Here is a 125,905-nt window from a genome sequence, read left to right on the forward strand (position 1 = left end):
TGGGAAATCGCAAAAGCGTATACCACAACATTGTGCTCAGTTTGATAGCAACGACCTTAATTATGAGCGTATACCATAGCATGGTGCTCGGTTTGATAGCAACGACCTTAATTATGAGTACCTTGTCAACAGTAGGATTATTCAAAATTAAAAATAAATGTAGTCGAATTCATAATAAATCATATAAAGTAATCAATAAAGAGAGTGGCCAATTTCAGGTTACGTGTATTCGATAATCTAGAAAAAGTGTCCATAAAATGTTACTTCTAATACAATTTTTCAAAAAAAGTGACTGATTATAGGATATATTAAATACAATTTTCTATAGAAAAAAATAGTATAATTTATTGTAAAATTATCAAACAGTGCTAAATTGAAGGTTACCTTTAATACAATTTTCAAGACAAAGTGTCCAATTTATGGTCACTCTTTATACAATTATCTAGAAAATATTGCTTAAAGAAAGTTATCGAATTTATTGTAAAATCATCAATAAAAAAGTAGCCGATTTCAGGTAGCTTATAAAACATTTATGTAGAAAGCCTAATGTCTTACAAATTACATCTAACACAATAACTTTGAAGAAGAAGTTGATTTTATTTAAAAATATAGTAAAATAAACAGTAAAGAAAGGCGACAATTTATGGTGACATCTAATAAAATAAATGTCCTCGATTATGTACAATCATTGACCTCATTTTGATTTTCTTGTATTGTACTTAAATTGTGAAATCATGAAAATTATGCAAATGTAAGTTCGTGTATTTCAAATCTTGGTAATTATTTTGAGAACCGAACTCTATGGTAAGCTTAAAGTAAAGTCCCATTCATGCAATGAACTAATGTGTTGTTCGATCACTCGTTGAATATATTCAATCGGAATAAAAAAAAATAGTCCGCAATGGTCAAGGACTGCAACTTAAAACGTTGTTTTAGAAAGAACAAAAAATATGGGTATACATATTCATACTTTTTTTTATAATTACACGAAATAATCAATAATTCTCGGGAAAGCGATTAATAATTGATCATAAACTTAAATAGAAATGTTCAATTGTCTTTTAAAATTTTAGGTAAAGAAATTTTGAATAATTAATCGTTAAATTGACGTTAATGTTAAGATTGTTTTTAGTACATTTTGTCGAAGTTCAGATTATTAATGTTAATTTATTTTTGTATTTTATTACATTTTTGTTATATGCTGATAAAAGAGGGACGAAAGATACCAAAGGGACAGTCAAACTCATAAATCTAAAACAAACTGACAATGCCATGGCTCAAAATGAAAAAGACAAACAAACAATAGCACACACGACACAACATAGATACTAAAGAATAAACAACACGAACCAAAAAACTAGGGGTGATCTCAGGTGCTCCGGAAGGGTCAACAGATCCTGCTCCACATGATAGCGTTGTTACTATAGCGAACAACGAAAAGGGCTTAAACTTTTGTTAAATGCTTCATCTACATAGTGTGAAGACATTTGTATGACAGTTAATACAAACTAGAGTAACGTTATACATTTTAGACCAACATATGTACCTAGTTTAGACTATATATATAATATAACTGCAAGAGCCGTTGCATCTTCAGCAAATGAAGCTTTATGATTGGTAATAGCCAAGTGTAAACTTTTAAGTGGTAATAGTTTCGATGTACTGTAAAATGATATGAGAGTTTGAAGCAGATATATGGGTTGTAAAAACATTTTTCGTGTAAATTCCAAACCATAGCGCCTGATTTTTTATGTCTCATTTATTGGCATTATGTTTCTGGTCTGTGCGTCCGTTCGTTCGTCCATCCGTCCCGTCCATCTTTCCCGCCTCGGGTTAAAGTTATTCTCTAAATATTATTGTACATATAACTTATTCCAAATAAAATACTATTGAATATTTATTATTTTGATACTCCTACGTCATCTATCTGAAATATGTACTTTGGTGAAATTAAAAAAAATCTATAATTTAAAATTAATGAAATAAGTCAGACAAATAATCTTAAAATATTGATAGAGTATGAAGCATCTTTTCGAGATATTTAATGTTTAAAAAGTGGCGGGAAAAGGAAGACCCGTACTTTACATTGGTATTAATTAGGTCCCAAATCGAAAGAAAAGAAATCTAGCATCTGCTTACATTTTGGTTAATGGCCTTTAAAGAGCAAGTGAAGTCTTTTTTGATAGGGCAAAATTGGTTACACTGTATCGTAGGAAAAAAAACAAGGTGTCAGAGTATTGGTTTAAATATTTAAATGCTAACCAAACGCCTTCGGGATCCGAATCGACCGTGCGAGGGCTTCACAACCACCCAAGGTACTTCAAAACCACCTAGATAGATACATAAAGTGGTATTATGCATAGACTGGAGACTGTAATGACTAACCCCATGAAAATACGCAGTTCGAACTCTTCATATGAAACTCGTTTTTGTGAGGATAAACGATCGTAAGTTTAAATTTGAAATTTAAAAGTTATGAAATAAGTTATCTTAAGTCAACAAAGCGGTGAGCTGATTATTTAAAAGAGTGCACTACATTTCTTATGTTATTTCGTATAGATCCTCTACCTCGGACAAAATCTTCAACGAATGTATAAAGAAATAACGCTTCACGATACATACAGTAAGATTTTAAATTGACTGGAATTTTAAAACGCATTTTACTGAGACTACTTTTTAGTTAAGTTAGTCTGTCGAATCATGTGCGTCTTGCAGACACAATTTCAGCCCGGTATCTATGATGTATTTATATATCTACACAGTATACGCCTGGTGATTAAGATGATTTACAAACAATAAAAACAAACCTTTCTGATTTCGGTTGATTATTTTTATTTTAACAATTATATTTTAAGGAAGGTGTTAAAATTACGTACTTTGTAATATTTTCTTTAATATCAACGATAAAGGAGTTTTTTCAATTGAAATATTTAAATTCAATTAACAACCTATCTTTTTTTCAATGACAGTCATACAAACACATGTAAACAATTCATTTGTTGAGTAGGTAGTGACTTTTCTTGAAGGAAAATTTCGGTAGATACAAATGAGATGAAGATTTAACAAAAATATCAAATTTCAAGAGAAATTCAAAACGGAAAGTCGTTCATAAACTGGCAAATCAAAAGCGAAACACACCAAACGGTAAAGGTGGGAAATACAGAATAGGTAACAGGTATGTCTCTTTAGTGGTACTCGGGGTAACAAATATACGCGATAATTTAAAATCCTATAAATTAAGAACTTATAAATCATAAATAACAAAAGTATAGGCAAAGCCGGACAAGGAATTAGAGCTTTGCATTTGAGGACATATATTCCTTGATTTATAAAATTATCAGTAATAGGTGCGACTAAACGAAGCAGTATTCTTCATATTAAGGAAATGACAACAAAAGTCCAATTATTTTTACTTACAGTTCAGTCAAATGTAAAATCAAGATTAACGGTAAATAACTGGTAGTTTTGTTCGATTTGAAAAGAATAAAAACTAAATCTTTTAAATGTCGTTCATATATCATCTATCATAATTTATTTTTTGTTAAAACCTTGTAAGCGTATATTTTCGGTTCAAGGGTTTTACTATATATCTTTTTTACCACAAAGAATAAGGAATATTTCAATTTAAATATTTGACCCGGAGGTCACTTTTAAAAGATGATTTTTAAACATCAGAATCACAAGTTTTTATCTTCAATCAATTTATAGTTCGTTCAAACATAAGAAATATTCATCGCCAAAGAAACTATTTACTAATAGAAAATAAATAGTTGTAACAGAAATGCAGATCAAGTTTTTTTCTCACACCACTCATTTGATAAATGCATTTGCGTCGGTCTTTGCTTTCATATTTTTGTTTTAAACATCCACAATTTAGTTTTTTTTTATCATACACATGCGACTTCTTCACGTTAATAAGTATACCATCTATATAAACATATAGCAGGAAACATTAATAAGCTGCTCTCGTGTTTATCTGTCCATTTGGTTGTCTTTTTTCTCTGGTTTTAGATTTGAGTAAAAACTGATGAACGGATATATCTCGGTTCAATCCAGGCAAATGAAGTATAAATGATCCTTTTCAGTTACAGAGCAGCATATTTTATGATTATTTGATAATTCAGGACTGTACTTTTGATTATTTAATTACCTTTTAAAACTGCGGTCTGCTGCTCTGTAACTGAAAAGGGATGTTTTTAAACCACGTCTATTAGACTACATTGGATAGTGTATCATTGACAATCATATCAGATCTTTTTATATTATATTTAAACAACATTGTAGATAAAACGCATGATTATCATTTTTATGTGCGCTGCATGTGTAACTTCCTCTGCACATTATACAATTCATTCGATGAATAGATATAATTTAATTTGATCCGGGTAATATATGTTTTCAATTTTAATCCAAATCTTAAACAAAAAAAAAACAAAAAACAAGTAAACATACAGCTGTACAATAAGACCGGAAATTTAATTCACCCTACTTTTATCGAAGAATAACTTATCAGATCATTTATACTTCATTTGCCTGGATTGAACCGAGATATATCTGTTCATCAGTTTTTACTCAAATCTAAAACCAGAGAAAAAGACAACCAAATGGACAGATAAACACGAGAGCAGATTATTAATGTTTCCTTCTATATGTTTATATAGATGGTATACTTATTAACGTGATGAAGTCGTATGTGTATGATAAAAAAAAGAAGTACAAGAAGTAATTGTAACAGGATGCTGTTACGAAGTCTCCCAAACAAAGCTCCCATAACTCACTATTCATATGTTCATTTGATTTGATTTTTTGTCCCATACAAGAATATATATGGCTTACGAGTAGGGATCTCCACCATTTACAAGTATTAAAACAGGACGGGGTGGTGGTGACCCCCCAGGGAAGTTACCTACATTTCATTTGATTTGTTTTATTGTCCCCTACAAGAATATATATGGTTTAAGGGTGGAATCTGAACCGTTTACAAGATAATAGCACATTCTCAAATTGAACGTTGTGGGGCGACCCCCAGAAACGTCCCTTTAATTTCATTTCATTTGTTTTATTGTCCCCTACAAGAATATATATGGTTTAGGGGTGGGGATGTTGACCGTTCACAAGTTTTCAAACAAGAGGGGGTGGGGTGACCCCCTCCAGACTTCCCTTTTATTTCATTTGATTTGTTTTATTGTCCCCTACAAGAATATATATGGTTTAGGGGTGGGGATCTGGACCGCTTAAAAGATAATAGTACATTCTCAAATTGAACGGGGTGGGGATGACCCCCGGGGACCTCCCTTTAATTGCATTTGATTTGTTTTATTGTCCCAATCAGGAATATATATGATTTAGGGGTGGGGATCTGGATCGGTTTCAAGATATAAGCATATTCTCAAATTGAAGGGGGTGGGGATGAACTCCCAGGGACTCCCCCTATATTTCATATGATTTGTTTTATTGTCCTATAATCATTTCTGAAGACTGCATGTATCTATCACTTACAGTTTCCAAGTTATATTCATTTGAAAATTTTTGAAATAAAATCCCATAGGGTTCTATAGTAAACCCCTCCCTTCTTTCTACCCCCAAAATACCCCTTAATAGACCCCAATGTACAAACGAAAGATTGATGGCTCACCTAGATATATTAGTCTACCATTTTATGAAATACTAAGTTAATCTGACAAGCGGTTTTGGAGAAACGTTGCATATTATTATACAAATTACATGGGGGATTTAAATTAATATCCCCTTCAAGTAATGTTGATCTTAGGAATCTAAGCCAATTTTGAATATTTTGTGCAAATACACTTAAGGTTTCCCGCACTATAATGTTTAATGAGAGATACATTCTTAAATACTGTCTGTTTACCTGGTGAAAGTTAGTCAAACTCTTTGATTACAGTTTTAAATTCTTTACCTTCATTATTAAAATAACACCTTTCCATATAAATATATTTAAGAACTTTCTTACCAGCTTTAAATCATAACTGGTTGAGTATTTTGGTCGACTATTTTTTATCGTCATAGTAAAATGTTACCATGATGTCACTGAATCTGTGTAGTCATAAAAAATGAAAGAAGTCACGACCCGGATTTCTAATGATATGTACTTTAAAATTGTTAGATAAGCTGGCGATGCATTCATTGATCTTCAACCTTGTTTTTGATGTGGTCATTCAACTGTTTTAATTCATGCATCATCATCACTGATGAATCTTTGGGAACGTCTGGTGTAAATGTTGACATACTATAGTGACATGTATAATAGCAACTACCTTAATTATGGATGAATGGTCAACAGCAGGATTATACAAAATTCTTTAAGCAAATTGCCCTTGATTTCGTTCAGTCATGATTTTTATGGTCGTTTGAAATTGTGAATTGAGTTCTTTATAAAATCACAAAATCATATACAAATATAACAACTTGTACTTTAATTTTTAATCATTAGAGTAGAAAAAGTAGTTTTAGTTTACTATATGATAAACCTTAACATGCTAACGATAAATAGCTTATAAAACCATACAAGTACAAAATTTACAGAGAAATTTAAAACATAACGTTAGGTATTATAACATAAAAAAATGATATAATTAAAATTTAAATAAATAAGATTTTATAAAATGAACAAAAGTATGATGTTACAACTAAAGTAAATACATATGTATAAAGAAATTTATTTAGTGTTTGAATATTTTGACATGATGGTGGTAAGAAGGGGTAATTTTATTATTGATATATCTTATGAAAGCTATCTTAAGGTAAGTCCCATTCGCGCATTCATGAACTAATTTGTTGCGGTCATTCAGGAAATATTTTTCTATAATTAAATTATTATATTAGCTATTCGGTAAATATCAGAGTAATGATATCAGATTTCAATTTTATTATTTATTACATAATCACTCTAGTTTACATGTACATGATGTAACCAAGGATCATGTTGTTTTCTTATCCACATGTTGTCTCAACAACCAGTATCGTGTCGTTTTGAATTACAATGTCATATTCCCATAGGAACATACGTCTGATTTTTAATAAAATTGTACACCTCAGTTTGTATAATAAAATACTTTTTCAACGACAGTCATACAAACACATGTAAAGCCTCGGTCACATCTTACCGGATAGCTCGAACGGACGCCTAACGGATAACTTTTTTCAATCCGTTTATTTCCGTTAGACGTCCGCCCATATCCGTTGCACGTCCGTTAAGCGTACGTTTTATCCGTTGACGTCCGTTCTGTCCAGTGGAAAATTTAGAGCATGTTCAAAACTGTGAACGGACGTCCAACGGATAAAATGTCCATTGAACGTCCGTTAAGCGTCCGTTTCGTTTTTGTTTTGTATCCGTTACGTGTCCGTTATACATCCGTTCGAGGTCTGGAAGATAAATTCACCAACGGACTTCTACCGGACGTTTAACGGACAAAACTGGTATTGAACGCATGAGAAACGGACTTCTACCGGACGTATAACGGATAAAACGGATGATGAACATATCTGAAACGGATAAATGCCAATTGAAAATTTCGCGTCAGAAATGCCAATTATTGGTATGTCAGATTTCTTAAGGTTCATGATTCTTATATTCATAATTGATCTTAGAGTAAAGTCACGTCATTACAATCAAGCAACTCTTATGAGGCCAGACACTGCCCTTTGGTGGCATTTCGAAGAACAACAGCAACATTTTGAATATTTATGCGATTAACATGTATTATTATTGTATTATTATTGTCGCCTTTAATTTTTCCGTATATCTTGTTCATACGTTTTATCCGGTACGCTTCCGTTAGGTGTCCGTTTTATGCGGTACTCGTCCGTTGGATGTACGTTCGACATCCGTTCTGTCCGGTACGTTTCCGTTTCTCGTTGCATATCCGGTGTGTGTCCGTTATGCATTCGTTACACGTCCGTTTTATTCGGTCAGTACATCAACTGACTCCCAACGAATAACAATTTTGTTAACGGACAACTTTTATTTTCATCCGTTAGGCGTCCGGTCGTGTATGATGTGACTGAGGCTTAAGCAAGTTATTTGATGCTAAGGTAGTGACTTTTTGATGCCACTGCTGGTGGAGATTTTTTTCTCCGATGGGATAACCAGCCGAGTAGTCAGCACTGCTGTGGTGACTTGAGTTATCATTGATATGTTCATAATTATAAATTAACTGTTAACAAAACTTTGATTTTTTTTAAAACTAAGGCTTTTCTACCTCAGGAATAGATTACCTTAGCTGTATTTGGCAAAACTTTTAGGAATTGTTGGTCCTCAATGCTCTTTAATTTCTTACTTTTTTTGGTCTTTTAAACATTTTTTGATTCGAGCGTCACTGATGAGTCTTTTGTCGACGAAACGCGCGTCTGGCGTTAATATAAAGTTTTAATCCTGGTATCTATGATAAGTTTATTATAAATAGAAAATTTCGATGAGATGAAGATTTCACAAAAAAAGGCAAATTAACAAATATACTAAACTTCAAGTGAAATTCAAAACAAAATTCCGTAGACCCTAGAATTCGGGAATATACTCTTATTCTAAATAGCACAAAATATTATTTTTTAAAGTCAATACTAAAACAAACGGATTCTAATTTCACTCAATTAAACATTTCAGTATAGGTAGCATGTGTAATATTATCTGTCAGTTAACATTTTACGGATTCTTTGGCTTATTTTATGGTAATTTTCATAATTATATAATTTCATTTCGAGTCAAACAACGGCTTGATGTTATTACATCTTATTTGTTTAAATATATTAATTAGTCTGAACTAAGTTTTCCAATCGACATTTTTAAATAGGAAGGTTAAATGGAACTGTCTTTTAATGGAGATGACGTTTCGTGATAACATAAGCAACACGACGGGTGCCACACGTGGAGCAAGATCTGCTTACCTTTCCGGAGTACCTGAGATCACCCCAAGTTTTTGATAGGGTTCGTATAGCTTACTCTTTAGTCATAAGTGTGGATTACATTTTTAAGGTTATTTCGAATACACTGAAAAAATATTACATTATTCATATATATATATATATATATATATATATATCAATTCATTATTCCATTTTAAGGAGTAATCATGTAAAAAGATGATGAAATCACGGGTACATGACAAACGCATGTCCAATAGAAATACGACATTTTGGATTCATTATATTGTATAAGCATCATATTGACTGACCAAATTTAATCATGAAAATGATAACAGAAATGAAGCAGCAGTCTTTTTTATAAGAAGGTCATACATAGCCTGTATTCTATAATATTGTGTCTTTATCATATTGAATCACTTGTAATCATTACTGTTGATTGTTCTGCTACTTTGGGCGCTGTGATTAGCAAACAAATATTTGTTGTTTTTTTAATGTTTGTTTGTTTATGTATAAATATTGTGACGATTTAATTGTTGTCGCGATAACATTTGCTAATCTATAAGAACTCTTTTGGATAGAACACACAACTATATTTATTGACATTTTATTCATAATAAATAGAGTCCTAAAGTCATATTTAAAACAAACAACTTTAAGGCCTGTTAAATTAAGTTAACATTATACCATGTTTTTCTAAACCATATTTGGAATTGACAATACATGTTTCTGTATAACGCTCGAAACAGCAAAAATATTTTATAATCTAACATCTATTTTACAAGTTTATAGCTTAAGAGATAGAAAAGAACAAAACGTAAAGGCAAAGTCGGATAAGGAATTAGGACTTTGCTCAGAGACATATATCCCTTAATTTATATTAGCATGTACTTTTAATATATTTTTTTCTCACACTAATTTCTAAATTAATTTTTAACTGTCCGATCTAAATTACTGATTGTACCTGTCGTATCTATAATCGGTACTAGGATTCGACGAATAGAATCATTAATCTTCATATCAAGGAAATTACTACAAAAGTCCAATTATTTTTACTTACAGTTCAGTCAAATGTTAAATCAAGATTAACAGTGAATTACTTGTAGTTTGATTCGATTTGATAAGAATATAAGCGAAATCTTTTAAATGTCGCTCATATATCAACTATCACTAATATTTCTTTTTGTTAAAACGTTCTAGGCCTATATACAGATCAATTATTACGTTTTCAATCATTACGTTTTGATCAATAAGAATATAGGAGTTTTTTTTTAATTTGAGATATTAGACCCGAAGCATTTTTAAAAGTTGATTTTAACAATTAAAATCATTTTTCTTCAATAACTTTATAGTTCGTGCAAACAGAAGAATTATTCACTGCCAAAGAAACTATTTGTTAATAAAAAACAAAATTGTAATAACACAACAAAATAACAGATCGTTTTTGCTCACACCATCCATGTGATAAATGCATTCACGTCGGTCTTTGCATTCATATTTTTGTTTTAAACATCTACAATTTAGTTTTTTTTTAATCATACACATGCGACTTCATCACGTTAATTATCATACCACCTATATAAACCTATAGAAAGGAACATTAATAATTTGAGTAGAAAGTGATGAACTGACATATCTCGGTTCAATTCAGTCATTGAAATAAACATGATTTAATAAGTTGCTCATCGATAAAAACAGGAGAGTATTATATTTCCAGTCTTAGTGTCCGTTTGTCTGTTTACTTCTTTTTTCTGTTTTAAGATTTGGTTTAAAATTGAAAAAAACGTAATACCCGGATCAAATGAAATCATATATATTCATCGAATGGATTCTAAAATGCAGAGGAAGTTACACATGCCATGCACACAACTAATAATCATGCGTTTTATCTACAATAAATAGTTAAATATAATATATGGAGACGAGGTATGAGTGTCATTGATAAATTATCCAATGTATTCTTGGAGACGTGGATTTAAAATTAATCCATTTCCACTTACAGAGCAGGAGGCAGTATATTTACCACTTGAAATGTTTCTACTCCACTAAATTTAAAGAAGGGGAACTTTATTTCTGGTGGTAATGCTTACACAACTAAAGGATGTCCGCTCCTCTGTTTCAAAATAACAAGCTTTTTCAAAGACAGTTTTTTGTTTATGGTAGTTTATAAATATTGGAACTTTAAAAGCAGAAAAAGAGAGGTCGTCGTTTTTTGTTGTTGTTTTTAAAGATATAATCAACAAACAAAAATCGACGGGAAATGATTCCCTTTAGGCTTTTTCTTTAAAAACTTGGTAGAAATAACTATAATTTAATTAAACTAGGTTCAACCCACCATGTTTTCTGAAATTGTCTTTTGAAACAAATCAGGAATATGGCAGTTTTGTATCAAATAGTTCGTTTCTAGGTTCGTTGGCGTTTGTTTTTGTTGAACTTCGGTGTTCCTTTTATCCCTTTGTTTTAATCTTGTGGTTGATGAGTTTCCTTCGGATTTGGTTTACAACCTGGATTTTTTTTCAATCGATTTACGACTTTTGAACACCGGTATACTACTGTTGCCGTTATTTATAAGAGTTTGGCTATATTTAATAAAATTATTTGAGAAAAACATGTGCTTGTGAGTGAGCACAAATTTATTGCCACTTCAAGGAAAGACTAGAGAATGCAGAATATCTGACAAGAATTCAAAAATCAAGAGTAGCAAATTTGAAGAAAACCATGTTATCTTACATTAGATAATATATTTGCAATGGAATTTAATAACGAATGTCAGATACGTGTGTGGCTAATTTCTTTAAATATATGTTCATATAAGATGAATATGATTTGATTTCTGACCGTTTAAGTACAGGTATCTAAAATAAGTAGACGAAATCCATATTATTTGTATTTAAGAAATAATGAGCCTCAAAAATGAAAAAGATCTCATTTCCTATAGACAGTTATAAGAAACCCTAACATGACAACATGTAAAAATAAAAAACAAATTAAACGGCTAAATATATGGCCTGATTTATGACAAAACAATAAACAATACACATGTATTAAACTGAAACCAAAGTCTTGCCTCATCAGATTGAAACGAAAAACAAACCTCAAAATTTGCATCAAGGCAAACTGCACAAAGTTCTGACAAAGACAAAATAGAATCCATATTTCAATCAAAAGGCATTATACTCAGACTAATAACACTTTTTTAAAAAGAAATTGATCAGAAAATATCTTACCTTTTTCTAATAAAAGAGGGACGAAAGATACCAAAGGGACAGTCAAACTCATAAATCTAAAACAAACTGACAACGCCATGGCTAAAAATAAAAAAGACAAACAGAAAAACAATAGTACACATGACACAACATAGAAAACTAAAGAATAAACAACACGAACCCCACCAAAAACTAGGGGTGATCTCAGGTGCTCCGGAAGGGTAAGCAGATCCTGCTCCACATTGATCTCCAATTGTCACAAAATAACTAGTAGCAATTGGTTAGATATAGATATTAGAGATAGTGGTATAGGGAGAGGGTTGAAATCTAAAAAAAAAAAAAAAATATACAACCCCGTCGCATTTTTGCGCCTGTCCAAAGTAAGGAGCCTCTGGCTTTAGTTAGTCTTGTATAATTTTTAATTTTAGTTTCTTGCATATATTTTAGAGTTAAGAAGGACGTCCATTATCACTGAACTAGTATACATATTTGTTTAGGATCAAACTGAAGGACTCCTATGGTCGGGTTGTTGTCCCTTTGACACATTCCCCATTTCCATTCTCTCTTTATTGACAAAAATAAAAAGTAATACTCTTTATGTAAATTTTTTAGTAAATAAGATGGACAATTTTACGAAAATTAAATTATAATTCATTTTTCAGATAATATTAACTTTTATCCCTTTTAGGCCTTTGTCTAAAGTAACACTCTTTTGCGTTATTTATGAATTAGAAATTTGCTTGACAAATCTGCGTACCGTTGTGAAAGTTATTCAAGCCCTTGAAAACATGGAATTGTCATGAAAATATCATAGAACGATCTAATCATTGAATTAATATCATAACTATATAAAAGAAATTAAATCGTAAAATCAACGATAATCACTAAATGAACCTTTATCAAATCATGAAATAGTGAATTGCTTATGAGTTAGCTGGTCGACTCATTTGCACTCTATTCAAATAGCTTGTACGGTCTTATCAAAGTCAATGATTTCTTTGATCATGCATTTTGTAAGTTGTCCTTCAAAAATTATAGCTTAAACCCGAAAAGCCGATGTATTGCGTATCAAAATTCACAGACAACTATTACGTTTATAAATAAAGATATATTCCAAGGTTGCATTAAAACCATAAGTCAATGATCACAAACAATACAACATTCTATTTATGAACAATAACAAGAAACACGAAAGCTATTTAAAAACATCGCACAAGACGATCGTGAGTGTCCTAGAACCGTCAGCAGTTCTTTTGTCACTATTGGTTCATCCGTTGTGTGCTTATAACAGTTCAAACCCAAAAAGAAGTGTCCATCAAATGCGATTAAAGCAGCGGAAAGAGAAAAAGGTTTTGTAGTATTGAACAACTTGAACAAGTCAGAAAACGGTATTTAATGAGAGATATATACACCATATGCAGATATCTAGCTCCTCGGATTTCATAATAGGAAAATTGCAAGCGTATCAATGAATAATAGATATCCCACTTTGCACTTATTTTATATATATCTGTATGATTTATTTCAAACTTGACAAGTAATCATTGTAGAAACTCAATCTGTTGATAAAACATTTCAAACACATATACATCTTTCCATTGTGATGTGCAACGACTTAAGAAATGAATCCCTTATCAATAGTAAGATTATTATAGATATTCCAACGTCGATTTTGATACGTCATGCACGATTATGATTTTCTTTGAATATGCTGAAATTGTTAATTATCGATAGAACCATTCAATCCACTTCAAACGAATGACCATTCAATGTTCATTATAAAATTTTATAAAATATTAAGCTCAATTTAATCATAAACTAAAAGGAAATACACTATGAATTAAAATTCATACGGATTGTTAATATACTCAAGTGTTTAAAAGTTGTTTCTCCCATCATATCAATGTTTGCTAAAGTTTACTTACAACGCCTTATGTTTTATTAGTCCAACAAACATCTTGCAGAATAATTTGCACCGTGGGAAAGGGGAGGGTAATTATGCGACCGGGGCTTCTAAGATATCTATATATCCGCCAATGAGTGAAAAAATTTATTTGTAATCGTTAAAAACAAAATAGTCGGGCCTTTAATGTATATTCAAATAGTAGCTGTATTATATATACACTTTTCTAATCACTCTCCAACATTGCTTTCAACTGACGTGTTCAAGAATATACACACAACTATATATTTTGATAAAGGTGTTTCAACATCATCATCATCTTATTCTCTTCACAGTCAACTATTTCAATTCCTAATTTTACAAAAAATCACCACCATTTTTTGGTGATAAGTCAGGAGTCCAGGGTTCACGTATTGCATTTTTTTTTTTTTTATTAATTCCCTAAAATACACAAAAAAAACACGTAATATATCGTTTCATCTAGGCCTTTAGTAAGTATTCTCCAATAATCTTTTTTTGGAGTGTAAAAAGTTCTTTGGATGCTTTAGAAAAATTACGAGCATTTGATTCGGTTGACTATTCTGATTTTTTTTCACCCTTTATACTACACTACACACAATCTTATCAAACAAAGTTTTTCTAACTTATTAAATGGTCGTTTAGCATGTCTGTTGGCAAAATTTATTTGCTGCAACTCATATAAAGCCTTTTTTCTCTAATATGCTAGATATACTTACTGAAGGTGTGATTGGATGATAATAGCACTACATTTTCTCGTTGACAAGATTTGTGTACGTTTTGGCAATAAAATTTATCGACAGGTTGTAGGTATTCCTGTGGGCACAAAACTTGCCGTTTTAATAGCAGATTTGTTCCCTTTCTGTTATGAATCACAGTTATGACCAAACTTAGCAAAGAATCTAATAAATTCTATTTAATTTATAAATGCAACACCACCATGACCACAGTGGAGTGACTTAAACCAAATAATTAAATTTTAATGCACCCACCTAACACACGGCTCAATTATATTTCATTCGAAAGAGCAAAATCTGCTCTATCTGTTTTACACGGCCGTTAAATATTCGTACTGTGTAATTTCCGTCAAATCAAGGTCAAGGACGAATAAATGCATATTTTCCAAGATGTCAACTTTATTGTTTATTCTGAGTTCTATATAATAAAATCACGTATGTTAACAATTTGAACTTTTAGCAAAGAGATTAACAGACACTTATCAAACGCATTTTTAAATATTTAAAGCGGGTTTTTGATAGACAGCACATGCTTCCTGAAATTCAAGTAAAAGTTAACAAAATGAGCGAAAAGCAAACTATATGTGTCTCATACAGCTTTTAATCACGTAAAACTAAGTCAAACTTTGTAGTTAGTGTACAAAGAAGTTTTTGACATCATCAATTTCTATAATTATGCTTAATAGTACTTCTAACAAAACAGCAAATCCCGCCATCTGCAGAAACACGGCTTCCTTTTTAAAACATTAAATGTGGTCAATATAAGATTGAAGGAACGCTATTCTTAGAATGTGAAAACATTTGAAGCTAAACAGTACATGCAAATATCATGCTTTTGCTGGAAATTCAGTGGGGGAAGGGACTTTTACCTTTCAACGTGAATTGTAACTGCCAGACTGAAACAAGCATCTTTCCATTTTCGTGATATTTATTTCATTTTAAACATAGATGTAGCGAAGACGTTTTGTCTATATCATGTCAACCATAAACAAATATAACAAAAATCTGGGACTATTATACATGTACTAACTAGTATAATAGTCCCAGCAAAAATGAACTAGAAAAAAATAAGCGAAAATTTAAATTTCAAAGAATTCACTAACAAATATGCACTGTATTTTATGTTCAAATGCATAAACTCATCAAAATTCTGTTAAAAAACATTAAATCGCAATAATTTTAGTTATTATTAGACATTTTGAATAGTTTATCTGACCTGTTTCCTTGTTCGCATAAGGCTGGCTTCAAAAAATATCTTCTTAGGACAAATAAAAAAAAAGCTAATATTCTGTTTCTAAATCAAAACCAGCCATATTGACTTAAGGTTATCCGACTTCGCTATCGTATTATATCCGAAAGAAAAGAAAAAAAAATAGAAGTCTGTATTTCTTAATATAATATCCACTTTAATAGCAATTTTGATCAGTTGAATTGAATCCGCGCATTATGTTCCTCGATCGTATGTCACGTGATTACACGGAGAGAGAGGGAGAAAAGAAATGCAGTTCATCTTAAAAATTTAACTTTAATGGCAAAAAGCAAAACAACAAAAACATTGAAAATTATAATGTGATACTCAAATCTCACCCCCACCCCCCACCCCCCCTTTTTCCAAAGAAAAATTAATCAATATATGCATATATGCATAATATGTATCAAGGGACGGTGTATTCTTACATGAAAGAATATAAAAGATATTTTTTACTTACGAACTTAGTTGTCTGTCGAAACAGTTGTTTTCTACGAAAACAAATAAAAAGGGAAAGTCTAAGCTTACTTTCTTACCGGCGTAAAGAACTTCCTTCTTCGCACAATTATACTTATCCGCGGAAAATGAAATATGTCAGAGAATTTTAACACAAGTGTAAGTGTTTTATCAATATACACTTCAACAAAAAAAGATAGTCGGTAAGATAAATTCGTTACATTGTGTGTTAGTGACCACCTAAGACTATTTTGAGGGGTCGGTTAATTTCATATGGGGTTCGCACTTAGCTCTCAACCCTTATGAAATTTACTGACCCGCTTATATATCGTATATGTAACTAATAATATATCCCAACTCGTTCACTATGCTCGTGTCTGCAGTGACCTTTTGGATTTTGTTGAGCGTAATCTCTGTTTGGCTAGTTAATTATTGAGCCAGGGATTTCGTTACCACACATTACTCATAACGTTCACTAAGATTTGGTCTGAAAGTTTGGATGTACCTGTCGAAAACTTATTTCAAACGAAATAGCACATCATAAATTTTACGGTGATGTCTAAACTGAGCCCAGAAATTTAGATACGGTCCAGGTAAACTTAAATCAATCCTTTATATATTTTTTAGCTATTCTAAAAGGTAACGTATTCAACATTGTATTTCAATATTTGAATATTGTTTTTGCTGGTGTAAATATTGATTGTGTTATCAATAGATTAACACCATTATGAATATGACAAATATGCACCTTCACCAGTCGGTTTCTACAATCTGTCGATACTTATACAGTACTCCGCCATAAGCATTCGTAAAACAGCAATGGCGGTCACGTCGCGGAAGGGTAAGGGAGCTACCATTTGATTTTTATGGGGGGGGGGGGGGGGGGCTAGGATGAAAAATTTTGTCCTGCATTTTTTTTTAGCTGTAATCTCTGTCCTGCCTTTTTATTTTTCACTCTGTTCGGTCCTGCCTTTTTTTTTTTTTAGTTTATCCTGACTTTTTTTTACCTTAATTGTCGTCCTGACTTTTTCTTTTTGAAAGTGTCTCATCCTGCCTACTTTTTTACTCAAAACTCCTGTCCTGCCTATTTTTTTCAAATTTCATCCTAGCCCCCCCCCCATAAAAATCAAATGGTAGCTCCCTAAACAAGATTTGACCGTCTAGTCGTCTCCATGTCACAATCGGGATTGCAATGAATCTATATAAAGATGGTCATGTGGGAAAACATGTGGTTGTCATGTGACACGTGCGTGATGACGTAGTTTGGTATTGCACAATGTCATGGTTTTTCTTCGACTGCAAACGACGACTTAACACTAAATCAATTTGATGTTTGAAGCGTCATGACTCATATTTTAGTCTTATAAGATACATTATTTTTTTTCATTAGTTGTAATTGGCTTGGAAATAGCTGTCAGTGACTGCAAGTTTGTTCTTCCAGATCTGTACCTAGTGACTTTTTTGTTTTTTGGATGTCCGTATATATATATGAATTTGGTGGATATTTTTCTCATTGGCAATCATATACCACATCTCCTTATCTTATAGCATACATATATATAGTATCACTAGTAGCCTGTCATCATTATGGTTTAGAGTTTGGGTCGCGCATCTTGGAGGTGCAGTCTATTCCAATCTTAATTGATCGACTATTATTGCAAATTTTACTGTCGAAGGTCGGTAATTTTCTTAGGGCAGCATTCTCTATGAGGGGGGGACAGGGGTAAGGGAGACCGGGAGAAAGGGGGTAGGAGAAAGGAGAAATGGGTGGGAGAAAGGAAAAAGGGGGTAAAAGAAAGGAGAGGAAGGCTGGGAGAAAGGAGAAAAAGTTGGAGAAAGGAGAAAAAATAAAAAATCTCTCCTGTTAAAAAAATTCTAATATTTTAAGAAAAAATTTCTCAAAAGGAGATGTTTTATTCTAATGGGAGAAAGGAGAACGGGGATAGGAGAAAGGAGAAGAGGGTGGGAGAAGGGAGAAGGGTACCCCCCCCCTGTCCTCCCCCTCCTCTATTGTCAATACATGTTGGCATCGAGTATAACCGAAGAAAAATTATTTGTCGCAATGCGCATCTGACGCATCAAAATGTTTACCGTTTATGTTAAACATTTTTTAGCCTTGCGACAAAGAGTTATTTAAAAGAGGGGCGAAAGATGCCAGAGGGACAGTCAAACTCATAGATTGAAAATATACTGACAACGCTATGGCTAAAAAAATAAAAAGACAAACGGACAAATAATAGTACACAAGACACAACATAGAAAACTGAAGACTAAGCAACACGTACCCAACTAAACATTTGGGGTGATCTCAGGTGCTCTGGAAGGGTTAATAACATGTGACCTCGCAAAATTGATTGTATATGTCAACATAAAAGCCATGTTATTACTAAATAATTTAATAAATTTAATTTGATTTTAGCCAATAAGCCATCCAGCAAACGAAGAACGTCCTTGGTCGTTGCTCTGTATACCACCAAACGGCTGATTTGTTGAATGAGTTCTAACCAGCACTGTGTCACCTCTTAGAGTAGGCGTAACAATAGTTCCTGTACTATGGGCACTACTGCAGACTGCATCTTGGCTTATCGTATCTACAACCACCGCACCTTGCACAATACCATTTTGCACGATCTCGAATGAGAAATGAGAATTGCATATCACACGGACGGTAAACGTAAAGATGTAAACTCCACTAGTCGGCACTGTAAAGATGCCTGTAGCTCCATTATAGCCACTGTATATGTTAGTCCTCAACACGTCAAAGGCAAGAGTGTGGCGAGCTCCGGGGTTCCCTTGTGGTTTACTCATGTATGCATAGAAAGCAACAACTTGACCAAAAGCTCTTGGTAGGATATTTTTCTCGATTGCGTTTTCTGAAAACATAAAAAAAGTGTGTGTTAGTGGGATTAATGCTGTTAGTATTTTTTTCAAATGTATATTTTCTCAGCAAGAACTAATTGATATACATGTAGATAGATATAGGAAGATGTGATATGCGTGCCAATGAGACAACTCTCCATCCAAGTAACAATTTATAAAAGTAAAAAATTGTAGGTCAAGGTACATGTTTTAAATAGATTGTCGCATTTGTTCAGTTTGACGTATTTTTGATGTCTTGATGTGTGATGTACATAGGAGGGTCTAGATGGTGTTTACAGAATAGGGTAATAAAGGACACAAAGTGTAGAATAAAGGCCAAACATATAAAGGCCAAACATATAAAGGCCAAACATACAAAGGAGGGTTGAGATCTCATAAACATGTTTAACCCCGCCGCATTTTTGCGCCTGTCCCAGGTCTCTTGTGTACAATTTGGAAATTAGTATGGCGTTCATTATCACTGAACTAGTATATATTTGTTTAGGGGCCAGCTGAGGGACGCCTCCGGGTGCGGGAATTTCTCGCTACATTGAAGACCTGTTGGTGACCTTCTGCTGTTGTTTTTTTTCTATGGTCGGGTTGTTGTCTCTTTGACACATTCCCCATTTCCATTCTCAATTTCATAAAGGATAGGCAAAAATAGTCCAAAAATGTAGTGGCGAATAAAATAAAGCAAAATATAGATAATAAATGAAAAATGGCTTAAGATATAAAGAACAGAGCAAAATGGCCTACACAAATTTTAAAATACAAAAATTGGTGGCTTTTATCAATGTGTAACAGGAGTTCTGGTTAGTTTATCAACGGACAAAGAACAAACACAAAACATGATTTTACTATTCAAATTATCACTTCTGTTTTTCTTAGAAGAACATGTAGTGCTACTTTTATAGAAGAACATTTTGTGCTACTCTTATAGAAGAACATTTTGTACGTGCCAACTCTTACAGAAAAATATTTTGTGCAACTCTTAGAGTAGAAGAAGTTTGTCAAGGTTGGGTCCTATTTTACCTTTCTGAATGGAATAGACGGCTTATAGCTCAATATGTCTAAATAGTGAAGCCTCTGCAGTGATCCATCATAGTTCCTTTGAACTCTATATTGCAAAGAAATTATCCGATAACCATGCGTATAAATTGTCACGTGTTACAAATATAGGGCAAAATTCCCTTCCCAGAAACAAAATTTAAAGTTTTTAATTTCTGGAATATGAATACTAAATAGTAAATAAACACTATTCAATAATTTTACATTTTCCCTTGAAATCAAACTGTTATCCAACTCTCCCCGTTTCTGTTGAAAGCCTTTTGATATTGTAAATATTCCCTGGTTTTGTAACATTTTGTATTCAAGGACGTCTCTTTAACCAAAATGCATTGATTTATAACCCAAAGACTATATATATGTATTCTATAGGTGCCTATCACAAGCAAAAAATACTGTCCGTGGCTAGGAGGTATTTAGCGATCATAAAATTGTTTTCCAACGAAAAGTCGTTAAGTCGAGAGCGCCGTGTAATTTCATAGGTGTCATTTATTGCTATCTGCCATATCTAATATTTGCGCTTTTTTTTAAACGTATAACTCAACTGTTAGTTTCTATTTTGAGGTGTTTTACATTTTGATCATGCCTTTTATAGTTAACTATACGCTATGTGCATACTGTTGCTTATTTTTTGATACAATACAGTGAAGCAGAGTTGATTTATACCTTTTAATCATGTGGTCTCTTGTGGTTAGTTATTTCATTAGCATTAATGCCACATCGCAAGTTTGGCAAACTGCGTCAAGTTGAAGTTTTGATATATCTCCAAGCGTTTTATATTTCAGTTTGTCAAACTAATGATACTGTTGGAACATGAAAAAACATGCATGGGGCTTGTATAAAACTATTGGAATTTTTGTTTTAAAAAGCTTAGACTTTATGTTACACAAATTAACAAAGTCAGGGGAGATCGCCCCTTTAACTCTTTCATCAACAATTCTACATCGTTAAAATTAACAATATCGTTCTTGTCCATTCATTTTTGATGCGTTTTGTTATTTGATTTTGCCATGTGATTATGGACTTTCCGAATTGATTTTCCTCTGAGTTCAGTATTTTTGTGATTTTACTTTTTGCATTTTATGTACCGGTAACTAGTTAAAGATAACTATCGGATAAAGACTAGAATATTAAGCTGACTATGCGGTATGAGATTTGCTCATTGTTGAAGGCCGTATGGTGACTTATAGTTGTTTATTTCCGTGTCATTTGGTCTCTTGTGGTGAGTTGTCTCATTGGCAATCATACCACATCTTCTTTTTTATAAATATAGTATATGACTTGTATATATAATCTACCTTTTATACTGTGTTCTCCGTTTTCTAAGTTATCACCACTTAGACTGTCCTCATCTCTCAAACAATTTACTATCCTTTGCTTTAGAAATGTTATTTCCTTAGTTTGGTTATAATCCCTGTGTTTCAACAGCTCAATTTCAGATTTCTGAGCATTCTTTATTACTTCTAGATTTCCAATTCTAAGCTCCTGTTCTGTTAGTTTAAACATCTGTTGCTTCAAAAGTTTCTCGAGTTCATCAAGTCTGCTTTCTTGGTTGTTTGCGAAAACGCAAACTACTTGAATGAAAACAAGCGCAATGAGCATGGTCCAATTTTGTCTACTTTTCATAAAGTAATGTGTGGAACCAAGGGTTCAAAGATAGTAGAGTTTAACTTATTGATGTAATACATAGTTCGCCTTGATCTGGTTTCGGTACTGGTTCAATGATATCAATTTGATGAAACGTGACATTTTGACCTGGCTTTCCAAATTATTTGTCATACTTGATTTCCTTCTCAATGTTAGTATATATTCATCATGTTGCCGGTACCTGCCTTGTGGTTGTTTTTATTTCGCGTGTTTTACGACGTGTGAAATGGTCTAGAAAAAAGGTGAGGTTTGCAGTGAGATATGCCAGCAGTGATATTGTTTGCCTTTAATTAATGGAGAATAAAGGCTTTTTCCCCTGGAGAAGAATCCCAATTTGAAAAAAAATGGCTTAAAATTATTCCCAAAAAGACAACTTTTTTCCCAAACAGTGCAGTTTCACCAGTAATTGTGCATGAATTCAAACTGAATAACACTCATTTATACTTTTTTCATGGCTAAAATTACTATATGTGCAGATTTTAGGATCTATTTATGTATCATCACTGACAGAAAGGTGTCTTATTTTAAAGCAGGGTTTGACTCTTGAAATGGGGTCTGTAAATTGAAGTTTCAATCAAATTCATGGTTTATTCTTAAATTCCCAATTTGATGAAAATTACGCATACTTTCCCGATCTTTCCCAATAAAAAAGGGTATAGTTAGTTTTGAAAAAAGCCAACAATATCACTGGCCAGTATGTTCCATGTTAAAGGCCTCACTGTGACTTTGAGTTGAAGAACAGGAGTCGAGTCACTTTTAAGAGTCTTTTAGTTCATGTTCTTATTTTGTGCCATATATTTTCTCAATTTTATTCACCTTGTTCTTTCTTTTCCGTTATACTAACATCATGAACATCGAACCATACATAAGTCGTTAAAGGTCTCCAATTCCTTGTTGTTTATATGCTTTTATATAGTTATCAAATGTACCAGGGTTATAATTTAGTACGCCAGACATACGTTTCGTCTAAATAAGACTCATCAGTCTTATTTTAAAAGTCAAAGTATATACATGTATCCTTGAGATTATTTTTACTTCATTTTGTCTCTTTTGAAATTTGGCGAATTGCAATTGATAATTAACATTTTATGGTTCAAGGGAGAGCACCAAATCTGTTACTTCTTTACATGCCATGTCATTACTGCTCACCTTCTCAGTTTTAACTCACCTTCTCAATTTTAGCTTACCTTCTCAATTTTAGCTTACCTTCTCAATTTTAGCTTACCTGATCCAAATGGATACTTGAGCTTTTCTCATCACTTGGCGTTTGTAGTTGTCTTCGTAAGACTTCTCCTCTAAAGTTGTTGGCCAATGTTACCAAACTTAGATGCAACCATTATTGAAAAGGTACTATCTAGTTTTAAAAAGTTTCCAATAATAAAACCCGCTAAAAACATACTTTGAACATAAGTATATTAAAGCATGTTTTGTCTATTTTCTTGAAAACCGCTGTAGTTAGAGAAAATCCAATCTAATCAATATTAAACTAGTCTCCGCACTGAGCGAGTGCGGTGATTTAAATTCAACTAGAACACACCCGTGTTTTGGTATTGACATCTGATAAAGTCATGCCGATTATAAGATGCACAGTTTTCTCTGCTTTCAAAGTCTTTATGTTTGAACCCGTCGACCTGGAACCTATTAATTATTGGTAATATTAATCATTTGGAAAACAAAAGGGCCTGGAATGGAGTATTTTTTTAGTCAACAGCATTGTTCTATATTAGTTATAAATAAAGTTGAATTCTTTGATTTGCTGTTTTACGTCATGCCGGTTAAAAAATTGAAAACTGTACCTTCACGCCTTATTTTAAGTCCAGATTTTTAGTATTCGTATTGTCATCTTAGAAAATCATATTGATTAAAATACAACAATAGGGAATAATGTGACAATAATTGGATTTAGTAGTGTCAACCCTGTGAATATATGACCCTATATTAGCTATATATATATAAAGTTGAATTCTTTGATTTGTCGTTTTTACCCCATGACGGCTGACAAATTGGACCTCGATATTTTAGTATTATAGATTAGATTGAGAAAAATTATGACAAAACAGAATTGTTCACCTGTTAAAATCTACCTATCGTCCATTTACATCAAAACTGTCTTAATTACGACATCATATAGAAGTATGTGTCCTTACATGATGATTTTTTTTTCATTTTTGTCTCGGGCTTTAACCTTGAAAACTGTTATAGATAGAGAAAAACCTTGTCAATTAAAATGCATGATCAGGACAATATCTTTATTAATACACGAAAATCGTGAGTCGACAAATTATTAGAACTATTGCCCCTTAATGACGAGTTCACTTCTCTGTTTATAAATTGCGCTATTTATACAGTGACTATGCATTTAGTAGGTTAAACTTAGCATTGGCTAAAACAAGTTGTGGCGCAAAAGGGCTGATTTAGTTGTGTAAACAGATTTCTTCCAATTTCCTCAAAACAAAACAAAACAAAACAAAACAAAATTGACAAACATATTTTGTGTACCGGTTTAAAAACTTAGCACTTGCTTATTTCAGTTTTTTCACTCATTAATCTCTGTGTTTATATGATGATGTGATTGAAACTTCAACCCCATACGTACTTAAATGATTCATTACCTCAGCTTTTTTGTGAGTGCATAATATAAAAAAACACCTTTCTTTCCATGTTTGATTGTAAGTGTGAATGTTTTAATATTTATTTTTTGTTTGATGTGCTTTTGATATTGTTCGTTTAAAAGCTCTCCAAATTGAATGTTTGCAGTGTCTTGTATGTTATATCCAATATATGGTAATAAAAATAAATGTTATATGTTTCAGCCTGTGTTTTGATGTCCGTCGTGCTATGTTGGCTTATAAAAGTACTTGTTGGTATTAGTGATATCCAATGCCAAGTGGTGTTTTTCTATTTGTCGTCATTAAAATCACAAGACATAGAGCCCACATATTTTTTTCCTCGATATATTTTATAAAATAATACTTTCAAATCATTCTTACACATTGAAAATTGGTTTAAAGTAGATTTGTAGGTAGAACTGGTAAAAAATGCCCGGATAATGCAAAGTTCAACTAACATTGGAGGTTCACTAAAGGGTTTTCTTAACACAATCATAATTATGTTTGATTATTTGCTTTTAATAAAAGCCATCCATATACTTTAAATTGTTATGCTAAGCTTGAGAATAAATGATAATCAAATGTTCAATCTTAAAATGTACATATACATTAACGTTACAAAAAGCCAGAACAAATTTTATTTATTAAAATGTAAATCTAACTTCCGGTTTACTCCCCAGATTTTGTAACAAGCCTCTTACCAATGCTGATTTCCACACGAAGAAACGAAACTAGAAAGCGTTATCCAAGTTTAAATCGCTTGTATTAGCGTAACACTTATCATAAAAAGAAAAGTTGCAAGCATTTGTATTTGCTTGTCTATAAAACTACATTTTTACCCCATTTTAAAACAACGAACGGCTTCTTGGAAGTGTAGACAAGTTAGACCATGCGGCCATACTAAAATTCACAACACACAATGGAAGAATATGACCCGGCCGACCCAACTGAGTAAGTTATTGACATTTATAAATGGTCCTATAATCTACATAAAAGCTGAATTAGTCTTAATCATAGCACAGTACCTACTGATTGCCTAAAATACTTTATCTTTACATGAACAGAAGGGAGGCATGGATAAACATCCTCATTTTTCTGCAAATACTCTTCAAAATTTGACATTGTAGAGGTCCTCAATAATTTTGTGCATTTGTCATTATGCAAAGGATAGGAGCATGTTTGTTATTGGCTGTTACATGTGTTATGCTGTTAATGGTTCTGCAATAGTAGACCCCAAAAAAAGGCCAAACCATTTTGATTTTTATTGATAATGTAACATTCATCTACAGCTTCTACACTTGGGGTTACACTTCACTTAGTCCGAGATTACTCTGACGTCCAACGGCTGTTTTGCCAGACAAGCTGGGGCCGTGGGACGTCAGAGCTCGTCCCATATCATAAAAGTGGATATTTGCCCACCCAAAATAGATGCGCTGCTTCGTTGCTTCTGGTGCCGACTGACGGCCTTGGAATTATATAAATCGGGCATCAATCTGTTCATTTTTCATTTATCTCTTTATTTATGTAAGTTTCACTTACCTGCCAACCTTTATTTTCTCAGTATTAGACAGTTTTCACTGTGACCCATCGATTTCGGCATTTTGACTTTTACTTTCAAATGGACGTCAAGTTACGAGAGAGTTTGTGGTCTCGAGACTTAAAATATGCAAATATTTATATTTTTTCCCCTCCTTTATAGAAGATCGATGATTAATATTTAGTGGCAAACCATGATTTTTCACCTCCTTTACAGGAGATTGGTATGAAGCATTTAGTTCCGACCACGTTACAATCCGAAGCTTTCGGACATTTAGATAACTTGCATTGTAAATGAATGAGGTGTTACATTATGGTCATTTGCATAAATCATCTCGTGGTCATGTGATAATCTTTGAAAATGAAAGGCAAAATGCCGAAATCGATGGGTCACTGTGAAAACTGTCTAATGATGAGAAAATAAAGGTTGGCAGGTAGGTGAAACTTACATAAATGAAGAGATAAATGAACAGATTGATGCCCGATTTATATAATTCCAAGGCCATCAGTCGGCACCAGAAGCGACGAAGCAGCGCATCTATTTTGGGTGGGCAAATATCCACTTTTTGATATGGGACGAGCTCTGACGTCCCACGGCCCCAGCTTGTCTGGCAAAACAGCCGTTGGACGTCAGTGTAATCTCGAACTACACTTCACTACATAATTGTAAATGGAGTAGCCTAGGAACATTTAACCCTCTTGCTGCCGACTTTTCAAGGTTGCATTTTGTATGCCAGAAAATATGGCTACTTGACGTCTGTGACGCAGATGTCCAACAATTACGTCTTTAAAAATATGATGCCATGATGACCATTGCATTTGGGACCCATTGAAGAAAAAAATTACACATTTAAGATTTTCTTTCACATATATGTGTCCCTCTAGCACAGTCAGTGTGGATACATGTGTCCCTCCAGCAACAAGAGGGTTAACTCCTGGTACACTTACTGCAATAAAACTGAGAATGGAAATTGGGAATGTCAGTGGCAGATCCAGAGATTTCATAAGTGGCTGACTGACTAAGAGGGGCCCATTCCAGTATAAATGCTTCAGTGATTCCCCAAACCAACCAAACCCTCCCCCCTTTATAATCTACTTCCATGACCTCTGAATGTGCCAAAAAGACAACAACTTTCATATTCAGAAGAAGAATAAGTGGATCAGAGACCTTAAAACAGCCCAAGGCCACCAATGGGGCTTCATGATCAGCTGTCCCTGAAACAAAAATGTGTACAAGTTCAGTGAAAATGGACATCACACCAAACTCCAAAACATATACATTTTTTTTATGTAAATGAACTAAAATTATAAAAATTAAAAACTATCAGAGGCACCTGACTTGGGACAGTCAAAGGCGTGATAATATGCTGTGGGGTTAAACTTGTATTGTGAGATCTCAACCCTTCCTGTATACCTCTAACAGATGGCAAATAAACTTCACATGAAACTTTATCCCTACCTAAAATGTACAGACAAAAAGTATGGGAAGTCAACATGAAATAAGTAATTAGTAATGGATGCAGGGTTCTCACTTAGGCAGTCCATAAGTCCTTGACTCACCATTTTCAAAACTGGTGAGTCCACAGATGCATCAAGATTGAAATATATTGTATAAACGGAACACAGTTTAACACAAATATCATCATTTTATAGCAAAAGTTTAAAAGTGATCTAAATTTAATGTCATTTCATTGCTCTGTTAGGAAATGGAGACTAAAATATGACATTATATTGCAATAAAATGTTTTCTTCTTGCTGTTGGACTCGATATATATGGCTAAAAATGACAAGTTCCTCGACTCGTCTTCAAAAATCCTTTAGCGAGAATCCTGATGGGTGGCCTACTTGTTGGCCCTAGTGTTGTCATGTATCCAACTTGAAGAAATAGAAGTTTGATCACATATACATTGTATGTACAAAGCAATAAATGAAACCAAAGATAATACAACATATATATATATAATATCCTGCAACACACTACAACCACTGTATTTCCTGACTAGGAATAGGTACATTGCACATACACATGATACATTTACAGACAACAGAATGTGGTGGGGTTAATATAATGACATTATATTATTATGTATATACATGTTTTGAATACATTAAGGTCTAGTTTCCAGTAATTTGTAAATTATGCTATGTCCATCCAGTCATCCCCGATCAGCAAATGGATTTTTTTTCTGTAGATCAATGTTTTTCTTAAGGCCAAATAAAAATATATGTGTGGTTCCAGTAACCCTACCGTCCCTACTTTTTCGGCTTAAAAATAGCCTACCCTAAAGATTTTATTGTCATTTTTCATTAAGCACTGTTAAAGTCAGAATGTTGCTTCCATAGACTATAATGTAAAAAAAAAAAAATCCCTACCTACCTATCCTAACTATTTTTCAGATGTAACTGGAACCACACATACTTTTTTATTTGGCCTAAAGAAAAGAAAATTTATACAGTGTAACTTGCCTAGTCCGACACCTGATCATGAATATTCAAACATCCTGCTTTAACCGATACATTTTCATGGTTCAAAATATCCCTATCCTGACAGAAAAAAAACCTGAGTATTCCGACACCCTGCTTAATCAGACATTTTTTTTCTGGTCCCCTAGTGTTTCGGACAACAAAGGTTACATATGTACACTGTACATGTATGCAGGGGATGCCAGTTTGCTTTTGACTCTTATAGATAACGTTTCAAATGAATGTTTCATGGCTTCATGGGTTGTCTCCTTTGATATTTAAAATGTAAAGCAAAAATGTTTGACTAGAATGAAAATACTGCTATTATCATGATAATTATTATCCTTTAAATTGATAAGTCACCCAAAATTGATTAACTTTAAGACCCATGTTGTAAAAATATGAAAATGTCAAGCATCTACATGAAACTGAGACTAGATTGATAGAGATAATGTGAAAAAAAGGAGGAAATGTTATTTCAAAATCTTATGCAAGTGAAGCATGACTGGAGTGGGCCCCCTCTTACAGCAGCGAGATCCCCCCCCTTTTTACGGAAATATCTAGATCTGCCTCTGATGATAGGTTCAATTCCTCCATATTCTATTAAAAAAATGTTCCCTTGTTCAAATTCAAGTAACATCTGTAAATTTCATTTGATTTTAATAGTTTTTAACTAACAGAAGCGCAATGTAACATGTTTACACTTTCATGCTCCAGTGCTTAACTAAGAAAGATAACTTGTGTTTGCCATGGTTTTTGTGGGAAATATAAAAGAGGTATTCAGATCCTGGACTCATCGTCAACTGTCTGAAGTGTGAATCCTGATCTTCCGGGATTTGTTGGCAAAATGTTTAGATAAATTTAGAGACAAATAAACATGATTTATTGATGTCAAACAAGATAATTTTAAGTCAAGTGTATAATCTGACACACATTTCTTAGTTTCATTTCTTAATAATGTTAATCTTCATCATGTTCATCTGTATCTTTGGAATGTGGAATAATCTAAGGCCTTTATTTTACAATTTAAATTATAATATATACAAATGTATCATGTACATGTATAAAAAGGATGTACATGTACATATGTACAAGCTTAAGTTAAACAAGTAAATAATTTGTTTTGTATTTCCATGATTGTTGGTCTTTAAATCATGTAAATAATTCAAATTCGGTAGATAATTGTTTCAAAATTGAATGAACTATAGGTGATAGGGTAATTAATGTGTGTCCCCAGGCATTGCCAGGGTACTAGTGTCATAAATACATGTAATATTTTCTGGAACAGCCCTTAAATTAAAAATTCAAAGATAAAGCATTCAACTAACCTGTTATAGAGAATAAAATTTAAATAGGTCAGATACAGGAACCAGGCATATTGAAATAGTTGACCTCGTATACATGTAGTACCAGCACATGTATATATCAGTTTGAATATTGATTTCAGTTTTAAGTGATTATTTCCTGGAAATGATTTGAAAATCTACATTTATTTAAAATTACACTCTGATGATGGTATATTATGTGAAATTAATTCCTGATAGTAATTTGTGTGACCTATTGATGTTTGGTTATGTAGACTAAATTAGATAAACGTACTTACTAACATTGTGTACCATGTGTGGATTATTGAACAGATGGTAAAATTCTCGTTTGATTGGAAGTATTAATGGCTACTTTGTAAGTGATTGGAATCTATAAGGACAAAAAGATTGTAAATGTACCTTTTACATATATTTATTTATTGATTTATCATGTTTATCATTGTTTATTGATCAAGTTATTGGGTAGCAGTGATTTTGATGATTGTCCATTTGTTTTCGAATGAACTGAAAGTTGTTGAAATTTTAATTGAATGACATGCATGTTTTTCCTAATGGATATAATTCCATGATATTTGTGTGTATATATGTACTATGTACATGTAGCTGCAATCTTCATGGATTTGTATAGCTTGTGAAATTTTTCAATCCATTTAGGAATTGACTATACATTTATGTAGAAGTAGTACATTTACTATCATTGACTACACATCAGATTGTCTTATTATAGAGATAAGCAGTGATATTGTTGTCTTTTTTAGCTCACCTGACCTGAAAGGTCAAGTGAGCTTTTCTCATCACTTGGCGTCCGTCGTCCGTAAACTTTTACAAAAATCTTCTCCTCTGAAACTACTGGGCCAAATTCTACCAAACTTGGCCACAATCATCCTTGGGATATCTAGTTTAAAAAATGTGTGGCATGACCCGTCAAACCAACCAAGATGGCCGCCATGGCTAAAAATAGAACATAGGGATAAAATGCAGTTTTTGGCTTATAACTCAAAAACCAAAGCATTTAGAGCAAATCTGACAGGGGTGAAATTGTTTATCAGGTTAAGATCTATCTGCCCTGAAATTTTCAGACGAATCGGATAACCTGTTGTTGGGTTGCTGCCCCTGAAATGGTTATTTGAAGGAAATTTTGCAGTTTTTGGTTATTATCTTGAATACTATTATAGATAGAGATAAACTGTAAACAGCAATAATGTTCAGCAGAGTAAGATCTACAAATAAGTCAATATGACCAAAATTGCCAGTCGACCCCTTAAGGAGTTATTGCCCTTTATAGTCAAATTTTAACAACTTTTCATCATTTTTTGTAACTTTTCTAAAAATCTTCTTCTCTAAAACTACTTTGCCAAATTTAATCAAACTTGGCGACAATTATCATTGTGGTTTATAGTTTAAAAAATGTGTCCGATGACCCAGCCTACCAAACAAAATGGCCGACATGGCTAAAATTAGAACATATTGGTAAAATGCAGTTTTTGCTTTATATCTTTGAAACCAAGACATTTAGGGCAAATCTTTCAAGATTTTAATGTCCATCAGAATAAGATATATCCCCTCACAAATTTTCAGTTGAATCGGACAACCTGTTGTTGGGTTGCTGCCCTTAAATTGGTTATTTTAAGAAAATTTTGCAGTTTTTGGTTATTATCTTGAATACTATTATAGATAGAGATAAACTGTAAACAGCAATAATGTTCAGCAAAGTAAGATCTACAAATAAGTCAGCATGATCAAAATTGTTAGAGGACCCCCTAAGGAGTTATTGCCCTTTAGAGTCAATATTAAACAACTTTTCCTCATTTTTGTAACTTGTATAAAAATCTTTTCTATAACTACTTGGCCAAATTTAACCAAACTTGGCCACAATCATAATACTAGGGTATCTATTTTTAAAAAGAGTGTCTAATGACCCCGCCTACCAACAAAGATGGCCGACATCAGTAAACACATTAACAGGTGAGCGACACAGGCTCTTGAGAGCCTCTAGTTCAAAACTACCTCTACCGTTTTTTATTGGGAAAAATGCATATTTTAATGGAAATTGGGAAATATTATTCTAAACACATCTCCAATTTTTGCTGACCTTTGCTGTCTTTTTTGCCCTGTTTTTGCATGTATTTTTTGGTTGTTAGACATTTTCAACCCGGAAGGTACTTTTCGGAGAGGGGAAAGAAACAGAAGCAATGATGGTACTTAATCATGTTAATGCATTGAAAACCACATGTGTTACAAACACCATGATGATTCTGATCAGAAAAACCGAATCTCAAAAGTGCTTTATAATATCAAAATAATAACATGAATACGATATTTACAAACATTACTACCAGTGCCATATCACTGTTTGGGGAAAATGTAGACCTTTTTTGGGAGGAATTTTAAGCCATTTTTTTTAGTAATTGGGAATTTTCTCTAGGGGAAAAGGCCGAATTTCGGCTGTTATTTGAGGCAAACAATATCACTGGATAAGGAAATACATCTTTTATCAATGAAAATACAAATTAGTTTTAGTATTATACATAGATATAGGAAGATGGGTTATTATTGCTAATGAGACAACTCTCCATCCAATTCACAATTGATAACAGTAAACCATTATAGGTCAAGGTACGGTCATCAACACAGATGCTTGGCTCAAACGGAACAGCAAGCTTTAAAGGGCCCCAAAAAACTAGTGTAAAACCATTCAAACCGAAAACCACTGTCCAATTATATTATAGTATAGAAGTTATTCTCCCAAATCATGTCTTTAGAATAATTTTGCTGCACCCAATTAAGACATGTAAGAAAGAGCAATGATAAACAAAAACTCTCTCAAGTTAAAACTTGAAGGTTAACATTTTCCTACATGTTAGATGAACATGTGTTTGATTGATTTCATGTCATGATATGCAGATGAACTTGAATTTGCCAAGCAGAACTAACCCATTCAGACAATTTTATTGATTTTAAATAAAAATTTATTATGTAGAACTTTATATAATTACATGTATTTTCATGTTTTCTCCTCTTTTCAGGGAGGCTAGTCATGGAGCCGCAGCAGCAGCAGCTGCAGCCTCTAAAGGTGAAGAGGACAGACCAACTGAGGACCGACCTGAAGGTCCTCCCAAAAGTGAAACATCTGACAAACCTGAAATAAATCTGGCAGACTTCCCCACACAGTTTGGGAAACCTGCCAAGAAAAGAACAGACAAGTCCTATTTCCATGAAGGTATACAAATGAAAAATTGTACTAATACATGTTATATATAAAAAAATAAACTAGCTTTAGAAGTATGTGTAGGCATATTACTTTCGAAGCAAAATTTGAGTTTTAACGTTTCGATATAATTTAAGTAAAAATAAAACTTGCTTCGAAAACATGTCAAATAAAATTGAGAATGAAAATGGGGAATGTGCCAAAGAGACAACAACCCGACCATAGAAAAAAACAACAGTAGAAGGTCACCAACAGGTCTTCAATGTAGCGAAAAATTCCCGGAGGCGTCCTTCAGCTGGCCCCTAAACAAATATATACTAGTTCAGTGATAATGAACGCCATACTAATTTCCAAATTGTACACAAGAAACTAAAATTAAAATAATACAAGACTAACAAAGGCCAGAGGCTCCTGACTTGGGACAGGCGCAAAAATGCGGCGGGGTTAAAACATGTTTGTGAGATCTCAAACTTGCATTTAAAAAAACATGATAATCATGATAATAAACTGGTTGTAGATCATAACAAATACAATGCATATATGTTTGATAACAGCAGTGTAAACATTCTAAATTGTCTCTTACAGGTATGGCAGATTTACCATCACGTTACGATGACGAGGAGGAGGAAGGAGGTCGTAGAAGATGGAGGAGAGGAGATGACAGTGATGAGGAGAAAAGATTTGAGGAGGAGTATGATAATGACAATGATCGGAGGTTTGGTAGGGGACGAGGTAGAGGAGGAAGATTTAGTCGACCTCCCAGACGATTTGAGGACGATGATGAATTTGGAAGAGATGGTCCACCACGTATAGAGGATAATCCTTTCAGAAGATTAGAACAGGATGGTCCTGGACGACCTCCCCCAGGTACAAATTCAAATTTTATGTTATATATTAATACGCCAAAGGAATTATCCTCATGCATACTTTTCTACATAGCCATTTTATTTGCTTCACATTAAATGCCCTCTATATATCCTATTTTATTCATGGAATAATTTTAATATAAACAAATATGGTGTGTCATGTAGTACATGTGCTTTTGGCCCAACTTACTCTTCAATATTTTATTGAAATAACTAACAAAAATCATTCTTTTTTTCCAGTACTAAAGGCCAAAAAAAATACTTGTAAAAAAATATGGTAGGAAGGAAGGCAAAATCATTTTATTTTACAAACATTTTTTAGCTGGTTACTACTAGGGAATTAGTCTGACTTTAACAGTGCTTGTTTCAAAATGGCATAAAAATTGTTAGGGTCGGCACTTAAAATTAGGGTAGGTAGGGTTGGCAAAAACACATGTATTATTTATTTTGGCCTAAAAAACAGATTGATTTCATGTGAGGAATATTACGTTAAAATAAATGCATGTAGTATGGTAGGACTTCTGAAGTCCCAACAGAAACAACATTTATAAGTTTTATATAAAAAAAAAATGGACAACCATTAATGACCCTCAATAGTCCATTTGCCAATTCCCGTAGTTGACCCTGAAATTAGAGATCCCTTTTTTAGTTGTCTCCCTTATGAGTGACGTTAATTTTTATTTACAATGGAGAGCTAGCAGAAAGAGCAAATTTACCTGTTCGTAATGTGAGTAATCTATAGGGTTTTCAAATCTTTTAATTACATTAATTTGTTGTTGTTCTAAATACTTTGACATCAGAATTTTTTTTTTTATGAAATATTAGTTAAACCGCCGATTCATCACTTTCAATTCATCATGATTTGCATTGGCAAAAGCCAATTTTGTCTGGTATAGAACCAGTCTAAGATTGACAAAGGGAAGTAATTTGTTTAAAAAGTGTGTAATAACAGAATCAAATTGGTAATTGGCAAATGGACAATTGATGTACAAGAATAAATTAAACTTTGGCTGTGTATATGTACCATCCATTCTTCACTAATTTTGATAGAATAGCTCTGATGTTATCTAGTAACCTTGTTATCTAGTAACCTTGTTATCTATTAGCCTTGTTATCTATTAACCTTGTTATCAAATGTTGTTTGTCAGATAAGAGTGATGTATTAAACTGATGCAATCATTTCATAACTTTTGTAAATACCATGAATACCGTGGATACATTTATTTTCGTGGAACACTTATCTCCATGGATTGAGGATAATCGTCTTTGTGTGGATATTTGATATCAGGGTTTTTCCAAAGTCTGTATAAAAAAATCTATAAAAAAAATATTGTACTTTCAATTAATGGAGTATTCCACTAATAATAATGAACCTTGAAAACAAGTGGTGTCTGAATTACTGTGGATTCATTATTATTTGTGGGATACCAATTTTCGGTGGATTTGGTGTTACAGATGAACTACGAAATTAAAAGTTCAACAAATAACAAATTTTATATAGTTGCATATATGCATATGTTGGCTTTTGCAAAACCACGAAATCAAATATCCACAAAAAATATAAGTTTTCTTCGATCCACAAAAATTGGTACCAACGAAAATAAATGAATCCACAGTACATAGATTAATATTAAAAACAGTGAGAAACTTTCTTTATTTAATATCACTGCAATATAGCCTTGTTGTGCTAATGCGGCGTAAAACAACCAACAATCAATCAATCTTTATTTAATATTTTAAAAATTATATTTCAGGTAGAGACAGACCTCCACCAAGGGATAGATACAGTCGAGATGATGATAGGCCACCATATGATGATGACCCACGTTATGACCATAGAAGATTCAGAAGGTCACCGCCTCCTTTTGATGACAGAGATGACAGACATCCTAGATTCAGGAGAGATGGCCCAGGCCCACCATACGATGGTCCTCCTTATGATGGTCCACCATATGACAGACCTCCATATGATGATGACAGATATGATAGACCTCCAAGATTTGGTCCCCCAAGATATGATAGAGATGGTCCACCAATGTATGACAGAGATGGTCCCCCTCCACCAGGGTATGATGATGACAGACATCACTATGATAGATTTCACTTCCATAGAGATAGACCACCACGCTATGGACCGCCTCCTCGTCCAGATTCTCCAGACTTTGGGCCACCAATGCATCCTGGACCTCCAGGTCCTCCAAGACCACGTGGAGGGTTGCTGCCAACACCCCCACCACCATCTCAGCAGCCATCTGAACCTCAGTATCCTCCACCACCGCCTGAACATGGCATGCCTTTTCCTGGACCTGAGGGACCCCCAAGATTTGGACCTCCACCACCAGGGCCACCACCACCACCAATGGGACCACCTCCTTTTCAAGGACCACCAATGCCATTCCAGGGACCGCCAGGCTTTCCAGCTCCACCACAACACATGCCAGGACCAATGCCTGGTATGCCACCTCCAGGACCTGAGATGCCACCAATGTCTGCTGAACAGCAATATTATGGTCCGCCACCTCCTATGATGCCCCCACAGGGTGATCCACAGTGGGGTCAACAGATGATGGCACCACCAATGCAGGGGATGCCACCACCGCCTCCCCCACAATTTCCACCACCTCCACCACCTATGGATCCATCTATGGGATTTCCTCCAATGGATCCTCAGATGATGCAGCCACCAATGATGCCACCCCAGCCTCCAATGGCACAGCCACAACAATACTATGAACAAGCACCACCACCTCAGATGATGGTGTTCCCTCCTCCGCCACCTCCTCCTGAACCAGTGGAGATTCCGGAACCGAAACCAGAACTTATTCCTATCCCTCCTCCCCCAGCGGAGGAGGAGCAAAAATCAGATGACATGGAGATTGACAACACAGAGATGCCAGATGTTCCAACAGTTCCAGAGAAACCTCAGGATGAGGATCAGCAATATAAGATGATGTACTCTGCTGAACCTACAGTCCCGGTATCAATCGAGCCTCCAGTCTCTTCTGCAACAATAGTATCAGCACCTGTGAGTTATTCAGCTCCCCCAACATATTCAGCTGCGCCAGCTTTAGCACCAGTACAGAAGATGTTTGAGGCACCAAAGTTTGCAGCAGCTCCAACAATGGCTGATTCAAGGCCACCTCCGCCACCCCCACCAATGGTAGTGTTCCCAACTCATATTTATAGTGCACCACAAACAACACAGGTCTCGGAGGAGGATAAGTCTGTAGCTCAGAAAGCTGCTGAAGATCTTATGATGATGACACAGGCAACTCCACAACAAGTTACCATGCCTATTGTTCATCCAGTTGTTCAACCAGAACCTGAACCAGTGGTTCAAGACCAACCAAGAGGTTTTGTACCAGTACCTACAGTTGAAACAGAACCTGTAAAGGAACCAGTTTCATATCAAAAGGAGGAGCCAGAACCAGAGCCAATGGAAAGGGAAACAACTCCAGAAAAGCAGTCTGGTGACCCTATCAAAACAACAGCTCAACAGTTATTGGAAAGAATTAAACAGAAACAACTGAAAGCACAGGCTTCATCATTACAAGGTGGTGGATCAAATCCTTTAGTAAAGTCAGCTCGTAGATTCTTTAATCCTGTTGCAATGGTGGCTGGAAGTAAAATTCAATTTGCCATGGCTACAGCTAAAAAGAGTGTCACCGCAGACAATCCTTTAAAGAGCCAGGAGGAAGATGCAGATAAGAAGAAAAAAGGGAAGGAAGGAAAGAAAGAAATGTTCAGACCTGGTTTAGATGGAGAAGAAACATTGTCTAGCATCATGCAGAAATATCAGCAGCACCAGAAATTTATTGATCAAATAAATAAAAACAAGGAAGGTGAAGGGGACGGTAGTGAGGCTCCATCAACAGAAGCAGCAAATGTGAATGGAAATTCTACTGAGGTCAAAGTGCAAGAGGAAATAGAATCAGCTGATAAAGAAAACGAAGAACAAATGGATGAAGATCCAGCTGACAGTAAAGCAAAGAGATCAAGGTTTGCTGATATGACAGCGGAGGAAAGATTGTTTGTGAAAGAAAAAGAAAATGAAGGATCTGAAGAGACAGAGGAAAAGAAAAGAGATGCTTCTCCTGAGAAAAGAAAGGAGGATGATAAAAGTTACAAGTCTAGAAGATCTCCAAGTCCTGAAGAAGATGACTCTAAGTCAAGACGTCGTCGAAGCTCCCCCTCACCAAGAGATAAACAAAGGTCGCGTTCCCCTGATCACTCTCGCGATAGAAGGGATAGAAGGTCCAGATCTAGGTCACATGAGGATAGATACTCCTCAAGGAAGTCCAGAAGATCACCAAGTCCTAGAAGAAGAGATTATGATGACAGGCAGCGATTTAGATATGGGGATTTCAGGAGGGAAAATGATTTCAGGAGAGGTAATAATAGAGGTGGCAGTCCTTATGGGAGAGATTCTAGAAATCGTAGGCAGGACCTAAGTCCTAGGTCAGATTACAGAAACAGACAAAGTCAAAGGGACAGGTCACCTAGTCCTAGGTCCAGAGGTTACAAAGGTCAGCAGAGAGATAGGTCGTCAAGTCCTAGATCTAATTATAGAAGAACAAAAGAACGATCACCAAGTCCAATGCAGACAAAATCTCAGCAAAGAGAATACTCACCTAGTCCTAGACGTTCCAGCGCGAGAGAGAAATCCCCTGATGAATCTGATTACAGAGAAAAGCACCGTGATGCATCACCAAAGATGGCAGATAACAGGTCTAGCAAACAGAGGGAGGCATCTCCTCCACAGAGGCAACCTGAAAATCCAATCTCTAGGCAGAGAGATAGGTCTCCACCAGAATACAGATCAACTAAACAGAGAGACAGGACACCTAGCCCTGAATACAGGCCTTCAAAACAACATGAGCCATCACCAGGTCCTAGACAGATGGAATACAGAAGTTCTAAACAGCATGATCTATCACCAGACCCAAGATCTGCAGAATACAGATCATCAAAACAAAAAGAAAGATCCATCAGTCCAGAAGTGGTCAAACCAAAGCCAAGAGAAAGGTCTGTTAGTCCAAGGTCATCAAGATATCCACAAAAGAGAAGGTCACCTAGTCCTAAGATTGTAGAAAAGCCTAAAACAATGCCTAGTCCAAGGGCCAGAGCAAGTCCTGATGCAAGAAGAACAAGTCGACCAGTCCATGATGAAAAACGAACAAGAAAAGAATCCTCTTCTTCTTCATCATCTAGTTCTGATTCTAGCTCATCAGATGAATCTGAAAGTGACAAGTCTTTAGAAACACCAGAAGATGAAAGAATAAAAAAGGAAAAGCGTGAGAAGCTTTTGATGGAACTGAAAAGTATTGAAGAAAGTCTTGAAAAACAAAGGACAATGAAAAAGAAAGGAAAAGGTGGAAAGGAAAGTGTCAGAACAGAAGACAGAGAAAGATCAGAAGACAGACAAAGTTATCGGTCGTCCAGGTCAGAAGAGGAGAGAAAGAATGAAAGTAGATATGACCCAAGACAGAGAAGAGAAGAAGGATCACATTCAAGGATGGCACCAGAAATGGTTGAAAGAGCATATGAGGAAAGACCTAAACAGGAAATACCAGATGTGTATCTGAAATCCATTGAAAAATATCAAAAAGAATTCAAAAGTCGACAAATTGATGAACCAAGTAAAATTAATCAAAGGGGAGAATATGAACAATCTTATAAACCAGAGGAAAAGGGAACAAGGGATAGAAGAGAAGCCCGGTCAGAGTATAGTGAACCAGAATATGAAGGGGAGAGACGAAGCACTTCTGTAAAACGAGGGAGTGGAGATGAAAGAGGCAGACATGAAGATAGGCGCTATCCTGGTGAACCTAAAACAATGTATGAAGATGATAGAAAACGTGAACAGCCAGACCCTAGAATGAGGACAGAAAAACGAAGACCTGATCCAAGAATGGAAAAGGAGGAAAGTTCTGATGAAGAAGTAGTCCAACCAAAACAAGAACCTGTACGAGATAGAAGGAGAGATTCAGGGTCCAAATATTCTGACAGAAGTCCCCCTGATGACCCAAGATATGATGACAGGAGAGAAGTTCCGAAAGAAAAATATAAACCAGAACGATCTGAATCTAGAAGATTTTCTGAAAAACCGAGAGAATTTGAAGGAAACTATGCTGATAAAAAGAGGGATCCAGCTTATCAAGGGTATGAGGATTTTCCAGATAAAACAAGATCAGAATACGAAAGGAGACCACAAGCTGAATATGGTGAGAGGAGAACTTCAGAATATGGTGACAGAGGACCAGCTGAGTATGAGGAAAGGAGACCTGCAGATTATGAAAACAGGAGACCTGATTCAGGAACCCGTTATGAAGAAAAACCAAAGTCAAGAAATGAATTTAATGAAGGAGATAGAAAAAGAGATTGGGTTGAACCACCCACAGAGTATGAGGAAAGCCCAAGGAAAAAAGAAAGATTGGACCGTCCGTCTAGGAATAGTGAATATGAAAGTTATGAGGGTTATCATCCAGAGAGTCGTAGCACTTCAGAAAAATCTTATAAAATAGACCCTGTTGATGAACTTGATTACTATTTAAATCGAAAACCGAAAGCAGCTCAAGGTCAGGTTGAGAAAAATGGAAAATGGCAGACAGAGCCGGATCAAAGTCCACCTGACATAAGACAATCATATTATTCACCGAATCCAGTTGAAAAGGAGGAAGAGGACCGTTTTGACAAAAAGGCCAAGAAGAAAAAGAAGCACAGGTCAAGGTCACCAACGAGTCGTGACTCAAAGAAAAAATCCAAAAGGTCCAAGCGGTCTCCATCTGAGGAGGAGAGTGATGATGCAGGCAGATATAGAAGATCTAACAGATCACCTGTAGTTGAGGAGTTTGAACGACGACGATCACCTTCCCCAAGGTATAGACGAACATCATCACCCGAGGACCAACCGTACAATAACAGAGCTGAAAGATACTGGAGACCTCCTGATCATAAGCTTGATGAGATCCATCATTACACCGATAAGAAACATAAAAGTGCCTCTATGACCAAAGATTTCCCAGAATTACATGAAATCGAAAAGGCAACCAGGAAGTCGGACAATGCTAATGATAAGGAGGAAATGGAAAGAAAGACCAGCTATGGTAGTAACATTGATAAGGAAAAGTCCTCAGAACCAGATCCTCTAATGAAATGGGAACCAGTTGATCCTCCAGTTAGACCAAGTGATACAACCCTAATGGTGAAAACAACAGAGTCCAACACAAAAGATACATCTGAAATCAGCACAGATAAGGCCGTAAGGAAGCGTCCTAAGATCAAACGCTTGCCAGTTCCTGATACTCCACCCAGTGATAAATCCAATCAGAGTGACTCACAGTCTGAATCTTCATACATAAGTGATGGGGAAAAGAGTGCATGCAATGAACAAAAGGTAGACCAAAAATTATCAAATAAAAAAATAGAAGAGGAAAAGATACCAGAAGAAATTGCTGAAAAATCCTCAAGTGTTAAGACAAAATCAGGGGAAATAAAATCTGATAGTGAGAAAATACATGGACTTAGTAGTTTTATGAACATTTATGAGGATTCAGATGATTCAAGATCTTCTGTTAAAAATAACATGGAAATCCCCAAAACTAAGGAGAAAAATTCCAATCTCTCAGCTTCTTCATTAGACAATTCTACTGTTGATGTAAAAATGAAGTTAAAAGAAAAGGAAAGTACACAATTTGAACCTACTGTCAGTGGTGTTGCAGACGCTGAAGACTTGAGAAGAAGAAGCATCATTGCCGATTATAGTGACTCAGATGAAAACACAAATACTAGTCTTAAAGATAATGTTACAGACACAACCCAGACTCGTGCTGAACATGATTTTCTTCATATATCAAGTAAGATCAATGATGAAAAGATGAAGACCACAATTGAGTCAAAAACAAGGAAGACTGTTATATCTGCATCAGTAAAAGACAATTTAGAAGTCTCTGTTTCAAATGAAGAACAATCCTCTAAAAAGATTGATGATCAACAGGCTAATGCATCAAAATTAGATGCAAGTAATGATGCCATCAAGCTACAATATAAAAGGACCCGGTACGGAATACGGCTAAGGTCAAAAGAATCAGAAAATAAAAACAAAACTGGTGTTGATGTAAAATTTGACAGCAAAGTGAAGAAATCTATGGCAGTTGAGGATGATTCTCAAAAAGTTGGCACTAGTTCTTTGGATAAAGTTACTTCAGAGATAGATCAGATACATAAACAAGATGATCAACAGGTTGAAAGGTCACCTAGAAAAAATGAGCAGAAAAGATATTTACCAGAAAGTGCAAGCCAGTCATTTAAAACGGACAAAACTAGACATGAAACTGATGAGAAGAACAGAAAAGAAAGCAGTTATTCATCAGAATCTGACAAACGCAAAGAAAAGTCTGATCGACCTAGATCTCCTGAAAGGTCAAGAAGGAGGAGTAACTCCCCTGAGGTAGATACATACAGAGAAAGAAGAAGGGATGAAAGTTCAGAAATTTCACCAGAAAGACGAAGGAGGAGATCAATTAGAAGGGATGAAAGTCCTGAAGTTTCACCAGATAGTCGAGGTAGACGCTCAATAAGAAGGGACGAAACTTCAGAAATGTCACCAGAAAGACGTAGAAGATCAATAAAAAGAGATGAAAGTCCTGAAATTTCACCGGAAAGACATAGTAAAAGATCACTAAGAAGGGATGAAAGTCCTGAAATTTCACCGGAAAGACATAGTAGAAGATCACTTAGAAGGGATGAAAGTCCTGAAGTTTCACCGGAAAAGCATAGTAGAAGATCACTAAGAAGGGATGAAAGTCCTGAAATTTCACCAGGAAGACACAGTAGAAGATCAAAGAAGAAGAAAAAATCTAGTAGACACGAATATTCTCCAGACAGGCATGTATCCCAGAAAGGAGATAGAAGATCTCGGGAAAGAGAGCAATCTTATCGTTCATCATCAGAGAGACACTCATTAGAAAGAGAACAACCTTATCTATCGTCATCAGAGAAACGCTCATTAGAAAGAGAACAATCTTATCCATCGTCATCAGAGAGACACTCATTAGAAAGAGAGCATTCAAAAACCCATACTGATAAGAAGGAGAAAGCTGAAACTTTATCTGCAAGGCATACACAGTTTGAAACTTCAATAGAATTACAAAGTTCAGATACAAAGGAATCCAGTTCTGATGTTAGCTTTAAGATGGGAAGAAGTCAGGTAGAGGAAGGAAAGTATGATCCAGGAGGTACCCAGAAAATTCAGGCTTCAGAAGCTACCATTGATAAGCCAAAACAACAGTACAGTGAAGATACTGAGCTTAAAATGTTGGAAACAAAGGAAACAGTAAGAATGCAATCTACAAAATCATTGGAAGAACCTCAACAGAGTGGATCATCAAGATGGTCTCTTAGATCAAAAGCTTCAGATTCACAAGATGATAGTCCTAGACGCACAGCTAAGGAAGATAGTCCCAAACCTTCCACTATGACTAAAAGGTCAAGGAAGTCTGAAGATGAGGATGCTCAGCGAGAAGTGGCAGAAGAAAAACAGGCTGCTAAAAGAAGAACAAGATCATCACGATCCACTGAAGATTTTGTTGATCAGAAAACACCCGATGTTTCTATTGAAAGACAGCTATCTAAGCGTCATAAAAAGTCTCGAAAAGGAGAGGAAATATCTATAGAAAATGACCCAAAATTGAATAGTACCTTATCTGTGGATTTGTCCAGCATTGCATTACCAGGAGAAGGTATCAGAATCAAGATTTTCAGTGAAGCTTTAAGTCCTACTGGAAACAGAAAGAGTCCAAAAGTTAGTCCATTTAAGAAGGTCCATGCTGATTCACTGACAGATTTGAGATTGGAGGAAATCATTCTCCCTGATGCAACACTTAGACAGGAAAAATTAGGCTTAGGAGACAACTCAAGAGTTTCATCGGAAGTTAAAAAAGCTGAAGAGGTGAAAGCCAGTGTAGAAATACAGCCAGAAATTCAAATTACACCAATGCCTGTACAACCACCAAGAAAAGAATATCCAATCAGATCACAGAAAACTGCTTTCTCTTTTAATACATCAAAGAAATTGCCAGATGACAAACGGCCACTGGTTAAATTTGGTTTACCAAAATCCAGTAACCCAAATAAACTGTGGGAGGATGAAGAGGATGTTGATTTTACAGACAAACTTCTTGGTAAGAGAATAGTGGATGAACCTTGTGACACACAAGCTCCTCAGCAGGCAACAACTCTGGAAACTACTTCACCTCCCCAGATGTCAGAGGCCAGAACCTCTCCAGAGAAATCAGTTGATCAACCGACAACAGAAATAGTTAAAATGAAAGAAAGGTCTGTTACCCCTGAAAAATTAGTTGTTAAAGAAGATGACAGCTCCATTAAGAAAGCAGACAACAGCTTCACTAAGAAAGCTGATGACAGTTTCACCAGAAAAGCTGATGATGTTTTCACCAAGAAAGAAGACAATAGTTACACCAAGAAAGCAGATGACAGTTTCACTAGGAAAGTAGATGACAGTTTGACCACTAGTAAAGCAGACGACAGTTTCACTAGAAAAGCAGATGACAGTTTCACTAGGAAAGCAGATGATAGTTTCATTAGGAAAGCTGATGACAGTTTCACCAGTAAAGCAGACGATAGTTTCAAGAAGAAGGCAGATGACAGTTTCACTAGGAAAACAGATGACAGTTTCATTAGCACCTCCAGTGATGATCCAGACATAAGCTTTAAAACACCAAGTCTTGTCATAAAGTCAAAACCTGTGGAAAGAAGGGTTGATTCTCCTGAAAAAGCACCTTTAATAGTTGCAGCTCCTGAAACACCGGTTTTAAGTCCATGGAATAAAACAGAGGAAGGAAACAAGGTTGTTGAAAAACCTGTGGAATCTATTGATGCAACCACAACAACAGTACAGAGTAGTAGTGATACAAAGAAGCAAGAGAAATCTAGTAGAAGGTCAAAAAGTAGATGGGATCCACCTGTGGCTGTGCCAGTGTCTTTGCCTATTGTGGAGCCACTGACTGTTCCAGTGGCCATTGACCTGTATGACCCTCTACAACCAACAGCTGAAGATTTGTATGACCCTTTCATGCCCACAGATGATGACACTTCACAGAAATCTAAGTCGCAGGATGATGACCAGGTGTCGCAAGTTGAGGCATCAAATAGCATCGAAGATCTGTATGATCCTACACAGCCGACAGATTTGGAGGCTGATAGTAAAAAATCACTTGAAATAAAAGAAGTTGAGATCACAATGGCAAATTCTGAAATAAAACTACAGCAGGAAGAAGTTGCTGAGAAAAATCAGGTCAGTGTTGAAAAGAAATTGGATGATGAACATTCAACACATGAAGTTATTAAAGAAGAACAATCTCAAATGGACAAAGTTTCTGATGAACAGGAATTGCTTCCAGAGAGTAGTAGCAATCCTAGTTCAGAGAATTTACTTAAGAGACTTGAAGTTGAACTGGCATCACCAAAGCCAAACAAAACAAGTATACTGGAAATTGAAAAGAGTTCTGATTCACAAGAGGAAGAGAGTTCAGAGCTTAGTTCTGATTCAATGCCAGTCCAATCATCATCTGATGTTGATGTAAAATCTCTAGATGAAGATTCAGCAGACGATTCATTGGAATTGTCAGAGGCAGAATATATTGCAAGACAAATAATAAAGATGTCCAAAACAGCCCAAATGCCAAGGATTGAGTCTACTTCCATGGTAACCAAAGTATCAGACGAAAACATGAATGAAAATAATGAGAAGCTTGAAGAGAAACTAGAAGAAAGTTGTGGAATGATTGAAATAGCACCTGAAGATTTAAGTCCATCTGCTGAAACAAAATCTGTGCTGTTGACAAGTAAGGTGTTACAGTTGCCGTCTGCTGAGAAAATTGCTGAAAAGAAATCACAGAAGAAAGATTCCTCTGAAGAGGGAGAAATTCTTTCTGAAGCAGACGAGAAAAGAGATCATGATGTAGGCATGGCCATCGAAACTGTCGTATATGGAAAAGGTCAAAAGCAAGTTAAAAAATTTGGTGAGGTCAGCAATGTGAAAGTGAAAGTAGAACCAGACACTTCTGCAGGTCAAGGACAGGTCATTGAAAGTATCATAACCACTAGAGGGAAGCCAAAAGTAGAGCATGTTATTGCTGTAGCAAAATCAAAAGAAGATAAAGGAGAAAAGGCGGCAAAATCAGAAGATGCAGAAGACAAAGTTAGGAAAGCACAAACTGAAGAAGCACTTAAACTTCTTGAGCAGTATAAAGGATTTGACACCAAAAATGAAGAGGCCCTCAAAATGATTGAAAAATTCCGCAGTGTCGATAAAGAACTCAAAACCTACAACTTAGATAAGCCTCGGAGCAAGAAAGAAGGTTGGGAGCGAGAATCTTACAAAGAACGATATGAGGAAAGTAAATACAGAGAATCTAACAGATATAAAGATAAAGATTATAAAGAAAAAGACTATGATCGCCATTCAAAAGACAAAGATTATGAAGATCGTTATTCAAAAGGAAGACATGATGACCGCTACAAATCTTTTGACAAGAGACGAGATAAATTCTGGGATAAAAGAAGGAGAGACAGTTCAGAGAGATTTGAAAAATATGAAAGAAAACGACACAAAAAAGAAAGATACCACGATAGAAGAGATAGAAGCTATAGTAGAAGTCACAGCAGGAGTCCAGATCGAAGCAAGAGTCGTAATAGTAGAAGCAGAAGTAGAGATCGTAGCAAAGAAAAGTCCAGAAGACGCAGCAGGGAAAGAAGCAGAAGTCGAGATAGAAGTAGAAGTCAAGATAGAGGACGCAAAAGTAAACGAAGTCGACGTGATAAGCGAAGATACAGCAGTGATGAAAGTGATGACTCGTCTTCTTCAAGGTCAACTAGAAAAGAGAAGGAGGCGTATATTGATTCTTCTAAAGGGGAGGTAGATAAATTGACTGAAGAATGGATTAGAATGGCAACAGAAAAACCTAAGAAGACAAAAGGTCAGACATCAGCAACTGTTTCCAGTACTGCCTCTGCAACTATGTCAAGTACTTCAGTCACTTCACAATCAGGAACTGCTCCACCATACTACCAAGCCACCACTTCTCAATCAGGAGCACCTCCACAATATTACCAAGATGCTTATGGAAACTATTACCCTGTCACATCTACATCTCAAGGGTATTCAGGTTATCAAGGAATGCCACCGCCACAGCAAGGCCATGAACAAAATATTCCAGGAATTATGCCACCTCATCATACGGCACCACCACCTGGTATGCCACAACAACCTATTCCAGCTACAGGTATGCCACCACCAGGAATGCCCCCACAGCATAGCATGCCACCCCCTGGTCATATGATGCCACAGTATCAGCAACCTAATCCACAGATGTATGGACAACAGCAGGGTTATGGACAATCTGAAAAGTTATATGACCAGTCTATGTATGGTCATCAACCTCAGCCAGGCCCATTAGGAAATCAACCACCAACATTCCAGGCTGCTGGAGCTCACCCAACAGCACTTCCACCACCTGGACTGTTACCTACACCAGCTGCACAGTTTGGACTTCCACAGGAATATTCCACACCAGGCCTAATTCAACCACAACGTCCACCTTTGATTGGTAAAGGACCAGCAATTGTTCAGCCAGTAGCTTCTCCAAAATTGCCATTTGCTGGCGGTCTACAAGGCACTAGGCTTCCGTTCCCTATGCCGACTCAACAAACTATTCCTACATTTAAACCAATGGAACAAAAACAGTCCCCTGTGCCGGCCTCTCCACTATATGAAGCTGGTCAATCACCTAGTCAGCTGACCAGGCCAAAACCAATGGCGGTGTTACAACAGAAGTTACTAGTAACAGCATCACCACAAGATGTAAGTCAATCACCAAGTCAGCTGCCCAGGACAGATTCTCCTGTGGTCACATCCTCCTCTAAAGACTACCAGTTACCTGAGTTACCTTATCAAGAGGCCATTCAACAGGAGATTAAAGTAGAAGAAGTTAAACCTACTGAGATCAAACCATTAATGTCAAAACCTCAGATGGCCATGAAAGGATTCAAAATCAAACAGAAAGGCTTGTCACTTGTTATGCCAACAGAAGATGTAGTTAGTAGTTCATTCCAGTCAGACACAGAAGAAAAGATGAAGAAATTATCAGAATTATCTGAAACAGAGAATGCTACACCTTCACCTGTCTCTGATTTACCGAAGCATCCACCGCCATCATCAAAAACGGGGCTACCAATTAAGTTGGGGATGAAGCAAGACAAACGGGATGTTGATTTGTCATCCCCACCTCCTTCGGCATCACCACGACCTGAAAAGGTGAAGTCTCGTTGGAGAAGGCTAAGTGATTTTGAAACTCCAATAACACAGAGCCCTGATAGTAATATGACTGATGTGCCTGCCTCATCTGGTTCCGAAGCTTCACCAATGAAGGAACTAGGAACAAGTGAAGTTGCCCAGGTAAAGCAAGCTGTCTATGATGCTTGGGATCCTGCATCTGATCTGATCATAACACCTGAAGCCATGAAACCCCAGCCAGCTTTCAAAGCAAAGAAAGAGCCCGCACAGAAACGGGAAAAGAAGGAAAAGACCAAAGACACAGACTCGCCTCTGAAAACTGACAAAGTTAAAGAGACTGATTCCCCATTGAAAGTGAAGGAGACCAAGGAACCAGAAGAAGAAGTAGATCCTAACAAAATACCTACATTTGAATTGCTTGATGAGAACATGTACCTCCATGAAAAGTAAGTAGCTTAGATTCATTGTACCAGTCTATAAATATTGAGTTTTTGGTCAGACGTTAGGGAGACCAAGAAAGATGGAACGAGCAAAATCTTTGAGTGAAAAAAATCTTATTACAATTCAGTTTAAAAATTGCAAATTTGATTTAATAATAATGTAAACAAAAAGGCATTGATACATGTACGTGTACATGTTCCCCTAAGAAATAGTAAAAGAAAAAGAAAAAAAAAAAAAAAAAAAAAAAGAAATAGTAGTTTTATTTTTGAAGGTGAATTTGTACATAAATTGATTTGATCTTCATTGCAAAATTTTCAGTAAAAAAAGGAAGGCGTTAATAATATTTCCGACTGATTTTCTGACACTAAAATGCATTTATTATCCTTTAAAGATCTACAAAGGATATAGATATTGACTTCGCTTTGCAGTATAACGAAAATTTAACACACAAAAAACAATAGCATAATTTTTGTCAGTAACAATTCACTACCACATGGAATATTTTCACGCTATGTAAGAAGCTGTTGTGGGTATACTTGTGTTAAATCTTGTTTCTTATTTTCACTTTGATAGAAAGAAGAGTAAAAAGATGAAGAGAATGTTATGTGATTGCACAATCACTGACGAAGAGAAGAAATGTAATGTGGATGCCTGCGGAGAAGATTGCCTCAATCGTATGTTGTATATAGAATGGTATGTAGTGTATAATATTTTAAACTTAAGAAATAATTCATGGAAGCCATATATTGTTGGAAATTTACACATGGCCTGGGCCGTGATTATTCGAATTTTATCCTGAGCGTTAGCGAGGGATAAAATAAACGAATATCACGGCCCAGGCCATGTGTAAATTTCCAACAATATATGGCTTCCATGAATTATTTTGATTCTAATAGGACAAATACGGTCATTAAAAAACTGAAGCGAGGGTGGGTATGCTGTGTGTGTGGCTGTTCTTTTTTACTCCCTGCTAGATAAAGCTCAAATATCTTTATAAATATGTAGCTTGCGTAGGTTAGTTCGTGAATAACTGCTAGAAAAAAAACTTTTTAATTCTTTTAATTCTCAAATCCAACATATGCCATTTTTAATTTACATGTTTTTCTCGTAAGCTTCCGTTAAATCCAAAGTTGACATTTTGTAACTAAGGAGCCGCCATGTTGACTTGCTGAAACGAGTAAATATGCGAATAATGCAATAGAAAAGAAAACAAAACAAAACCTACCTCAAAAATCAGTTTTAATACAATATCATACGAATTCCGATGGTTCACGCAACAGACAACTTTCAACTTTAGCGGTTTCATTTGTATGACGTCATGTTTTGAAATGACTTAAATGCGCCAAAAAGATTAATAGACTTTCGCGGAATTTTATTTAATCTTTATTTTGTTGATTTCTCCGAGATCTTGTGCATTAATTCTTTTTATTATGCATAAGAATAAGAAAAAAAGTTATTTTGTCTTTTTTAAATTGCCCTTTTTAAAACAATAAAATCGGCAGAGGGTCTGCAAATAGGTTCCAATACATGTAGATTTACGTGGGAAGTATATTGTAACGGCCATTATTATGTATATCTCTGAGTCTGCGCTAAGTATATTTTATCGAGAATTTTATCACAGTGTTGTTTACAAAGCTAAAGAAGCACGTCATATTAGAATATTAGATAAGTCTAGGAATTTCGGTGGAAAAAGGAAAAAACTTAACAAACACAGTAGCAAATACAAAATGTAACTAAAAAAGTACTGCTTGTTTGGAAAACTTTTGAAAGATGGATTTGTTGGGTACCCAGTCTACCATACTGTTAGGACATTATTTTTTTCAATGGATATAAATTTTTGCACCCTTTTACAATGTTTCAAAATATTATAAGGAGATGTGGTATGATGGCCAATGAGACAACTATCCACTAAAGTCCAATTGATGTGAATATAAGCAACTTAACACATCAAACTTAAGATTTAAAGTAATAACTCACTGAGATAACAGTCCATTGCTAAACATATATCCATCTACGACACATTTTCATTCAGATGGATAACTTTAATGGTACTGCAAAAATTTACCTGAATTAAAAAGAAATTATGCTCAGTGGCAAATATTTCATGCATATTTACTATGATATATATGAAAGCTTTATCTTGCACTGAAGCAAGAACTTTATTAAAGCTTCTACAATCTTGAGAGATCAGATCGCATTGCATATTTTACAATGTTAGTCCACCATTTCTGAATATCACATTTCCTTGAAATTTTGACGCCACAAAAGAACATGTGTGCAGACTGCAGTTGATGTATTGCGTTAGAAGGTCAGTTGTTATTTCTCAAATCCAAGTAATGATTACATTCATAAAAAAGAAAGAAGAGAGGTGAAGACAAATCAATTGAAAGATGGTAAAATCATTTAAAAGTATATACATGTAACTCAAATATTAGTTTTATCCTGTATATACCTTGAAAAAAATTTTAAAAGTCAGAATTATTCCATTCTGAAGACAATTGCAGATATAACAAAGGATATTGCTAACCATCATATACGTGTCTGAAACCAAACAGCTAAAACTTTAAACTTGGTCTAATTTATCACAACATACAGTTGTGATGGAAACAAATGATATGGTTTGCATTTTATAACACAAAATCACTCATTTAAAAAAAAACATTGTTGAAGAAATTTCCAGACTAAAAAATCTTCCACTTAACATTTAAAATCGTCAAAAATGTACACAAAAATATAACATTTGTCATTTGACTGGTCACAATTTTCCTTATGATTAAAAAAACAAACTAAAAAAACCGAGACACACATTTGATTGGTTGATCTGTAAGGACAAAATTTGATGCTAATTCAAAATTTTATGTTAAGAGTTTGTCTTAATACATCACAAAAATCATGAATAATTGAGATGGAGAGTATATATATGATCAAATAAATTGAAATGAAACAAGGGAGTATGTCAAAAGAGACAACAACCCGAAAACAGAGCAGAAAAGAGCTAAAGGTCACCAATGGATTTTCAACACTGGGAGAAAATCCAACTGACTATTTAATTTATGAGAAAAATATTTAACTTCAGCCTTTGATTATGAAGGAAAAGATATAATATTGCAAGCATAATCAGTCAATGAGATTTTACTTCCTTCCTTCATTTGTCCTTCTTCAAAACAGAAAACCTGCTTTAAATCACTGTTCATCTATGTGTTACATTTGAAATATTCACCTTCTGAATTTTTGTTATAAATCAACTTCTCAGTACGTAGTACTTCTGAAGGTAGGTGTTACAAGAGGCAATTTATTGTGCAATCAAAAATAATTACTTCATACATCTTTATTTGCTGTGAAACAGTTGTGGTTAAATTGATTACTATTTATAAATATCCTGCAATTGTGAGTTATACACAAACAGTCATGGAGTTGTTTTGTCCGTTGTAAAATCAAATCGCTTTGATTTACCAATGTATAATAGAAACAAAGACCTCACAACTTTTCCTTTTAAAGAGTTGTTGAACATTTCCGTAGTAGAATGAAAATAATAAGAAATTGGATGTTTGTTTTCAATTTTATTGTACAGCAGCCGTTGATTTATTTCTTAAATTAAAAATAAACAAATTTAAATCTGATTCTGAATATCTTCTATAAAACAGAAATCAGCGAAGTGACATATTAAATTGATTTTTGATTTTTTGATAAGAAGAGATGCTTACAATGACATCCTGGTATCTATGATGAGTTTATATGCTACATAATACACAACATTACCAATTCAGTTTTTGACTTTGTGACACAATAGAGAACTAGAGAGTTCCGCAGAGTAAAAACGATGCAGACTAAGATATCATGTGGGTCTCATTGGGGTCTAAGCGTGACGCGGGATTGCCGATTTTTGGTAAGCGTGTCACGGGAAAGTCAAATTATTGTGTCGGGAAAACGGGAAATGAGGTCTAGCGGGACCCGGGGAATGACAAAAAAATCAGAATTACTGACGTACATAGTGTAAGGGGGATACGGGAATCTGACAAAACAGTAAGCGGGATCCGGGATCGGAACGCCCTAATTCCAATGAGACCCCCTATCATGAATTTAAAATCTTAAATTATTACAGTTTTATACGAAGAAGTTGCATGCAATTTAATAACTGAAAGTGTTAACATTATTTTATAAAATGTAAACTTAAACCATGAATTAATCTTTGGAAGAATACAGAGTACAAGTCTTATGTGTGTGAGACAAAATGATACAAAAAATAGTGATAAATGAAGAGTTGAAGAACCTAAGAAAACTCACCAGTAGGTAGTAATTGGCACTCAAGTTTTGATTCACTGTAGAGAATAAAAAAAAATGACCAGGGTCAAGAAGTCAACATGATATAGAGTAAAAAAAAACAAATGAAGAAAAGAGAACTTTTGAACTCCAATATAAAACAATACCAGCCTATAGTATTCATATTTTATTTAACATCATCATGATCATACATGTATGTAAATTTGAAATTCACCTTATAAATGTAACATTTTTTAGCAATTATATTCTTGAAATAATTCAGTCAGATTTCAAACTAGTTTCATTTTATTGAAAACTGTTGAAGTAATTATTTTATCTTGGAGACAAATTATCTATAGACAGACATAGTTGTTGAAATGCATCTCTGTCCCAAATGAGCCTTGATCACTGGCCTTGATAGTGTAGAAAAGCAGATGAGCTCTTTCTGGCTGGAAAAAGATGTCATATAGTTGATGTGTGATCAAAGAGAATCCTTCTGTCAGAGAAAGATAACAGAAAAGCATGTATTGGTACATGAAGAAGATCATTTATGTTACCAAATAAGATTGAATATTGTTGGTTGCTAAACTTAAATCGGTGGGAAAATTGCAGGGCAAAACAACACTTATTTGTAAAATAAGTTGAAAGACGTTTACAATATATAAAAGAAGACGCATGAAAAGTAGCAAAAAACGAACCTAGTGCAAAACGAAAAAGGCACTCGAAGATAGACAACAAAAAACCAATTCAAATTAAGAGCGAGACGAAACATAAGAAAAAATTATTGACAAAGAACACAAAAATCAATAACAAAATGGCAACAGCGTGCATATGTGTACAAAACAAAACAAATAAATTTTAAAACTGCAATTATTAAGGTGGTACCCAACACTTTCACTAAAATAAATTAGGCTCGTTTAATTTTCATAAAATTTTGACAAAGTATTTACTTTGACCCTTTAACAAAAATATAAAAATTTCAAAAATTTTGAACCAACAGTTTTGTCAGAAGAATTACACTGGTTATATAGTAGTTTGACTAACACCCATTTTGATCTTTGAGAAGCTTATTATTCCCTTTACATCACAACGTAATTAAAACGTTAAGCTGATTTTACAGAGTTATCTCCCTGTAGTGTTAGGTACCACCTTAAAGAACCATTGGAATATGTTAGATTCTGCATGATGAAATTAGTCTGCTTATTTATAATAAAACATCCAAATGTTAAAAAGTAAAAACAATTTTTATTACATTCAGTGTTGTTTTATGATAGTATTTTTCAATAAAACAATATCTGTATTTTCATGCCACTATCAATACAACTGATCTGCTTGGTTGGCATGGAGATATACTCAGACGCGTAACCTGAGAAAATGTCATTACAAAAATCTTAACAAATAGTCACCAAAGGTAGTATAATTATTTATTCATTCATATTTTATTGCTACACATAAAATATTAGAATGAAAAAAGATTTCATGTATATTTTAAATACCTTAAGTATAGTTTAATCTAAATATTAATGTTTATATTTTTATTTTATAGTGGCAGCAGATGTCAGTGTGGCGAATTTTGTACCAACAAGAGGTTCCAGAAGGTGAGCTTTTATATTCATGCTGATTTTTTTTTCAAATATTAAGCATGTTAGGGACTATACCAGTAATAATTTTTATGTAGGGTAGGAAGGGATGTTATATTTTTTATGGGTTATAGCTCATATATGCATATGGGGGATATCTGCACTTGGTTTCATAGAGTAAAACTAATCCCTACCCTCCCTCATTCATATTAATGGAACAGTCCTAATTGTAATTCAGATAAATATATGGGAAGTGATTACAAACGAATTCATCCCAGTAGTAGTTGTTACAGCAGGAATCATTTGTGTGTTGACCTGATTTCTTGTGTGATAATTCCATTTTGATTGCAATTATTAGCTTTTAAAAAAGCTGAAAGCTATGAAATTTTAAAATAAAATCAATCAAGCTGTTTCCATTCAACAATTTACAAAACTTGCAATTTTTGTACAGCTTTTTAAAATACAAATTAAAATAGAATTAAGCATTTGAAGAAGAAAAAAGGGAACATATATGTGGTTTCTAGTATAAATTTTCTCTTCAATTTTAGATTATTATTGGTTTACTACAAACATGACAAATATTGATATTTTAGACATAATTTCATTATTATACATATGTCAGAAAAGAGGATTAGAGAATATCAAGTTCATATATTAAACATTACTTTTAACCATAAAAACAAAGTATTAAGCACAATGTAGAAAAATATGGGCCAAGAATGTGACAGTCAGTGCCTATATTTTCTGAAATTGCAAAATTTAAGTCGAAATACAATGACTTGATTTTTACGAGTATTTTTTTATTTTTCTTCAGAGACAATTTGCTGATGTAGATGCTTTCAGAACGGATTGGAAAGGCTTTGGATTGAAGACAAATGCAGAATTACCACAGTAAGTACTGTTACAATTAAGCGCTAAGATAGAGATGCCCTTAAGAGAGAGCAATTTGAAAATGTAAATTTAAGATTTGTAAATGGTTAGAAGCAAAGGAAGAACAGACTGGGACTATTGATTTGCACACAAATAAAGCTTGATATAGAAATACTAACTACTTCTCCAAATGCAGTAGAAATTTGAGATTGGGGTGTAAATTTTTTATGCAATTTTACATTATTAGGGCCCCGCCGACGGCGGGTCGCCCTATAGTGATCAGTCTGTCCGTCCGTCCGTCTGTCCGTCCGTCCGTCTGTCCGTCCGTCCGTAACACTTTCGTGTCCGCTCCATATCTAGAGAACCGTTATGATTTCATACTTAATACTTAACATGATTATTAACCAACACCAGAGGGTGTGTCATGTTGTATGTACAACTTCCTAGGTCAAAGGTCAAGGTCAAAAACTTTGGTTTCAGTTGACAACCCCGTGTCCTGTGGTGAAGATCGTGTCCGCTCCATATCTAGATAACCATTATGATTTCAAAGTTTATACTTGACATCCATTTTAACAACCACCAGAGGGTGTGTCATGATGTATGTACAACTTCCTAGGTCAAAGGTCAAGGTCAAAAACTTTGGTTTCGAGTTGACAATCCTGTGTCCTGTGGTGAAGATCGTGTCCGCTCCATATCTAGATAATCGTTATGATTTCAAAGTATATACTTGTCATACATTTTAACCACCACCAGAGGGCGTGTCTTGATGTATGTACAACTTCCTAGGTCAAAGGTCAACGTCAAAAAAACTTTGGTTTCAGTTGACAACCCTGTGTCCTGTGGTGAAGATTGTGTCCGCTCTATATCTTGAAAACCGTTATGATTTCAAATATTATACTTGACATCTATTTTAACCAACACCAGAGGGTGTGTCATGATATATGTACCACTTCCTAGGTCAAAGGTCTGTCTGTCTGTTGGTCTGTCCATCGCTAACAAATTTGATCCACATTATATTTTGAGAGGACAGCTGTTATTATTTCATACTTTATACCTGACAAACATTTTCAACTTAACATATATATTAACCAACACAAGAGAATGTGTCATAATGTATGCATCCTAGGTCTAAGATCAGTCTGTCGGTCTGTCCATCTGTTCGTTGTTCTTAACAAATTGTGTCCGCTCTACCTCTCGAGAACCATTAATATTTCATACTTTATACTTGGTGGGTCATAATATATTGAAGGCATAATTCTAAAAATATGTGACAAATATCAATTGGGCAGCACCTTTAAACATATCGTTCAAACATCAATCCATATATCCAGAAGTCACCTTAGAGTAGTAATCAATGAGTTCACATCATGCAGTCATATCACTATTATACTATGAAAGTAAGATGAGAATATTTATCAGTTTATTCTAAAAATATGTGACAAATATCAATTGGGCTGCACCTTTAAACATATTGTTCAAACATCAATCCATATATCCAGAAGTCACCTTAGAGTAGTAATCAATGAGTTCACATCATGCAGTCATATCACTATTATACTATGAAAGTAAGATGAGAATATTTATCAGTTTTAACTTAAAATCTTAGATCAAAATCACACATGAGACTATGTAATAACTTCAAATAATGCTTCATATCAGATTATCCATACAACTTATTTACCCCACGTTATTGACAGCGGGGCCCACAGAGATGGCTCCCATCTCAATGATATCTAGTTATCAGTAACCTTCTAACGTGCTGTGCACTATTTTACTGTTGATTAAAAGGAAAAGAAAGAAGGCAGCAGTATTTGCTTGTGTATATGCTTTTAAGATATGTTAAGATTCCTTTGAACAATTGTAATAATGATCAGTCACAAAAGAATACGATAACATCTGTCTAAATATTTTATAGTGGAGATTTTGTTATGGAATATGTTGGTGAGGTTCTGGACTACAAAACATTCAAATCGAGAACCAAGCAGTATGCTAAGTCTGGGGAAAGTCATTTCTACTTCATGGCACTGAACGCAGATGAGGTCATTGATGCATCATACAAGGGAAATGTGTCACGCTTCATTAACCACAGTTGTGACCCTAACTGTGAAACACAAAAGGTTAGTGTTTTTTTTGACAGTTTTATGGGGTTTTTTCGGGGTCATGTGTATAACTAGAGGTATTCCATAAAAGCACATATTGTTAAAAAGTAATAATAGAGAATTCAAAATTTGATGATTTTCATTGAAATTATTGGTTAATAGTGAGGGCTGTTCCATTAAAACATACATGGTACCCAGGGAAGGCACTTTCAAAACACATTGACCACCCATAGAGGCAATTTTAGAGTCCTGCATATGTTTAAACTCCATTAAACATAGTATTTCACACCCACCCATAGTGGCATATTTAAGTTGCTTCCCTGGGTTCCATGTATATTTTTATTGAACAGCCCTGATACTAAGAATCATTTTAAGATGTTGTAATTGATGAAAATTTTAAATGAAGGCATTTTTCTTTTAAGATTTTGATTTTGGCATAATGATGTTTATGGAATATCTCTCAACATTGCTTAATGGGTAATTTAAATAACTACAAAATGTACTAGAAATCTCTACACAGTGAGATTTGATTGAAATCGAAATTGGGGGGGAAAAAAATGAAATGTACTTTTGTTGCAGTTGAAACTGTTTTATTATTGATTGATGTTGATCATCATATTCGACTTTGTAAACTCCTTGCAATATTAAAAGTATCAATTAATGGTGAATATGGTATCTCAGAGGAAGTTTTAACCTCAAAAAGCAAATATTTGATAGCTTCACTAGTGACAATTTACCGCTAAGTTTATAATTTCAAATATGAAAGATCTCCCAGAACTCTATCTTTATCTGTTAGAAATTATATTATGTCAGTTAAAATTTCTTTTTGAAAATAGTTAACCCTTCAAGGTCATATTGAATCTATAAACTGATAATCATTATGATTGGGCTAACAGTATATGTCTGCTGTGGATTCATTATTATTCTTTAGATACCATTTTTCGTAAAATTAAATTATTAAAGAAGAACAAATTTTCTATAGCTGACTTGGGAAAAACCATCAAAATAAAATATCTTCTTACATGTCAGTTTTCCTTAATCCACGAAAATTGGTACCCACATGAATAAATGAAATAAAAAGATAAAAAGCATCAATCAAGAACATGATAGAAAAAAAGTCCAAGAAACAATGACACAAAGAAAAGAGGCAAAAGCTGTCAACAGAATACTCCACAGAAAACTAAAGATTGAGCTACATGTACAATGAACTTAATAATGGGTTTTTGAAAAGTAAGCAGTTCTGCTCACAAAGTAACAATCATTGCATTACAATTCCTAAAATATATATCACAAGAAAAAATGCAGAAATTAAACAACAAAACAACCCAACCCCTCCTATGAACTTGGGTGCTCTCGTATGATATACTGTAACCAGTCCATTGTAAAACAAGTCTTGTAGATCTTTGCAATTAGAAATTGTGTGAAATTGTTAAAAAAACAGGGAGATAATCTGAAGATGTTACCCAATTTTCTCACAAGAATTGCATTTAATACATACATGCATTGATATCTGAATTTGCAGTCATGACAGTAATTTGTTTTATCTATGCTATATTGATTTGAATACTTGACTGTGAAACTTTATACAAAATTCAATACTAACTAGATTTAAGAAAACAGGAAAACATTTGAATTTGTTTTAGTTGTAACTGTTATATTGACTCAAATTAACCTGTAAGGGCTGTTCCAGAAAATACAATTTCCCCCCTCCAGGGACGGCACTTTTTTTTAACCCCCACCACCCACAGAAATAAAATTTAATTAGAACAGCACTCCCTTTGCATTTTGGTATTTCAAATACAACCACCCACATAATATTTAAAAAAATTGCCTTCCCTGGGGGGGACATAGTATTTTCTGGAACAGCCCTAAAACATTTCTTACTCAAGGAAAATACTGTTTTTATACTGTTAACAAGAAATCGAACATAACTTTTTTTATGATAAATACACTAAATTAAAAAATACTGTTGATAATTTCATTATTTGACTGCGAATCAGTGCTCTTTGACCACCAGCTACCATGGCAGTTATGTTTTCAAGTAATTGACATGTCTTTTTAATGTTATTTAATAGAACATCTGTCATCCAAAATATAACATACAGTAGATTTTCATTCAAGCTTATGCCATAGAGTACTATATCTAAACTTTCAATGGTACATTTAAGTACAGTGTAAATATAATGTGGAATCATGAGTATTCATGGTGTAATAAATTATGCTGATTTTATAGGTGCTTCTATATGTGGGATTTCATAATTAAACATTAAAATGTAAGATTATGGTTTTAACCAGCTCAAAATAACAGAACTGAATGCGCGTCATGTATTGAGTGTTACTTTTCTGTAAACAGAAAGTCAATGTGTTTACAATGAAATGATATTTTTTATGTCATAGAGATACAAATGATGCAGTTGCATTTTGAACCAGACACTTAGTATGATTAACCGATTGGGCAACTTTGTACATAAACTCGTGTCGTATCGAAGTACACCGTCATAAACTGTATCGAGATGCACGCGAAATATATATTATAGCAACGTAAAACAAAACCATGAATTTTTCTACACAATTTAGAATACTGAAATCATAATACTTACTTGTATAAAACAAGAAATACTAATTTATGCTATTTTTCACTGCTTTAGCTTCTTATCCAAATAATCAAAATTGAATGTAAAAATTTGAATGTTTTATTTTAAGATATTTGATTATTATTTTGAGGGGGCACTTTGATCACAAATGTGTTATATTGATGGATAGGATGCTAAGATATATATGAGCTTTGTTATTTCTAGCTTGCTTTTTTATGCTTTCAGAAATTATATATGCTTAGAGTGATTCAGTATGAGGACTATCATTTTAACAATTTTCACTTTCAATGCAACTGGTCATTTCAATTAGAATTATATTAAGAGATGAACAAAAGAAAATCATTCACCATTATAACTTATTTTCAATGCAACTGGTCATTTCAATTAAAATTATATTAAGAGATGAACAAAAGAAAATCATTTAAAATTATTCAGTCGACCTTTTCTGTAGTTTATTGGAGTATTTTTGGTTTCAAAGTCAATGATTTGAAAAACGTGTGCTTATTGATAAAATTAAATAGAATTGATCATTTGCAAATAAATGAGTTATCATTGTGAATATTTTTTAATGTAATTTGATCTGATTTCTTTTCCCTTTTCTATCAAATTGACGAGAGAGAGAGAGACACTACAAATTCAAATATACGTGAAAATGATAGAATGAGTATATGAACATCATCGTATATAATGTGAGGTTTATGTCAATGAAACAGTAACAAAACAACCGAAAGACATTAAGTTGTCAATATACTGATATATGTTCTTCAACAATAGACAACAAAATATATCAAACTCTATGTCGCCCTTGGTCAAGAATAGTTTTAAAAAATCTTAACCGAGAAATCAAAAATTTCCTCAAAGAAAAAAAAAAATGAATCAATACAAGATCCTGACTTGAGATTAGACCAGGTCTATGATATAATCTGTAAACCTCATTCACGATGCAAAAAGTTGTGGGAAAAGCAAATCGTACATGCAGTCAAACAAATGTAAAACAACACGGCTTTGATGTCCTATTAATAATGTTTTGATGGTTTTACTTTCCACAGCGACCTAGATATGGGTGACAACCTTTGTAGCTAAGGTGATGACCTTCTGATGGATTTCTCTTTTCTTGTCTATCAAGACCCTGAATGGTACATATCTATTGGTTTAGCTTTGATCATATTCGTCATGCTTTGAAGAAAAACAGTTGCTTTAATTTCAATTTTTCAACGATGCATGAATTAAAAATGACCTCTGCATTGTTCAAAACACCAACTACTGCTATTACTGTAACTGAAAACTACCTAGACTTAACACTAAAAAGAAAAAAACAGAAAGGAACAAACCATTTTAATGCTAGTAATATTGCTTGAAAAAAGTTATTTTAGCTGAGGCAAATGTAGATTAAGTACAAACTGATGGAATTATTATGATACATTTTCTTGTATACCTACTAAAATCTGAAATTTGTTAAATGTTAACTTAACAAAAAAAACGTTTTCAAGGCATTAGGTATCCTTCAACAATGAGCAAATTATCCGTAAAATATATGCAGCCACCAAAAGTATTAGTCTGCAGGTGGAAATCACACAGTTTTGAGAACGGCTCACTTCATTGAAGAATCTTTATAGATCAGAGAAAAATTTCCGACATAACATATGTAGATATTTTTTGGCAACTGGTCAGATGTGGTTCCAAATTTAATAATCACCTTGGCTTTTTTTTAATCAGACACTAAGGTTACATTATCATTGTCTATATGGTATATTTTATCTGAATTATAAAGTCAGTTTTTGATCCAGCAGTGGGCAGAATTTGATAGCTCCCTTCTAAATTGATATACACCTGACCCATAGCAAGAAAATATATATATTTATGGTTGGAAATTTTTCCTCTTTTCCATATTGGTTTGAACATTACATAATTTTAGTGAATTAATCAAATGATCAAAGATCAGAAATTTAATTCTATGATGGTTTTTACAATCAATGAAAAATATCGTGCACCACCGGTAATCATTTGAACAAGTTATAAAAAAATGAAAGCCTAAGGAGTAACTCAGATTTTCTATTATTAAATTTAAAAAAAGAAAGAAAGATAACTTGATGTTCTTTATAGGACATTAACCTGCTTAATTTCTACTGCAAGATTGTATGCAGGACACATTATAAAGTAATCAGTAAAATATAAGTTTCTATTGAAAGACACCGCTGTCTTTTCCGTCTCCAAATGAAATATATTTGTGGGGATAGAAGGAATATATTTCACAAGATTATATCGGTCTTGAATTAGGATGACTCTTTAGTATTAATCAGCAACCGAATAATTCAACAAATAGCGATATCATCACTTGTTCACACACACACCAAAACATGAAGAAAACTTTTGGAACACATTTTTAATGAAGACTTCCTGTTTTATTTACCCATGAAAGGAATTTCACAGTGCACTTTGGAGTGGCAGAAAATAGTATCTATATAGACGAAAGGCCAAGAAATGGTAAACTACAATACAAAAATATTACATAACAAACACAAAACAAATTAACAAACAAAAAAAGGATAAAAAGAGAGAAACAGAAAGTTGATGTTCATTGGAGATGCAGACCTGTTAAAATATATTGGACAAAAACACTTTCAGAGGTTTTCCACTTATAATTTAATCGAATGTTAAAAAACAAAAAGTGATCTGAAGTTATTTACAGTTTGTATCAAGGAACTTGTGCAAGTAAAAACATAAAACAATTCAGATAATGCGACAGATTGGATATGATTTCTTTCATACTATGTTTATCTTCCAACAGTTGAAAAATTTGCAAATTGGAAAAAGATGAGCTTTCAAAATCATGAATATATAGACATGGAATTATATTTCATTTAGACAGCAACCCAATGAATCAGAAAAAAACAATATGTAGATTTTGTTTTCATCTTCCTAGAAGAAAGTAGATAAATTTCTATCAAATTCCTGACTTGGCACATGAGTTTCCCTTTAAAAAAATGAACGATCATACACACACACACACATATTGAATGAATGCTTGACATGAAGGATATTTGAAGACCACATTATGGAACGAAGGATATATAAAGACCCTGCTGTGGAATGGAGAATTCAAGTTCTTTTAAGAGCACTGAATGTGAAAAACAAGACAATTGTATTTCGTGAAGAAAATGTAGGTTTCAGCAAAGAAGAACTTAATCAAACTCACAGCAGATTTGGTAAGAATAGATAGATATTGTCTTGTTGCGTAGCTTCTGAGGGAAAATACATTCATAATACCAACCGATATGGATGTTGTAGAAAAAACAAGGATGATTACAAATTCATTTATAAGTCAAAGGACATACCGACTTATTTTAAGGAAATACTGAAGCACCAAAAAGTGAGATTCACACTACACACTACAAAATATAGAAACAAGAATAACCAGCAATAGTAACAGAAGAGTACACTCGAGCCAGGTTCCGATGCAGAATAAATATAAAGATTTAGATAACACATCATTTTATACTCAAAAGATTTTGAATAGCAAAAAGTTTGAAGAGAAAAGTTGATGTTATTTATCTTCTCGGAAACAAATGTTAAGATTGTGTCACTCGGAATTCAGGACGGATTATACAAACGTTAGTACAACACCTTTACCTCCTTGCTTCTCACGTGTCACTTTTGCTTGAATATATACATTGTAAACTTTTTCTGATTGCTTATGTCATAGATGTCTTGTTTTCAGTCGTCCAAGAGCTCTCTTGTTTTCAGCGCAGGCTCCTGTCTTTGTGTTATATCTCTCAAGAGTGAAGATAGAAACTAAAAGATTGGGAAAGAATCAAGAAAAAGAATTAACGATTTAAATTGTAGATAAAAATTAACGTTTTGTCTTTCCATTTTGAATTCTATTAGGTAAGACCTCAATGTTTCTGTACTGAAGCATAAATACCTGTATATTAAAATGCAATAATTGTTAAAAACCAAAAGAAAATGTTCCACCAATACTGAGACGAATGTTTCAAAAGTATTGTTGGAATAGTTTCATATATCAAAAGTAGTTCTCATTTTGTCACTGTTTCACCACTGCTGAACATTTGTATAAAAAAGTAGTGTTGGGACAGTCAATGAGAAACTTCACATAAAAAAATCTAACTTGTAATGTTGATATAAAACTATTCCACCATGGCTGTATATATGAACTATGTACAAAAGTCTATGTTGGGATGGTTAAAGATTTGAAAATCAGTAATGTAACATGAGAAACTGTTTCACCATTTCTGTACTAGAAATGTTGGAACGGTTATTTGAAATGAATAAAAAACCAAACAAATATCAAATTATAATGAAGGAAGCATTTCACCATTTCTACACTAAAAATGTTGAAATGGTTATTTGAAATTGAACAAAAAACAAAACAAATATCATATATATATATATATATATATATATAATGAAGGAATCATTTCACCATTTCTGCACTAGAAATGTTGGAATGATTATTTGAAATGAACAGAAAACAAAACGAATATCTTCCATAATGTAGGAAAGGTTTCACTACTAGAGAACAATTATTTCTGAACAAGTGTTGAAATAGATTAGAACAAAAAAAACAACATAGTACATGAACTTTAACATGTTTAGCAAATATGAAACAATTGTAAACGTTAGGTTATAGAACATAGAAAATGATACAAGTCTTCAAAGTTTTCATTTAATTACTGCTAAATGTTAGTATGGGTAGCTCTGAAGACAAGTTTATGAAGAATTGTTGAGGTGTCTCAACCCAGTCCATTCAGAATAGATAGGAATTACCAACCCTTATTTAGGGCAGTGTGTCTTAATAGATCCATTGACAAGCAGATTGACTATTCAGCATCATTTCCTAGTTGAAATTTTCTTACAGAATTTTTTTATGCACCCGCTGATGGGTAGGGGCATTAAGTGTTATCCTTGTCTGTCCATACAAATGTCTTCAACTTATTTTCTTTTCTCTAACTTAAGTTTGCCTCAATCAAATGGTATAAATGTTATAAAAAATGTCTCTCGAGTAGAAAAATAATGCAAATATAAATCATCACAATTAGGAAAAACTTGGATCTTTCTGATAAAAAAACATTAAGTTGATTTGAAAATCGCAAAATTAAATCGCAGCGTAATCGTCTAGAATGGGATAAACATGAAATAAAATATCTGTGAAAATAACTTGGGTTACAGTATATAATTTTGCAACATTTAGGGATTAGTTTGAACATGTTAGGTACATTGTAAACAATATTAATATGATGACCTCTGTTGTTCAACATACATTTGTACATCTGTGTTTTAATATCTGTATTACCAATAAAACATTTTCTTGTATCTGTCATGAAGTAATTATAAGGCATTGAATTTCTTGTACATTGTTTTGAAACATTTCAGCAACTGTGAAGATAAGAAACTGCTATTTATAATAACTAATAAAAATTATCTTTTTACTTGTGGTAATTCTCATACGATTGATATAATTGTGTCAAAGATTACATCTACATCATGTAATTATGGATAACATTAAATAACATGCATTTACATGTATTAAAGTGCTTCAAATAATTTCCAACTGAAAGTTGATTGTTTGTTTTAGAACAAGGAAAAGAGATAAATATTTGAAAACTCTAATAAACAGTAAACCACTGTGTATTATTGCTTAAAAAAAATGTGGAAATAGTTCAATGAAATATATTTTGACAAAAGATCGTGAATGTTTAACATTACTATATAAGTACATGTAAGCAATAAAAATGACTTCATACTATTAAAGAGTCCTTATCAAAGACCATGAAAAGTTTATGCTTGTCAAATTAGAAAACAGAAGTTCTGATTGCAAATTTAATTTATACAACATTATAACCAGCTTGCCTGTTCTTACCATTTATTGTAATTATGTTTTCTTACAAATTATTTACTTGTGCATTTCAGTGGACAGTTAATGGAGTATTGCGTGTAGGTTTCTTCACAAAGAAAGAGATACCAGCAGACACAGAACTGACATTTGATTACCAGTTTGAAACTTATGGGTAAGTTTAACCTTGAATTTATTAGATGATTACACCTTCATTTGTTATGACCTTGCATTCAAATAGCAAAATGTTGCAAATACCACTTTCTGTTTGGAGGTTAAGCAAAAATCTTACAACAGGCATTTTATCAACCAATCTTAAGTTTAATGTATCCTTAATCTTATTCCTCTTGCATTTTATCTTTACTGTAGCAAAAATAATTCAGTCTTAGTTTTTACTTGTTGAAAGCTATATCAGGAAATTTAAAAAAATGAATTGTCACATTAAAACTGAAGGAATCTTATATGGATGATTGCTATTTAATTTACAGTAAAGAGGCTCAAAAATGTTTCTGTGGAACAGAAAAGTGCAGAGGAACAATTGGCATCAACAAATCAACTCCATTAAAGTCCAAGAAAAAGCCTGCAGAACAAGAAGAAGACAAAGAGGACCTGTTTCAAGAGGAAGATGTAAGAATTATTTTACAAGTTCCTGTCTTAAAATAACTGCAAAATTTATATACATTTACAGCTGATTTCATTGAGTGTGTAGCTTAAGGAATTATCTTTGATTAGCTTGCTTGCTAGTCGAAGTAGCCTAGTCCTACAGACAGATAGATTGGTTATCTGTCGGACTTGTCTATTCTTAAAGGAGGATAGTTTACCTAACCTAATAATGACTTCACTGTTCAGCTAGCATGCAAGGTAATCAAAATATTACCTTTAGCTACACACTCAATGAAATCGGCTGTAACTCTTTGATCCTATATCGTTTAGATCAAGGGCAGGATGTGATACTCAATAATTTTAGGCAATGATAACACGTGTATATTAATGCAGCCACAACAAAGTTATTTTGTCCATTGAATTTTATAATAAAATTGAAAATGGAAATAGGGAATGTGTCAAAGAGACAACAACCCGACCATAGAAAAGACAACAGCAGAAGGTCACCAACAGGTCTTCAATGTAGCGAGAAATTCCCGCACCCAGAGGCGTCCTTCAGCTGGCCCCTTAACAAATATATATACTAGTTCAGTGATAATAGTTTGATTTGTTCTTTAAAAAGTGATTATATTGTACATGTATATCTCAAAATACTTCTCTTTAATTGCATTGTTTCAGATCTTTTACGCTACAATGTCTTGGTTTATTGCTTCCTTTCAAGGTGTGAAGCTATTAGTTTTATTTGATTTTAAATTGAAAGATAAGGAACAAAATAACAAGGTATATAAGATCTGATCAACAATTATTGCTCCATGATGACGTAATTTATGGTACTGTAAGCCTCCCATACTTTTCAGAAAGGTTAAATTTATGTGACACTTAGAACACAACTACCAGTCTTTGATGTTAATCAGAAAAAAAGATTTATCGTCGAGCCTGCAACTTTAGTTGCAGAAAGCTCGACATAGGGATAGTGATCAGGAGGCGGCAGCGGCGTTAGCTAAATTCTTAAAAGCTTTATATTTAAGAAGGTGGAAGATGATGCTTCATACTTTTTATATGGATGCCTCATGTTACGAAGTTGCCGTCAGTCACATGTCCAATGTCCTTGACCTAATTTTCATGTTTCAGTGACTACTTGGAAAAAAAAGTTAAAATTTTTTGTAATGTTAAATTTTTTCTTATTATAAGTAGTAAGATAACTATATTTGGTATGTGCGTACCTTGCAAGGTCCTCATGCCCGTCAGACAGTTTTCACTTGACCTCGACCTCATTTCATGGATCAGTGAACAAGGTTAAGTTTTGGTGGTCAAGTCCATATCTCAGATACTGTAAGCAATAGGTCTAGTATATTCGGTGTATGGAAGGACTGTAAGGTGTACATGTCTAGCTGGCAGTTGTCATCTGACCTTGACCTCATTTTCATGGTTCATTGGTTATAGTTAAGTTTTTGAGTTTTGGTCTTTTTTTCTAATACTAATTGCAATAGGTCAACTATATTTGGTGTATGGAAATATTTTATAATCTATTTGTCAGTGGTGCAGGTTTTATTTGACCTTGACCTCATTTTCAGGGTTCATTGCTAAGTGTTATGTTTTTGTGTTTTGGTCTGTTTTTCTTAAACTATAAGCAATAGGTCAACTATATTTGTTGTACGGAAGAATTGTTAGCTGTACATGCCTGATTGGCATGGTTCATCTGACCTTGACCTCATTTTCATAGTTCATTGGTCAATGTTTAGTTTTCTAGGTTAAGTTTATGTGACAGTTGTAATAAAGCTTTATATTTAGGACTATCAACATAATATCAATAATAGGTAAAGAAGGCGAGACATTTCAGTGTGTGCACTCTTGTTTAGAAATAAACATCATCTCTATTGTAGATTGAAGAGGAATTGGACACATTATCAGAGCAAGGCTTACACAACAAGACAGATGTATTGAACCTCTGTCGTCTGATGGTCAGGTCGGAGGAAACACAGTTTAGAATCAAAATTCTCAAAATCATACAGGTAATTAGTTTAATCTGATAATTTTGGATAAAAAGTTGATCTGAAGAGCTCTACACCTTGTTGCTATTTGTCCGTCATTACTAGACATTACAAAGGTTCATGTAAAATTTTGACGTCAGAATAGAAAATATCCTAAATGGAAAAGTGATTGTTGTATAATGTCAAAAGTTCAAGAGGCACTGATTCATGTGACAAATAGTTATCAGGTATACCAAGGATTTATCTATTCTCATGTAAACCAATCTTGGATTTTCCTATATATTTGATGTCCTGGTTTGGAAAGTCTGCTGACGACAAGCCTATAGAAAATTTGTAATATTTTTGAATATTTTAGATAACCTATACAAAAGAGATCCACAAAAATTAATATTCAACAAAAACATGAATAATAATGAATCCACACTAATACTTTCACAAGAAGTGTTGAAGCAAGGAAGAAAAGCTGTCTCTTGAACATCATCAATCAAAATAAGTTGTTGTTCTATATTTCAACTCCTTGTTGCTAATATAAGACTAAAAATATAAAGATTTAGTAATAGATATAACACATTATACAAAATTGTTACATTATGAAATGAAAATATACATTTTAAATAAGAAGTAATAATGCTCAAAATGAAGATAACAGAGGGATATTGTATATAAAGAGATCATTTATACTGTAGGAGTGTTCTGATAGAAATTGTTTACGACTCTTTCTGGATTACCATGGATTAGAATTACTGTGGACGTGGATGGCAGATAAGACTGAGGAATGTCAGCAACTCAAAGTTCAAGTAAGTTTTTCAACAATTGTATACTGAATATGCATGATATATTTTTCATGTAAGCAGCACCCAATCAGTCAATACAAAATATATAAAGTAAAAAGTTATGAAATTTTTATGCTAATTTACTTACACTTAAATTATTTTAGGTTTTTATGTAAATATTGATTTAATTTGATTGAATCATTTTGCACTTTTCTTTTACAGATATTAACAATTTTGAAGGACTTGCCAATTAATACAAAAAATATGCTTAAAGACAGTAAAATATTGTCCCTTGTTCAGAGATGGGCTGGACGAGAAGAAGGGGAGGAGTTACAGCCGTGTCAAGCAGTACCTCCACCTCCTGTTCCTACAGAAATGCCTATCTCTATTCTGGCATCGAGTAAAGAGACAAGGCAGCTGAAAAAGAGAGTTAGATTTCCTGACGAAGCATCTAGTGACGATAATGAGTCGCGGACGAGCGCAAGTGACAATTTCAGTGAATACACGACAAACGAGTTGTATACAGACTTCGAAGGAAAGACAGGCGCTGGAAATGACCAAGTGTCGGAGGCTGAAGCCATGGAAGGTCATCAGTCATCTGACATTGATTCCACGAGTGACGATTCCAAGAGTCGTGAACAGCCTGTACAGTCACCAGCTGACTCTTCCACATCTACAGGCGATGTAGAATCTGTTGCAGCTGATAGCTCTTCTGCTTTGGAGGAAATAAAATACATTGAACCTCGACCTGATCCAATGGATGAAGTGGCCATTCTTGCCGATGACTTACTAGTAAACTGGAGCGATCTAAAGGTATGATCTACTAAGAAAATCAAGTAATTGATTGTTTATTGTCGTTGTTTTTTGGTGATTACTTTTGACTTTAAAAAAAAAAGTTTGATGATACCAAAAGACATAATTCAAGATCACAGGTGTCTGAGAAACTAACACAACCACGGCAAAAAAAACAGCCATCAAAACTGACTTAATAGGTAACATTTTCCTGTATCAGTTATAGATTTGAAGATTTGCTAATTGAGTTTATTAATGGTGCGATCAATACTGGTGATATATTATGGAACCATGGAACAATATTTGCTTGTAGATATTAGAGAAACGTTATTCTTCAAATTGTTTACAATAGAGGACTGCATGAAAAACATAGGTGTAAGTCATGTAGGTGATTAGAATTTAACGGAATGTATCCTTTATTTTAGGAGTTGTTTAGAATTCCAAAGAAACAGCAAGTAGAGGAAAGAAAGAGACATGAAAAGGAGCTAGGTATGATATAACCCCTTCGTTGCATGGATTGTCATTTGACACATATAACCACACATTTCTATGCAGACAAAATAATGCAAGCTAAATATTATGGAAAAAATTCCAGAATTTGATTGAAGAAGATGTGGTGTATATGTAAATGAAACACCAACCTAACAATACAAATAAAACTACAAAAGGACATTTATTTTAAGGGATTTTAAATTCAAGAAATAAGATTCTGTGATTTAATGTTTCAAAGATGATTTAACAGGTCCTTAGATGATTATCTCATTTTCATTTAAACATATTTATTTGTACTACATTTTAAATTTTGATTATCTAGATTTTCTGGGCATATCAAAATCTACGTACCTGTCTGAAAATATTTTTAATTGCTACAGTCTAATTTTGCACAAACCTCACACAATCGTTGTTTTGTTTATAATTGGATGAAGATAAAGATAAGGAGGATAAATTTAAGAGTTGTAAAAGAGGGACAAAAGATACCAAAGGGACAGTCAAACTCATAAATCTAAAACAAACTGACAACACCATGGCTAAAAAGGAAAAAGACCTACAAAAAAACAACAGTACACACAACACAACATAGAAAACTAAAGAATAAACAACACGAACCCCACCAAAAACTAGGGGTGATCTCAGGTGCTCCGGAAGGGTAAGCAGATCCTTGTAAAAGATGTATGCTTCATGTTTCAATACATTCAATTCCTATCAGGGCCTTAAATGCTGACTGGCATGAAGAGGATAGGTGAAGTGAGGTGAGGTCATGCTTCAATACACAATGAAATATTTTGAGATAATATTTATATTTTTATTTTTACAGATAAATCGGATGTTACTGTGAAGAATGAGAAGAGGATTGAACAAATGGAGAAAGATCAAGATAGATTTAGACATTTAGGTAAATTAACTTACAACTTTTATACAAAGAACAGCAATAAAATGTGCTGTTCTATTGCATATTGTGTTTTTATGCCCCACCTACAATAGTAGAGGGGCATTATGTTTTCTGGTCTGTACGTCCGTTCCTCCATCTGTCTGTTTGTTCGTCTGTACGTCTGTTCGTCCCCCTTCAGGTTAAAGTTTTTGGTCAAGGTAGTTTTTGATGAAGTTGAAGTCCAATCAACTTGAAACTTAGTACACATGTGCCCTATGCTAGATCTTTCTAATTTTAATGCCAAATTAGTGTTTCGATCCCAATGTCACGGTTCACTGAACATGGAAAATGATAGTGCAAATTTCAGGTTAAAGTTTTTGGTAAAGGTAGTTATTGATGAAGTTGAAGTCCAATCAACTTGAAACTTAGTACATGTTCCTTGTGATATGATCTTTCTTATTTAAATACCAAATTAGAGTTTTTACCCCAATTTCACAGTCCACTAAACACAGAAAATAATATTGTGAGTGGGGCATCCGTGTACTATGGACACATTCTAGTTTGTAATGAATAGATACCCCATATCCTTTCATTTCTATTATTTAAAAAAAGTGGGAGATACCAAAAAAGACCAGCAAAACTCATGAGTCAAAGACAAAATCAATGCAAAATAATAAAAGAGACAACCGTCTTCATTTTTTGTCGCTTCATCGTCTATCATTTTTGTGCAGGAATATGCTCTTGATTGATCCAGCTTAATAAAATAGATTTCAATAAATAATTCTTGTGAATTGTGGAACAATCTAATGAAAAAAAAAGATCTGTCTTCCAATCTATCTATCTGTGGTGTAGAAAGGCAAAACGAACATTGTATTGAATTCTTGTCCATTATGAAATAGGTCTCCATTGCCTCATCAACTTCTAATTTAATAGTGAAAAGTTAAAAGAAACATTCAGTAATATATCAATGATTATGGGAAATATTTTGATTACTATAAAATGAAAAACTAATTACGGACATCTCAATAATCTTTCACCAAAAAGGGATTAGAATCATGTTTTTTTTATATATTTATATAAAGGTTTTAATGGGCTTCTTTTTGAAAGAATACTTGCACACTATGTACCTATTTTATTTAATTTTCATTGTTTGTTAACAGCTGCTGGCTGGGATACAAGAAAGAAAAAGAAGAGGCCCCCACCACCTCCTCCACCTGAGGATGATGATTTTTCAGATAGGCCAAGGTAGGTTTTCTTTCTAGATTTTGTTTGACACTAGAACAAGTGATATGTGATAATCATTTCAAGCAAGTTTTTTGTACGAAGAATCAGAAATCAACCCAATCAATACTAGTCCTTTCTTGGCTATATGGTGTACAATGAAAATGCAGCAAAAGTTGTGAAGAAACGATTCTGGAAATCTTTTTCAGAGATGAATATATACATTATTTTTGGATTGCTGACAACAATGCAAGATTGATAAAGCACTTTTCTAAACAGGCAATTAGGATTAAAAAAAGTTATTTCTAAAAAAAATTTGCAAAGTAATTAAATAACAATATATTGATTAAAAATCTAGTAATTTTCTTATGGCCTAATGAAGAAGGATTTTTTTTCAATTCAATTCAATAGAAAATTTGAAATTAGACTTGGGAAAGTTTTTTTATTACTTTACCTAAGAATTAAGTTTTGACCAATATCTGTCTGCATTGCAGAAAAGTTCTGTTACCAACACCACCAAAGATTAGTAAGGAAGAAAGAAGACAAATATTTGAAGCCCAGGTCAAAGCACAGGAGGAAATGGCTGAGATAGAACGACAGCAAAGAGAGGCTTATCTACAACAGTTTTACTCTGATCCAAACAATTACATGTATTATGGACAAGATCCTAATTGTCCCCTGCCCCAGGGATTCCAAGTTCAACCAGGTAAGAAACTCAACAATTATATGAATTATGGAGAAGATCCCAACTGTTCCCTCCCACAGCGAATCCAGGTGAGATGAGAATTCAGCATAAATTCTGGACAAAATCCTAATTGCCCCCTCCCTCAGTGGTAAATATAGTGATTATTTGAGCTGAATATTTATATCTGTTAGATATTGATCTTTTAACCTGTATAGTTTTGTTGTGAATTTAAAGACTTGACATAATATATGAGATAAAGAAAAAAAGTGCCAGCCAAAAACCTCAAACAGCTCAACTGACGCTATCTGGATCTGTAAATGCAAATGGGTTTCTTATTTTTACCCTATAATTGAACCTTCAGTTGCCCGCTATTTTTATGTTTCAAAGTGTAGAGATTGAAAGAAAAGTTCCATCGAAATAACATTGCAAGATATTTGTTTATCTTTTATAGGTGTTGAAGGAGGTATGGAACAATACATAGACCCCAACACTGGTCAGGCCATACCATATGAGGTGATACAGGCCTACATTGCTCAACAGCAGGCATTACAACAACCACAGGCAGGATACACTGATGAGGCATTACAACAACAGTTGATGAGTCAACAGGTAAAAGTTCATAATAATCATATGTTTGTCCCTGTCTTTCGTCGTTCCATTGGTCCAGTATATATCAGGTTAAGGAATTGGTTAATGGAAGTTTATAGAAGTTGGTTTAGAAAAGAGGGATGAAAGATACCAAAGGGACAGTCAAACTCATAAATCTAAAACAAACTGACAACGCCATGGCTAAAAATGAAAAAGACAAACAGAAAAACAATAGCACACACGACACAACATAGAAAACTAAAGAATAAACAACACGAACCCCACCAAAAACTAGGGGTGATCTCAGGTGCTCCGGAAGGGTAGCTTGTGGTTGCATCAATTTGAAACTGAGAACAGATGTCCATCATGAAGTAAATATGTAATAAATATGCCAAATCATGGTTTATACAAATGTCATGAGTCACTCACATGGAAATGGGAGAGTTTGAGTGGAGCATGATGCCTTATAGGCACATTTTAATTTACACCAAATAATTTTCAATTAAAAAGTTTATTGTATGCAGCTCCTGATCAATTTAATTTTCATGCGTATTTGGGTTATATAAAAATGACTTGAACATGCCAAAATGATTAGTTCTGAAAGTCATATATAAGATGACAGCTATAGACACCACTGATAGAGATTTCTTGTGTTATAGGTACAAGAACAAATGTTGGCACAACAGGCCTTGGCAGGATATGCACAGCCAACTCCAGACATGTTATATCAACAACCAGAACAAGCATCAGGGGAATCTCAAGCCTTTTTACAGCAGGTAGGTGTTAGATGTAATTGGTGCAAATATATACATAATATTTTGTTTTAGAATTTTTATGGAAAAACTGATATACATGTATTATTTTTGGTGATTGATGTTAGGTGATCTTAGCCATAAATGTTGAAATAACAAATATGTGGATAACGGAAATACACTTTAGTTTTTAAAGGTACCTTTTTTTTCGTTTCAAGAATTTAAATTTTAAAATTCTTTGATCTTTTTAATCATTTTGTTTAATTTTAAGTTCTAAATTATAATTTATTAATGTATGTGTGTTTTTTTTATTATTTATATGGTCTCAAGGAAAAACAAAACATTTGTTTCTTAAGATTTATGGGGTGAGATGAGGAGAAATGTATAAGTTGGTCTGAATAAGAATTTTTCAGAAATAAAATCATAGTGAAAGCCAAAATATCTACAAGCCAAAATAGCAAACTAAAACAGGTCCATACCAATTCTTTTGTGTTGATAGCCTAGTTTTCCTTATAAAATTTTACTTTGAAAGTTTAATCAATAGAAAGGAAACATTGTAACTATATAATATAATTTTATATTTAAAGACATCTCTAACGGACCAAAAAGTGTCTATTGCAGAAAGAGTAAGCAAGATTTCTGTTTTTATTTATCCACGTTTTATCTTGTAATGGAAAAAGTGGATATTTCTGTAATGGGCTGAAAATGGCATTTTTTTCATTTTGCAAGGACATTATTTATTTAGGCCATACCAAATTTAAATATTTTATTTCATTTTTCTTTTTAGCAAAATCACCCAGCAAGCAAGCAAGCAAATATTTTCTTATTTCTTAATTAACCAATAATTGATAAACAACATGATATACATATGTAAAAAGATAAAAGTTTCAAGAGAAAGCAATAACTTTCTATTTCGGAAATTTAATTGATCAAGCCAAAGAATATAAAGAACAGTCATTTATTTTATAAAACACATAAATACTATAAATATAAGACAAAAATTTTACGAATTATTTTTACGAGTTTAAACAAAAAAAGTTATATATTGGACGAGTATTTCAGAAATATCCACTGAACAAATGGTGTGATTGATTATATATTACCACATGTGCTGTGCTTAAAACACATTTGTAGCCTTGCTAGTAAGCTCTATATTTTAGCTTTGGTGCTAGGGTTGTATACTTTTGCAGTGAATTTACTACATATGTATTATTTATGAAATATTGTATTAATGAATAGCAAGATACAATCTCAGTTTAAAAGGATAATTTTATATATTTTGGAAACATTCTTATTTAAGTTCTTCAAGTCTTCCTTTAAAGAAATTGTATTTAACAAGCTTTGCTTTATAAAAAATGAATATAAGCAGCATTTGAAAATATTCCTTTTTAATATCGTTAAACAAAAAACAGGTTTGTAAAATTTGAATTTTTTTAATTGAAAATTTTGAAATACAGAAATTATAATACTTGATAGTTTCAATTAAATTTTCCTAGGTAATGAAGGTTAAACTTTTGAGTGTATATTTCTTGTACATATTATTAATTCCTTTATGTTTTTATTATTTTTGCTTTCTGTAGCAGTAAGTCCATCATTTTACAAGGGGATTCGGTATGACAAGGGTATGGGGCGCAACATGCAAAGGGATGTGGGGTTTGCTATGCTTTCAAAGCTATGGATTTTCATGTAATGCTTCAGTGTTGGCATATTCTTCTGTACCATATGTGTTTCTTACATCCTTGCTCAAATGAGGGAGCATACATGCCAGTTTGTTTGTTTGTCTGTCTTGGACACTATTTTTGTCACATTTTTCTAAGCAACTACAAGTCTAAGATTCTTGGTAAATAGTACCAAACGTCTTTGTATGATGTCATTCCAGTTTTCAGTTTCAACCAAAATAACCTTTACATCTATAATTATCATTATTTGGATTTTAAGTTTCATTTACATATTTATGTGTGTGGCAATTTACTTGGGTTCCATGTATTATGAAAAACAGTATTTACAAACATTTTTGTAACAATTTGGTTTGTGAAACCTATTTTGCACCGTAATATCTATCCTTCAGTTTTGCCATATATTTTCATCAAATTTTCAAAAATTTATGTCCTTACAACACAGTAAAATGATATTTTGATCATGTGCAAATTTTATGCTTGAATGGCTTTGGTCGTGTTAGGGATTTGGGTCAATATCTATTGAAAGCATGAGGGTGTTTCCAAAATTAACGCCAAACAATTTCTGCAATATTTAGGTCCAAATTTTCTATACATTAATGATTGACAAATTTTCCAAAAATTTCAGTTTTTAATTTATATTATTTACATCTATGATAGTATACTAGCTTTGTAAATGAATGGTTTGTTAATCTAAATAATATTCACTTTGAATAAGATCTGTGGCTTGTAACAAAGCAAGGCGTAGGAAAAATAGAAAATTTTATCATTTTTTTACACAAGAGTTTGTTGAATCAGGAATTTTCTAGGGTATTTTTAAATGTAGTGTAGAGTAAAAATCAATAAATGAAAGTGAGAAGTTTTAATTATGATGGTTTATTTACAGGTTCAACAGTTGCAACAGCAGCTTGAGATGCAAGGTCAGTTGGCGGGTATGGGGACGTCTGAGGAAGAGGATATCCCTCCCCCGCCATCACCGCCTAAGTCCAAGGCCCCCAAACTACCACCCAACTGGAAAAGTGCCAAGGATGCTGAGGGGAAAACCTATTATTACCATACAACAACAAGGTAAAGTTCAGATATTTAACTGAATAATTTGAGGTTCCTCTGAACTGTCCAATATCTTAAATAATAAAAGGCTGGTCATGATTATTTAAAATATCTAAACAATTTATAAAAAAAGATATAAGTGAAAGGTGAAATACTGGACACAATATCAAATTCTATTGATCACTTTAAATGTGTATAAAAGACAATAAAGAACAAGATACAGGCTTTATATCCTGATGAAATGTGGTCATCCCTTATATACACAAGATATTTGCCACTGGACATTAAGCAGACAACAATTTTTAGCCCTGTTTCGATTGAAGGATATACTGTTTTATATTCTGTATGTAAGTATTACCCTCCCATAAAATTTCTGTTGCCTTTTCTCATATACAAATTTCATCTTCCTTGGTTTCAGACTTTTTATGATCATTCCATACACTGTATGATACCGTGTTTTGCATTTTCTCATTCATTGATTATTGAATATTGGTTAATATAAAAAAAAGAAGATGTGGTATGATTGCCAATGAGACAACTGTCCACAAGAGACCAAAATGACACAGACATTAACAACTATAGTTCATCGTACGGCCTTCAACAATGAGCAAAGCCCATACCGCATAGTCAGAAGTATAAAAGGCACTTATAAGACAATGTAAAACAAGAAAACAAGAAAACAAACGGCCTAATTTATATAAAAAAATGAACGAAAAACAAGTATGTAACACATAAACAAACAACAACCACTAAATTACAGGCTCAACAAATTACTAATACATTCTGGATATCTTTGACCTTTTAGACAAACACAGTGGAGTCCCCCAGATATGGATGATGATGATGATTATATGTCAATCATACAAGATGATATGGATATTGATACACCTCCTGATGATGGCAAGGTAAGATCTGTTACTTATAAACATACAGGGATCCAGGGTCCTGATGATATGTCAATCATACAAGATGATATGGATATTGATACACCTCCTGATAATGGCAAGGTAAAATCTGTTACTGTAAATTCAGAAATTATTGCGTGCATTTATTATTGCGATTTTGTCATTTTAGACAGAAATGCGATTTTAATTTTTACGATTTTGAGAAAAATTCTGTTAAATTCATATAAAATATATCAAAATGCGAGTTTAAATTATTGCGGTTACAACTCAGTCGCATTTTTCGCAATAATAAAAACCTCGCATTAATTTCTGAATTTACAGTACTTATAAACATACAGGGATCCAGGGTCCTGATGATATGTCAATCATACAACATGATATGGATATTGATACCCCTCCTGATGATGGCAAGGTAAGATCTGTTACTTATAAACATACAGGGATCCAGAAAAGGCACTTTGAAATCTCATTTCTGAGTTATGGTCAAGTACTTGTGTAGTGAATCTATTGAATATCTAATATTGCCTTCCTTGACTGCTGGTTTTCCAGTTTTCAAAATGCCATCACTAGGATCAATGTAAGTTTTAAAGAACAAACCTATGGTGTTTTTTGGTGATTTATTGATCCTTGTAGCTAACATTCATTGCTTTTTTGAGTGTTAGATATATTTTATTTGAATTTTACATTTGTTAGAGATACGGCCTCGTTAACATTAGTATATAGTATTTCAGTAATGAAGTTAGTACTTGTTAGTGCACAATATATATATATATAATAATAATGACATGTATGTAACTGAATAGAAATAAGATAACATGATTTGACAAAACTTGTCAAAGTTACTAGGCTTTACTTGTAACGTGAGGTGTATGTTTTGTCTCCATAAGAAAACTGTTTTAACATGTGGTTATTCCAGGGAAGAGGATATATAATTAAGGGTTATTATGGATTTACTTTTACTTGGCTTAAAAACAGGTAAAAATGGAGACTGCGGAGCATTTCAATTGTAGATGTCATCCTTGCCTTGTGCAAATAAATTTACATTTCAAGACAATGTTGGTTGTTTTCTACAAGTATATCTTCTTTCTGCGTTACTAATCATCACTTTATTTTGTTTATTGCAGTCTGGTAGGAAGAAAACAACTACTGCTGCAGCTGATACCTCCACAGAAACAGCCAAAAAGATCAAGGACCAGTTCAGACAAAAGGTCAGTATCTTTATAATTCATGTGATTTAAGGTGGTACCCAACACTTTCACTAAAATTAATTTGGCTCGTTTAATTTTCATAAAATTTTGACAAAGTATTGACTTTGACCCTTTGACCAAAATATAAAAATTTAAAAAATTTTGAACCAACTGTTTTATCAGAAAAATTATACTGGTTATATAGCAATTGACAAACACTAATTTTGATCATTGAGAAGCTTAATATTCCCTAAAGAACACAAAGTCATTAAAACGTTCTGCTGATTTTACAGAGTTATCTCCCTGTAGTGTTAGGTACCACCTTAAAGGTCCATGTTCTATTATACTTTCTGAAAGGAGACGAGATGATTTCAGAAATAGCTATTTTAATTCTATATCTTTGATGATTTCAGATTTCATCGTTGCAGATTTAAATTGAGGGAAAGGGAGTCAGAATTTCTCATGTGTTTATATTGGAATTTTTGCTGATTTATTATGAAATAGTTTTGGATCCATTTTCTGATGTTTATTCATTTATCTTGGAACATTTCAAAACTTCTCTAATTAGACAATTTTTACTTTCTACCACCAGTTGATCATTTTTTTTTAAATGTATTGTTCTTTATTGGTCAAGATTCAATCACAACGTCAAATGTTCTGCCTATAATCTGACCTATATTTTCTTTATTTTTAGATGTCGTCTTACATTGTTATCTGTCTCAATCCATTTAGAAAACCAGACTGTAAAAGTGGCAGGATTACATCTACTGATGATTTCAAACATTTAGCTAGAAAAGTAAGTATATACAAAAACAGATCTAGTTTGATCAATTTGATTTAAAAAAATTAAAAAAACAGTAGTAACAAAGTAACTGAACACAGAGATATGGTTCTTATTGTAACCTGAAAGAACATTCTTTTAAACATTTACTGATACGGCTGTAATAAGTAGATCCATGTCCTGGCAGCAAGACAATTTAACAACAGAATAATGAATTGACAACTTCAAAATGATTATAATAGCACATAAATTTGGTGCACAAAAGTGCTTTTGCAATTACCTGTCATCCATCATGGTTTGTCACTCGTAAACTCTTCAAAGATATTCTCATCTGAAACTACAGAACAAAGTTCAACTAGACATCTGGTAAACAATCTTTAGGTTATTTCAAATAAGGAATGTGTTTTGAATACTGGTCAGTCCAAAAAATTAGATATGGCTAAAAATAAAACTTATGTGTAAGATGCATTTAGCTCTTATTTTTGAAGACCGGTATAAATAAACAGTGACAAAATTGCAATTGCTTATGTTTGTTCCTTGAATTTTTTAGCTTACACATCATGTGATGTCAAAGGAATTAAAACATTGTCGTCATGTGGAGGACTTGGAAGTAAATGAGAATGTGAAATCAAAAGCTAAAGACTATGTCAAAAAGTACATGGGAAAGTTTGGAATGATTTACAGGAAGTCAGCATCACCTGACGATTGAAGAGCATCATCAAGGGAGATAATTTGGCTGTTGTGATATTTCAATGGATCCTTTACAAATAAGGAAGTCTTGTGCTGTTGACAGTTCTTTAGAAGAGGAATTCTTCAAAGGGAGATAACTTTGTGTAGGCAGATGACACACAGACAGAATGTACTGTAATATTATTGCATGGAATTTTGCATAAATGTGAAATGGATTGTAAAATGTGAACTGCATAGCGAGTTCCTGTTGTATATTTGTGTATTATTTAGTTGTATTAATTATTACACTTTTTTTTAAGTTTGAATGAATATTGTGGATAGATTTTATCAAGGAAACAAATTTATTGTATGGTGGGAATTTATTCTGGTGTGTGCGATGTTTTTTTTCAACTCTAATAATAACATTTGTTTATGTGAACTCATTGGAAGATGTTTGTGTTTAACATGTCAAGTATTAAAAACCGGTGAAATGAATGACTTGATATTCACGAAATTAATATATGGTGAAAGTTGAGCTCAAACTATTTCTTCCAACTTTGTCATGTAATACTTTATTATGAAATATTCATTCATTTATTTTTGTTTTTTAATATTTAAACTAATCAGTTGTAAAAATAAATCATAGATCATGTTTTGGGATTCCATGAGTATCATTACAATAAAAATTGCTTTTAGATTTTAAATATTTGAAACTTATTACCTTGGACTATCAAAGAAGGTTAATTTGAATGCCAACTTTGTAAACATACATGTGTTGAAAATAGATGTGTGCCAATTCAATATTCCAAGTTTATTTTTTAATCATGTGTATTTTTGAGTGTTGCAGCATTCTAGACTAAGGCCTCTTATAAAAAAAAATAGATAGTTGGTGGTGTCTTAAAAAAAAATGGATTTATACAGAACCATTAATCAGTAGCAAAGCATTCAACAAAGTATTTTTTAGTAGATATTTTGCATTAATAATCAACGATATATTAATTCTGATGGATTTTTTCTTTATTTCTCCCAACAGTGCCACTTCATTCAAGATGATTGACGTTTATCATGTTCTTCTGGATGTTAAAAGTTGTCCTGAATTTGCATGAAATATTTGCCACAGGACATTAAGCCACCATCAATCACAATCATGAATGTTAAAAATCAATTCCTCATCCAATGAATATTTCTAGAGAAGTTTGTCAATAGTTTTTATCTGTCAGATGTGGTAGTGGTTTGTAAACATCTACAGCTCCAAGGTATTTAGTGCTATTTGTATTATTTTGTATCGTTTGATAATAGATTTTTTATACATGTGTTTTTAATCTGTATCACGTTGAAAATGAATCCAATATTATTCATTGTCCATTTTAATTCATTAACATCCATTTAATTGTGGATTTTCATCTTGTAGATAAATAATCAGATTTTCATATCTTATTAATATACAAGCTTGAACAGTTCAACTGATATATGTTTGAGCTGGTAAGGTTACACCACATTTAAAAATTGCATTGAAAGTGTATTAATTGATAACCACTCAGGGAAGTCATTGCACTTTATAAATAATCTCTGAGCTATAGACAGTTAGAATTTTCATTCAATCTTGCCATGATAATCCATAGTATAGATTAAAATTCTTTATTATCTTTCAATGGTATTTTCAAATACAGTGTAAATGAACATTTGATCTTTGTTAAGTATACTAACCACAACAATGAAGTTTGAGATGTTATGTTTTTATTTTCATTTTCACATTTTATATTCATTCACCATGTTCACCAGAAAACATTTATATCAATTTATATTCAGTTTTCCTCTATTGTATAAACATTTGTAATAATGTATACAGTATCCATGTTTTTGAAGAAATTATTTAATTTTGCAGTTAACATATTTATTTCAATCGCAATTTAGTTTTGTTTCAAATTTGACATTTTTGATAAGCTTGATTAAAATTTGTTGTTTCCAAGGTATGTAAAATTATAAGATAAATTAAAGGTAAATTTTTCAGTTCTAATAATTAGATATCAATAAATTGTATTTCTTATTTTTTTTAAATAGTTTACATACAAATGTACACATGTTTTATATTATGGTTTATTTAAAAGAAATAAAGGGGAGTTTAAACATGGTAAATTCTTTGGTGACAAACTACTCTCTGTATGGGTGATACCTATTTATTTGCATACAACACCTTTAAAAATGCTGTTGAAAGTTCATTTTATAATGTAGGTACATTATCCTCAATCCCTGACATGTGCAGAAAATGAAGAATTTTTCTCTAATTGAAAGAAGAGATGCCCATTTATAGAACAATACACTCATCTTTTTGTTAATTTGAAAAAATGAATTTTCAATGGTATTTTTATGCATGGTATTTTTTTTTCATTCACACTTTCTTCAGTTTTGGTATGATATTGTAATGAGTTATGTATAGGATGTGGATATTTTAAAAGATTTTAATTGTAATTATAGGTTTATTTGTTTGTATGTACCTTTTATTTGTTTGTATGAAACAGAGAGGTAATAAAAATATTAATATAAAAATTTCATTTTGTTGGCCATGTCCCTATGAAATTACCCTTATTTGAACCGAAAAGAGCTGAACTCCCATTGTGGGGCTCCAAAGTTGGCAGGTATGGAGTTGTGTGTTTTATAGATCATTCATCTCCATAAATAACACTTTGTCTGGGATCGGTGGTAAATTTGTAATTTGATTATTAAAGAGAAAGAATCTTGACTGGAAGAAGAAACTTTTATCTTTAACCAATAGTTAATTATCTTCACAATAAACATCAAAAAATTATCTTCATAATAAACATCAAAATCACAATATTCATTGCAAACATAAATTTTAATGATGGTTTGAAATCCAAAGGATGAAATGCAGAAACAGAATTATTGTTGGTCAACATGTGGTTGATCATCATTCGAAAATGCAAAACTAAGATGAAAATAATTTAATGTTGGCCAACAAGTTGTTTAAACATTAACAGAAATTCGACACATTGACGAAGATGTTTCAAATCATCCTGAAGTTTTATCATTTTTGCAGTCCTTTCTTTAGCAAAGTCCTACTTCTAAATTCACATCAGGATAATTGCCCAGATTAAAATTCAACTCTTAAGAATTATACTGAAGGTTTATCAGTTTTACAGTTTTTTCTTGAGCATAGTCTAACTTCTATATTCCCATCACAACAATTGTCCATATTGAAACTAAACACTTAGAATTATCCTGAAGGTTTGTCAGTTTTACAGTGTTTTCTTGAGCAAAGTCTGACTTCTATATTCCCATCAAGACAATTGTCCATATTGAAATTAAACACTTAGAATTATTCTGAAGGTTTATCAGTTTTACAGTGTTTTCTTGAGCAAAGTCTGACTTCTATATTCCCATCAAGACAATTGTCCATATTGAAATTCAACAGGAAGAATTATTCTAAAGGTTTATCAGTTTTACAGTTTTTTCATGAGCAAAGTCTGACTTCTATATTCCCATCAAGACAATTGTCCATATTGAAATTCAACAGGAAGAATTATTCTAAAGGTTTATCAGTTTTACAGTGTTTTCTTGAGCAAAGTCTGACTTCTATATTCCCATCAAGACAATTGTCCATATTGAAATTCAACAGGAAAAATTATTCTAAAGGTTTATCAGTTTTACAGTGTTTTCTTGAGCAGAGTCTAACTTCTATATTCCCATCATGACAATTATCCAAATCGTTACACTTCCTTTCCCTGGTAGATCTTCCAACACCACAGTGTTTGGCACACTTGGTCCATTGACCCCAGGGTTCATATCCTAAAAAAATGAAAATAATAAGTTAGGGTTAACAAATACAGAACAAATTGACTTGACTGCTGCTAGTGATTCTAAACTCTAGAATTTATTTTGTAGTATGCAAGTCTGTTTTTCCATCCATGATTTAATCTAAATATAAAAAAAGAAGATGTGGTATGATTGCTAATGAGACAACTCTCCACAAGAGACCAAAATGACACAGAACGGCATAATTTATGTACAAACTGTGTAGTTGTTTGTGGTATGCACATTGTGGATTCATAAGTTGAGATTGTATTGGGAGTTGATACATTCCTTTGTTTTATAATAGGAAGTTGAGCAAACCACAATGAATCATAAAATTTCATATATCCGAAAATGCATCAAACCACTATTGATATGCTTTTGGATGTTTATTTATCCAAATTTAATGTTGACAAATATTTGAACATAATGAGCATTTTACTGAATTAGATACATAAACAGCAGCAAATAAATACACAATATTATAGTTAAATGTCGGAAAAATAGTCTTGCAAATGTTTGCACCTGTCCTAAGTCAGGAATCTGATGTACAGTAGTTGTCGTTTGTTTATGTAATATATACGTGTTTCTCGTTTCTCGTTTTGTTTATATAGATAAGACCGTTGGTTTTCCCGTTTGAATGGTTTTACACTAGTAATTTTGGGGCCCTTTATAGCTTGTTGTTCGGTGTGAGCCAAGGCTCCGTGTTGAAGGCCGTACTTTAACCTATAATGGTTTACTTTTTAAATTGTTATTTGTATGGAGAGTTGTCTCATTGGCACTCACACCACATCTTCCTATATCTATTGTTTGTATGATGCAGAGAAACGGGAAGGGTGAGGTTTAACAGAGTCCTACCCCCGTTATGTATATTTTTAAGACATTGACCTAATATTGTATCTAAACTGCAACTTAATTTAATAAATTGATAGTTTTTTTAAATCAGAAACAAATATGTTGAACTTATTTTCATCCCTTAATGAACCCCTGATTGTAGAGAAAGTGTTCCATGATGAATAGACATTGCACAAAATATAACTGTGTTACTATATTTAGAAAATAAACACACAACAAGTTGCAATATAAAACAAAGCATGCAGCATAGCTATAAAATAGCACAACTCTAGCAATTTTAAAAAGCTAACACTTTAAAGCACTTATGTTTCAAAAAGCACTGGCAGACTTTTTTTTATGGAGCCATATGGTTCATTCACTACACTTCCCATTCTTTCTGCCCAAGATTTACTTTAATTTTTTAGATTTCAGGAATTGTCGGGCATAAAGCATTTGGCCCCATGTGCATGGACAATAGGGAGCTAGCATAATAAAACAAAATAAAATGACAGCTAATTATCAAACATAAAATGTATGAAAATATAGTAAATTACATCAACTTTTACCTACTTGATGAACTTGGTAAATTTTCTGAGAAAAAGAAGATTCTTAATTCTCGTGAAATAAAGTAAATTTGGGACTATCCTGGTTTAAATGAGATGATTCAGGATCTCTTTAAAATTCCAATTTAATGTCTTTAAACTAGGAATGGTATAGTCATCACCTTTTTAAGTTGTATCTGTTGTTGACTCGCGTGCAATGTGAAAATTTACGAATTTTGTGATATGAGATATATGGGGTTACTATCACTGAAAGCTGTGCAGTAGCAATAATATATCTTAAACACAATTAACTGTTATACCTAAGATATCTTAAACACGATTAATTGTTATACCTAAGATATCTTAAACACGATTAATTGTTATACCTAAGATAAATCTTAAACATGATTAATTGTTATACTATAACCTAGTAAAATGTCTTAAACATGAGTTCATTAGATTTTGAAACGGAAAATTGTATTACCTGAGTCTGGATTATCCACTTCCTCAATCATAGGCGAATCATTTGATTCCTGATCAACTATGGGGACGTCCCTTGATGTTCGAAGTAGCTTTTGAAATATGGCATATTCAGTTTTCGTTGATTTAGTAGGAGCTTTTGGCGTGGTGTCAGCAGTTGATATCGATGAGTTGTCAGCAGGTGCTTTTTGTGTTGTGTCATCAGTTGCGTTCTGTGATGTGTCAGCAGGTGGTGTCTTTGTAGTGTCAGCAGGTGATATCGATGTTGTATCAGCAGATGAAACCTTGGGGAAATAAGATGCCCAATTAAGAAGCATTGCAAGCAATAACCAATACAACACATTCTTTATATACCTGTCACGAATCAGGATGCTGTAGTTCAGTAATTGTCCTTGGTTTACGATGTATTTCTGTCATATTTGTTTTTCGTAAATTGTTTCATATAAATTAGGCATGGTACGGTATGGAGTTTTCTCATTGTTGGAGGCCGTACGTTTACCTTTATTTGCTTCCGTCCACTTCATTTAAACTTGAGTGGAGAGGTGTCTTATTGGCAATCGTACCACATCTCCTTCTTTTTATTTTTGTAACCGTGGCAAGTGCCTTGCTTATATTTAAATTGTTTTTTCACAACCTGCATATACAGTATGTATCTTGATGCGCTTGTTCCTTTGCTAGTCTGTATCCAGAGACATATATACACAAGTATATATGTCTCTGCTGTATCTAATCCATTATTTAATCTGAGAATTGTAGTTTAAGATTTTATTGAAGGGAACAAATTTTTCCGGTGTATCATCGCCAATTTTACAGTAATAACATACACCGACACAAGTACTTTCTTTCAACAACGACGGTTGTCGTGGGGAGCAGGCATATAGTTGTCGGCTGGACATTAAAACAGAAAAGAAAGAGTGAATTATATATTATATGCAAATTCCAATCTTTAGATAAATAATTTATTTTATTTCAAACTCAGATTTTGGTACAAAATTTAAACGGAAAAATGTCTCCTTAGCTTCTTGTATTATCTTTTTATTTCCGAATTGGGAATTCGACACTAAAATAGGAACCAGCCCTGCATCTTATCCGTCTCGTTGGTAATCTCCGCGCCTCGATCAAGTGCGGGAGGTCAACTGGGTTCATACTCTAATGTCTAAATTCTAACCAAAGAATAATAAGAAAATGAGGAATTTTGCAGTGCTTCTAGGCCAGTTACGCAGCATTTCGGTCAACAGTATATATTTTTTATTTCATTCATATATTACCATCATGACATAAGTATCCATGAAATACTTGTCGCTGGACGCAAAGCAGGAAGCCATCATTCAATCTAAACCAAAGTACAAAGTGTACTCAAATGTACATTCGTGTCGCTGCAATAATATGATTTATTATGTTGCCGTATTCTTTGATTTTTTAGATAGTTATGTTTTCTCTTCCTGTTTCTTCACCTTTTATGTGTGTGTTGTTGGTTTTTTTCTGCTCCCACTCTTAACCATTCACACGTAAAAAGATATTTGAACTAAACGTGGGGGGGTAAAATGCAAAAAAAAGCACTACACGTGAACCACCGCCCCACCCCAAAACATATTTCTTTTTGATTAATATCAATGTTTCACTTATAGTGATTAATATGATAAAATTCAGTCGTCTAAATTGTATTTATTTACTTACAAACTGTACAAGAAAACCGATTTGACAACACATTATGACCAGCAACATTATAACATTCTGCAAAAGAAAAAATGAACAGCGATCTTACGGTTATCATGGAAAACAAATTCATAAAATTTCACGCAAGACGTGCGGGTAAATAAATATGGATGACTTAAGTTTACTATAATTATCTTAACTTGGGAATTACATATTGCATTAGAGTAATCCACTACTACCTAAATAATACAAAAAGCTTATAAATTAGACAATAAGGACTTCGGGAAAGCTCGTAGCGCCGACGACCATTCTTCGCCGTTCGGAAGTTTTAATTCCAGCGAATGTCAAAATGAATAATATAGTTCTGTATTTTTTTTTACATTACATGATTTGGTTAAATGTTTTCATTCAATTTGAAAATCGAAAAACACAGAATATGAGGTATCTATCCACGGCACAAAATCAGTACCTGAACAGCAAAATGCAAAGACACAGCGACTTTAAATCATAACGCGTCCTTTAAATGAAGATTTGATTTTTTTTTACAGTATAGAGATGATAATGACCAAAGAAATAGTGTTTTTAAACAAAGAAAAATAAGAGTAAGAAAAAGATAGAGGTAGGGTGCAATATATTAACATGATTAAGAACTACTGTGAAAAACAAAAGAATTCGATACTAAAATACTATTTTCAGAAATGAACCCTGTCACTATAATACGAGAAAACTTTTAATAGAACGATAATGTTTATGACCTTCTATGAGGGGGGAAGGGGGGGATAGGAGGGGTCCTGATCCCGAAATCCCGGGCTTAAAAACATGAAATCCCGAGGTCCCGAATTTATAGAAATTTAAATCACGACATCCCGAAATTCGAAAAAAAGAATGCCCGGATCCCGAAAGGATCAATCCCGAAATACCTAGCTTAAAAAAACCCGATCGCGACGTCTTGAAAAAGATCCTACCAATCCTATTCTATATATAATGGTGGTTTTTTAAATTAAAACTATAATGATACCTTTTCTGTAAAAATGTGTTGAGTTTTCTGTTCTGCTTCAACTGGTTCCCGTTTACACACTTACACACAAGCTGCTGTACTCATCAAAATACACCAATTTCGAGTTGTTTTTTTTTCGGAATGAGTACTTGCTATGTACACCGGTTTGAACCGAGGTCAATCGGCGTAAACGACGTTATTGAACAATCGGTTCGTACTGTGACGCAACAATAAAAGTATTGCGGCCTGAAATTTACGGGAAAATGCTCGCATTCGAAAATCGTCTTATAGTGTGTTTTTTAGTACGCATGTAAAAAGATATGAATTTACATCAAATAAAGATAGCATCCTTAAAAATATAAATAAGAACAAGCAAACCCCATGGTACGAATGGATACAACTACATAGACGTAGGTGTAGAATACTTGAACACTTGTTGGCTGCCTGGTTATTTTCCGTATTTATTAATGACTTGATTTGTGGACTTCTTGAAGGCATACCAACAATCTTGTTAGCCGATGATACAACTTTATTAAGCGCAATTGTACGGAAGCGTATTAGCGTCACACAACTTTTTTTCAATATTTCCCCCAAGTTTGCGTTACAACGCAAACCTTTGCGTTATAACGAAAACTTTTGCGAAATAACGCAAACCTTTGTGTTTAACGCAAACATTGGCGAAATAAGGCAAACATTTGCGATATAACGCAAACATTTGTAATATAACGCAAACATTTACGTTATAATGCTAAATCTTTGTGAAATATCGCAAACATTTGCGCAAATATCTTGATTTCAATTATTCATTAAGTTTTGTATATTTGTCACTGTAATTCATTTCGGTTGTTATTTGCTAGTAGAAACATACATTAGGGGGAGGGTTGGGATCCCGCTAACATGTTTAACACCGCCACATTATTTATGTATGTGTCTGTGCCAAGTCAGGAGCCTGTAATTCAGTGGTTGTAGTTTGTTTTTGTGTTACATATTTGTTTTTCGTTCATTTTTTTTAAAATTTAAATAAGGCCGTTTGTTTTCTCGTTTGAATTGTCTTACATTGTCATATCGGGGCCTTTTATAGCTGACTATGTTGTATGGACTTTGCTCATTGTTGAAGGCCGTACGGTGACCTATAGTTGTTAATGTCTGTGTCATTTTGATCTCTTGTGGACAGTTGTCTCAATGGAAATCATACCACATCTTTTTTTTTTTTTTATATATATATATATTATATGTTATTCAGGTCTCAGACAGGGTATATACTGTGACATTCCCGGCTTAGAGTTTATATCCCCTGAGCCGAAGGCGAAGGGGATATAAGCCCTAAGCCGGGAATGTCACAGTATATACCCTTTCTGAGACCTGAATTACACATATATTACGGATTACCCCTGACTTAATGTTATTTTCCAGTGCAGGTATTTGTTGACAACACATATATATTGAAAAACCCAACCTGATATGTTCGACATACGTGAAGGATTTTCTAATTTGCTGTGAACATAATTTTATCGTGTATGTAATAATTTATAATAACACTTTTAACATTAAATTTAAGTATTAAAAGTGTAAAATGCGTGATTTTGTATCAAAAATGTATTATTGACTGAAGCACGTCATTATATTCCCTCTGTGAGCCTCTGACAGTCTGATAGCTTTTGACTACGTCACATAGTAACCGGTGTTATGATGACGTTTTTGAGGTTCCAATTGGGGATAAAAACGTCGTATATACCCCGGCAGTTTCCTGAATATATACTGACATCTCTGTGTTGTTATCCAATCACAAACCTCGACACATTTGTAATCCGTAATATATATATATATATATACAAGGCCAAGTCATTATACTAAATATTACGGATTACAAATGTGTCGAGGTTTGTGATTGGATAACAACACAGAGATGTCAGTATATATTCAGGAAACTGCCGGGGTATATACGACGTTTTTATCCCCAATTGGAACCTCAAAAACGTCATCATAACACCGGTTACTATGTGACGTAGTCAAAAGCTATCAGACTGTCAGAGGCTCACAGAGGGAAAATAATGACGTGCTTCAGTCAATAATACATTTTTGATACAAAATCACGCATTTTACACTTTTAATACTTAAATTTAATGTTAAAAGTGTTATTATAAATTATTACATACACGATAAAATTATGTTCACAGCAAATTAGAAAATCCTTCACGTATGTCGAACATATCAGGTTGGGTTTTTCAATATATATGTGTTGTCAACAAATACCTGCACTGGAAAATAACATTAAGTCAGGGGTAATCCGTAATATATGTGTAATTCAGGTCTCAGAAAGGGTATATACTGTGACATTCCCGGCTTAGGGCTTATATCCCCTTCGCCTTCGGCTCAGGGGATATAAACTCTAAGCCGGGAATGTCACAGTATATACCCTGTCTGAGACCTGAATAACATATAATATGCATAGGAATATGGGAATACTTGGAGTGCAATTATACATAAATTAAGAATGATTTGTTCATCAGAAAAGTATATAATTTAACAAGAAAATAGATATAGTATAGTTATAGGCATATTTTAATTGAAAAAAAATTCAAAAATAACCATGTCAAACCATTGTGAAACTTCCTTTCTTTTAAATTTCAGAATATGATTAAGATTTTTGATATAAAGTCATTTAATTTTCATTTCAATATAGTGAAGTATTTTTCAGATGCTTGGGTAGCTATTTGAAAGGAGAGATCATGATTTTAAAGCATCTTCATTCCATACATGTATTGCCAAAGGGTATAGCTTGTTTGAATCTATCAAAATTTACAGTCTTCAAACGAGAGCTTACTTTGGAATTATATAAATTCCTGTTGTGGGGGTAAAAAATGTAACTGCAGTTCATGTCGTTTCCATTCAGTGCTGTCTCAAAGCTGAAATTTCTTTCTTTCTGTTTATAATGTCCTTTTGTTCTGCTTTTATGTATTTATTGAATATATCTGCCACTAAATGCTAGTGCTTATATTTATTTATTTATTGTTTTTATGCTTATAGTTTGTTTTTATGATTTTCAAGTGATTTGCTGACTCCCCCGTTCAATGCACATAGAGGCGCTTGCCACATGAACTTTGACTCTGGAGGCTCACAGATCAAATAGATTTGCTTTCATTATACTTGCATGTTTTTTTTTCATTTTTATTTGATAGTTTTTGCATGATGCTGTATGATTTGCTTATGTGATAGTCGGTTAAAGAGCTCACCAGAGCTCATGTTTTGTCTGTTATTGTATATATTTATACAACTCGTCTAAACATCAACCCAACAATGTTAGATCTGTAAATTTGCTTTCGTAAATTTTTTGTTCTTCCCTCGCCGGGATTCGAACCAATGCTACTGAGATATCGTGACACCAAATTGCCTGCACTGTAGCCGTCCCGCTAGACCACCCGACCACCTTGTCTTCACAAAAATTAATGTTCCGGTGGCCGGGTGTTACCTTTCCACGTCAGTTTTAATCTAGCGTCGTACTACAGTACATGATATATAAGGCATGAAGATGTTATTCTTACAGATCAGCTAAATTATCTATGGTAAAGGATCCTACAAATTAATGTAAGATACAGTCACAGAAAATAATTACTAGTATATTTATAAGTACGTCTGAGCCAGTGACAACTCTACAACAGATTTATCCATCGGATCACATGCCGACTCTAAATAAATAAAATTTACTTTCTTACTTACTTACTTTTGTTTTCGGTTATAGCTATACTAGCTGGGTTGATTTTATATTTTCTTCGGTATAACTCCAATTTACCCATCTGTCTTTATAATATAAATGTTGTGTACAAGATGTAAGTTTGTACAAATTATAATTTGCACAGGGTTTATGTACAAGTAATAAGTTTTTTGACACCTACCTTCTTGCAACAGGTGATACAGTACAAGTGTAATGTTTTAAATTAAAAAAAAATATACTTCAACCTAACATTTAGTGCTTTTCAAACTGGAATTGAGGATACCTGAATGGTTTCATGATGAAATCATAATCTTTCAGTCAGTTTAATTGAAGTCTGGAGCTGGCATGTCAGTTAACTGCTAGTAGTCTGTTGTTATTTATGTATTATTGTCATTTTGTTTATTTTCTTTGGTTACATCTTCTGACATCAGACTCGGACTTCTCTTGAACTGAATTTTAATGTGCGTATTGTTATGCGTTTAATTTTCTACATTGGCTAGAGGTATAGGGGGAGGGTTGAGATCTCACAAACATGTTTAACTTCGCCGCATTTTTGCACCTGTCCCAAGTCAGGAGCCTCTGGCCTTTGTTAGTCTTGTATTATTTTAATTTTAGTTTCTTGTGTACAATTTGGAAATTAGTATGGCGTTCATTATCACTGAACTAGTATATATTTGTTTAGGGGCCAGTTGAAGGACGCCTCCGGGTGCGGGAATTTCTCGCTACATTGAAGACCTGTTGGTGACCTTCTGCTGTTGTTTTTTTCTATGGTCGGGTTGTTGTCTCTTTGGCACATTCCCCATTTCCATTCTCAATTTTATTTAAATTATAATCGTATTTTTTATTAGTCAATGATATGTTCTTAATATTCAACATTTTATTTTGCAATGAGTACAAAGGTGATAAATTTTAACATGTACAGCTTCCTCCATTAATTACTGCTGTTTCCTTTGAATCTTAAATAAGAAATAAGATAACACAAATATTTGCGTTATAACGCAAAGGGTTGCGTTAAACGCAAACATAGGAAGAAATATTTAAAAAAAAAAAGATGTGTGGCGCTAATACGCTTCCGTACAATATTGTAAATGCTGCTCAGACATTATTAAACATTTTTAACAGCTATGCACTCAAATTGCTGTTAAAATATAATGCATCGAAAAGCAGTGTTTTAACTTTTACACCATCAAGAAAGACTCGCAACAATAATGACTCTGCAGCATGTCTTAGCCTAGGTAATATTGTACTCGAAAGAAAACGTACATGTATTTACGCTGGAGCATTACATTAACTCAGATGGAAAACCTTTCGACAGATCAGATAAATCCATTCAAAAATTAAAACAGAAACTTCACTCACTTGAAACTGTTGGTATTAATCCACGAGGAATGAGTCCCCGAACAAATAAATTGATATGGAAAAGAATTATTCTTACAAATGCACTTTATAGATGTGAAACTTGGAGGTCAGTTACCCTACCGTGAAGCTGAAATGTTGGAAATAACTCAAAGATTTTTCAACAGATTTATATTAATGATGGATAAACGCAGTCCGACTGACTCTTGCATTAGTAATGTTGGGTGGTGATCTGTAGAAGGATACATTGATAAAATTAAACTTTTGTTTTAAGGTTTTGTCGTGCAAAATCAACAACACATACACGGATATTTAGTTTTCTTATGGGACAAATATTAGCCGGTGAGTCCAGTCAAATATCATTTATTTAGTAATACCTTTTTTTTTTTTTTTTAAGGGAGATGGATTTATATAATTTTCTTGTTTCCGAATCCCTGTATTTATATTGTATAATTATATTTTGTGCACTTTTTTGAAATAAATATTGTTTAAACTAAATATCATTGACTTACGATTATATCAACATTTTGAATTTGATGTTTTTGTTGAAAACTTGGTCACGAGGCTGAAAATTTCTTTACACGCAATCTTCTGTGGAGCAAAATTGTAAAACAGTGTAAGAACCTTACTGTACAGCAGTGAAAAATGGTAGAAATTTAAAAAAATTCTTTACTGCATATCAAGCCATTGTTTGGTCTGGCACGTGTTTTTCTTTAATGTTCATTTAATCTGGGGTTATATTTCGTAGAGTGTACATGCCTTTTATTTTAAATATGTGGCATTAATAATCCGAAAGATTTAGTTTCCCTGTAGACGTTAAAATGAAACTTAAAACAAGCTTGTTATATATATTGTATTTTCTTAAGGATTATTATTCAAATGTTAACCTGTGTGTAGATTATATACAGACAAGAAGTAAATAAAATATTTGAGTCGTCCTGCAAACATTAGATATAAGGTTATCAAATATGCAATAAATTTACAGTTAAAGTATATCTTAATCAATACGTAAGGAGGACAATACTTTACTTGTCTGGAATGTTTATAAGTTTACTGCACACAAACAAATGCCCCTTATATTAGTTCAATTTTGTCATCTTAAGAGTGCTTGGTGCTTTAAACAATATAAACTTCATGTGGACACATAATGAAATTTCAATTTGGCGTCTTTTTCAAAGATGGCCGCCATAAAATATCAAAATCAACAAATATACAGGTGTTTTGTTTAAATGCACACTTAGTTAATAAAACTAAGTGCCCAGAAATATGAAGGATATACCATATTTATATTTAAGCCAAACATCAGGAGATTTGTGAGGACAGTACAGAAATCGTAACTACGGTACATTCTTGGAGATCAGTAGTCTACAACTTGATTTGAACAGTTTCTTCATGATCAACGAGATGGGGAAATAGTAATAAAAACTGCATGCTTCAAGGAGCCTGTGTGTGTCGTTCAAATGATATTTGTATTTACAATTGATGCATAAATCAATACAACTTTACTTTCAGAATATAAGCCAAACACTACATTTTACTCCTACGTTTTATTTTTACCCATGTCTGCCATGTTTTGTTTTACAGACAAGGTCACCATTTTTAAACTAAACTCTAATGATGATTGTGGCGAAATTTGGTTAAATTTGTCTCAGCTGTTTTGGAGGAGAAGACTTATGTAAAAGATTAAAAAAAATACTAAAAATTGTTAAAAAATGACTTTATAGAACAAATGCTCCTTATGGAGCCAACTGACCATTTTTAGTCATGTTGACTTATTTGTAGATCTTACTTTGCTGAACATTATTGCTGTTTACAGTTTATATCCATCTATGATAATATTCAAGATAATAACACAAAAAAAAAACATCGCAAAATTTCCTTTAAATTACTAATTCAGGGACAGCAACCCAATAAAAGGTTGTCTGATTCGCCTGAAAATATAAGAACAGATAGATCTTAACCTGATGAAAATATTAACTGTGTTTAATGTGTTCTTAATGCTTTAGATTCAGAGATATAAGCCAAAAAAAACTTGCATTTTGGGCGAGGTGAGCTACAAAAGCAGTATTTCCAGGCTTGCTAGGCCATTAACAAGACAGGTGCTTGCCTTTTCTTGTTAATAATTATGTTGATGCTGCAATGAAATAAGTAAACGCAACAATCTGTTCGCTTGACAACAATACTAGTATCAAAGATTCTAGTACATGGAACAGCTGATTATGCAGGTAGATCAAGAAGACATAATGTAGTTCAAAGTGTTTTCCAAAGTCATCAAAACATTTGTTAAATATCGTTTGGCCAAATATTCAGATGCATTCGAGTTATTCTGTGAAGGCAAATGTAATATAATCTTTATCAGTTCCATTTGTTTGTTTTCTATATTCTTCTTTGATATTATATTCAACTGAACTAAAACCATCTCATAATATCCACATACCTTCTTATTGATGCTAGAACCAGGAATGGTGGTACCAATTTTTACCAAATATGCAGTTTACATTTGTCGTTTTTGAATGATCCTACTATTTATTTATATTCAGTACTAGAAGATTCCATATGTGATAGTGTTCAACCAAGGAAATACAACACTTCACGAACAGCAGATTCTTTTTTAAATGCTCTGATGAAACTCGAATAAGACATTTCCATGAGGTTACAGTAGATGTACCTCTTATTACTATGCAAAGATATTGAAATTATTTTTTTTCCTGCGGAACAAGACCTTTGTAAGATCGATGTAGCATTCAAATAATGGAGTATTGAGAATAAAATTGTAAGTTCATTTAACCTTAATTGTACTGTTACATTTAAAATTGAATTGGACGTGTCGATGGACATGTTGATGTTCGATCAATTAGAGAATGTTCATTCTGTTGTATAACGATTATGTTATTCTTCTTATTTATATGCTCTTTGCATATGTATTTGTCACCATCATTTTGGCTTTAAGTATCGCATGTATCAGTAGTGCCCGATATTGTGCCCTATAACTAGACAGCTAACGTATTGCAAACGGTTTATGGAAATAGTAAAATGTAGATCAAGCCCATGAGAAAATTACACACTTGGAAAAGAAGTTGGGGGTATGAGATTGACCAACCATATGGCGCAACTATACAGCAATTAATGTGTTTTTATTATGTGTCTAGAAATGACAACAGTACTTAACCCAGTTTTAATCCATATTTTAAACTTTAACTTGATCAGGTACATTTTGTATAAACCACATGAAGTTCTGCATAAAGAACGGGTTAAAAGTATACACACAACATTCCCAAATGAATTCAAAGCTGTAGTTGGGACCTTTTACCAGAGTGGTACTACGAGTGAATGTGGAAAGCATATAGTATCCGAATGGACATTTGGCACATAGGTAACAGATTTTTGTAATGACAAAACCAGATAAAAATGTGAATGAAAAGCACAAAGACCAAAAGCAGTCAAGAAATTAATAAACAACTAAACTTTAATCAACACCAACTTTAACTAATACATGATGATTTCAGGTACTCAAAAAGGGTCAGTGGTTCCTATTCTATTCAAGAAGAGACACCTGCCTAAATTAAAAAAGATGCGTCATTTCGAGTCATTATGAATATTTCCGATAATACTGGATTTATCCAAGTCTGTTTTCGGTCGATGCCACTGCTGGTGGAGATTTATTTACCCGACGGTATCACCAACCCAGTAGTCACCACTTTTGTGTTGACTTGAGTTATCATTGATATGTTCTTAATTATAAATTTACTGTTTTACAAAATTTTTATTTTTTGAAATACTAAGGCTTTTCTACCTCCGGATAAGATTACCTTAGCTGTATTTGGCAAAACTTTCAGGAATTTTGGTCCTCAATGCTCTTCAACCTTGTACTTTATTTGGCCTTTTTAACATTATTTGGTTCGAGCGTCACTGCATGATGAATCTGGCGTAAGTATGAAATTTTAATCCTGGTATATCTATGATGAGTTAATTTTTCTACAACACTCTGAATCAGAAATTTTAAATTATGTAAAACCCATTGGTACATGTAAATTATCTAAAACTAGTCTGTCTAGAATAGACATTGAAATATAAGGAGCAAATAACACAACTAAACAACACGAGTTCATTTTCTCAAAAAACAGGGGTCGATGCAGATTTTCTGGAAGGGTGTGTAGTTTCTAGCAAACAGGTAGCACTAGTGATGTTACTCATAATAAATAGAAATACGGTGAATTTCCGTTTTTAATTTATCATCTGGATGTTTCCACAGTCAATGAAAACGAAATGACTGTGGCAAGGAGAATATATAATCCATTTTCATGTGTGACTCAGATAATAATTAACAGTCAAACAAATCCTTTTGGTGTTCTTAAAATGTTTTCATTTTTGAAATCTTTGTTTGAAAATTTTGCAGTCAGCACCCATGTTTCACAAAAGCGCATTCCCTGTACATTGCTTGTACTGAAAATGAAATTCGATAAAGGTAATATATCAGCAAAGCAATGTCTTAGTTTTGTAGATGTAAAAAATGTGTAAGAGTAGAACAATATGTACAACTTGAAAATCTTCATAAAATAATAGTACCTACATTACGGCAAACCAAAGCACCGCTTCCAAATATATAACAAGCGAGGGACGTTAAACACTGAGGGTAGTTATAAATATTCATCTTCACTGGATGATTGAGATCGATGTAAATAAAAACAAGAATGAAATTGTCAGAAGCAGTTGCAATTATTATATTTCATCGTCAGAGCACATTTGTTCATTTTATTTGTTAGAAATTATGTGTTTGTTAATAATCAAAACAATAATTGAATTGAATTGAATTGAGTCTAGATTATAAGTCAGTGCCATTTTTGTATTTCAGTACTTTACTTTCAATTATTCTGTCAAAGAGAGGGAGGTCATAATACTAACTTTTTTTAAACGATGTAGAAGGAATTTTGGACAATATAAATGCATTTCAGCGGCGGTGTTTCTGAAATCTTATTTGTAAGGTGAGATTCTCAGTTTTTGTGAGGCAACAGAATGATTTATAATAAATACCAATGCATAAGTGTGAACTTTTGTATTATAGGCAATGAAGAATGTGTATATTGTTGCTAATATTGGAAATTTGAATGTGTGTTTGAAACATTCATTTTTAGCTCACCTGGCCCGAAGGGCCAAGTGAGCTTTTCCCATCACTTGGCGTCCGTCGTCCGTCGTCGTCGTCGTCGTCGTCCGTCGTACGTCGTCGTCGTCCGTCGTCGTTAACTTTTAAAAAAATATTCTCCTCTGAAACTACTGGGCCAAATTAAACCAAACTTGGCCACAATCATCATTGGGGTATCTAGTTTAAAAAATGTGTGGCGTGACCCAGCCAACCAACCAAGATGGCCGCCATTGCTAAAAATAGAACATAGGGGTAAAATGCAGTTTTTGGCATATAACTCAAAAACCAAAGCATTTAGAGCAAATCTGACATGGGGTTAAATTGTTTATCAGGTCAAGATCTTTCTGCCCTCAAATTTTCAGATGAATCCGACGACCTGTTGTTGGGTTGCTGCCCCTGAATTGGTAATTTTAGGGATTTTTTGCTGTTTTTGGTTATTATCTTGAATATTATTATCGATAGAGATAAATTGTACACAGCAATAATGTTCATCAAAGTTAGATTTACAAATAAGTCTACAGGACCAAAATGGTCAGTTGCCACCTTTAGGAGTTATTGACCTTTATAGTCAATTTTTAACCATTTTTCGTAAATCTTAGAAATCTTTTACAAAAATCTTCTCCTCTGAAACTACTTGGCCAAATTAATCCAAACTTGGCCACAATCATTTTTGGGGTATCTAGTTTAAAAAATGTGTGGCGTGACCCGGCCAACCAACCAAGATGGCCGCCATGGCCAAAAATAGAACATAGGGGTAAAATGCAGTTTTTGGCTTATAACTCAAAAAGCAAAGCATTTAGAGCAAATCTGACATGGTTAAAAGTGTTTATCAGGTCAAGATCTATCTGTTCTGAAATTTTCAGATGAATCAGACAAACTGTTGTTGGGTTGCTGCCCCTGAATTGGTATTTTTAAGGAAATTTTGCTGTTTTTGGTTATTATCTTGAATATTATTATAGATAGAGATAAACTGTAAACAGCAATAATGTTCAGCAAAGTAAGATTAACAAATAAGTCAACATGACCGAAATGGTCAGTTGACCCCTTTAGGAGTTATTGCCCTTTATAGTCAATTTTTAACCATTTTTCGTAAATCTTAGTTATCTTTTACAAAAATATTCTCCTCTGAAACTACTGGGCCAAATTAATCCAAACTTGGCCACAATCATCTTTGGGGTATCTAGTTTAAAAAATGTGTGGCGTGAGCATGCCATCCAACCAAGATGGCCGCCACGACTAAAAATAGAACATAGGGTAAAATGCAGTTTTTGGCTTATAACTCAAAAAGCAAAGCATTTAGAGCAAATCTGACTGGAGTAAAATTGTTTATTAGGTCAAGATCTATCAGCCCTGAAATTTTCAGATGAATCGGACAACCCGTTGTCGGGTTACTGCACCTGAATTGGTAATTTTAAGAAAATTTTGCTGTTTTGGGTTATTATCTTGAATATTATTATAGATAGAGATAAACTGTAAACAGCAATAATGTTCAGCAAAGTAAGATTTACAAATAAGTCAACAAGACCGAAATGGTCAGTTGACCCCTGAAGGAGTTATTGCCCTTTCTAGTCAATTTTTAACAATTTTCATAAAATTTGTACATTTTTACTAACATTTTCCACTGAAACTACTGGGCCAAGTTCACTTTAAATAGAGATAATTGTAAGCAGCAAGAATGTTCAGTAAAGTAAGATGTACAAACACATCACCATCACCAAAACACAATTTGTCATGAATCCATCTGCTTCCTTTGTTTAATATTCACATAGACCAAGGTGAGCGACACAGGCTCTTTAGAGCCTCTAGTTTATTTTGTTTTTACCGGAAACTTTACTACGACGTCTAATTCAGTGTCCTATAGAAAGAATACTATTTCTTTAAAACGATGAGTAAAAAACCTTGAAAACTACGTTAAAGTTAGTAATATTTTTGGGACTTTATTTGAGAATAATTTTTATTTGCGGGAAAAGAAAACACGAAACTGAGGTTGCTTTAGTGACTAAACGAAGTCGTTGACCCTCGTGTTTTTCATCATATTTTATTCACAAAGTCATAAAATACACTCACTCAAAAATAAAAATTTAGAAATTAATACCTGTATGTTTGGTGCTCAATATTCATGCTTTTCGTTGATTGTTTACTATAAGGTGATAATCGAAAACTTCGGAGTCAAAACACGGCTCTTAATGAGCTGCAATATTGGTTAGATCATAACAGACAGAAAGAAAAAACAATTGACGATTATACGATATATTTGCGTAAAACATGATAAAACCGTGCACAGAAGACTAAGTTTATGATATATACATGCATTGGTTCAAGAATTGGATAAACATTATTTTTCACCAGTCACTCATTTCATATGACTTAAAAGAGTTAGCTTCTGAGATTCAAAATAATAATTTTTTCAAAACACTACTCCATATTGATAGGGGATTAATAAAGGAATCAAATGAGCCAAAAAATATATAGGTCAATGTGCTCGTTTTCGATATATTAGCCATAAAAATTTTGGCGGGAAAATGTTCTCTCTTGACTTTTCATAGCTTTAGTATTGACAAATTTAAGACCTCAAAAACTATTAAAAATAATTAAAATTTTAAAAGACTCTAACAGACAGCTTATCATTATACATGTAAAAGAATTATAAAAAGAAAAATAGGGAACAAAATTTGTTAAGGCATTCAAATGGATAAAATCAGAGGATTCCGAAAAAAATCTGACAAAATCCAAAGCATGACAAGCAAGTTTCCTTTTAAGGAACGATATATAGCAAAAATAGGTTAAGAGTATTTTATAAATTATGACTTGGATGGAGAGTTGTCTCATTGACACTCATACCACATCTTTCCATATCGAAGGAAAGACAATACAAAATAATATAAAGTCATGTTATTTTATCGATACTAAACGCAGTAAACGAAAACTTTTACAACCCTCCCGACTTATCAAAATATGCCACAATCTTCATTAAATACTATTATTACATTGGTTGCAATGAATTACATTGATTTCCCAGTTAGATAAAAACCGATAATTTCACATGTGAAATAAACGTGGTTATTTCACTCTCTGACGTCATACAACAATAGGCGTTGTCAAGACGTCGTATAACGTCGAATCAAAACAAAATGTCAATGCGTAGGTAAAAGATATAGTTCCTTACATTTTCTACATTAATTTCATAAAAAAAGGCCATTTGCCAATGTAATAAAAAGAATAACTAATCGCCGTATTTGAATATAAAAAATAAGACAACTTGTGACCGAACGCCGCTATGGATTTTACTCGTGCTGCGCACTCGTTTAATCCATGCGTCGTTCGGTCACGCGTTGTCTTATTTTTGATATTCAAATACGGCGATTAGTTATACTGTAAAAGTTTAACTTTATATCTATACTTATAGTCGATAGATAAATAGTTGATTAAATCAATAATAAAATGTGGTTTCTTTCGTCAGCATGTTACGTAATGATTGCTATAGGCAACATATACTTATTAACCAATCATTCGATCTTTATATTCATACATTTGTAGATCATGATATAAGTTGTTGTATAGGACTTTACCTCTCAACAAATAAAGGCTTGCAATTTACTGTTGGCGAAATAACGTGCCTTCACTGTCATAATGGTAAGTTTAACCACAAATCTTAATAATGTTTGTTTAAGATCCGTTTTACTAGCTAAAGTCAAAAGGGACATACACATACAATCAAAATCGAAAATAGCAAGCTCTGGTTTCAGCAACTTACCCAATTGCTGAATCGAAATAAATCATTTATCAAACTATTCAAGTACAATTTAATATAAAATGAAAAGCAAGATTAAAGCTTTAAAATACATTTATATTCTGTTTGTTTGTGTTTTTGTTGTTATTTGTTGGAGTGGATTGTCCTGAAGAGGTAATTTGTGTAGGCTTGTTTTGTTTAGAGTACGATTGGATTTGTAGCTCAATTGGCCGTAAGGTCAAATGAGTGTTTTCTCATCATGTGACATCTATCGTCAACCGTCGTCGATGTCCTTCGTCGTTGTCTGTTAACTTTTAGAAAAATCTTCTATTTTGAAACTCCTCCGCCAAATTTGACCAAACCGAGCCACAATCAGAATTATGATATCTAGTTTTGATAAACAGCTGCAACATGAGCGCACGATACGCCCGACGTCTTGTGTGGAAGTTTTATGCAATAATCATAAATAGTTTCTGAGAAAGTTTTAAGCAATAACCATATATTGTTTTTGAGATACGGCGGGACATGTGAACCCCCCCCCCCCACACACCCCCACACCCTGTTTTTTTTTTTACAAAAAACTTAATATCACTAAAATAAAATTTTGAATCAAAACCAAAAAGTATACAGATCTTTAGATTAATATAACAAAGGAGTGTGTAAAGTTTTAAGCAATAATCATAAATTATTTTTGAGATACGGCGCGAAATGTAAAAAAACCCTCCCCTGTTTTACAAAATACTCAATTACTCAAAAATAAAATTTTGAATCATCACCAAAAAGTATACAGATCTTTAGATTAATATAACAAATATGACTAGGAAGTGTTTAAAGTTTAAAGCCATAATGAAGAATCGTTTTTGAGATACGGTGCGACATGTGAAAAAAACACATCCCTGTTTTGGTTACAAAGTGCCGTAACTCAAAAAGTTTTAATCTTATTTTCACCAAAAAGTATACAGATCATTTGACCATCATAAGAAACAGCTTTAGTATCATGAAATTTGGATAAGTCGTTCTCAAGTTACGGTGCGACATATTTACGCCGGACAGACAGACGGACAGACAGACAGACAGACAGACAGACAGACAGACAGACAGACAGACAGACAGACAGACAGACGGACAGACGGACAGACGGACAGACAGACGGACAGACAGACAGACGGATAGACAGACGGACGGACACCAGATATTTGTATACCATAATACGTCCCGTCAAAGTTTTGACGGGCATATAAAATGTGTTCGATGACACCGCCGGTCATCAAATAAAATCAAAGTGGTTATTATACCAAGATAAAAATCACTGCAATTCAGGCAAAAAAAATACAGTTTTAAATTTTCTATACCCGATTAATTCATCGAAAAACAGTATCCCCCTTAATCTACTTGGACCACTCGACAAACGAGGCGCTTCTTTAAATAACATTATGTGCGCCTATTTCTTATAATAACGGTGTGAGTATATAACAATGATAAACCAACCTATGTAGCAACAAATATTGTCCATAGGCCAGCAGCCATGATTATTTTCAACAAGTCAATGGATAGGTTTGTATACAAAAGAAAAAGTTTTACAGAGTCCAGAGTTAAGAAGGAGCTATAAATGAAATCCGTTCAAAGATTGGACAGCAGTTATGGGCAGACGCAATTATTCAAATGCACGGAAATAATAAACACAATATAGAATTAACTGAGATTAATTTAACTTAAAATATTTTATTTTTTTAAATTTCAGTATACAATGTACATTTATAATAAAAATAATTAATTGATTCTTTATTTGCAGAAGCTACCAGCAGGTTCGGAAAAAATTGAAAATATATCTGAATATCGGGCCCGCGTTAGTCCATTAACACACGTTGCTGTTTTTCGTTCAAACATAAAATTAGAATATTATCATCATTATTTAGTTCTGGAAGTGGGTCGTGATTTTGTTGACATCATACATTATGCAGCTGGAAAAGATGCAATGAAAGCTTTATCAGTAGCACGAGTAACTGTACAGAGAATACATTTTAATTCCGGTTTACTAGATTTTGCATCTGGTGTGTTTTTTATAAAGAAGCAAAATTATCCATCCTCTGACGCTGAAAAGAAATTAGCATACGAAAGAATTGCTTCTCGATTAGGAGAAACAGAATACAGTGCATCAAGCAATAATTGTGAGTCGTTCGTCACATGGGTATTAACAGGTGAAGCTGAATCTGTACAGTTTGATCAAGGCAGTTCAGAAGAAAGATGTTTGGCGGATTTAATTGACAGTGGATTAGATCAAGGCACCAAAGTAATTCACATACTGGAAACAGCTGATCTAGAAATGTGTTTGTCTAACGTATCGCTGGCATTATCAAATGTTTGTTGTTTTCTGGGCGCTTCGGCAGTGATCGCTATAGCAGGCGCAAAAACAGTTGTTTCTAAAGTCGGATCATCAGCTGTAGCGGCTGTTGCAACATCTTACATAACCGTTGTTGTTGCAGCTCCAATAGAAATTATATTTTGCGGGAAGGAAATAGTGGCTATGTATAGACAAAAGCAAAAAACACATTTAAGTACAAAACTTTTTATAAGGCAAGTTACGAAGAAAATCGGTGGTTCTGCCACATCAGTTGTCACAGCAACAGGTTCTGAATTTGTTGGTGCATTAATTGGTCAGATCGTTTTTCCAACTCCTGTACTGGGAGGTATCATAGGGGGATCTATTGGAGGTGTAATAGGGAGCTTATCAGGGCGGGCAACTGGATCGATTTTTTCTGGTAAAATGTTTGACTCAGTGGCACCTTCATTAGAGCGCACTAAAAACAAGGTAGCCAAGTGGATTCATATTTTTTCTAAATACGCAAAATTGTTCCAACAAAAAATTTGGTAATGAAATTTGATGAAATAAACAAAGGTTCAAGAATAATAACACGAGTTTAAGTAGAACTCAATGAATTTCCAATTGAAGTAAAATATACATATTCTTAATTTCGTTATCCTCACAAAATATGTAAATACATTCTAATTCAATTATATCGCTTATTTATTTTATAGAGTATTCTGAATGCCTACCTTACACTAAGATCCGAATGTCACACGAATCCTACAATTAATAGTAAAGAACTACCCATTACATCAAGAGAGAAAATCAAAGATTTTTCATTAAAATATGGTAACATCTGAATATGATATTAGGATTAAAGCTATTGGGTCCCAAACTGCACAGATTGTATATGATATCCTGCTAAAAAATGATATTTATTATATAATGATAAAAACACTATTAAGATGATTAATATCAATATTTAATTGTTGTAAATAGTATGAAAGTTTTTATACATAGGTTTAAATCCTTTTTCGTATGTGAGTACGCATAACTACCTGAATGGCAAATGTGGTGACAAAATAGCGGAGTATAAAGCTTAAAATAAACATTACAGGTATTTCGCTTCCGAAATTTTACGGCAAAACTGTACAAGTTGAACTAAAAGAGCGGAAATCAACTCATAGAAATCGAACTTTGAACAAACTTGTTAGTAAAGGTTATCTTTCCAATGTTGTAATTATATCTTAGAATGTAGTTTACATTGGCACAAATATCGATTTTGTCATCAGCAAATTGATACATAACTAAATTTGCATTTTTTTAAACGGGAATTATACAGACACATGTAATGCCTTTTTTTGTTATTCAATGTTGACTTATTCAGAATTATATCTTGTCCAGCTTTGATAAATGTTTGGTAGTACTATAAACTTTCACTTCTTCGTTCTGTGAATCAAAACATATTTCCATTCTTCATTTAAATTGATTACCTTACAACCCAATTATTTTCATTTACGTGTGTATAACATTGTATATGGCGGATTTTTGTTCAAGGCTATTCTTGTTTTTTTTAAACTGTTTAACATCGCACAGCGGTATACTAATGTTGCCTGTATTTATTCACCCCTTATTTTATTGGGTTTGTATTTACATTGTATCATAGATAAAATTGATTCGTTCAAAGTATGATCCTTAGTGTAAATATGTCTTTTGATTGAGTTCAGCCATTTCAATTAATATTTGATAGTGTGTTTTTCTATGATGTGATGTTACGCTTTTGTTGCAGATAAGGGTGAAAGTTGGTACCTGGGTCATTTTCAAAAAATGTCGAATTTTGAAATTGGAAAATTTATTAAAAGTTACTTATTCAAACAACCCTCTACATAAGCAAATCAAAACAAACAGTACTTTAAGAACAACATATTAAAAGAAGCAATCTTAATGTTGTCATACAAGAATATCTTGAAACATTTTTTGATCGGTGGTACAATATTTTGTCTATCCTGTTACCATTTTCAAAAGAAATTTTGGGTTATTAAGAAAAGGTTTAGATAAAATGTTAAGCTTGTTTTACGTTACTAATTAGATGGTTTTCAAGAGAATAAACTTCTATATATATTCATTCTGTAAAATAATAGATTATTTGCCAATTTTCTAGGTTGTACTGAAAAATGGCTCCAAAAATTGGTTTTCAAAGGTTGTAAAAATTACCACCAGTAATGCAAGTCTAAGATAGCAATTTATATTGTTCGGCCTTTATTCACCCTTTCAAATAAACACAACATCAAGTAAATCCCTCATAAGTTAATTTACTTTTCTCTTTATTTCGTTGGTAACAGGAACGTACGTTTCTGATATATCACTATATAAAAGTCTATCCTGTTACCGATATCAGTATTGCACCTGCAAATGCTTAATTGGAAAGATTAAGACGTTATAACCTTAAGATGAGTTCAAACAATGAAATATTTCATTCGTTTTCCACCTACATGTTAAGATAAAAAAATTAACGACGTTTTTGTCTATAATTGTCTATCCTGTTACTGTAACCATAGCAACCATAGTAACAGGATAGACATAACAGGATAGACAAATTTCTTCGTTTTTGATTGCTGTTGTGAAATAACTACTCCCCTTGGTGAAGTGATTATGGTTTTCTATTGTGAATTTGGTTTCCAACACGTTATTGCACTTTTTACAACCATACTGTTAGTGTAATTAATCAAAATGGTTGGTAACACCATAGACATGAAAAAAAGTACGCTCTATTTTTTTTCATTAAATGTCTTGAAATTTCTTTTCTCTACACTGTCGTTCAAGAAACGAGGCGTTTTAAATGTAAAGATTACTTTGCATTTTTGAAATCAACACTGACTGATCCAATATTCATAGGGAGAATAATTTAACGACTGATTTAAGTAGCGGTAACAGGATAGACATGAACCTCCTGTACGCTGATTGAATTTAGTTTGTAGATAATCTGTTACATACAATGATAAAGAAGCTACGATTTTTCGTTAGAATTATAATTAACGTTCTTAAAAAGTCCCTTGCAGATATCAAGGCGATCAGAAAATCGGAAAAAAATCATTTGAAATGTGTTTTTCTGAAAATGTACGCACACAAATACCCCCCAAATCGGACTTAAATGCAGTTTAATCTGATCAAAATAGATGTAAGGTGTGTTTATTATTAATGTTCTGAATCACAAATCCGACAAGCTTTCATTTAAACCATTACAACTGAAATTTCCATTAGAAATAACAAACTTAGCATGGGTGTACTGAAAATTCGACATTTTTGAAAATGACCCATCTATTAAAACATTTAAACCGGCTGCAGTTGTTTGCATCTGTCCTAATTCAGGTATCTGATGTTCAGTAGTTATCGTTTGTTGAGGTGGTTCATAAGTGTTTCTTGTCATTCTCAATTCCACAAAGATGGTCTGCCTTCATGCGGAGTACAACCAAAGAAACACGTTTAAAAAACACAGTGATTTCCCTCTATAGACATACATGTGATTTAAATGACCAATGAAAATATACAAAGAGACCTTAACTGACCATCATTCCATCATTATGATAAATAGATATTCAAAAGAGTTACCCTATTGGCTTGAGTATGAAACATGAAATTTACTTTAAACATATCACATTATTTTCAATAGTATTTCTCTTAAAGATTATTAAACTGCGTGCCTCTACTATTAAACGAGAAGACCTCATTTTGTGTGTCGCTCCTTTTCCTCCCACAATAAATTAATCATCCCGCCTATGTTTCCTATAGTTACCATGCATAGTCGGATTTGTCATCCATTCTTATGACTATTCAGTTTGGGTTATTTTGGGAGAAAAAATGAAAATAAAGGTGTCCGGATATTGTTCCGTCATCAGACCGACTTTCAAGTCAGATATGACTACCAGTTTTAACATTGAGATCCAATCGTATGATAGATAACAAAAATGAAAAATAAATAGACCAATCATAGCGTTGTCCATATTGTGGTTTCTAGGTCGTAAGAACCACTACTATTATACCTCGGTTTTAACTTACACTACACTGATTTTCATAAATACTCGGACGGGGAAAGGACAATTATTTTCGCGTTTATTGTGCATGTACAGTCATGGGACAAAAAATGTCCTATCAATTTAACTAAAATCAATATTTTTCAAAAAACATATTACCAAGTAGCTATATGAGCGAAATTTATAAAATAGATACCAAAAGATATAAAAATGTCTGAAGTTTAATTGCGTATTTAGTCATAATTTTCTGGAGTTTTGTTTTCATCATCTGATGAGTTAAACACAAATGTAAATTTTTACTATTTTAATTTGGTTAGAATAATATCAAACTTTTCAAGAAATATTTTTCTTTGTGTTCATCTCGTCAGAAAATTAAAATGAGCATGAATAATATTATAACCAAATGAACAATAAAACTTCTGACATTTCTACACCTTTTGGTATCTATATTATGAAAATCGCTCATACAGTTAATTCGTAATAATTTTTTGAAAAATATTGATTTTAGTTGAAATGATAGGACATTTTTTGACTGGGAACTCATTTTTGTCCAATGACTGTATACTATGATCAAGGAGGTTATATGAGATATCCTCCTTGCTATGATTTAAATACTTCTATAATATATAGAGACTATCTAAATATTATAGCAGTGATCGCCATGGATAAGAAACTTAGAATCAATATATATATAGTTAATAGAAAATTAAATCACTTTAATATCTATAATATACGTATGTTCATAGTATACAGTAACGCGAAATTAATGGAATATATATTAACGGACAATAATTATCGTGTTCATAGAGACTCTCTATATAATATAGCAGTGATCGCCCAGGAAAAGAAACTAGAAATTGAAAGTTAATAACAAATACACTGAAGTTATCAAGAAACAAAATCTTTTACAAAAATGCTCCCTACAACAGTTAACATGCTTTCAACCAAGCTCTAAATGCCCGCGATTTCATGGGTGTGTTTTAGTAATATTGAAACGGGGAAGTAGGAACAGATATATTTGTGTTAGCCTACAAAATAAAATAACTTAATTGATATCTAACCTCACTAAAAGTAATATGCAGTTATTCATGTTATTTTATAATAAATCTATGTCTTAATCAATAAATTTAACGTAAAGAACAATGGTTTGCTTATTTTGCTGTCCATATCTATTATCATATTTATAATTATATAAGAGTCGATATTGCGTTTTTAACTAGCTTTCGGTAACTGAATTTACTATTCAATTGTGTCTTTTGCTTTTTTTTTTATTAATATTTGCTTTGCTTATTATATTCTGATGATTCATAGATTGTTTTGTGTTGTTACGCCAGAGATTTGTTTAGCATGTCCTACGCAAAAATCATGTGACCCATTGGTTGTTGGTTATTTTTTATCTGCCACAAATTTTATCCATTTTTCATTACTGATTGTTAAAACAAATGTTGTATATATGTTTAAATAATTTGCTTTTTATCACAAGCTGAACTTCATATGCTTTAAGACAATAAAGATTATAATTCCATCATAGATCATGCCATTGGTGTTTCTGTTGTAGCTGTCCTTGCTTTGTAGAAAATTGTAAAATGTGTTGTGTCTCCCGATTGGTTATATAACTGTTTGATGTTCAATTTGCTCTTATATCAAAGACCAAACAGCTATTCAGTCTATCAATGAATAGTTTTTGATTTTGGGAACAAAATATGGAGCACAATATTGTGCGTCACCCGACTTTATTTTGTCACTTTAGCAACCTCGGTTTCGGGTTTTCTCCAAATATGGAAATTTATTGTTTTTAAACTTCAAATAATCTATTCATATCGAACTAACAACCGTTATTATTGTTCACAAGCAAAGGAGTAGTTTTGAATCTAATAAAAGATTCTAGAGTTTACGTTCCTGATATTTCTGATTCTTATTTTAAAAAGTACTAGAACACGCCCGCGAAATCGCGGGCATAAACAGCTTGTAAACTGTTGTAGAATGATTTTTTGTAAAAGATATTATGACTGGAGAATTTCATATAAGGTATCGAAAGCCCTCTCCCTTTTTTCCAAAGTCCGTTATGTGTTTCCTTTCTGTTAAATTCATTTTTTTCGTGTTTCTGGCCTTATACCACAATTAATCTTCCCCTTTGCTACAATGCATTTTTTTGGTAAAAGTCAAATTAAATTAAAAGAGGGACGAAAGGTACAAAAGGGACAGTCAAACTCATAAATCTAAAACAAACTGACAACGCCATGGCTAAAAATGAAAAAGACAAACAGAAAAACAATAGTACACACGACACAACATAGAAAACTAAAGAATAAACAACACGAACCCCACCAAAAACTAGGAGGGTAAGCAGATCCTGCTCCACATGTGGCACCCGTCGTGTTGCTTATGTGATTACAAATCCGGTAAATAGTCTAATTCGGTAGTTCATATTCATGAAAGGGAAGGGGATTGTTGTTACGACGTAAGGAACATATCCGATATCATTTGTGAAACGGTTATTCCATAACGGTCAACCAACTCGTGATGGCGTCCGTAAAATTTACGAAGGGATGATTTCAACTTCACCATTTGGAACTCTTGGTTTAATAGCTTCCTTGTGAGCAGCAAACCTCTATCAAGAAAATCATGATAGGAAATGCAAGCACGGGAATATCGTATCAATTGGGAGATATATACCCCGTATGCAGGTGCTGCTGGAATGTTGCTACTTAGAAATGGAAAGTTCACAATTGGAAAGCTGAAATCATCTCTTATGTCGTAAAGTTTTGTTTTCAACCGACCCTCATTGTCAATTTTTAGATGTAAGTCAAGATATGAAGCCGACTTAACTGTATCTGTAGTATCCTTTATCTCTAGTTCGATTGGATAGATGCGTTCCACATAGTCACCAAATTTTGAATTGTTTAGTGAAAGAACATCATCAATATAGCGGATAAAACTTTGCACCGCTTCAACATGAAATAAATGAAACTGCTTAAAGACCATTATTATTCTAATAAAATGTGCTTCTAGGACAATCCATCAGTGCTTTTCCTTTCGAGAGCCCTATTAACATGCCAATGGTAGGATTTGAATCTCGTATATATGCCCGAAATCCCGGGCTTAAAAACATGATATCCCGAGGTGCGTATTTTAACGAAATTCATATCCCGACAAAAAATATTCCCTTATCCCGTAGAGATCAATCCCGAAATCCTGAGCTTAAAAGCACCCGATCCCGACGTCCCGAATAAGTCCTGCCTCCCTCTAATCTCTACCCTCCTTTCATTTTGGCCAAATCACTACTTTCACTTTCAACAATTAAGCATTATGCCCCATTTATGGTAATTATGTTTTCTAGTCTGTTCGTCCGTCCGTTCGTTCGTCCGTCCGACTGTCCCGCTTCAGGTTAAAGTTTAGTGTGGCATCCGTATACTATGGACACATTCTTGTTTCCACATTGTTTTATTTATTTCAATATATATGCAACTGGTATGACCCCTTAGATAGTAAATATTTCAGAAAAAAATAGACAGAATACAGAGAGTCTCTGTGTATTATAGTAGTATAATCGTAGTTTACAGGTGGATAAACGCGAAAACATAATTGTCTCTAAGGAGGTATATAAAGGCAACAGTAGTATACCGCTGTTCAAAACTCATAAATCCATGGACAAAAAACAAAATCGGGATAACAAACTAAAACCGAGGGAAACGCATTAAATATAAGAGGAGAACAACGACATAACACTAAAATGTAACACATATAGACAAAATCCCACGAGAATAACAAATATAACATATATATATATAACATCAAAACCAAATACATGAATTTGGGATAGACAAGTACCGTGACACGACTTATCGCAATGTGAATTTACACTCAAAAATAAGAGAAAACAAACGACACAACGTTATAATGTAATACACACAGAAACGAACTATAATATAACAATGACCATATTCCTGACTTGGTACAGGGCATTTTTAAAGGAAAAAATGGTGGGTTGAACCTGGTTTTGTGGCATGCCAAACCTCGCACTTTTATGGCCATATGAAATATAACATCAAAATGACAACACAGGACTACAATATAAATAAATTGGAGAACACACTTGACAAAGAATCACACGAACAACAGCCAACAAAAGGCAACAAGTTTAAAATTTTAATACGCCAGAAGTGTATTTTGTCCACACAAGACCTATGTGTGACGCACAGATACAAAAGTTTGAAAGCCGAAACGAGTACAAAGTTGAACAGCATCGAGGACCAAAAGATCAAAAAGGTTGTGCCAAAAACGGCAAGGGTTTTCCGTTAAGTTACCAGAAAATCCCTATAATTTAGAGTAATTTATACTTTTGCAAACAGTAAATTTAATAAAATGAATATTCAAAAGATGTACATGATAAAGCTGAAGTATTAACTAATTACAGGAAACAACTGAAATACATTTACATAACCAGACATTTGAAACACAAAAGTAGACACATCCGAATACGTTTAAACCTCTACGCCAAGTGACGTCCTATTTGAAACTGAAAAATGAGGAGGTATAATTGTTGTGGTTCTTGCGATCTAAAAACTCTGATATGGAGAACGCTCTGATTGGCTTATTTATTTTTCATTTTTGTAATCTATCATACGATTGGTTGTTCTTGTGCATGTTTAAAACCGGAAGTCTTATCTTTGACTAAAAGTCAGTCTGATAACGGAAACAATATCCGGACACCTATTTTGTCGTTTTTCTCCCAAAATAACTCAATCTGAATAATCATAAGAATGGATGACAAATGCGACTATGCATGTTACCTAAAGAACACAGAGGCATGATGATTAATTTATTGCGGAAGGAAGAGAAGCGACACACAAAATTAGGTCTTCTCGTTTAATAGTATAGATAATTTATATCATTCTCGTCTGAACTAATATATGAACATGAAACACTTTTCCAGTATTACAAAAAAACAACCAATGATTATTCCATAAAAATATATCCAAAAGGGTAAGTGCTTTGTGTACTCCATCAGCTATAATCCCACAAAAAACAATCTTTTAAGAATGTTGCGGTGATTTTTTTTTTCTCATTTGATTTGAAGATATCCGTTGTCTTTCTTCTGAACCCTGATTTTGAAGTAATAGTACATGTTTCTAGCAATTTTGGCAAATATCACATATTGGTTTTGTGAAATCTACAGTAAAATGTTCAATTAAAATAACAATAATGTACACACAGTTTATTTTAAAACACTGATCTTGAATAAATAATGAGATTTAAAATGAAATAAATGACAAATTTCAAAGACCCTTTTTTGTTGAAAAGCCTAAGGCGATTGTAAATTTAGCAGTTTGAATGATTTAACTTCAGTTTTAGATTGGACAATATTTTCCTGGACAACGTTAAGCTGTTTCATCCAGAAAGTCAGTACGTCTTCTGTTAAAAGTGGTGCCAGTAAATCGTAACTTACTACTATTTTTATCGTCCTCATTTCAAAAGCTAAATTGTGAAAAATCACCAAAAGTTCAAATTCCAATCGTTAGCCAATTTAATATTTCCAGCTTACGAGTGGCGCAAAATGGGACCTTAAAAATTTTACCTTTTTAAAAATGTTTGTCGAGAAGATTACAACATTAGAGAGCTAGCATTACGGTGAAAACATAAAACCGTTATTTAAAAAAAACAAATATAAAACTTACAAGTGTTTTAAACACAGTGAATGAAAAGACTAAATAATTAATACTATGTTTTACCACGACAATACAAGACCGCAAGAGATTGAAAGCAAAATCATTTTTTCTTCGTTTTAATAAGTCTACAAATAAATCAATAAACAGCTGCGCCATGAGCGCATGCTACGCCCTTCGTGTCGTGTGTAAGTTTTATGCAATAATTATAAATAGTTTCTGAGATACAGCATGACATGTGAAAACAAACCTTTTTTAACAAAAAAACCCAATAACTCTAAAATGAAATTTTGTTCATCACCAAAAAGTATACAGATCTTTAGATTAATATAACTAAGAAGTACATGGCTAGACAAGTGAACCCTCCCCCGCTATTTCTTTTTTCAAAATACTCAATATCTCCAAAATAAAATTTTGGATCAAAACCAAAAAGTATACAGATCTTTAGATTAATGTAACTTGTGTAAAGTTTTAATCAATAATGGTAATATTTTTTGAGATACGGCACGGCATATAAAAAACTTCCCTCTTTTTTTTTATACAAAATACTTAATAACTCAGAAATAAAATTTTGAATCATCACCAAAAAGTATGCAGATCTTGAGATAATATATTATTAAGAAATGTATAAAGTTTTAAGCAATAATCATAAATCGTTTTTGGGATACAGTGCGACATGTGAAAAAAAAACCAACCCCTGTTTTAGTTACAAAGTCCCGTAACTCAAAATATTTTAATCTAATTTTCACCAAAAAGTATACAGATTGTTTGATACGGTACGAAACAACTGTATTAAGTTTCATGAATTTTGGATAAGTTGTTCTCAAGCTACGGCACAACATGTTTACATCGGACAGACAGACGGACAGACAAAGGACATTTGTATACCAGAATACGTCCCGTCAAAATTTTGACGGGCGTATAAAAAAGTATTTACAAAAATACCGAATTTCAAGGTTATCTGATGAAAAAAGTCCATGAAACCAGATAAAATCAAACGCTCGACAATATCAACCAACGAAACGATTGGAAAACAACTGACATATTCCTTACTGATGGTGGTAAAGGAGGGTGCTTGTACGAAAAAAAAAACCCGTGAAATAAGACATTATTTCACGTTGAACGTGAAATAATTTCTGCCATGATCGTTGCACAAAAAACAAATACTTTGATGTAAACCTTTTGTTACTGAGTCACTGTCTTCTTGTATATATTAACAGTTTTACTTGATATTCCCGATTTAGTATACACATTTATAATATAATTGGTTTACGACGTTTAAAAAAGAATTTCTTGACGATCCTTGCCAAGTGTTTTAATTTTATTTGAAAAATACCAAGCACAGAAAATAAGCATTTGAAAATAAGCATGCACGTAAAATTAAATAAGCAGAAGACGTTGAACGAAGCACCGGTCTTGCACGACTGAACGTCAAATAAAAAAAATTAAAACACGTTGAGCGTGAAATAAAAAAAGGCGATCACGTTGCACGAAAGTAACCCTTTACCACCCTCCTTACTTGGTACAGGCATTTTTAGAGGAAATTGTGGGTTTAATTCAAATTGATAGCTATCCAAACGGCTAACTTAAATGGCAGTTGTTAATGGTTCCGTTAAATTGACAAACTTAGATCAGCAACCACAACAGACATAATGGGTTAACATGACAATAATTGAAATATAGAAGTTAAAACTGTAAAAACACAACTAACTTAGAATTCAAACAAAGATACAAGTTATTTCTAAAACCTGACAAAGACGCAGATAAACTAGATTTAGTAGTTGTTAGTACATATGTAGGACTCAAATCTGTGGCGGGTTCCAAATCTATGGCAGATTCCTAATCTATGACAAATATGACGTGAAAAACGTCAAACAAATCAAATCTATGGCAGATTTTTGTTTTCTCCAAATCTATGGCAGATTTAAGAATTGTGTAATTTTCCGGGAAAAAGAGTAGAATATAACGTCACAATAAAAATAACGCCATATAAGTCGTCGCCGACTTCAACAAAGTTGTTGGTTCTACAAACATTCCTGAAGTCCTGTGTTTAAAATACTCAGGATACTCTTTCCGTTTTTCCTCGACAACAATTTGCCGACGGTTTAAAGGAAGATGTTATATTTTATCCATAAAAGGGGCAATACGTATGTGATGTACCGTCTGAATCCCGCGATGAAGCGCGCACAGCTGTTTTTAGATGTGAATATTTTGGGAATGGAGTTTTAAATATATTAATATTTTAGCGTCTACGGCTGGCAAAGTATTTAAAGTTAGAAAATGAGATACAGGATACCACCTTGACTTAAATCGTCACCAGTTAAAAAAGAGTGATTAACGCTGAAATAGATATTTTGTTTAGATTTAAAAAAAAAATTATGTAAAAAACTTCTTTCTTACTTGTGAAGGGACTTCAATTTTTTCTAGTTGTTTTAATTTACGGATTAAAAGGTACCATATACAGATTAAGAAATGCTTATTTTCCCGGGGAATATCATTTTAATCCTATGATTTCTGTACTATAGTATATCACTTCTATACTTTTTTTTATGGTTGACATCACGATTTGGTCACAGTTGAACATTATGGAATTTCATTTTGCAAATGTTTATAGACCTGCTCCGTTTGTCGTACATTTGAAGTTATTTAAGACAAGTCAATGATTGTATGCATACATATGTACTGACTTGTTCTAAGTTTGCACAAAATCTTCCATAGATTTGGAAACAACAAAAATCCGCCATCGATTAGGAAATTACAAACTCGCCATAGATTAGGGTTTAAAAAATATGCCATAGATTTGGAATGGTATGACGTCATATTTGCCATAGATTAGGAATCTACCATAGATTTGGAACCAACAACAGATTTGAGTCCTACACATTTACAATATAATAAAATCTAACGACGTACACATTTTCTGAATAAATTTACAACTTAAGTTGAATATAAACACAGAGACATTAAAAAAAGCTACATAACAAATCTACGAACTCCAAGACAAAATTCAAATCCTAAAGTACCTTATCACATGGCAAAATCAGAAGCTCAAAAACATTAAACGAATGGAAAACAACTGTCATATTCCTGAATTGAAACCAACAGACATGACAGGTACAAATGTCAAAAATAAGTGTACAGCAGTCAACATTGTGTAAAAATATTAATCATTATACAAACAAACAAATATGTAAACATAAAAACATAGCATATAGACAAAGCACATAAGCAAAGAGGAATTACAAGAAATGATCACAGCACAACAATATATTAGCGGGGTACATAAGTACTTGGCCATGTAGAAAGGATATTGCCAAAAATGGACTTAACAGTAAAGGTAAATGATTTACAAAGAAAAAATAGAACACTATAACATGTATTTAAGATATCAGAAGCATTATCAATTCTTATAATTTAAATTCAAAACCATAATGTATTATGTGAAGTTGTAACGGACTATTTATCAAGGTCTTGGTGTCTTCCAATGAATATTATTTTATAAAAAAAAAAAGACGAGATATTCTTTGACATAACTCTGGTTCATCAACTTTCTGTTCAGCTTAGTTGGTTTAAAATGTAAAGGACGAGGGGGAATTGATAATATTTCAAAATCAAAGTCGTCTCGTTTGTCATAGATTCTGGTTCTAAGATGCCAACTGTCAAATTTGAAGTATACTTCTAAAACTGTAGCAGAGGAACCCTTGTTGTTTCTTTAATGTTTAGTTCTGGGGAATATATTAATGGAACTCAATCAGAAAGTTTGGTTTGTTAATTGAAAGAGCATCATCGATATATTTGAATGCGAAATTAAATTATCTAATCTTCTTATTTTTAAATCCCTAAAGGAACTCCGACTCATAAAAAAAAAATTGGTCGACAAGGTGAGACGCACAGTTCGTTTTCATTGAAATGCTGACAATTTGTTGAAAATATCTACCTCCAAATTCAACAAAATGGTTCCCAATACAAAATTCAATCATACTGATCAAATTTACCTTTGTGTAGCATGTTTTACCTTTTTGTTCACTAGTTACAAAATATGCCATTTGGTCTGCTAAAATAATAAATTTATGGCGTATTCTACCTTTTTATATTGAAAATCATTCAATTTCACATGGAGAACGGTGCTATACAGGGTTGGAAAATTAAAAAATTTGATAGAATTAATATCAGAGACAAATCGAGATCTAAGATAAGTCCGAAGTTCTTAAGAGTTGTTGAGTCCAGATATGGCTCATACCACTACGCGAGTGAACAGGTTAACAGTATTGTTTAAGATCCTCTTTAAGACATAATTGAAAAAACATTAATAAAACCCCATGCGTCTGAGTCGAATGCATTAGAAATGCACAAATTCAAAAAATGAATACTGGATGGACAAATAACGACCCATGTCAAGTCATACGACTAAAGAAACATAATAGTAAAAAGATAAGTAAAGGTAGAACTGTTTAGCAAATAAAATGATACACATTCTGACAACCAGAAATCTATAACTCAGGACCATCGTGTATAGGTGTTGGTACTTTCCGGTGAACTATTTGAGAGAAAAAAAAACATTAGACGTTTTTTGACAAAACATTGGCTTATTATTTTTCTACACAGACACCGATTACGTTCCACAAAGTCTGAGAAGCAGCTGAATCCTTTAGTATATCGTTTTAGTTGAGAAATGCTTCCTTCATTTGCGGATAAAATTAAAGCAATGCTACTAGGGTGATGAAAATTTCAAGTTTTAAAATTAAAATCTTTTTGTTTTTCATAGATTGTAGTACTGAAATGACCGCTGATGCCAACAATTAGGCAAAAAAAGCTGTATCCATGTGTTTTCTTATATTTCTAGTTCGGGAAGATATGTTGATGTGAGTAAACATTTCTACATTATTTCTACATTGCCAACCTTACTTTATCCATTTTTTTGTTAATCTAACGTACATAATTCCTTAGTAGAACATGCAGATGACCTACTAATGTACGGGGTTTTGTAAAGTTTAAGTAATCAATGCAAATGCAGAAATTAGTAAGTAGATGTATTATTGCAAAACTTGACCATTGGCGATGTTTATGAAATATCTTATGGAGGAACATTACTATTGAAATTATACATACGAGTTCTTGCGAACCAATAACTGTTTGGTGTAACTAAATCTCTGATGTTCTTTATAATGTTGCACGGAATATTGTGTGTCTTTTTGTTGTGTGAGACTATCATATATTTTTACATATACGTTAAAATCGTTGGCAAAAATGTCAATCAAATAGTTTTCTATAAGTGAGGACCTAGATTTGTGGATCTTAATTGCAGTTTTCTGGAATTTGTATTCAATTTTTCTCTAGCTTATGGTTCTGTCTATATTCACTTTCCCCATTAATCTGTATTTTGTATGCTTTATTTGTTCTGTACATTTAAGCGCTCCATTACCGTACTTTTTCTCCTATCCTATCCAAACCCTCATGAGTTTAAAGTCGGTGACATTCTTTGAAACTACCTAATTTATATATACAAATACATTTATATGTATATGCATTTGTTTATACAATCCACAAGACAATTTATAAATAAAACCTTATTTTGGATATAATCGATACACATCAATTTATTGTTTGTCCTTTATATCTTTATATGCTTTTGTCAGAATCGCGTCATTACCAATTTACGTAATGCCCGAGATTAGATGCTTGCCAGCTAAACCGTAAAGTCACTATTAGGTAATGTATACTACCTACCTTTCGAAGTAGCCTGGGCCTACAGACAGATCGATTGGTTATCTGTCGGAATAGTCTATTCTTAAAGCAGGGTAGTTTACCTAACTTTATAATTACTTCACGGTTCAGCTAGCAAGCAAGCTGTTCAAAGATATTACCTTTAGCTAACCTCTCAATGAAATCGGCTGTAAACGTTACACACAAAGACAAATCAATATTACGTTAGAATGAACATAGCCGTGACAATCTACGTCGAAGATATCTTTTAATAAGTTCTTTCTTAGAAAAGAAACATTTTCGAAAATTCCAACAGCATTAATACCGCTAACACACACTTTTAATGTTTTATTTCAGAAAACGCAGTCGAGAACAAAAACCTACCTAGAGCTTTCGGCCAAGCTGTGGCTTTCTATGCATACATGAGTAAACCACAAGGCAACCCCGGAGCTCGCCACACTCTTGTCTTTGACGTGTTGAGGACTAACATATACAGTGGCTATAACGGAGCTACTGGCATCTTTACAGTGCCTTATAGTGGCGTTTACATCTTAACGTTTACAGTCCGCGTGGTATGCAATTCTCATTTCTCATTCGAGATCGTTCAAAATGGCAATGTGCATGGTGCGGTGGTTGTAGATACGATAAGCCAAGATGTAGTCTGCAGCAGTGCCCATAGTACGGGAGCTATTGTTACGTCTACTCTAAGAGGTGATACAGTACTGATAAGGACTCATTCAACAAATCAGCCGTTGGGTGGTATACAGAGCAACGACCAAGGACGTTCTTCGTTTGCTGGATGGCTTATTGCCTAATATCAAATTGAATTTATTTAATCATTACAGCCGATTTTATTGAGTGTGTAGGCAAAGGTAATATATTTGGTTAGTTTGCTTGCTAGCTGAACCGTGAAGTCATTATGAGGTTTGGTAAACTATCCTTCTTTTAAGAGAGACTAGTCCGACAGATAACCAATATATGTCTATAGGACTAGGCTAGTTCGAAAGGAGGGTAGTATACCTTACCTAATAATGACTTCACGGTTCATCTAGCAAGAAAGCTAACCAAAGATATTACATTTGGCTCCACACTCATTGCAATCGGCTGACAAGTGACATGCTATTTAAAAAAAAAACACCTATTTGTCGAAAAGATAAAAAAAAAAAAACATACATGAGTAAACCACAAGGCAACCCCGGAGCTCGCCACATTCTTGTCTTTGACGTGTTGAGGACTAACATATACAGTGGCTATAACGGAGCTACTGGCATCTTTACAGTGCCTTATAGTGGCGTTTACATCTTAACGTTTACAGTCCGCGTGGTATGCAATTCTCATTTCTCATTCGAGATCGTTCAAAATGGCAATGTGCATGGTGCGGTGGTTGTAGATACGATAAGCCAAGATGTAGTCTGCAGCAGTGCCCATAGTACGGGAGCTATTGTTACGTCTACTCTAAGAGGTGATACAGTACTGATAAGGACTCATTCAACAAATCAGCCGTTGGGTGGTATACAGAGCAACGACCAAGGACGTTCTTCGTTTGCTGGATGGCTTATTGCCTAATATCAAATTGAATTTATTTAATCATTACAGCCGATTTTATTGAGTGTGTAGGCAAAGGTAATATATTTGGTTAGTTTGCTTGCTAGCTGAACCGTGAAGTCATTATGAGGTTGGGTAAACTACCCTTCTTTTAAGAGAGACTAGTCCGACAGATAACCAATATATGTCTATAGGACTAGGCTAGTTCGAAAGGAGGGTAGTATACCTTACCTAATAATGACTTCACGGTTCATCTAGCAAGAAAGCTAACCAAAGATATTACATTTGGCTCCACACTCATTGCAATCGGCTGACAAGTGACATGCTATTTAAAAAAAAACACCTATTTGTCGAAAAGATAAAAAAAAACCAACATAAACGGTACTAATTTTGATGTTTCAGATGCGCATTGTGACAAATAATGTCTCTTCAGTGATACTCAATGTCAACATAACGTATTGACAATGGAGCCTTGCTGCCCTTGAAAATTTCCGTCCTTTGACAGTAAAATTTGCAATAATAGTCAATTAAGATTGGAATAGACTGTACCTGCAAGTTGCGCGACTCAAACTCACAACCATAATGGTGACAGGCTACTAGTGATACTATACGTATGCTATAAGATTAGGAGATGTGGTGTATGATTGTCAATGAGAAAAATATCCACCAAATTCATATATATATATACGGACATCCATGAAAAAAATCATGTATCAAAGACTAAAATATCGATCAGTACGCAATCAACATCCAATGGATTTAGTGTAATGACGTCATTTACAGTCGAAGAAAAACCATGACAATGTGCCATGCCAAACTATAAGTATCGACAGATTGTTGTACCGTGGAGGTGCATATGTGTAATATTTATAACGGTTTTAATTTAGCATAATCAATATTTACACCAAGATAAACAATATTCAACTATTGAAATACAATGTTGAATACGTTACCTTTTAAAATAGGTTTATTTAAAGGATTGGTTTAAGTTTACCTGGATCGTATCTAAATTTCCGGGATCGGTTTATAACATCACTGTAAAATGTAGGATGTGCTATTTCATTTTGGTACAGCCAAACTTGCAGACTAAATCTTTGAAAAAATGTTAGTAAAGTGTGTGGTAACGAAATCCCTGACTCAATAATTTTAAAACTAGCCAAACATAGATCACGCTCATTAAAATCCAAAAGGTCACTGCAGACAGGAGCATAGCGAACGAGTTGGGATATATTATTAGTTACATAGTGTGTTACTGACCTAATACGACATATATACGGGGTCAGTAAATACCATAAGGGGTGAGAGCGAAGCGCGAACACCATATGGAATTTACTGACCCCGTAAAAATAGTATTAACCAGGTCACTAGCACACTATGTAACGAATTTATCTTTCCGACTGTTTTTATTTGTTGAAGTGTATTAATAAAACACTTACACTTGTGTTTAAATTCCCTGACGTATACTATCTAGCGTTTCATTTCCCGCGGAATAAGGAAACTTGTGCGAAGAAGGAAGGTCTTTACGCTGGAAAGAAGTTTAAATTAAACCTTCACTTTATATTTTATTTCCAAGAAAACAAGTGGTCACGATCGATTTCGCGTAAGATGTTGCGACAGACAACTAAGTTCGTAAGTAAAACATATCTTTTATATTTTTTAAGTAAGAATGCATCGTCCCTGGATACATATACGCATATATTGATTCTTGGGAACCATTTCATTTCGGGGGGGGGGGGGGGGGGAGAGGGCTATTCAACTGATCAAAATTGCTATTAATGTGGATATCATGTTAAGAAATACAGACTTTTTTTCTTTTCTTTCGGATGTAATACGATAGCGAAATTGGATAACCTTTTATCAATATGTCTGGTTTTGATTTTGAAACGGAATATTAATTAACTTTTCTTCATTTGTCCTAAGAAGGTTAGGGTTGTTTGAAGTCAGCCTTATGCGAAAAAGGAACAGGTCAGTCAAACTATTCAAGATGTCTTTAATGGGTTTTTTTAACACAATTTCAATGAGTGTATGCATTTAAACATGAAAAATACAGTGCCTGCAGCACAGAAGACAAGTTTTCTATTTTGCGTACCTGTAAGGGAATTCTTTGAAAATCAAATCGCTTATTTATTTCTTATTCATTTTTTGTTTATATTTGTTAATGATTGACATGATATAGATAACACGTCTTTTCGCTACATCAATGTTTAAAATGAAATAAAAATCAAGAAAAATGGAAAGATGCTTGTTTCAGTCTGGCAGTTACAATTCACATTGATATTAAGTTAAAACATTCTTGCTCATTATTGAAGAAGGCCGTACGGTGACCTGTAGTTGTTAATTTCTATGCCATTTTGGCTCTTATTGAGAGTTTATTCATTGGCAATTATACCACATCTTCTTTTTTTAAACTGATAACACCATGGCTAAAAAAGAAAAATACAACAACAATACACAACATAGAAAAAAAAGAGACTAAGCACTGAGCAACATGCATGAATTCTGCCGAAAACTTGGGGTGATTTTAGGTGCTTTGGAGGAGTAAGCAGAATCTGCTCCACAACATGCACCGCTGTGTTGCTAATGTTAGTAATCAGTTAACCTATTTGCAATAAATAAAAATCAAGGTATATGAAAGAACACAAAGACTATTGTTTTTTGCCACAAGTGTTTGTAATTTCTTTATCTCACTGTCATTTATTATATTTTGTAGGAAAAACCAACGGGTGCGCAAAAAATTAAAAATATGTATGACTACCATACCAGTGTTCGAAGTCTTACACATGTTGCAGTTGTGCGCACAAGATGTAAAGTAAAATATTTCCATCATTACCTCGTTTTGGATGTGGGTTTTTATTCTGTTGAAATCATACATTATACTCCTGGAAGTTTTGCAAAGAAAGTTCGAGCAGTGGCACGAGTTACCCAGCAGACGTTAAGATTTGACGAAACTGATTCCATCTTACTAGATTTTTCAGCTGGTGTATTTTTCATAACGAGGCAAGAGTACCCGTCAACTGATGATGAAATGGAGATGGCGCGTCTGAGAGCATTTTATCGAAGAGGAGAAGCTGAATATAGCTTAACAAGCAATAACTGTGAATCGTTCGTCACGTGGGTCTTAACGGGCGAGGCTACATGTGAACAATTTGAACAAAGCGGTGCAGGGAAAAGAATTTTAATGGATATTATTGAAAGTGGAATATATCATCGTAATAAAGTTATCGCTGCTGTTGTAGTTCCGGTAGAAGCTGCTTTCTGTGGGATTGATATATACAAACTGAATAAACAAAAGAAAAATGGTCTAATTAATAAAAAGGGTTTTAATA

The 125,905-nt window shown here is 33.4% G+C and overlaps 1 protein-coding gene and 3 long non-coding RNA genes across 8 annotated transcripts; 2 read left to right on the forward strand and 2 right to left on the reverse strand.

The window, feature by feature from the left end:
- Positions 1–18,822: 18,822 nt before the first annotated feature.
- Positions 18,823–22,119, reverse strand: LOC143058987 (uncharacterized). The gene is made up of 2 exons (XR_012973319.1): positions 21,669–22,119; positions 18,823–19,319 (listed from the first exon to the last, which is right to left on the reverse strand). It is a non-coding gene; the product is annotated as an uncharacterized LOC143058987 (long non-coding RNA).
- A 3,185-nt stretch (positions 22,120–25,304) lies between these two features.
- LOC143059261 (uncharacterized) lies at positions 25,305–83,622 on the forward strand. 5 transcript variants are annotated; one of them, XM_076232740.1, is made up of 25 exons: positions 25,310–25,577; positions 32,977–33,170; positions 33,744–34,025; positions 35,779–48,784; positions 49,353–49,472; positions 54,586–54,637; positions 55,434–55,510; positions 57,405–57,606; positions 66,111–66,208; positions 66,522–66,660; positions 68,520–68,648; positions 69,314–69,424; positions 69,623–70,213; positions 70,618–70,681; positions 71,508–71,585; positions 72,722–72,806; positions 73,277–73,488; positions 73,919–74,076; positions 74,715–74,831; positions 75,395–75,433; positions 77,370–77,551; positions 78,339–78,438; positions 79,563–79,646; positions 80,320–80,421; positions 80,957–83,622. In XM_076232740.1, exons 1-25 carry the CDS (start codon positions 25,546–25,548, stop codon positions 81,113–81,115), a joined length of 16,413 nt encoding a protein of 5,470 aa, XP_076088855.1. In that variant the 5' UTR covers positions 25,310–25,545; the 3' UTR covers positions 81,116–83,622. The 5 variants fall into 5 exon arrangements, 3 of the variants coding, with proteins under 3 accessions (XP_076088857.1, XP_076088855.1, XP_076088856.1); XM_076232741.1 differs by lacking the exon at positions 75,395–75,433; XM_076232742.1 differs by lacking the exons at positions 75,395–75,433; positions 77,370–77,551; positions 78,339–78,438; ... (1 more) ...; positions 80,320–80,421; positions 80,957–83,622 and adding an exon at positions 75,595–75,660 and having other exon boundaries at positions 25,308–25,577.
- A 398-nt stretch (positions 83,623–84,020) lies between these two features.
- On the reverse strand, positions 84,021–89,545 carry LOC143059262 (uncharacterized). The gene is made up of 4 exons (XR_012973456.1): positions 89,413–89,545; positions 88,416–88,472; positions 86,743–87,022; positions 84,021–84,879 (listed from the first exon to the last, which is right to left on the reverse strand). It is a non-coding gene; the product is annotated as an uncharacterized LOC143059262 (long non-coding RNA).
- Positions 89,546–103,148: 13,603 nt separating this feature from the next.
- On the forward strand, positions 103,149–107,388 carry LOC143058985 (uncharacterized). Its single transcript, XR_012973317.1, has 2 exons — positions 103,149–103,232; positions 105,122–107,388. It is a non-coding gene; the product is annotated as an uncharacterized LOC143058985 (long non-coding RNA).
- Positions 107,389–125,905: the final 18,517 nt, after the last annotated feature.

The sequence above is a fragment of the Mytilus galloprovincialis genome, chromosome 14 (genome assembly GCF_965363235.1).
Source record: "Mytilus galloprovincialis chromosome 14, xbMytGall1.hap1.1, whole genome shotgun sequence".
NCBI classification, from domain to species: domain Eukaryota; kingdom Metazoa; phylum Mollusca; class Bivalvia; order Mytilida; family Mytilidae; genus Mytilus; species Mytilus galloprovincialis.

Excerpts from the sequence above, each read along its gene's own strand:
- LOC143059261 (XM_076232740.1), top strand. The coding sequence starts at position 25,546 with ATGGAAGAATATGACCCGGCCGACCCAACTGA. Across the intron at positions 54,638-55,433 it reads CCAACAAGAGGTTCCAGAAG|AGACAATTTGCTGATGTAGA; the intron begins GTGAGCTTTTAT and ends ATTTTTCTTCAG. Across the intron at positions 71,586-72,721 it reads AGATAGATTTAGACATTTAG|CTGCTGGCTGGGATACAAGA; the intron begins GTAAATTAACTT and ends GTTTGTTAACAG.